This window comes from Palaemon carinicauda, chromosome 15, assembly GCF_036898095.1.
Source record: "Palaemon carinicauda isolate YSFRI2023 chromosome 15, ASM3689809v2, whole genome shotgun sequence".
Taxonomy (NCBI): Eukaryota; Metazoa; Arthropoda; class Malacostraca; order Decapoda; family Palaemonidae; genus Palaemon; species Palaemon carinicauda.
This window is the reverse complement of record NC_090739.1, coordinates 1,145,523-1,280,406: the sequence shown is the minus strand read 5'-3', so window position 1 is coordinate 1,280,406 and position 134,884 is coordinate 1,145,523. Positions and strand designations below refer to the sequence as shown.

General features: G+C 41.8%; 5 protein-coding genes across 5 annotated transcripts in view; 2 read left to right on the top strand and 3 right to left on the bottom strand.

Moving 5' to 3' along the window:
- LOC137654805 (uncharacterized) overlaps positions 1-8,808 on the bottom strand; it is a 32,555-nt gene extending 23,747 nt beyond the window's left edge. Inside the window, exons 1-3 of the mRNA XM_068388757.1 lie at positions 8,574-8,808; positions 8,186-8,490; positions 7,084-7,971 (exon numbers count right to left, since the gene is read on the bottom strand). Coding sequence (XP_068244858.1) covers positions 7,084-7,971; positions 8,186-8,490; positions 8,574-8,808 — 1,428 coding nt within the window. The remainder of the gene's footprint in view (positions 1-7,083; positions 7,972-8,185; positions 8,491-8,573) is intronic.
- Positions 8,809-15,192: 6,384 nt separating this feature from the next.
- Rab3GAP1 (RAB3 GTPase activating protein subunit 1) lies at positions 15,193-33,526 on the bottom strand. Its single transcript, XM_068388035.1, is given in 15 exon segments — positions 15,193-15,722; positions 16,425-16,452; positions 16,454-16,651; positions 18,059-18,360; positions 18,544-18,690; positions 19,476-19,786; positions 19,967-20,252; positions 20,379-20,662; positions 22,404-22,636; positions 23,390-23,594; positions 24,098-24,234; positions 26,591-26,813; positions 27,606-27,686; positions 29,720-29,903; positions 33,370-33,526. Coding segments are annotated over 15 exon segments (2,895 nt in total). The 5' UTR covers positions 33,391-33,526; the 3' UTR covers positions 15,193-15,467.
- A 46-nt stretch (positions 33,527-33,572) lies between these two features.
- LOC137654804 (FMRFamide neuropeptides-like) lies at positions 33,573-34,631 on the top strand. Its single transcript, XM_068388755.1, has one exon. The coding sequence runs from the start codon at positions 33,573-33,575 to the stop codon at positions 34,629-34,631; it is 1,059 nt and encodes a 352-aa protein (XP_068244856.1).
- A 2,560-nt stretch (positions 34,632-37,191) lies between these two features.
- On the top strand, positions 37,192-92,810 carry LOC137654430 (xaa-Pro aminopeptidase 1-like). The gene is made up of 13 exons (XM_068388034.1): positions 37,192-37,340; positions 41,356-41,545; positions 59,360-59,528; positions 60,003-60,226; positions 60,812-60,920; positions 61,854-62,050; positions 65,058-65,199; positions 79,472-79,598; positions 81,083-81,232; positions 82,089-82,218; positions 85,975-86,152; positions 88,146-88,321; positions 91,659-92,810. The coding sequence occupies exons 2-13, from the start codon at positions 41,429-41,431 to the stop codon at positions 91,776-91,778; spliced, it is 1,839 nt and encodes a 612-aa protein (XP_068244135.1). The 5' UTR covers positions 37,192-37,340; positions 41,356-41,428; the 3' UTR covers positions 91,779-92,810.
- A 14,383-nt stretch (positions 92,811-107,193) lies between these two features.
- Positions 107,194-134,884, bottom strand: part of LOC137654429 (protein lifeguard 4-like) — a 50,114-nt gene continuing 22,423 nt past the window's right edge. The window contains exons 4-5 of the mRNA XM_068388033.1: positions 113,583-113,715; positions 107,194-108,050 (exon numbers count right to left, since the gene is read on the bottom strand). Coding sequence (XP_068244134.1) covers positions 107,937-108,050; positions 113,583-113,715 — 247 coding nt within the window. The 3' untranslated portion in view covers positions 107,194-107,936. The remainder of the gene's footprint in view (positions 108,051-113,582; positions 113,716-134,884) is intronic.

Genomic DNA, 134,884 nt, shown 5'->3' with positions numbered 1-134,884 from the left:
ATAAAATTTTAAGAACAGTAACAACATTAAAATAAATTTCCTATATAAACTATAAACACTTATATTAAAGGTTTAAAGGCCACTCATGAATGGCAGAGGCGAAGGGACAGTGACATTGCCCTTTCGAGCAGAACAATACCCTAGAAACTGACCTTACATACATATGATCATCACCCAAGACCCTTCTCCACCCAAGCTAGGACCAAAGAGGGTCAGACAATGGCTGCTGATGACTCAGCATATATATCATGGGTTCTTTTATGTTTTTTATTGTCTTCTCTTATATAGTTCATTATTAACTTATTGCCTCTCCTCACTGGGCTATTTTTCCTTGTTGGAGCCCTTGGGCTTAAGCATTCTGCTTTTTGAAGTAGGGTTGTAGCTTGGCTTGTGATCTCTCTTACATAATGAAGAGCAAGTGTCTGGCTATATATATATTTATATATATATATATTATATATATATATATATAATATATATATATATATATATATATATGTGTGTGTGTGTGTGTGTTGTAATATATATATTTATATATATTTATATATATATATATATATATATATGTGTGTGTGTATATATATATATATATATATTATATATATATATATATATATATATATATATATATAGTATATATATATACACGGTCATGCTGAGCACTCCCCGTCCCTCAGGTAGGGGGGAGAGGGGAGTAGCCTTACCCGGGTGAGAGTGGGTTGCTTGGGGGTGCATATCTATCAAAATATTCAACCGTCATTTCTTACGCGTTTCGTACACTAGTAGTAGTAGTAATAATAATAATAATAATAATAATATAATAATAATAATAATAATAATAATAATAATACATCGTTATGTAGGCTTCTTGGTCTATACCTGAGGCTTCTCTCAACGACATCCACCTAAAATTGCTTATAAAGGGGATGCACAGTTAACCACCGCGGCTAATATTGGGAAAAGGTACTTTTTGCTCCATTTACGCTTGATTTACGGTAAGGATTTTCGACCCCAGTAGCGTTGTTTATGAGATGCAGGTGCGTTATATACCAATAGATTGGGGTTGTTGGACAACTTGGAAGACTAAAAGTTTTATATAATGGAATTTTTTATATCCCCTTTTACCAGACTTTGACTTTTTTAAAGGTTTATATGCCACTCATGAATGGAAGAGGCAAGGGAGATTGACATTACTCTATCAAGCAGGACAATGCCCTAGAGACTGACCATTCTATTATATATGATCAGTGCCCAAAGCCCCCTCTCCACCCAAGCTAGGACCAAGGAGGGCCAGGCAATGAATGCTGGTGACTCAGCAGATAGACCTACAGGCTACCCCAAACCTCCCATCCTTAGCTCACAGGGATGGTGAGATTGCAGCGACCAAAGGAACTAACGAGTTTGAGCAGGATTTGAACTCATTCTGGCATTCATCAGGCAGGGGGCGTTTCCAACAAGCCACCTCTCCACCTAAGCTAGGACCAAGGAGGGGCCAGGCAATGGCTGCAGATGACTCAGGACTCATAGGCTACCCCAAACCTCCCATCCTTCGTTCACAAGGATGGTGAGATTGCAACTACCAAAGGAACTAACGAGTTTGAGCAGGATTTGGACTCATTCTGGCATTCATCAGGCAGGGGGTGTTACCAACAAGCCACCTCTCCACCTAAGCTAGGACCAAGGAGGGCCAGGCAATGGCTGCAGATGACTCAGGACTTATAGGCTACCCCAAACCTCCCATCCTTCGCTCACAAGGATGGTGAGATTGCAACTACCAAAGGAACTAACGAGTTTGAGCAGGGACTTGATCCCCAGGCTGGCATTCACCAGACAGGGACGTTACCAACAGGCCACCACAACCCTTTAGACTTCCTGTATTCGGGATATACTCTGTACTGAGCAAAGTATTGCTGCTCGTTTACTTACTGTGGCTTATACCTCCACCAACAAAGTGGGAGAGGAGGTTATGTTTTCGCTTAGTGTTTGTCTGTCTTCTTAGTTTGTTTGTAAACAATTTCCTGCCACAATTTTAGTCATAGTGATACCTTCAGGGATTAATTGTTATGTTGAGACGTGGAAGTGATTCAATTATGAAAGCTCGATTAGTAGAATCCCTTGCTGGCATTGTTTCGGGTAAGAGGCATAGGTTCGAATCTTTTCCTAGCCAGAAGCTGTTAATATCAATGAATTTCCAGCGAATGTACTTTCCCAAAGGTAGAATTTGATATTAAATGCTATTTTGGTGGATATTTACACACACATACCCATATATATATACAGTATATATATATATATATATATATATATAATATATATATATATATATATATATATATATATATATATATGTGTGTATATATATATGTGTGTGTGTGTGTGTGTGGTTGTATATATATATATATATATATATATATATATATATATATATATATATATATATATATATATATATACTGTATAGTTTTAATCTGATGTTAGATGATCCTACCAGTTATAATTTATGGATCAGAAACTGGGAGTCTTACTAAATCTTTAGAACAACTAGTTACAACTGAAAGAGCTTTCAGGCCTAATGAACGCCCACCAAGTAGCCAGATTTTTCTTGTTCAAAATAACTACCCGTAAAGAATGATTAATATGAAATATTTTTAATATATTAGTCATGAAACTATAAGAGAGATTACTCGAGCGCCATATGTGGATGAGATCATGACGAGGGGTAGATGGAGATGGTTTGGGCATGCTCTTCGCACTCCCCAAGAGAGAGCAGTTCACCAAACGTTCAACTGGGCTCCACAAGGCACTAGAAGAGTTGGAAGATCCAGGCCTACATGGCTGAGGACTATGAAGCGCGAAGTAGATGATGATGAATGGAGAAGTGTTGAATTAAAAGCTCAAGATAGAGACGACTGGGTGAAATCTAACTTGAGAAGTGTTGAATTAAAAGCTGAAGATAGAGACGACTGGGTGAAATCTAACTTGAGGCCCCTTGCGTCAATAGGAGATGATGATGATGCTGATTACATTTAAGCCTTCAAACCGACTAAGACTATTTATCAGAGCCAGTCTCCCAGACCCCATGATCTAGCAATTCTCCCTTTGATGTTTTAATAAGAAATTCGTTCCCGGTTTGGAAGAAAGATCAAATAAACAGCTCCATTGACCCAAAATCATCACCCTGGGGTCTATTGCAAACGTTGCGTCTCAATTGCGGTTCGATCAGAACCCGTACTTAACAATGGCTTCCTTCGGTAACTTGCAATTTTGGTATTAAACCAACTGTCATTTGCGGCCAGCCTCATTATGAGGGACATCGTTTGTCCTGGAGGATATCTCGGCCACAGATAGATTTGGCCTTCGGTGATATCCTTAGGGTTAATATGTTTTTTTCTCAAATGATAAATGATCTAGAAATAATGTTGGAAAGTTTCACATTCTTCTGCTATTTCTCATTTCTATTTCCTTTTTTTTTTCAATGTGGAAGATTTATTGTATATTAATAACCCTTTTTAATTTCCCCCAAAAGAATATACGATTTTTATGGATTGAATTAAAAGAAAAAAAAAATTATAATTTTTTCTAATTGTGCATTTCAGTTATCAGTTATTTTTTATTTTGTAAGCTTACTAGGAATGTCCTAGCTTTGGTGGAGAGGGGACTGGGTCATTAATCATATGTATATATTGTCAGTCTCTTGGGCATTGTCCTGCTAGCTAGGGCATTGTCACTGTCCCTTGCATCTGTCATTCATGAGCGGACTTTAAAACCTTTAAAGCAAATATCTTTGCTGTCTGTTATGTCATGTATTTCAATATTCAAAATGACTCCTTGATTTCCTACATCGGATGGTGAGAAGCCTTAACCACTGATCATTAGTATATATGTTCGGCCTCTAAGACATTTTTCTATTATCATCATTATTATTATTATTATTATTATTATTATTATTATTATTATTATTATTGTTGTTATTATTATTATTATTATTATTATTATTATTATTATTATTATTATTATTATTAGTAGTAGTAGTAGTAGTAGTAGCTAAGCTACAACTCTAGTTAGAAAAGCAAGATGCTATAAGCCCAAGGGCTCCAACAGGGAAAAATAGCCGTGAGGAAAGGAAATAAGGAAATAAATAAACAATATTTGAGATAATTAAAAATTAATAAAATATTTTAAAAACAGTAACAACATCAAAACAGATATTTCATATATAAACTATAAAAAGACGTATGTCAGCCTGTTCAACATATAAACATTTGCTGCAAGTTTGAACTTGAAGTTCTACCGATTCAATTATCCGATTAGGAAGATCATTTCACATCTTGGTCACAGCTGGAATAAAACTTTTAAAATACCCTAGAAGCCCTTTGCTACTGTCACCCATGAGCGACCTTTAATCCACAGATTGGATCCATTTTAAGATCAGGGCCTATACAGTAATCTCATAATTCACTTTTCCATTAACCATGCTTAGAATATATTAGCACTTTTTACAATTACCATCTATGGTATGAAGTACCATTAAGTCCTTTTGAATGAAACAATCTCCAATTAGGAGTTAAATGACAGGACAGGATTGGAAAGGAAACTATAAGAGAGATTACTTAAGTTCCATATGTGGATGAAATCATGATGAGGGGTAGATGGAGATGGTTTGGGCATGCTCTTCGCACTCCTGAAAAGAGGTTAGTTCACCAAACGTTCAGCGGTGCTCCACAAGGCACTAGAAGAGTTGGAAGACCCAGGCCTACATGTCTGAGGACTATGAAGCTCTAAGTAGATGATGATGAATGGAGAAGTATTGAATTAAAAGCTCAAGATAGAGACGACTGGTGAAGTCTAACCGAGGCCCTTTGCGTCAATAGGCGTAGGAGGATATGATGATGATGATGATGATGATGAATAAAATAAGTCTATCCAAAATCCAAATGAAAGAAACCTGAATTCCCTCAATATTTATTTTTCTTTAATTCCTCAATATTTATTTTTCTTTATCTTTAGCTTATATTTCCATACTGCTAAATGTATAAAGGGAGAGAGACAAAAATAGTTTAATAATGTCTGTAAAGGTAAAGCAACCTCACTCAGCACTATATATATATAAATTAGAATATATTTTAGTTAGCTTTTATTTCTTAATTAACTGTCATAAATACTGTAGGGTATTAAACAATTCTCAGATCTTTTGTCCATGTGTTTGGCTGACTACTGCTTACTTTTTGGGGGCTAATAAACTGTCTTTTCGGCTTTTACTCCTGATGCCAGGCTGTTGATCTAACTAGAATTAGTATGGACCGGCAGGGGTCACTTGCCTTAGTCAGATAGGCACTGCACATCACAAGGAACTGGCTATCCTTTGATGTATCTAGGCAATGAATCCTCTTTTAGGCCCTTTGCGTCAATAGGCGTAGGAGGAGATGATGATGATGAATGGCCTTGAGTCTAAGAGCCTCCGGCCGGAGGTGCTGTCCGGTCAATCAATGTGTGTGTGCTTACTCTTGAAGGAATGATGTCTTGAAACCATTATGAATGCAAGCAATGGCCAGATTAAAAGTAATATATTTGTACGTCTTTTGTTTAGGTTTAGAAAATTTAATTTTTTTGTTTTGCTGTTTCATTTGTGTCGTTTGTTACTGTACTAAACTCAATTTTCCAATTGTTTCATAGCTGAAGTTTGTGCTATTAACGGTCTTTCATCAAGTATATTAACTTATTACAAAACACGAATTATAAATAATTTTGTCTGCGAATCAGATCCCATCCTTCAGAGTAAAAACAATACTGTACTTTTATATCTTATGCATAAGTGGCTATACACTTCACTTCTTCTTCCCCACCGTTATCCCTACATTAAGGGGTCGGTTGCCTGATGCGTCCTCTCCAATGCCTTCTATCAAAGGTATCCTCTTCCATCAACCCTCTTCTATCCTTCACCTTATCTCATCATCTAATTATCTGCTTCCTTATTGATCTTCTCTCCCTTACAGGTTCCTCCGAAGCCCTCCCCACTATCCATCCTTAACACGTGTCCACACCATCTCAGTCGTGACACTCTTATCGTGTCTGTAATCTTTACTACACCTACCAATCTTCTTACTTCATCATTTTCCAGTCTTTCAAACAGTGAGATTCCCATAATCCACCATAGCATTCTCATCTCTGTTCTCTCAAGCTTTGCTTCCTCTTTTCCTCTTACAACCAAAGTTTCTGATCCATACATTAACATCACAAATTTTAAGTAATTTGTATTTTTCCTAACAGTACTTACCTCGAACTACTTTCTTAGGAGTATCTGGGATCTCCTCCCACCCGACCAGAGTTTTGTGTAGTTTACCCTAAACCCATTTTCTATGAGGGGCGACCTCAGGCGGAGTGATACGCGCCCTGAGGCTAACCCCGGGTCAGAGAGCATGCTTGCTTAGGTCTCGACCTCCAGTAAGTTCTTGGTTGCTAAGGTCTCTAAGAAAACCAGGGGACACTCGGGGAAGGCAGGGTGGGCCATTACCCGAAAGTAGTTCGAGGTAAGTACTGTTAGGAAAAATACAAATTACTTAAAATTTGTGATTTGTTCCAACACGAAGTACTTACCTCGAACTACTTTCTTAGGAGACTTATACTTTAGGAGGTGGGCATGGCCCTAAAAAGTTCTTGAGTCCGTGCTGAGGAATCTCCAGAGACCTAGAAAGTGGCTAGGTCGTGTTGACCCCATAGAAAATGATTGAGAGGAAACTACACAAAAACCCATCTTAGTGTCTAAGAAACTCACCTGTGCAAGAAAAGTTAGGGGACATGTCTTCCTCTTGATGAGGTACTCATCTCTGGCTCAGGGCCCTCACATATCCCACTTGAAGCGGAAAAGGGGGAAAGGAAGTACAAGGGGGTTTAAGGAATGAACCTGTGTCTCTTGTGCTTGTTACCCGCGGTTATCACTGAGGCTATGCCTTTAAACCGTTGGAGCTCTGAAACGACGGTACCTATCGAGAACCCGTCCAGGGATCTTCTTGAATAGTCCTTCAAATAGTGAGCCGTGAAGGTAGGCTGGTTGGCCCAGGTGCCTGCCCTTAGGATCTGGCCCACTGCCATATTTTTCTCGAAGGCCAACGTAGTACTCAGGCCCCTAATGTCATGAGGATTGGGTTTCCCCGGTAGGAGGATTCCCGCCTTACTGTAGGCCCTGATGATGACCTGCCGCAACCAGAAGGAGATGGTATTCTTCGAGACTGGCTTCTTCACGAAGCCAGCGGAAACAAAAAGACACTTGATCCCGGGCCGGAGTTTTACTGTTCTTTCCAAGTATTTTCTCACTGCCCTGACGGGGCATAGGCGCAAATCCTTCACGTCGTCTGACTGGGGGATTGCTGGAATAGAGAAACCCTCAAACCTGGGGTTCCATACGGCAGGGTTCTGGCTCTTAGCTACGAAGGAAGGAACGAACTTGAATGTGACTTCTCGCCAACCTTTCGAGTGAGCAACTTCGTAGGACAGACCATGAATCTCGCTTACCCGTTTAGCTGAAGCTAACGCCAGCAAGAAAACTGTCTTGAGAGTGAGATCCTTATCCACGATGTGTTTCAAGGGCTCGAACGGAGGCTCGGATAACATCTTCAGGACCCTTGCCACATCCCATTGTGGCACCTTCACAGCTTGCGGGGGGCATGATTGCTCAAAGCTCTTAATGAGCATTGAGATATGTCTAGAGTTACCCAGGTCTATGCCCTTCAGGAGAAAAACTTGGTCCAAGGCCGCGCGGACTCCCTTGATGGCTGGAATGGACATGTTGACCACGTCCCTGAGGTAAACTAGGAAGTCCGCTACCTGCGGGATGGAGACCTTCAGGGGCTTGATGTCCCTAGTGGCGCACCATTTGGTAAGGGTGGCCCACTTAGCCTGATATACAGTACAGCTGTCGATGACCGTCTCAGGTAGCCCGACATCCTCGTTGCTGTACTCGACGAATAGCCTTCCCTCCTCAAGAGACGCTCGATAACCTCCATGCATGAAGGCGGAGGGACCGTGGATTTTCGTGGAACCTTTGAAAGTGTGGTTGTCGGAGAAGATCTGGCCTGTCCGGAAGGCGCCAGGGCGGCTGTTGTGTTAGCTCCCTTAAGTCCACGAACCACTCTCTCTCCGGCCACCAGGGCGCTACCAAAGTCATCTGTATGTTGCTTGTCTTTCTCACCCTGTTGAGGACCTGCCTGAGCATCCCGAAGGGGGGAAAAGCGTACACGTTGAGATTGTCCCACGGATGTTGGAAGGCGTCTTCGAACGCCACTTTTGGGTCTGGAACAGGAGAACAGAACACGGGGAGCTGCGTGTTCAGCTTTGTTGCGAAGAGGTCCATCACCGGCGAACCCCATTTCTGAATGACGGATCTGGCTACTTCCGGGTGTAGGGACCATTCGTATCCCACCACTTGCACATCCTGCTGAGGCCGTCGGCGAGGACGTTCCTTTTCCCTGGGATGAACCTCGCTGATATTCTTATCTGTTCCACTTCGGCCCATTCCAGAAGTTGTAAAGTGAGGACGCACAGCTCCTTTGACCTTAGGCCTCCCTGCTTCTTTATACAAGCTACTACCGTGGCGTTGTCGCACATTAACGCTACGGTGTTTCCCCGGAGTAGGTGTACAAACTCCAGGCACGCTCTTTGTACTGCCCTCAACTCTAGAACGTTGATGTGCTGGGACTTCTCTATGGCTATCCAGTTTCCTCTTGCTGATTTCCCTAAGAGATAAGCACCCCACCCCTCCTTCGACGCGTCCGTGAACAGGAGCATCTCCGGAGGGTCGGCTGCAAAGGGCATCCCTTTGAGGGTGTTCGTCCTGCAGCTCCACCAATTCAGGACCCGTTTCGTGTTCGGAAACACCGGGACCACTCTGTGGGGGGAATCCGTTTGGATCCAGTTCTCCTTCAGGTTCCATTGGACCTCCCTGAGCCTTAGCCTGCCCTGGGGGACCAGTTTCTCCAGAGACACAAGGTGACCTATTAGTCTCTGCCAGTCCTTTGCCCTCCTGGGCGGAGGACCTGGTCTAAGTTGTCCAGTCTGTCCGCGGGAGGGAAGGCTTTCACTAACCGGGAGTCCAGAACCATCCCGAGGTAGGTCGTCCTGGTGGAGGGAATCAGTTGAGACTTCTTTAGGTTGATGGTGATCCCCAGAACGTTGCAGAACTGCAGTAACCTCGCGCCTTGCTCCTTCAGTACTTCCTCTGAGGCTGAAAGTAGCAACCAATCGTCCAGGTAAGGAATCAGGCGTATGCCTTGTTCGTGTGCCCAGACTGAGACCGTTGTGAAGACCCTCGTGAAGACTTGGGGGGCAGTGGACAGCCCGAAGCAGAGGGTTTTGAACTGCAACGTCTGGTTCACCCATTTCACCCGTAGGTACTTCCTGCTGGAGGGATGAACCGGGATCTGGAGGTAGGCATCCTTGAGATCTGCTGACATCATGAAGTCCCCTTCTCTCAAGGATGCCAATACTGATTTTGGAGTGTCCATTTTGAAGTCCGTCTTGCAGACGAACTTGTTGAGGGCTGAGAGGTCTATGACCGGTCTCCATCTTCCTGTTGCTTTCTCCACCAGGAACAGCCTGCTGTAGAACCCCAGACCTGGGTCCCGAACAGGTTCCATTGCCCCTTTCGCCAACATTGCTGAAACCTCTCCCTACAGAGCTGTCCGTTTCAAGGGATCCTTGGGGGCTAGCCACTCCGCCTGTTGATCTGGTATCAGAGGAGGAGAGTCCACTAGGAAGGGCAATCTGTACCCTTCTTTCAGAACTGTCACTGTCCACGGGTCTGCTCCGTGTTTTTCCCATGCTTGCCAAAAAAGTTTGAGGCATCCCCCCACCTGAGGCTCCGGCAGGAGTAGGGGGCCTCCCTCCCTATCTCCTCCTCGATGAGCGGCCTGAACGACAGTCTATAGGCGGCTTGATTCGGGGCTGATCCCCTACGGGAGGGCTGAGACGACTGGGACCATGTTGTCGCCGAGTTGTCTCTCCTAGGGTGGTTAGGAACGGGCCAAGGAGGGTGAGGCGAGTCGACGGAGGGTCTTCTAAACGTCGGCCTCCTGACCGGGTGGGGCCTGGTCTCGAACGGCTCCTTCATCCTCCGAATTCTCTCCATCGCCTCCTCCGCTGCCTTCGGGGGAAAGATTGAGTCGTCCCACAGGGTCAGGTTCCTCAGAGATCTGGCCTCTCTGTCCGGCAGCCTCCTAGATATATTGCTCAGAACAGTGTCCCTCCTTTGTAGGACCCAGTTGGCGGACATGGCTAACGACTGGTAAGACAAGAATTTTAGGGCCTTGCCTCCTGAGCTGATGAGTTCCTTGAGCAAGGCCTGGGTCTCCGGAACTGACAGGTCGTATGACGACTGAACGCCCACCAGGGTGGCGGCCCACCAGTCTAACCAGGAGGAGACGTTGACAAGGTCCTTCGACATCTCCATCATGACCGCTTCCGAAGGAGAGAAGCAGATCGGACCCGTGGACGCCCTTTCTTCTGAGGCTCCTTGCCCTAGTACGGTGAGTGCCAGCTCCAGTGCACAGGCGCTCGCTCGCTGTCCCTCTGGGAGGTAGAACCTGCTCTGGGACTTCAGGCCCTGAAGCAGCTTGAAGGAGCTCTGGCTCTTAGGCGCCTCCGCGTGGTTGGCCACTATCCTGTCCACGTGAGCCTTACCCAAATAAACGTCCCTCGCCAGAGGGAGGGCCAAGGAGGGGCGCAGCTGGACTGGGGCGTCCACTATTCCATTTAGGCTGGAACGCCAAGCATCTTCGGAGGAGGGTTCCGGTATGTCCAGCCTGTGGTGACTTCTGATGAGGCCTATCACCCTCTGATAGGCCGATACCTCCGCTGCTGACCCCTCTCCATGGTCGTCGAGCTCCTCCGACGGGGGTGCTGGTGCAAGTGACGAGGATACCCCGATGGAGGACCTCGCACGTGGGAGAGTCCTGGACCGACGCTCCCGACGAAGGACGGGCATCTCCGTCGGAACGGGGGCCTCCATCCTGGGCGGGCCTAACGTCTCTCCTGGAGGTCTTCGAATCTATGGGCCTGCTCGCTGAGGAAGGCTGAGGGCTGCGCTCGTGCTGAGCTAGGTGGCCCTTGGAGGTCAGGACTCGGCTGCCAGACCGAAGGGGCGACTCTCTCCGCTGGGCGGATGGAGTCGGAACCTTCACGGTCTTATGCCTGTCAACTGGAACCTGCCATGAGGAATCCCTCCGATGGGTGCCGCTGCTGCCGGAGGAGTATCTATCCGGGGAGGCCGTCCTCGGACGCCAACCTGAGGGGCCCGGCGCCGCATCTAGTTCCAGAAGTCTGTCTCGGTGAACCATCACCCATTCGTTGTTCTTAGGGGATCTTGGGCGCCGACTTTCGTGGCCCGACCTCGAGGGGGAGCGGGAACGCGACAACTTCCTGCGGGACTTCCCTTTTTGCCTCCTGAGGTTCCTCAGCGCCTCATCCTCTGAAGAGCAGGAAGGATCCTCCACCGATGAGACTGACGACTTATAGGCCCTCTTCGAAGGCCTCGGCTCCCGCGGTGATATAGGAGGATTCCTGCGACGCTCCGTGGACGACGACGCCTGCAGAAAAACCTCTGGGAAGACAGCCGACAGCGCTGGGGGGGAGCGAGGAGGCTGTCCTGTGGGAGCCCAGGTCCCGAAGTCATCCTCCATCCTCATCGGGGACCTGAAGGGCGTCTTAGGGGGAACCCAAGCAGTGGGGTCCGACGGCGGGGAATGCTCCTTCTCGACGTCGCCCTCGGCTGCTGAACCACCTAAATGCATGCCCAAGAGGCTGGGGAGAAAATAGTAGCATTATTACCCCACATGGGGTCATCAGAGGAGTCGTGACCAGCAGGCACCAGGTCACCATCTCCCGAAAACACTCCCGTCCCTTCTTCAGGCCCCTCACTCGCCTGAAAAGACGCCGCAACCCCACTGTCATGAAGATCAGACTCCTGGGGAAGGGCCGCGGGCCTCTTCCCCGCAACGGACTTACCTTGTCCCCTACTCTGGGTAGGGGAGGCTGGGAGAAAAGCTCGGACCGCCGAGGCGCTCGTCAAAGCAAGGGGGGAAGGGATGTTGGTCTTCTTAGGCGACTTCTTCGCCGCCTTCTTCTTGGTGCTATACTGCACCCACTGCACCTCGTTCCATGACTCACACTCCGGACACGTGTTGGAAGGGGAACACACGCTACCCCGGCACGATGAACACAAGGAGTGCGGGTCCACTTCTGGTTTCGAAAGGAACGCTCCACACGTTTTGCTGGCCATAGGCCCAGGACAACGGCGAGGATGCTCCATGATGAAGGAGAAGCACTACGAGACACAAGCGCGCACAGAGAAAGCACAAAGGGACCACGTGGGAAGCGCGTGGGACACAAAGGGTCGGGGACACACAAGTCACACTGGGATAAGGAGAGCGGCGAGATGATATCGCGACGCGACCAGAGAACTTACTGGAGGTCGAGACCTAAGCAAGCATGCTCTCTGACCCTGGATTAGCCTCAGGGCGCCTATCACTCCGCCTGAGGTCGCCCCTCATAGAAAATGGGTTTAGGGTAAACTACACTAAACTCTGGTCGGATGGGAGGAGATCCCAGATACTCCTAAGAAAGTAGTTCGAGGTAAGTACTTCGTGTTGGAACAAACTGGTCTTAGTACTGTGCTTTAGATCTTGACTTTTACCTTGATTGGCATTTTCCTATCAAATACCACTCCTGCTACCTCCCTCCACTTTCCTCGAGCTAATTTTATCCTACTCTCAACTTCAGCCTCACATCTTCCCTCCTGATTTATAGTACATCACAAGTATCTAAATTCTTCTATTTGTTTTATAACTGCTCCTCTACTCTCATATATGGCTATCCTGTCCCTACCTTCCTTACTGCTGACCATGGCTTCAGTCTTATCCACATTCACTCTCCTCATACCACCATTTGACCATGTCTCTCAAAGACTTTGGGTCATCGAGAGAGAAAGTGTTCGGTATTGAGAATTAAGTCTAGCAGAAGTATTTTAGCTACTTGATTTTATCTGGCAAGTGAGTTTACCATCCAAACTCACCATCCTCATGTTCTAATTTTCATCATTTTCTACCATGCTGGATTCATAAGCTAAAAATGAATTATGACAGGGAAATTTAGAATGAGTAACTATGTAAATTTGAGCATGAGAATCAGAGTTAGTTAGTTTTTGTCTGCCTCCTCATTCTGCAACAATACTCAATTACAGTGAACCCTCGCTACTTCGCGGTTCGACCATCGCGGATTCACCACTTCGCGGATTTTTTCCATAACCCATATATATACAGTAATATATATATATATATGTATGCATGTATTTATGTATATATGTAGGTATGTATATGTGTATACATATAAATATATATATATACACACACACATATATATATATATATATATATATATATATATATATATATATATATATATATATATATATATATATATATATATATATATAAAGTAGGAAGATGTGATGTAGTTCTAAGGGAAAAGTATGGGAAATATGTCTGGGTGATAAGCAAAGCTCTACCTCTAGTTTGTTTCTTCATTATGATCAGAGATAAATGTAAACAAAACATTGGTTGCCATTTTTTATCGTGCTTTTTAGCGTGTTTAGGAAATGCATGATATAAAATCACCTTTAATATTTGTGCCTGTTTTAGTTTAGGGTACTGTAGTACATGCACTAAGTGTTCTGTACATTAAAGGGTAGTTTGTTAACAGAACTACGTACAAAGGAAGGTTTTAAAAGTCTGAATATACATGTTGAATAAATAGGTAAATATGGTGTCACTACTTCGCGGATTTTCACCTATCGCGGCCGCGACTGGAACCTATCTACCGCGATAAACGAGGGTTCACTGTATTATTATTATTAATTACTAAACTACAACCCTAGTTGGAAAAGCAGGATGCTATAAGCTCAGGGGCCCCAACAGGGAAAATAGCCCTGTGAGGAAAGGAAACAAGGAAAAATTAAATATTTTAAGAACAGTAACATTAAAAACAAATATTTCCTTTATAAACTATAAATACTTTAACAAAACAAGAGGAAGAGAAATTTGATAGAATAGTGTGCCCGAGTGTACCCTTAAGCAGGAGAACTCTAACCCAAGACAGTGGAAGACCATGGTACAAAGGCTATGGCACTACCCAAGACTAGAGAACAATGGTTTGATTTTGGAGTTTCCTCCTAGAAGAGCTTCTTACCATAGTAAAAGTCTCTTCTACCCTTACTGAGAGGAAAGTAGCGACTGAACAATTACAGTGCAGTAATTAACCCCTTGGGTGAAGAAGAATTGTTTGGTAATCTCAGTGTTGTCTTTAGATTAGGAAAAGTCAATCGCAAAAGCAGGAGTAATTAACAATTTTGTTTTGGTTGCAATTATCATAACTTTATTTGTTGGCATTAACATCACGGATTAAATCTATGTACAATGCACCTTCATACTCATACTAATAATAAAATATAAAAACTCGCATATTTTACATTAAAATACAGCCGTTCCCACTTCCCTGTTACTTACTAAAATGATACTGGTATAAGTTCAAAATATAAAAACGAGGAAATGTACAAGGTTTTATCACCTTCCTTTGAGGTTTAAACCTAGCACAGTTCAAATATACCACAAAAATTAAAGCTATAAATGACTCCCAATAGTCCATTCAGACCTAAATAGCTTTTATAGCTGTTCTGGAAAATGATGAAATCATTTACGTTGCCTTTAAGAACACCTCAATGGGCAGCCAATTCTTTTTACTAAGTATATCACAACAGTCAAAATACACAATCATTATTAAGAGGTATTCCATTTTAACAGACACATTATCAAATAAATATTATTCAATAATAATGTATATTGTACAGTTGGCTTCATTAATTCGGTATACTTCGTGGGAAGTCAAAGAGACGTCAGTGTACCGGAAATAATGAAGCCAGCGGTAACACAAAATTTGTTATATTTGACAAATCTATACTCAAGAGTTAATCAATTTTTAATCTATGAGGACAGTATTATCAGCGATCCATCCATCCATATACCAAGGCACTTCCCCCAATTTTGGGGGGTAGCCGACATCAACAAGAAACAAAACAAAAAAGGGGACCTCTACTCTCTACGTTAGAGGTCCCCTTTTTTGTTTTGTTTCTTGTTGATGTCGGCTACCCCCCAAAATTGGGGGAAGTGCCTTGGTATATGGATGGATGGATCGCTGATAATACTGTCCTCCAAGATTAAAAATAAGCACACTAAATACAGTGAAGTAAGAATATAAATCCCACTGTTTGCGAATTAAGTGATAAACTTTCAATAACAATCAACTTTTATATTACACAGTTCCCAAGAATTTACAATAGGTAAAGTAAAAAAGCATAAATAGCAGTTTATAAATACAAGTTTAGAAAAACTTTCAAGAATCCATTGTACAAAAAAGCTTCAATAAACTCAGCAAAAAGTTGTATCTTGAGAAAAAGCGCCGGCTAAACGGAATTCGTTGGGGCAAATCACAGCAAACATGCGGTGTGGGACAGGGCGTGAGAAGGTAGTGGGAGACGGCACAAGAGTTCGCAGTAAATATTCACGACCGACTGGCCGACCCAGTTCGCTCATTGGTCCACCATGACCGGATTTTAATGAAGTGCGTCTCTCGTCTTGGTTACCAGGCGTGTCTCCAGGGGAGTCATCTACTAATAAAGAAGCCTGCAAAAATTACAAGAAATTGAAATGAAAATTTTAAAAGCTCTTTTTTTTCAAAAACAGCAGGAATTTTGTAATACAGTGCATGTACCAAGATAAAATACAATATTGTATGCATAATGGTGATAATGATATATTTGTGCAAACCCAAGGAACTTCTTGAGAGAGGTCTTCTGATATGAAAGGGAACCAAACAAAACAAGTTTATGGTAAATATAAACAAATGATGGCAATAACCTATTTTATCCAAAGGAAAAACAATGACAGGTACTTTAATTAAAACATTTCAGGAAATTTTACTAGGATTAATTACTCACATTTATATTTTAATACACCTACTGTATAAGGTGCTTTTTTCTAATGAATATAAGATGAATGAAATCATTGTAGTGTAAAACCACTTCTCTATTCTTTATCGTAACATACAATGCTAAAATCCCATTTAAGAATTATACCAAATAAAATTAAGATTGAAACCGCTTATCATAGGAAAGATTAATTAAACTTGCTTGACCACGATTATATAAGAATAAAAATTTTGACTAAACTTTGACACTAGCAAAGAAAAGAAATAAAAGAAATATTTGTTTGAACACATCTAGATTTTATTTGTAAAATTTCGATTTTCAAACTACAATTCCTAATTAGAGATACAATAATAAGATTTAAAAAGTTTCAAATACAGAATTTCTTATTTCAACTTACTCTTCGTGCCTGCTGGAAGAGTTCCTGATGACTGTACCCGCTGTCCTCGTGGGCCGCCTTCCAGATTAACCTCTGGTGAATCTAGCAATCGTAGTACCAGATCTTCTAGTGGAGAAGGGTCTGAAGATTGGGATTGGGAACTTTCCCCTAATATTTTGTGTCGTACACTTTGTGCCCTAGCAATACACCCTTCGACTTCAGCTATCTGGTCTACCACGTCTTGGTACCTTGAAACAAAAGCAAGAAATGTACCTCTCATAAGTTAGAAAGGTAATCCAAATAGCTTCCAAACTTAACCTAACACTTTCAAAGACTATAAATTATGAGTAATGACTAAATATTCAAAATGTCATCATCCTATATAAGTGAAAATCCTTGAGTTTATCTACATTTGGACTCAATGTAAAAGAGTCTTTGAAAACTCTTAAGAAGTAGGAGTTATGCACAAGTTGAAAATCAATAACCTTGAAGTTAATTTTCTGAGTAGATCACATTTTGATTTGTCAATGTTATTGTACATCAAGAGATTGTTCACCATAAGTTTAATTCCCTACACTTGCTTTGCTGTGATTTAGATATAACTTTTCCCAAGTCGAACCAGGGAGCCTTGATGGCCTATTGAACTCGAATAGGAAAATATGTGAATGAAAGTAGAGATAAAAAATCAATGGACACTGGATATGGAAAACTTAACAAAAGAAAGTGATTGAAACTTTGAGGAAGTAATTTTGTTTCCTATAAATAAAATGTCATGTTGAGACATATAGCAAAGAGGAGGAGGGAAATAAAGACTGACCAATGGTTTTATTGAATAAACTTAAAAGTGAACACCATAGAAAGAGTTATAAAAGTTACAGGAAGAGTTCCTCAACCCAATGGCATTATTCAGACTGTCAACAACTGAAGAACCTTACTTGCATTTCATGGAACTAATGGAAGAGAATAAGAAAATGATATTATACGACGATAAAATGTATTTAAATCTCCTTATTTTGTAATAAAAGAGAGGAGAGAGAGAGAGAGAGAGAGAGAGAGAGAGAGAGAGAGAGAGAGAGAGAGAAGAGAGAGAGAGAGAGAGAGAGAGAGAGAGAGAGAGAGAGAGAGAGAGAGAGAGAGAGAGAGAGAGAGAGAGAGAGAGAGAGAGAGAGAGAGAGAGAGAGGAGAGAGAGAGAGAGGAGAGAGAGAGAGAGAGAGAGAGAGTGAGAGAGAGAGAGAGAGAGAGAGAGATACGAATGTCGTCTTCTAAATAATTTACTTAATACACTGAAACGATTCAACAGACGTATCACCTATAGTGCAGGTCAGGTCAGAGTTTATAGGCACCTCTGGCCATTATGAAAGAAATGGTCATTTCAGGTAATAAATATATTCCTAATACCACAATTAGAATAACCGTGATTAAAGCCATGCATCAGCTAATCAATTGTATACTGTAATGTGACTTCATAAAACTGTAAGAATGTATTTAAAAACTAAACCAAAATAAATAATCATAAAAATGATCCTAATCATCATATCAATGAGTTAGTCTGGGTCTAAAGTCATTAGCACACTTGCAAAAAGATCAAAACTGGAAGTCTGAAATTCTGCAAGGCAACCAAGAACCCAACTGTAATCAAATATAATTTACTTACTTAGTCGTATCAGGAGGTTGCCTTGAAAGTCTTGTTACTCTCTGTGCAATCATATCTAAGACAGCAGCAAGAGTATTATTGTGACGAGGCTGTGGAAGACTGCTCGGAGATGGAAGGGAGAAGAGCAACTTTTCCTCCGCTAGGCGACATAGGGATGCATGCATGATAGTTGGCTGTAAGTGACAACATACAGCACCAGGACCCATGGAAGCAAGCCAATGCAGCACCTGTTCTGCTTCCCTGGTGTCGTCAAACAGTCGTTTCTGCCTTCTAGCTGGCACTGGTTTTGCACTTCCCCAAACCTAGTGAAATATAAACATACAAGGTATTTACATCATAGACCTCATAAAAACCTGACCTTAATCAAGGTACCATGCACAATGAGAAAAACTACAACAGAAATATCTTTCACTGCACAGCACCTCTTATGTAATGTAATACTATACAGTACAGTACAATCCTATATATAAACTTATAAGACTCACCTCTTGCCACATGTTTCCAGGAATTTGCATCCTAGTGCTAAGACTTCCTTCAGGAGGCTGCGATGGATCGTCTGAAGGTTGTTCTATCCAGTCACGTGGGGAATACCATCGTACAAAGTCCTCCAGGACTGCTCCAGGATTCGCTGCCTTTTGAGTGATTTCAAATCAAAATCATAAATATCAGCTTATGAATATCACTATACCTTTTTACTTATTACAATACCTCTAGATAAAATAGAATGGTGGATTTAGGATATTTCAGTAAATTTCCCTTTGATTCCTGTAAATAACAGGCAGACCCTTACTTCAGATACTACAATAATAAGACTGAATGATGAAAAACATGAAATTCAGTTCGTGTCAGTTGAATAGGCTTCTTTCATTGATTAGACATGTATGAAGAATATGACTGAAAACAAAAAAGAACTTCTAAAAAATGATTGGCATTGGGGGTGTGGGGGGCTTTCTGCAGGAAAAATACTGTTGTCTATGCTATGAAATATTGAAGGCAAAAACATGTTTGAGCCTTCTCGTTACTCAGTTAGATGCTGTTTAATACAGTGATGTCACTTGCAGCAAATGTTAACCAGGTATTGTCAGCTTGCATCAGATAACAGTTAAGCTACTTTTTGTGTATCAGAAGGTTATATGGTAGCATCACGAAATGGGCCATAGATGGTAAGGATAAATTGATGTGAAAGGTATGTGTTTTCTTAAAAGTTATCTGAAACAGATCAAGCAAAATAGTCCTATGTGCTGATGATATGTTCACTAATTACTAACTGTATTCCAGTAAAGAAAGCTGTTTAAATTCTATGAAAAGCCTAATCAGAAGACAGGCTAGATAAAGAGAAAGATTTAAGACAACAATTTGCCCTTTTACCAAACAAGTGTACAGTTATAAATCATGACAATACTATTAAATTCTGTACCTTAAAGGACTCCATATCAGATAGCAATGAAGCAGACATCATGCGTGCTCGAAGTTGAGATCCTACAGTGTCTGTTCCCAAACGTAGTAAGACATCAGCATGTTCTTCAAGTCGATCCTCTGTCATAGGAGCTGGTTCCTGAGTGTAGGGAATGTAAAGCTGCTCATTGGTCTTCAGGAGACGCAACTGTCCGCATCTTTTTAGACGACCTTCTGGTTTGTCCCAGGCAGATCGACAACTAGAAACTCTCTCATCTTCTTCCATTTCTTCCTCACATTCATAAAATTCATCGTCATCTTCATCCTCATTAGCTAAAAGAGACAATAGAATTCTTATTCAATATTTTACAATAAGAATTCAAACAGCATATCATAACCATTCATCGGACTATCCTCTTCACCATGAAGAAAAAAATAATTCTTACTTCACATAAATTTGACAGTTCAAAATTTGGACAATCAAGTTTTAAAAAAAAAATCTTTTCCACCTACTTGACCTCTCTGCAGACTTTTCTCTGGTTTGCCTTCTTGTTATGCAACAATTGAGCATCTGGATCTTTTGATGCAGAAGCGTAGAGGCAAGATCAGGGGAACCATTACCTATACCTGGTACAAGTATGGCATTATCCCAACGGAAACGTAGTTCCAGTACAATCTCGTGCCAAAGGTGTGCTGCAGCCGGTAAGCCACCTAGTGAGTGAATAACATGACACAGGACTATGGCTAATCGCCATATTAATCCATCAGCCCCACTGCTTTTCATGTTGCTTAACACAGCCTGGAGAGAAATTGGGATAAAATATTACATAGAGGTAACTTGAGCAGTAACCTTAACTGAAATATCTACCCACATAAAACATTCTGAAGTTGTAAGTCCCATATTTTGTGACATCACAGTCTTTACCTTTAAAGGATGATCTTCTGTCTGTCCATTCTCAGTTACCCATTCTGGTACCTGACTTAGAGTGCTGGGGTAAGGTGCACTCATGTCTTCCTTTTCAGCATCTGGGAAGAGGTAATTTAATATAGGCACTAAAATATCCTCTGTTATCGGCCCATTTTCTCCATTATGGTTGTTTGATGACTGACTTGGTCGCTTTTTGTGATGCACACGACCTACCATCTTGGATATAGTTGGCACAGAAGATTCTGTCAATCGGTCCAAAGCCGAGGTAAATTGTGTATTATCTGAAAGAGATTGTTCAGTTATTTTTCTGGATTACTGAAAAGTCAATGGAATTTAGGTACAGCAATTAGACTAGAATCTTTTCAGGGCAGAAAGTACATCTACAGGTACTGTATACAGTAATTATGTGAAATGGCTGAGGTGAGCAAATGTTGAATAATTGGTATTGTTATAAATTAGTTTAACAAGATCACCAAGTCACGTTTCTAGATTAGCATATGGCTTGTTGAAGGAAGTACTGTAATCCTAAATGACCCTATAGGAGGCTGTCACTTACATAAACACACTTTAACCCTTTTAACCCCAAAGGACGTACTGGTACGTTTCACAAAAGCCATCCCTTTACCCACATGGACGTACCGGTACGTCCTTGCAAAAAAATGCTATAAAATTTTCCAAGAGAATGAGACCAATCTGACCTCTCTATGACAAAAATTAAGGCTGTTAGAGCAATTTAAAAAAAATATACTGCAAAATGTGCTGGGAAAAAAATAACCCCCTGGGGGTTAAGGGTTGGAAATTTCCAAATAGCCTGGGGGTAAAAGGGTTAATGATGTAACAAAAAATTTTTTGCAGTATCCTTTTGACCCCTACTGCATTTTTTCTTACTTTTACTTTGTCTAAATTTCCTTTAATTTCATCAGGCTTGGTTGTTTAACCTCATCGATAAACAAAAAACTCATCTCTGATTTAAAAAACTAGTTTTTTGGATAAGCCCTAAAGTATAAAAAATGGAGCCATTGGTCCTATTAAACTGACTTATAAATAAAAATGAAGTTCTCAAAGGAAAGGAGAAAACTGGAGCAAGCGAAGTTAAAAATTTTGAACAGCTAAGTAAGAGACCAAAAGGAAGATATGAAAAGTAAAAGACAAGACATTAATGTAACTGTAGCTGAAAGGACATTGTAAATAACCTTTAGCACCATCTACATTTTGACACAGCCCCCTATTAGGACTACAGCTACCTAAGCAGTACTGTTCTGCTTGGTTATTTTTACCAGTGTCAGTAATCAAAGGAAAATTGTTACGGTCTCAAGCTGGAAATGCTAATGCAATTAACCCTTTTACCCCCAAAGGACGTACTGGTACGTTTCACAAAACCCATCCCTTTACCCCCATGGACGTACCGGTACATCCTTGCAATAAAATGCTATAAAAAATTTTTTTTCATAATTTTGATAATTTATTTTTAAAAATTCAGGCATTTTCCAAGAGAATGAGACCAACCTGACCTCTCTACAAAAAAAATCAAGGCTGTTAGAGCAATTTAAAAAAAATATACGTACTGCAAAATGTGCTGGGAAAAAAATAACCCCTTGGGGGTTAAGGGTTGGAAATTTCCAAAGAGCCCGGGGGTAAAAGGGTTAAAATTTGAAATAGACCAACTATTATTTTTTTTCTTAAATATTAAGGATATACCCCAACTCTTACAGCAATATGACAAGAATAGCTGTTGTTTATGATTACATTTTATACAAAATCATAAAATTATATAGCCTGGAGAGGGTTTGGGCATACTCTTTGCACTCCCCAAGGGACATTAGTTCACTAAACTTTCGACTGGGCTCCACAAGGCACTAGAAGAGTTGGCTGAGGACTATCAAGCATTAAGTAGTAGATGATGAATGGAGAAGTATTAATTTAAAAGCTTAAGATAGACGACGACTGGCAAAATCTAATCGAGGCCCTTTGCATCAATAGGCGTAGGAGATGATGATGAGGATGATGGTGAATTTCACTTACCATCAGCCTCTTGGCTAAATTCAGGTCCAAGAATTTGCGTGACTGTCTGGTTATTACGGCAAATGGTAAGAAATTCCAATAAGTATTCTGACAAGAGGCATGGAGGTGAAGCTGCTGCCACTAGACGAGCTTTCCATATGGGGGCAGAGCCAGGATCTAAATCACTGTAAACATCGCTGTCGACTAATACATCTTCGCTAACACAAGGCCAAGTAGCTGACAGGTGCAATTCGCTACAATTTAAACAAAAAGAAAAAATTAATTTTAAAGTACATATTGCTTGTAAAAAGAAATAAACATATCAGCAGTAAAGTATGTACTACTTTTAATTATATGAATATCGACAAGTTTTAATGCATCTGTCAATTCTAATTATCAACATAAATAATAATTAATATGAATTGTGAAGGATCAAACTATTTGTCTTTGATATAAAAAGTCATGGCAAAATATTATTTGTAATTATCTGGGCAAACTTTATTATCAGTTAGAATTACCAAGTTGAGATAGATTTCTCTTAACCTTTCCTCTTAACCTTACCTGACAGGATCACTTAGCACCCCAACCTTATGTCTTTGATATAAAAAATCAGGGCAAAATATTATTTGTAATAATCTGAGCAAACTTTATTATCAATTAACCCTTTTACCCCCAAAGGACGTACTGGTACGTTTCACAAAACCCATCCCTTTACCCCCATGGACGTACCGGTACATCCTTGCAAAAAAATGCTATAAAAATTTTTTTTTTCATATTGTTGATTATTTATTGAAAAAATTCAGGCATTTTCCAAGAGAATGAGACCAACCTGACCTCTCTATGACAAAAATTAAGGCTGTTAGAGCAATTTAAAAAAAATATACTGTACTGCAAAATGTACTGGGAAAAAAATAACCCCCTGGGGGTTAAGGGTTGGAAATTTCCAAAGAGCCTGGGGGTAAAAGGGTTAAAATTACCAAGTCAAGTTAGATTTTTCTTAACCTTACCTGACAGGATCACTTAGCGCCCCAAAAGGTAGGTTACCGAGATCTGAGAAACCAACTTCTGTCAGTGTGGCATCAAAGTCAGGAGGCTGTTGGGTCCACAGCGTATGAGGCCATTCCGAGAGAACGTAAGTAAATCTCACGGAAACCAGGACAGGTGGGGAGTTAACAGTGTACTGTAACTTGCTTCGGAACACATCCAGGAGTCCTGAGACAGAGTGAAATAAGCCCAGTTAAACAATTTTGGTTCAAGTACTGAGCTTTGAACAAACAACAATGACCTTTGGAACTACTGCATTGTATCAGTTTATGAAGAATATACAAGCAACACAAAAATTATACACTGCTAAAATAATCAATAAAAAATACTGGTAAAGATAGTGCACTGTAAAAGTCTCCTGACTGCTCACTGGTAAATCTGTTTAGTGCAAAAATTATCTTCTTGCACATTTGACATATTATAATATAGAAAACAGAAATCTTGAGTCCTTACGCAACCCTTCCAGAAGGCTAAAATTACTGCCAGATCTTTGCTCAGACAGCCTCTATAATGTTTACAACGCTTCCAGAAGGTTAAAGTTACAGACAGATAATTCAAATCATAATAAAAACAAGTCGGATGATCACCACACAACAAAGTAAACTTGAATAGTTACAAAACTAAGTATTTTAATATATAGTACTGTTATTTCCACAAAACAGTCCCTTTACCTGCAAGGTGAGTGCACTGTCGGGGAGGACTTTTAGTATAAACCATATTGTAGTCTGTACGTACTCCAGCTCCCACGCCTACACCCAGGTACATCTTTTCAAGAAGACTACGTACTTGGACAAACAATGGCACCTGGCTGAAATTATTCATCAAAATTAAATTGCTGTAAAATATTTCAGTCAGTTCTTGTATTTCACAGCAAATTTAACTTACTGTAAAATGAATACAATAAAGTAAATCCAAATTAATTTAATTCACAATTTCTTAAGATGAAACTTCAAATTTTGCAGTATAGTAACTGAAAAGATAATACTGTACAACATACGACATGACGGCTCAAAGGTTACAAAAATGGAATTTTAATAATAACATTTATGAAATCCATACTTAACTGTGGTTCACTTTGCTTCCTTCTCGGAACCTTTGTCTTTTCGACATCTGTCATTAAAAAATAATAGTTCCCACTCTCCCTCAAGTCAGCTGTCTACGCACGTATGTTAAGGTGGACAATCCACACGTGGTGCTCTATGGCAAACAATATTGGCTTGGGTACGCTTCATATTTGAAGTCTAACCCTAACCCAAAATACTTCATGACATCACTAATGAAAAGGAATTAGGGAGTGGAAAGGGGGAATCAGCTGAACCACATAGTAGGGTGCTCAAGGCAGAAGCCACAAATTGAGATACTACCACTAAAGTGTCATCGGGTTGTTTGAGTTACGAGATAATATAACACTGGATTCATCTCTCGTTACACCTCATTTTTCCTTTGCCGACATGTGCACAAGTACTAATTAGTCTGGCATATTCTTTACAAATTCACCTGTTTCCTCATACACCTGACAACACCAAGCAAACCAAACCATTCTTCTCCACTTAAATAGTAAACTACTATCATTGTTCAATGCCTATTTTCCTCTTGGTATAGGTAGAGGACTGTCTAGCTATGGTAAACATATTAAATGTCTAAATAGATATTTTTATGTTGTACTATATGTTCCCTAGTTTGCAGTTTGGCTCTTGCAAAGTTCTTGGAGCATGTGATGCTCTACTTAAAATTTCCAGTGATGTACAGGAATACCTTTATTGTGGTCAAGAACTTGGTATCATTGACCTTGACTTTAGCGTTGCTTTTGACCATGTTAGTCATGAGGTCCTTGTTTCCAAACTTGAACAGGTGGGAGTAGTTGGATGTTTTCTTAACATCATCATTGCATATTTAAACAATATCTAGCAATGCGCAATTGCTGATTGGCACCATAATGACTACAGAAATGTAATATCTGGTGTTCCTCAGGGTAGTGTTCTCAACCCATTACTCACATACTACTGTATGTACTCATTTGTGTTTTGACTTGGAAAAAAATATTGTTGCATATGCAGATACTACTACTCTCTTTGCATCAGTTCCATCACCTGAATCTAGACCTGTTGGTAGCTGAATCCCTTAATGGAGATGTAGCTGAAATTAATACATGCAGAAAATGATGGGGGATGAAGTTGAACCCTAACAAAACTCAAAGTATGTTTGTAAGTGGGTCAAAGACAGTGGCTCATTAACATCTTGATCTTTGCATTGACAATGTCTCTAATACAACTCACTTAAGATTGGTGTGATTCTTGACTGTAATTTACCTTTGAGAAAGACAACTGGTCTTTTTTTCTTCAATTGAATCCTATAATACTCTGAGAACCATCATTACAATCAAAAGTTAGAATGGTATAACCACTTGGCAACACATTAGCAGATGATAACCTAGGGTTTGAAACTAAATAGGTTAGGTCAGTGATTCTGTTGGAAGACATCATAGCTACCTATTGAGTCACGTTAAATAGATTTGAGTGCGTGAAAAAAAGAAAGCTTCCCTGTGAACACTGTAAAATGACATTTGTGGCCATCAATTTCACTCCTTACATCAGTCTGCTATTTATACATCACCACCCAAATTAACTTGCCTAGCCTGTTTTTAACCTTCCACCAATTTACTATTCTCTTTCTTTTTAGGGTTAGTTCCTAACATGAACCCTTTTCGAAACAAATTCAACATATTCTTCTACCAGCTGATCTGAGAACTCCACACATTCCGAACATCTACATTTTAAATCACATTGTAGCCCTGCACAAAGGAAATGCAGTTTTTCATCCCCTAAAAGAAGCCTATTCACTGTAGATTCAGCATAAAAAGTGGACATCTTAAAACCTGCAGAAGACATACCTGCATTCATTTGAGATACAGTATCTAATAAACAAAAGATATGAAAATACTTCAGAAGACTAATTCTGCAGAAAGACCGCCGACATTTGACGAGTACCCAAGGCAATATTGTTTATCATAGAGCACCACACTTTAATCAGGGAAAGTCCACTATAATGAGATAAAGTGAAAATTATTTAAATTTTTTAATGATAGATGTTGACAAGACAAGAGCTTTGGCAATGGAGGCAGGGAACCATAGGTCAGATTCATTCAAAAAAATATTTTTCTTTACCAGTTAGTATTATTTGCCGCAATTGTAAGTGATGATAACAGCAGCATTGCTTTTGAGGGGGACACTATTGGCTGACTGGCATTCTCTGGACAAATAGTCACAAATTCCCTCAAGCCATACCAACGAACAAGGCAATGAGCGCGAGCAGGAAAATCATTTTCTCTGTTCATAAGGTCATCTAAAGCTTGTGGAAGAATTTCAGTCTCTTCTTCACTTTCATATTCTGAAAGTATGAGAATTAAGTGTCACTGCTTCATATAAAATTTTAAATTTTAATGAGTTGTACCACACAAACAAAACTTGAAAACATTTTCACAACGAATCTCAGAAACTTACAGATACTGTACTCATTCTCATCGGAAAAAATACAAAAGCAAGCTAAAGATATCTATTATTTCAGGGAAAATCTATATGTAATAACACAGAAAACTAAGAAAAAAATACATAGAATTTAATAATGATCTACTAAATCATGGAACATGTAGAAACTGTTCAAATGGACTAACACTCGGCAAAGGACGTTTCTTCACTATGAACTACTATATGTTACCAATATTGTACTTAACCATATGGCTACTGTATGTTATCTATATTGTACCATATGGGTATTGTATGTTACCTATATTGTACTTAACCATGCAGATAGTGTATGTTACCTATATTGTACTTAACCATACGGGTACTGTGTTACCAATATTGTACTTAGCCGTACGGGTACTGTACATTACCTATATTGTACCAAACCGTACAGGTACTGTACGTTACCTATATTGTACTTAACCATACGGGTACCATTTAACAATTACCTATATTGTACTTAACCATACGGGTACTGTATGTTACCTATATTGTACTTGAGCCGTATGGGTACTGTACATTACCTATATTATACCAAACCGTACAGGTACTGTACGTTACCTACATTGTACTTAACCATACGGGTACCATTTAACAATTACTTTAGCCTACTTAGTCTAGAAGTTCTGCTCAATACTGCATTATAAAATAAAGTTACCTGCACTGGGCTCAGATTCTTCAGGTGGCGATTCCACTGTTTCAGTGATCATGTAATGATGTGTCATTTTAAAAGGGAAGTCTGGAAAAAATACAGATATAAATTTAAATAAATTTTTAGTTGATGCAAATTGCAACATACTCTAGTGCCATCTAGTGAATAAACAGTAACATGGTGTAAACAAAAAATTATCAGAGATAACAGTCCATAACTAGCAAAAACCATTATAAATATGAAGACATATTTATTTAATTCTCGTTTATCAAGTTATGCACATCGTACTTTATCAGAACTTTACTATGTAATTCTCTTTTTCTATGAACAACATATAAAATATTTCTTTAAACCTTTCTGTTCTATTCACTGGGTCCTAGGTAGGTTAGGTTTGTTTAGGATATTTAATAGGATAACAAAATCATAGGCAAGGTTAAGTTAGGATGTATCGACAGATAACCTCACTGTACACTAGTCATGTTATGTTTGTATTCATTATTCTGTACTAACCTTCTTTTCATTTATATAGAGATGAATCAAAATAATTTTCTAATGGATTTCCTTGTACCTGTATTTTGAATGAGCTGTATTGAGAAAAATCTTGGAGCAGTGTATCCCAGACTATGTCAGTATCATTAACATAATTTAACCCTTTTACCCCCAGGCTATTTGGAAATTTCCAACCCTTAACCCCCAAGTGGTTATTTTTTTCCCAGCACATTTTGAAGTATATTTTTTTTAAATTGCTCTAACAGCCTTAATTTTTGTCATAGAGAGGTCAGGTTGGTCTCATTCTCTTGGAAAAGGCCTGAATTTTCTCAAAAAATTATCAAAAATATGCAAAAAAAAAAAAAAATTTATAGCCTTTTTTTGCAAGGACGTACCGGTACGTCCATGGGGGTAAAGGGATGGCTTTTGTGAAACGTACCAGTACGTCCTTTGGGGGTAAAAGGGTTAATATTCGTGGACTACAGTTGTTTCTGGACAGTATGATTACAGGTATCTATCATGTTCAGAAACTTTGGTTTCTCTTAGGAGGCACTCGTCTGAGCTGCTCATACAAGGTTTTAAGAAACTTTTGGTGATTAATCTGTTCTTCCATTCTGCCATGTTTTGAATATTTTTTCTTGTCTGGTCTTCAGCTGCTGACTCATCTTTATTTGTTACACAATAACTTGCGGTCTAATAAATTCCTTATCCCTGGTGTAGATATGATCTCTGGCACTGTCGTCTGTTAGTTCTCTGACCATTCTTTGCATTCCGATCTTTCCAGACCATATCGTCCAGTACGTAGCACTAGGTATGCAGTTAATTCTAACAGTTTTGCCCTTTCCATCATAAGGCTCAACACTACATAGTATTCCAGAAGTTTTATTCCAGCTGTGACCAGATTGTGGAATGATCTCTCTAATGTGATAGTTAAATTGGTGGAATTACAACAGTTAAAACTTGTTACAAATGCTCTCCTGTTGAACAGATTGAAATAAGTCTTGTTTCATAGTTTATATATGACTGATTTAAATAATGTTGTTACTCTTTCACCATTTTATTCTACTTCTCATAGTTTATTCACGACTCTATTTCCTTTCTACACAGAGCTGCTTTCCCTATTGAAGCCATTGTTTTTCCAATCGTGCTGGTAAACTGGCTAGTAATAGTAATAACAACAATAATATTTTACCATTACCATTACTTCTATACATCTTTATTTTTTCCTGAACCAATACTTATTTTTACCCATGTATTCTTCATTATAATGGTAAAAGGGTATGGAAAGGAATACGGAAGTAGGTGATTTGTCTTAACAATAATGTTGCAAACACATATCACAAGATAAGAAATAAAGATTGAATACAGTGTATCAATTTCATGCTCTTGGCAATTGATTTAATATATGAATACCTGAGTGTTGAAACTAAGGTTTTATGAGTACAGTATTGAAAGTTTCAATACTGTATAGTTGTTATCTACATGTGAAAAGTTATCCTTATATTTACGTTTGACATAAGGCTATACTGTACTAAATACTAGAATTGGCAAATTAAAATACATGACAGAATGAGCAGGTAATATTGATAGTAAGAACAATAGCTGTATTCAAAACAGCACTGTATACCTACCAGCAAACTTTACTACGACAGACCTCTCACTCCAGCTAGCAACAGCCAATTGACCTTTTGTTAGAGGTGACAAAATCCTTTCCCCAGCTAATCGCCACTCGTGAACAGCCTCTTCCACGGCTGCGATGAAGCGTTCCCATTCTGACGCTGTGGTGAAATCCACAATTTCAAAGACTTCTTGATCCTGGAGTGAGAAAATATTATAGATTTAGAAAATTTAAATTATACTTTTGAAACGACTTGAAAACGTCATATAAATTTCCACTACGGAATCATGAAAATAGATAAATCGTGGTAGGCTACCAGTTTGATCTCCTAGAAGTAACCTGAAATTGATGAGATGAGTCATGAAAATACTGTAAAGCAAAATGGGTGCTATTATAATATGCTATCTACCGTCGAATTTCTACTATAGTATGGTATCTACCACAAAATATGTTATCTACCGTCAATGTTAATCCTCCTGTTTGATGAGAATTATCAAACAGATTACTTACCACCAGTATGTTATCCTCATTGGACTTTAATGATAGTTTAATAATATTTATTGGAAGGACAACATGGATGTATAATTATAAACAGTTTGTAGGTTCGGTTAGGTTGGGTTAAGTTAGGTTAGATTAGGACATGGGTGCATAATTATAAGCAGTTTGTAAGTTAGGTTAGGTTGGGTTAGGTAAGGTTAGGTTAGGTTAGGTTAGGTTATTAAGTCGGTAGTGATCCTCCTTATTAGAGGCGGATTAGCAAGTAAACCGTACCTTTAGGGACTGGTGGTGGGTATCATACTATAGTCAGAGACGGGTGGTAGATAGCAAAATCGGCGGTAGATAACATACTATAATAGCACCGAAAAATGATCTCAAGACTTTAAGTACTAATTCTGGCTATATGGGTGCAACTTTTGTTACCTCTAAGGTGTAAAAGCATATTTTTTTTAAACATTACGGCACAAAACTAATCTGTACAGTACAGCATTATAATATTTAGGAAAGTAATGCTTAGTGCCAGAAAATTGAACAACTAAATATGGTACAGTACAGATGTACTGTACTATATTGTCCTTTTAAGCTAAAGTAATGTATTAAAGGACACAACTCAGTCCCATTAATACATCATTATTTTGGGGTTATTTCAAATTCCTACTACAATTTTCTTTCTCCACCATTTGCTTTCATTTTAGAACCATTTAAAAGAAAATTTTAGCCTTCACAATTTTATATGTATTATTTTACCAATGTATAGAGGTCACTTTCAAAAGGGACTATTTTTAATATGGAATTTTAAAGTTTTTTCAAAAAGTAAATGTACAGAGGTGGCCAGCATGACATATTCTCATCCGTGTTATTTTGTGGGCAAATTTTATGCTTTTGGCATATTTAGTAATTTTGACACTAAATGCATCTTTCAGCACAATTATAGCAAAAATTGTAAATATATAAACGACAGACAAAGAATTACGATGAACATAAATTAGAGAGACATGCAACAAACGTTTATTTACGAATACCATTGAGAACATCAGGAAACTGATAATCTGTTTCTCAGGAAATTATTTCTGAAGAATTATTTTATTTACAGAAATAATTTGCTAAGAACTATTTTATTACTCCGCCAACAAAGTTGGAAAGAGGTTATGTTTTAACCCCTGTTTGTGTGTTTGTTTCTTTGTATGCATTTGTTTGTGAACAGCTTCCTGGCCACAATTTTAATCGTAATGAAACTTGGAGGGATGAACTGTTACATAAAAAGTTGGAAATGATTAAATTTTGGAAGGCCATGGTCAAAGGTCAAGATCACGGTCAAGCAAAATGTCCAATTCACGTAATTGGCCGTAAGTTTGGACATCGTTGTCACAGACACTTCAAACTTGGTTCATATTTGAGTGTATGAAAATCCATGCCAATTAATACATCTTAAGGTCAAAAGTCATGGTCAAGGTCAAGCAAAAGGTCGAGAAATAAGCGCTACGGCAGAGGTCTGCACTCTACTGAGTGCCTCTCAAGTTTACAGTTTGTTTCCAAACAAATGATGACCTCAATTGTTAGGATAGCCTAATTCTTATTAATGTTAAGGTCCAAGAAGATCTGAAAGCTTACTGTTCGGGGGGGGGGGGGGGGGGGGGTTTCCAGAACCCACTGGTTAGTAAGGAGGACTTTCCGCCCACCTAGGTTAGGTTACAATGTACAGTATCCATTTCCTCCCTCAAGTTTTCCCCACCCAATGACCATGATTTCCCTTGTCACACAAGAATTATATATATTTCCAATTGGTTTTGGTGTGATTTAATCATAACTGCCCTAATTTTATAGTTTTCCATCCAGAATATATGATTTCTTTCTTTCTGGGATCCTTCCATTATGGTTTTAAAAAGTACTTTGGAAAAAAAAAGTTATTGGCACCAACAAAATGGTTACATACATAAAACACGACATATCACTTTGATAACTATATCATCATCTCCTCCTACGTCTATTGACGCAAAGGGACTATATACTGGTAGGTACAGGTAATATATTTGAAAAGATTGTAATATCCTATTAACAGTTAATATTGCTATGCCCTGGCTAGTCTTGATAATCTTACAACAAAATGCATGGCTAATGAGAGAACTCGGGATGAATGTACATAGTTCGTTGAGATAGGTGTAAACTTTCTTATTAATTGTCAAATGTATTTTATTTCGGTTTGAAGCTAGTTTTATGATTTATGAAATATAATTTAATGTTACCTAGCCAGGAGTGAAGCAGGTTGGGAAGCAAACATAGGGCGAGATTTAGTCTTAGGGTGAGATAAGAATATGGCAGTATAAGGGGGGTCGAAGCCTCCTGGTACGTAAGTAGGTAAGGGTATGGCTCCTAGGTTAGGTTAGGTGAGGAACCTTAATTTATGTGGTGTTCTTGTGGTTGTTTCCCTTTTAAAATGTGGTTTTTCTGTCATAACTTGAAAATTTACACCCGTTCTGTCCCAACGAACTTCAAAGACTCCAAGTACTCGGCTATGACTGGCTCTTTGATTTAGCGAGCCGAGGCTGGCCCTTTGTCTCAGCTGGCTAAGGGTGTTAGCTGAGGCTGGCCCTTTGTCTCACCTGGCTAAGGGTGCTAGCTGAGGCTGGCCCTTTGTCTCAGCTAGCTTAGGGTGGCCTATTGTCTCAGTTATCTTAAGGTGCTAGCTTAGGCTGGCTCTTTGTCTCAGCTAGCTTAGACTGGTCCCTTGTCTCAGCTAGCTTAGGCTGGCCCTTTGTCTCAGCTAGCATAGGCTGGCCCTTTGTCTCAGCTAGCTTAGGCTGGCCCTTTGTCTCGGCTACCTTACGGTGCTAGCTTAGGCTGGCCCTTTGTCTCAGCTACCTTACGGTGCTAACTTAGGCTGGCCCTTTGTCTCAGCTAGCTCAGGCTGGCCCTTTGTCTCAGCTAGCTTAGGCTGGTCCCTTGTCTCAGCTAGCTTAGGGTGCCTTTGTCTCAGCTAGCTTAGGGTGCTAGCTTAGGCTGGCCCTTTGTCTCAACTAGATCAAACAAATATAGCCCTTACAGGCCATAGATTATACAGTATTATTGTTCTTTAAGTACGTTACTTTATCTATTCTAATGTAGGCTACCTTCTATTAGATGCAAAAAAATAACCATATGCACAAACATGAATATACGTATATCTACCTCAGCATACTGAGTTGCCATTTTAATAAGTCAGTAACTTAAACCTAAGCCATAAAATACACCAAGAGTCTGTGCCACTAAATTACGTTCCACTTTGTACGAGTACTTTTGTTTTGACAATTTCCTTCAGCTGCGGCGAGTTCTATTGAAGAGAAACTGGTGTTTTAGAAACAACCACAAAAATGTTTAGTTTCTGGTTAATAATGGAAGTTCCGAACGGAAGGCTGTACTGTGACTACTGTCGATTTCCCAAAAAGGCTGGCCAAGACTACTGTCGATTTCCCAAAAAGGCTGGCCAAGACTACTGTCGATTTCCCAAAAAGGCTGGCCAAGACTACTGTCGATTTCCCAAAAAGGCTGGCCAAGACTACTGTCGATTTCCCAAAAAGGCTGGCCAAGACTACTGTCGATTTCCCAAAAAGGCTGGCCAAGACTACTGTCGATTTCCCAAAAAGGCTGGCCAAGACTACTGTCGATTTCCCAAAAAGGCTGGCCAAGACTACTGTCGATTTTCCAAAAAGGCTGGCCAAGACTACTGTCGATTTCCCAAAAAGGCTGGCCAAGACTACTGTCGATTTCCCAAAAAGGCTGGCCAAGACTACTGTCGATTTTCCAAAAAGGCTGGCCAAGACTACTGTCGATTTCCCAAAAAGGCTGGCCAAGACTACTGTCGATTTTCCAAAAAGGCTGGCCAAGACTACTGTCGATTTCCCAAAAAGGCTGGCCAAGACTACTGTCGATTTCCCAAAAAGGCTGGCCAAGACTACTGTCGATTTCCCAAAAAGGCTGGCCAAGACTACTGTCGATTTCCCAAAAAGGCTGGCCAAGACTACTGTCGATTTTCCAAAAAGGCTGGCCAAGACTACTGTCGATTTCCCAAAAAGGCTGGCCAAGACTACTGTCGATTTCCCAAAAAGGCTGGCCAAGACTACTGTCGATTTCCCAAAAAGGCTGGCCAAGACTACTGTCGATTTCCCAAAAAGGCTGGCCAAGACTACTGTCGATTTCCCAAAAAGGCTGGCCAAGACTACTGTCGATTTCCCAAAAAGGCTGGCCAAGACTACTGTCGATTTCCCAAAAAGGCTGGCCAAGACTACTGTCGATTTCCCAAAAAGGCTGGCCAAGACTACTGTCGATTTCCCAAAAAGGCTGGCCAAGACGGTTTTATGTATTTTAACGAGATGTTAATGATAAATTTTATCCCTGTTGAAGCCATTGGGCTTATATGGCATCCTGCTTTTCCAATTATTGCTGTAGCTTAGCTAATTACAATGATAATAATTATACTAATTTTGGTGATGTAATAACCAATTAAGGAGGGAATTATTATTATTATTATTATTATTATTATTATTATTATTATTATTATTATTACATGCTAAGCTACAACCCTAGTTGAAAAAGCAGAATACTATATGCCTAAAGGCTCCAACAGAGAAATAGACCAGTGAGGAAAGGAAATGAATAAACTATACGAGAAGTAATGAAGAATTAGAATAAAATATTTTAAGAACAGTAACAACATTGAAATAAATCTTTCATGTATAAATTTTAAAATATAAGAGGAAGGGAAATAAGAGAATAGTGTGCCTGGGTATACACTCAAGCAAGAGAACTCTACTCAAAGACAGCGGAAGACCATGGTACAGGAGCTATGGCACTACCTAAGACTAGATAACAATGGTTTGATTTTGGAGTGTCCTCTTAGAATTGCTTACCATAACTAAAGAGCCTTGTCTACCCTTGCCAAGAGGAAAGTAGCCACTGAACAATGACACTGCTCTAACCCCTTGAGGGTAATCTCAGTGTTGTCAGGTGTATGGAGGCAGAGGAGAATGTGGAAAGAATAGGCCAGACTATTCGGTGTATGTGTAGGCAAACGAAAAATGAGCCTTAACGAGAGAGAAGGATCCAATGTAGGACTGTCTGGCCAGTCAAAGGACCCAATAACTCTTGCAGTAGTATCTCAATGGGTGGCTGGTGTACTGGCCAACCTACTACCTAAAAAGCAGTACAGGCATGAATAAGTTATATAATTGGGTCTTTTACATATAATCCATATAATATTGGTGCTGTACCAGATAAACAGCTAATATTAACGAGATTTGACATAACAAAATATAAGGTTATCAATAATATTAAGAGGAGAGAGAAAACAAATTGTGTGATTGAACCGATGCCAATATCAGGAATTAAGTTCATACAGACCTATTTCTGAAATATCCTTTATTTCAAGAGTGAGAGAATAGGCAATTCTTGAACTACTAGTTAGTCACTTAGAATGGAAGCATTGCCGAACAACTATAGTCACCATGTAGGCAATTATATTCTACAGTGTCGACACGAGAATAGTTATAGATGGTTTTAAAATATTGAAACCAATATATGTGTCTACTGTAGGTTAGAAAGTTTTCAAATTTTCGTCCCCAAGATTATACAATAAGTTTTCACTAGAGATTCAAAAGACTGAAGATTTTATTAAGGCAGTGGGTTTCAAGCTGAAACTGAAGTCTTTCTTGTTTTCTAAGTGCTTCAATAATGTGAATTTGATAATTAACACAGAATACTCTGTGTGATATTCTAAATATCTGAGAATGTATACGACAAACTGATCTTGTAGGTCTTATGGTTCGTAGTCATTTTCCAACCCCATTATGTTTCCCAAAGATATAATTCTCTCTCTCTCTCTCTCTCTCTCTCTCTCTCTCTCTCTCTCTCTCTCTCTCTCTCTCTCTCTCTCTCTCTCTCTCTCTCTGAAACATGTTGAACAGGCTGACATAAGTCTCTTTTTATAGTTTATATTTGAAAAATCTATTTTAATGTTATTACTGCACTTGAATTCTCATATAGTTTAATCACTCTCTCTCTCTCTCTCTCTCTCTCTCTCTCTCTCTCTCTCTCTCTCTCTCTCTCTCTCTCTCTCTCTCTCTCTCTGAAATATGTTGAACAGGCTGACATAAGTCTCCTTTTATAGTTTATATTAGAAAGATCTATTTTAATGTTATTACTGCACTTGAATTCTCATATAGTTTAATCACTTCCTTGTTTCCTTTCCTCACGGGTCTGTTTATCCTTGTTGAATCCCTTATAGGGCTTATAGCATCCTGCTTTTTCAAAGTAGGTTTTTACTTAAGCTAGTAACAATTATAACTGTGAAAAAGACCAGAAAACAGCATCTAAAGCAGTGTTTCCCAACCCTGGGGTAAATTACCCCAGTGGGGTAATGGACCCGTATTTTTGGGGTAACCAAGCCCAGAATAGAGAAAATTGCACAGGCAAAACAAGTTCAACCCTCACACTGAAAAACCAGAGCAAACCTAAAGTGATTACTACATAATATCTATTAATATTGTTACATTGAATATTCTGCACTGATGATGGTTCATTTTGATATCCATTAAAATGGAAAAGTTTGCATTTGTTTAGGATCCTTAACTATAAGCAGCCAATAGCGGGCTACATGATCCATACAGTTCATCAGGTGGCTGCAAAATAACATCTGATGTTACCAGGTATATGTTCAATGGGGTCATTGATTAGTTGGAAATAAAATTTTGGGGTAATCATTTCAAAAAGGTTGGGAACTCTAAAGGAAAATAACAGTAATAAAGTAAAGTTGAAAGAAGAACGACTGTTTTGGTTGCATTCAGTTGGTGTAACCTGTCTCTCCAGGTTGCCATGTTGGCCTTTTTTCAGGCCTTTTTTTAAATTGATTGGCCTTTAGTAATATCATAAAAAATGTGGGCCTTAAATACTATAATTTTTGGCCTTTCTCTACTTATGGGTAGGCCTTTTAAAGCTGTGATTGATAAGTTGGCCTTTTCTCGTTTAGAAAACATGGCAACCCTGTGTCTCTCACTGACAGCATTTCTCTCATGGGAGCCATTCATTCATGAGCTAAAGTTCACGGTTTGCTAGATTTGTTGTGCAACAACCTTGCTGATTAGATATTATATAAGCCACACCAGCAGGTAATACCGGACACTCAAGTACCTTTTAATTTATTCAATCAGATATCAGTTATATATCTGGTGCAAAAGTTAAACATAAAAAGTAAACATAGTTCAACTTATTCTATTTTAAGCTGACATGTCAGACTAAATGGAGGTAGGCCAGAGGTTAACTAATAATCATATCCTAGTTTAGGTTAATTTAACTTTATTAATCTCTTTTATTGCGATGTATTGGCCAGGCAGGGCATGTATGATAGCAGCCAACTGTATGTATGTTGGCGGCCGATTAAGAATATGGCAGTGTAATGGGGTGTTGCGGGGGACGTTAGTCCCCCCTGTTAGCTATGTAGATAATGACGCGGCTTGTAGCTTAGGGGTGCATGTATGATAGCGGCCACCTGTATGTATTATGGCTAACTTAGAATACGGCAGTGTAAGGGGGGTCGCAGGGGCCCATTAGCCCCCCCCCCCCTCGTTAGGTAAGGACACAGCTTGTAGGTTAGGTTAGGGAGGAAAGTTTAGGTTAGTTGATGTCCATTTGTAATTAATGCATGAGGAACTGGCCACTGATATACAAAGGCTCCGTAGCTTAGGTTAGGTGGGGAAGTTTAGGTTAGTTGGTTTCCATTTATTATGCACGATGACGGAACTGGCTGCTGATATACAAGGCGCCGGCCAGACCCTTGCTTAATGTGTGGTAATGCCAAAGTCGTATAATCCCAGTCGTAAAGATAAAGGTATGATGCTTGTTCATAACTGGAGGGAAAAAATGCTAAATTTACCATATAGGGTTAGTGTGTAGGCGGTTGGGTCACCAATTTTTCGTCTGCCAAAATACTCGCCCGTTATCATACATCAAGGTGGCCGCTATCATATATAGGCCTACATCCCGCCTTTGTATACAGTGAACCCTCGCTACTTCGCGGTTCGACCATCGCGGATTCACCACTTCGCGGATTTTTTCCATAACCCATATATATACAGTAATATATATATATATATATGTATGCATGTATTTATGTATATATGTAGGTATGTATATGTGTATACATATAAATATATATATATATATACACACACACACATATATATATATATATACATATATATATATATATATATATATATATATATATATATATATATATATATCTATATATCTAAAGTAGGAAGATGTGATGTAGTTCTAAGGGAAAAGTATGGGAAATATGTCTGGGTAATAAGCAAAGCTCTACCTCCAGTTTGTTTCTACATTATGATCAGAGATAAATGTAAACAAAACATTGGTTGCCATTTTTTATCGTGCTTTTTAGCATGTTTAGGAAATGCATGATATAAAATCACCTTTAATATTTGTGCCTGTTTTAGTTTAGGGTACTGTAGTACATGCATTAAGTGTTCTGTACATTAAAGGGTAGTTTGTTAACCGTACTACGTACAAGGGAAGGTGTTAAAAGTCTGAATATACATGTTGAATAAATAGGTAAATATGGTGTCACTACTTCGCGGATTTTCACCTATCGCGGCCGCGACTGGAACCTATCTACCGCGATAAACGAGGGTTCACTGTATCAGTGGCTGTTTCCTCCCTCGTGCATAGAAGATTGGAATTTTTTAGTCGTTCGAAAGATGTGACGGCTGTACTATAAAATCTGTCCAATTTCCTGCCAAACCTTCACACAAGAACACACCCTAATCTAAACTTCCCCACCTAATCTAACCTACTAGCCATGGCCTTACCCAACCTGCAAGCCATGGCCTTACTCAACCTACAAGTAGTGTCCTTACCTAACCTACAAGTCGTGTCCTTACCTAACCTGCAAGTCGTGTCCTTACCTAAATTACAAGTCGTTTCCTTACCTAACCTACAAGCAGTGTCCCTTACCTAACCTACAAGCAGTGTCTTTACCTAACCTGTAAGCTGTGTTCTTACATACTTACCATAGGTAGTGGGTGTTAGTGACCTCCCTTAGACTCCTTTATTCTTAGCTCACCCTATGTTTGATTCGTAACCTGTTTCACTCCTAGCAGGTGGCCGCTATCGTACATACACCCCAAATAATGTTTAATTCCGAGCAAAGCAAGCCATGTGGGAGCAAAGACCCGTCAATGCATAATTAGTATTAGTTCATTAATCAACATACCCATAGATAGATTTATTAATGTTAGTGACGACGGACACCAATAGGAAGGATTCTCGTTTTCTATGCGAGCAGCAGCCGTGGTGTCCAACGATCTACACATGTACCGAAGTATAGTTTAAGAAAAATTGGATTTGAGACTTTAGAATAAGATTTATGAGTATTCTCAGATATAGACCCTTAAACAAGAAGAAAGTTTAACCATCTGTCTTTCTCCCATCCTGATTTAATATGCTATATCATTTCATGAGTGAAGTACAAAAATGCATTGCTGTATAACCTTGAAAGTTTTTCCTGCGTCCGTATTTCTCGTATTAGTTTAATATAACTGAAGAGTTCCACTCTCAGTTGGACCTCTGTGCTTAATAACCTAGGCCCCAGTGCTGGGTATTATGGCCCAAATTGATGAAATCCAGCACAATAGGTCCAATCAGGTTTCGGTTTCAGGATTATCTCTAGGCCTATACCCACAGCGAATAGCAATACAGTAAAACAAATTCCCATGTGTAGAAAGACTAGGCTGACACCATCTAGAAAGTACTGGGACTTTTTAAAAAATCTGTATAGCTAACAATATACTCCAGAAAATATTTTGACAATTGTTGAATCTAGGAAGATTTCAATAAATTTTTTGTACATTAATATTCATATTGTAAAGGTTTGATGATAGCGCACTGTAAGATAGAAAAAAATAGATATCTTTCCCTATTCTAAATTGCAATATTATCAAAACACTATACCGATAGGCCTATTGTAACTAGGATACTGTAAATTTTATCCTAACCTTCCCTAACCTAACCTAGGTTGCTGTGTCCTTAGCCCTCTTGATACAGAGCGCTGCAAATCCCATAAGATTTAAATGCTATTTATGTGAGTATCTTTAATTTAGGGTGGACAATTATTTTGCAATTTTATGTGAATGTTATCGTAAACCATTTCATATTGTATGTTTTAATCAGGAAATCTAGGGATTAGAAATTTATTTGGAAATGTTTCGGTACTTTAGATTCTTGCCAACTGTATTAACCGCTATTTTATGCATAGGCTGATAAGTATCAGTCGTTAAACATTGCAAGAAGTTAACCGTTTTACCCCCAAAGGACGTACTGGTACGTTTCACAAAACTCATCCCTTTACCCCCATGGACGTACCGGTACGTCCTTGCAAAAAAATGCTATAAAATTTTTTTTTTTCATATTTTTGATAATTTTTTTGAAAATATTCAGGCATTTTCCAAGAGAATGAGACCAACCTGACCTCTCTATGACAAAAATTAAGGCTGTTAGAGCAATTTAGAAAATATATACTGCAAAATGTGCTTGAAAAAAAAAATACCCTTGGCGGTTAAGGGTTGGAAATTTCCAAAGAGCCTGGGGGTAAAAGGGTTAAAAGGCCAATTGCAGAATTGTATCCTAACCTTACCTTTTCCATTCCTATCTAACTTAACATAAGATGGTGGGTCCTGACTAGGACATCGTTCACTACAGCACTGTGTTATATAGAGACTTAGATAATGAGTATAGGAGGTTAACTTGATTTAGAGTAATTTGTAGACTTATTTCATGCGTATGATCGTGATAAAGTAAGAACTTTTGAATTAGATTTAGTCTTATTTTCCTTATCTCTTTTATGCTTGGGTTGTGCTTAGTTCATGTATCTCTCATTCTTGGGATCTATTCAATTTCCTCACAATTGATGTTCATTTCCAGAAATAAAAAAAACATGGTAGGTATCCATCAATTTTGAAAGGTTTGATTTTGTGGCATGAAAGAAATTAAAGCAAAGTACAGGGTAAGTTAAACCTGCCAATATTGATAAGGACCTACTATTTTTGGGGGATTAAGCTGTAATGAATTTGCATAGTCACCACAACACTACTTTATTTCGCACAGGAACCCAGAGGAATGACCTACAACACCAGCTGAAGAAGATATTTGTTAAAGTGCCACATTTTGAAGAGGCAACATGGCTCCAAGGAGTACAACTCCATTATTATCAAAGCTTCGTGCTTTGATGAAGAATACGGCTTATGTTCCCCAAGCCATCAATGCTTACATCATTCCATCAGGGGATGCTCATCAGGTTGGTTTCCTTACTTTCATTTTCCATTTGATATAAAGATTTTTTTTCAGCTAAGCATTTCAATACAATACAGTACTGTTTAATAGAACTTGTCAAGAGCATCTTTTCTGTTATTTTAGGTAACACGTGTCTAGATTACATATTTCCTAGTCCAGTAATGCCTTTAGATACGAAATTAATTCACTCCGGAGTGGCTTTCGTTTCATGATTTTTTCATATTATGAGATACGTTGTACATGTAAATCGCCTGAATTGTTCCAAACCCTACAAAAACACCTCATTAAATTTTATAATAAAGCTATAACCACAGTGAAATACAGCCAAATACATTTGAATCATTCAATATACCTAACCTAAATGTTAATACCTGTAAATTAAGTAGCTATTAGAACATAATTCGTATCATGAAAATTGTTTTCGTAATATGAGGCGAAAAAAACTAAGCATCTCATTTCGAATTATGAAAATTTTGTATGTGGAAACATTCGTATCAAGAGGTATCACTGTAAAAGTAAGTGGCTCATGCTGAATGCATTTTTTTAAAAACATTATTGTTCCGTAACTGAAATACAAACCACTCTTTGTTCCGTAACTGAAATACAAACCACGCTTTGTTCCGTAACCGAAATACAAACCACGCTACAGTATTTACATTGGGTTTACTTTCGGCGTAGCTGAAATTGACGAGCCAATAGAATTTTAACGAGGGTTAACTACCCCCGCGCTAGTTAGAAAGGGGGTAGGGGAAGGGGTAGCTTGCTACCCCTCCCCCCCACACACCGGTGAGTTGTCTCACTTCACTTTTGGCTCGGACGATGTGCAGACGTGTCTGTCTTTCATCCTCACTTTTGACAGCCTTAATCTGTTTTTTTCTTTTCCTCAGACTTGTGTGTTTGGAAGTTGGCCTCGCCCTTCATCGCTATTATGCGCAAATTCCCTGGACTCTCCGGCCGCCCCTGTGGTACCTTCATGTCGGCGGTCGAGACGGATCCTCATACCCTTTGCCCGCAGTGTCGAGGTCAACGGTGTGATAAGGACTTAACGTGTAGTGAGTACAGGGAGTGGTCTACCTCCCAGTGGGAGAGGTTTGCCCGGCAGCGTAAGAAGAAGTCTAAGAGAGACCTTTCTCCTTCAAGGGTTGCCTTGAAAGAGGAAGGCTCCAGGGACTCTTCTTCTGCTGCCCAAACCTTCTCCGAAGCTCCCGCTCGGCCGGCCTCTCGTGAGAGACCGCCGAGTGGTAGCGTAGACCCTTGTTCTGTTTCCCGATCTCGGGGTGCGGGAGAGGGCGTCGCCTCCCATAGCGGGGCGGCTCCCCCTCCTCCTCCGGGGGAGGATTTTGATTCTCATTATGATGACCCTAATGCTGTGTCTAATGATGATCTCTTTCAGCTTTGGGCTTCCTTGGGGCTTAAGGGCTTGCCCTCCAAGGAAGCCCTGTTTGACCTTATCCAGTTGGGGGCTGCTGTCAAACAGTCGCCAGTGATAGCAGAGGTAGACCCTCTGTCTATTGTCGACGTGGTTGTGGCAGAGGCTTCCGACGGGTCTGGTCAAACCTCTGCTGTGGCTGCTGTTGCGGACGTTGCTGAAGGCCCTCCTCCCCTTCCACACATCCTTCGAAGGGGAAGTTGGGTCCCACGGTCTCTCCTGCGGGTACGCCTCCTCCTCGGGGGAGCGCACTGACAGAGACTCCTCTTCGGAGGAGTGACGATCCGGATGACCTTCCTCGTGGCCGCCTTCGCCGTAAGGCTCGTTGTCATCTTTGCCGCAGGGGCCTCCCGTCTCCCTATAAGGGAGTCAAGAGGCGCCTGTTCGAGTCGTCACCGCCTCCTTCCTCTGCAGAGGATTCTCCTCGTCGGGAGCAGACCATAGCAGCCACGTCCTTGGACCTCTCCGGATCGCTCGCGATCTCCTACGCCTACCAGACCTTCCACTTCCGGCGCAGATGCGCAGCAGGCGCCTTCTAACCTCGTCATCCGACGGGCACCGGTCCCTTCGGGGCAAAGGGACGTCTCCCACGGTGTGGGTGCTTCCCTTGTGCGTCCGGGTTCCCCTGCGCGCCCAACTGCGCGTTTGTGCGCAGTAGCGCGTAAGCGCTCTCCAGAGTTGCAGCCACCAGACTCGCCGCGCCAGCGCTCACCTGCTCGGCAGCGCTCTTCTGATCGTCAGCTCTCTCCTGCTCGCCAGCGCTCTCCTGTTAGCAGCCAGCACCCTTCCGTTCCTGCTGCGCGCCAAGTGCGCCATCGGTCTCCTGAGTGCACACGATCTCCTGCTCGTCAGCGCGCACCTGCGCACCTTGTTCTTGATGCGCACCAACGCTCGCCCGCACACCCTAGATCTTCGGATCTGGACACAGGCAAGGACCTGACTCCTCCTCGCCCTCGCGCTTCTGTTCATCCATCTTCGCCTGCGCAACATCGCGCACACTCCCCGGCGCGCACTTCAAGACTTCCTGCGCGCCCACGCGCCTTCATATCCTGAGCCCGTCCGCGAGCGTTCGCCCTTGCGCGTTTCCGCGCCACCTGATCCTACGCCCCAGCAGTCTACGCATCGACACGCTCCTGCACGCCAGCGATCTCCTGCGCGCCAGCGTTCTCCAGAGCGCCCGCGCAATCCATCGCCTGCGCGCAAGCGCTCGCCTACGCGCCAGCGCCACCATGACCTAGATCGCCATAAGACTCCGACGCGCACACTCTCCAAAATGCCTGTGCGCGGTCGGTCGCCTGCGCGTATTACGAGCCAGCATTCGCCAACGCGCCAGCATTCGCCAACGCGCCATCGCTCGCCCACGCGCCACAGATCTTCAGGACGCTGTCGATCTCCTGCGCTTTACCATTCTCCTGACCAACAGCGATCTCCGCTACCCTCACGCACTTATTCACCTGCACGCCAACGCGTCCCCTCGCCAACGCTCCCACTCGCCAGCGCTCCCCCGGGCGCCCACTCGCCCGCGCGTGTTTATCCCTGTGCGCCCGCGCTCCAGTAGCCACCCGCACGCGATTCCTTGAATTCTCCACCGCGTGAGTGCCAGCACAACCCCCAGCGCGACCCCCGTTCTCGCCGGGTTCCGCAGCTCGTGCCTGCGACAGGGACGCGTGATTCTAGATCGCCGTCAGGATCGCCACCGCGCAAGCGCAGGTCTCCCACTCAGGACCAGGAAGAGTCTTCCCTTTCTTCTTTACAGGTAGGCCCCGTTAATCCCACTCCGAAGGATCAGGCGATCCCCTCCCCTCCAGCAGGGATTACGGACACTGCGTCCGTATCCCGTCAGTCTTGGTTTGGTCCCCTGATGAGAGCGGTGGTGCAGGCTATGAAGCCAGCCCTCGCGAATCTGGGACTCAAGCCAAGGACAGACTCGCCCCTGCTGAAGAGAAGGAGAGGAGTGGACTTTGTGGTGGCTTCTCCCAGGAGGAAGTTGGCTCCTAAGAGGTCCGTCAGGAAGGCTCCATCCCCTTCGCAGTCGTTTTCTCCTTCTCCTGTGGACGAGGCCTTTCCCTCCTCAGGAGAGTCCAGCGAGGCGGGGACCTCTCCCACGGCACCAAGGGGAGAAACCCCACCTCGAGGAAGAGAAACGACTCGCGTGGAAGGTACCTTCCAGACCTCTTTGCTGGAGTCCTGTATCCCGCCCAGGAGGGAACCCAAGGACTCAAAGACAATTCCGAAGTCGTCTTCGCGGATTCGTCCAGAGCCAACCAGACCCCGGGAGAACGTCAACGTGTCTCCCCAAGAAGAGCCTCTGGGGACGGGAGACTTAGCTGCCAGTCCACAGGGAGGAGAGCAGCATGAGTCTGAGCACGCCTTCTGGCAGGTCTTGAATCTGATGAGGCAGCTCAACAGGTTCAAGGACCCGGAGATCGCCCCTCGCCAGCGCGGCCTTGCCCTGGTCCCAGGGGGTGAAGAGTGCCAGAGACAAGGTCGAAGCTCAGCTCTCGGACCTCGCCTCCTCCAGCTGTTCCTCTGCCGGGAACAGACTCCTCCCACCTCCTCGTTTACAGCAGAGGAGGTATTTTGAGATCATGGGGGAGTCCAGCCTAGCTCTTCCCCTCCACCACTCGGTGGAAGAGCTTACAAGGGGAACTCCACTTGAGAAGCAGGTGACATTCTCGGCGTCGGAGATCCTGAGCCAGGAGAAGGTCGCGAAGTGTGCCATGCAGGCCACTTCGTGGCTGGACGTCTGGCTGGGTTCTGTGGGCATCTTATTGCGCTCCAAGGACTTGTCTAAGGAGAGCAATAGGAACGCCCTGGAGACCTTCCTCCTCTCGGGCACTCGCTCCATCGAGTTCCTGGCCCACCAGGTTACCAACCTGTGGGCCAATTCGATCTTGAAGCGTCGTGATGCGGTGACCGAGAAGTTCCACCCGAAGGTCCCCGCCGTGGATGTCTGCGGGCTCAGACACTCCTCCATCCTTGGAGGAAGCTTGTTTGAGCCCAAGGATGTGGAACGCACAGCTGAGAGGTGGAGGAAGTAGAACCAAGATTCGCTCCTCCAGAGGGCCCTCGCATCTCGGCCCTACAAGCCTCCAGCTCCGCAACAGCATCAACAGCAGCCTCGCAGGACACCGAAGCAGGCTCCGGCAGCTAAGACGAAGGTGTCTACGCCTCAGCCCTTTCCTGTCAAGGACAAGAGGGGCGGTAAGTCCTCCAGGGAAGGCAAAACTCCTAGAGGGAGCGGCCGTGGCCATAAACGCTAGGAGTGGCAGTCCCCCGCGTGTCCACCTGTGGGGGGATGCCTACAAAGTTGCGTGCACAGGTGGCAGCAACATGGGGCCGATTCTTGGATGGTCTCCGTGATCGGCCAAGGTTATCTCGTCCCATTCACAACATCTCAACCTCCCCTGACAGCGAATCTAGTGTCGTTGAGCTCCTATGCCATGGGATCGGCAAAGGGGCTGGCCCTTCGGGCAGAAGTCGAGACCATGCTCAAGAAGGATGCTCTCCAGGAGGTCGTCGACGACTCCCCAGGCTTCTTCAGTCGACTCTTTCTTGTAAAGAAGGCGTCTGGAGGCTGGAGACCCGTTATCGACCTCTCGGCTATGAACAAGTTTGTCAGGCAAACTTCGTTCAGCATGGAGATACAGTGAACCCTCGTTTATCGCGGTAGATAGGTTCCAGTCGCGGCCGCGATAGGTGAAAATCCGCGAAGTAGTGACACCATATTTACCTATTTATTCAACATGTATATTCAGACTTTTAAAACCTTCCATTGTATGTAGTACTGTTAACAAACTACCCTTTAATGTACAGAACACTTAATGCATGTACTACAGTACCCTAAACTAAAACAGGCACAAATATTAAAGGTGATTTTATATCATGCATTTCCTAAACATGCTAAAAAGCACGATAAAAAATGGCAACCAATGTTTTGTTTACATTTATCTCTGATCATAATGTAGAAACAAACTGGAAGTAGAGCTTTGCTTATTACCCAGACATATTTCCCATACTTTTCCCTTAGAACTACATCACATCTTCCTACTTTAGATATATATATATATATATATATATATATATATATATATATATATATATATATATATATATATATATATGTGTGTGTGTGTGTGTGTGTGTGTATACATATATATATATTTATATGTATACACATATACATACCTACATATATACATAAATACATGCATACATATATATATATATATATATATATATATATAGGCCTATTACTGTATATATATGGGTTATGGAAAAAATCCGCGAAGTGGTGAATCCGCGATGGTCGAACCGCGAAGTAGCGAGGGTTCACTGTAGCGGACACGGTCAGACTTGCAGTGAGACCACAAGACTTCATGTGCACACTGGATCTGAAGGACGCGTACTTCCAGATCCCAATCCATCCGTCTTCCAGGAAGTACTTGAGATTCAGCCTAGACAGCAAGACCTACCAGTTCAAGGTACTGTGCTTCGGTCTCTCCACAGCACCTCAGGTGTTCACCAGAGTGTTTACCCTGATTCGTCATGGGCGCACAGAAACGGCATCCGTCTCCTCCGATATCTGGACAACTGGCTGATCCTGGCAGACTCGGAGTCGACCCTTCTTCGGCACCGAGACAGGCTTCTGGGACTTTGCCAGGATCTAGGGATCATGGTAAATCTCGAGAAGGCCTCTCTGCAGCCGTCCCAACGACTGGTTTATCTAGGCATGTTATTAGACACCAATCTCCACAAAGCCTTTCCATCAGACGACAGGATAGCAAGGCTGAGGAGGGTGGCAGAGCCCTTCCTCAGGTGGGAAGAGCTTCCAGCCCAATCATGGTTACGTCTTTTAGGTCACCTAGCCTCCCTGGCCCGTCTGATCCCGAACGGCCGTCTCAGGATGAGATCCCTGCAATGGCGGCTCAAGTCCCGGTGGAGTCAGGGCTCCGATTCCCCGGACTCTCCGGTCCTGAGGTCCCGATAGGACCCACGGAACAGGCGGACCTGCGGTGGTGGCTGATCGACGAAAACCTACGAAAGGGAGTGGACCTTCTTGTCCTTCCCCCGGATTTGACACTGTTTTCGGACGCATCAAAAGAAGGGTGGGGGGCCCACATTCTGAACCAGAGGGTCTCAGGCCTTTGGTCAGAATCAGAAAAGTACCTACACATCAACCTGCTAGAGATGAAGGCCGTGTATCTGGCTCTTCAACAGTTCCAACGGACTCTGGCGGGCCACTCCGTGGTGGTGATGAGCGACAACACCACGGTGAGGTACTTATTCACAACAGCTATCCCATCTTGCAGTAGAGATTCTGAGGTGGTCCGAAGTCCATTCAATAACACTATCAGCTCGCTTCATTCCTGGCAAGAGGAATGTGCTCGCCGACAGTCTGAGCAGGGCTTCGTAGATAGTGAGTACCGAGTGGTCTTTGGATCCTCAGATAGCCAACAAAGTCCTGACTTTGTGGGGTTCCCCGACGGTGGACCTGTTCGCGACAGCCTTGAATTTCAAGCTGCCTCTGTACTGCTCCCCAGTTCCAGACCCCAAGGCTCTCTGGCAAGATGCTTTCCAACATCGGTGGGACAACATCGACGTGTACGCCTTCCCACCGTTCTGTCTGATGAGAAAGGTGCTCAACAGGACCAGACTATTGGTCAACCTGTCTATGACCCTGATAGCTCCGCTATGGCATCACGAGGAATGGTTCCCGGACCTTCTGCAGCTCCTGACGGAACTTCCGAGAGAACTTCCTCCACGACACGAGCTACTCAGACAGCCACATTGCAACATCTTCCACAAAGCCGTAGCCTCGCTTCGTCTTCACGCCTGGAGACTATCCAGCGTCTCCTCACGGAGAGAGGCTTTTCGCAACAGGTTGCGGAGAGAATGTCTCGTCACCTGCGGAAGTCTACCAGGCGAAGTGGAGAGTTTTCTGTGGTTGGTGTCGTGGGAGGGGTATCTCTCCACTCGATGCCACTATTCCAGCAATAGCGGAGTTCCTCGTGTATTTGCGGGAAGAAATGCGCCTTTCGGTCTCGGCGGTGAAAGGCTATCGCTCAGCCTTAAGTCTGGCCTTTAGGCTGAAAGGAGTGGACATTTCTTCCTCGCTAGAACTCTCTTTACTCATACGTAGCTATGAGCTTACCTGCCCTCAGTCAGAAGTGAGACCTCCTCCATGGAACGTGGTTCGGGTTCTCAGGGCTCTGAAGAGGCTTCCCTTCGAACCATTATGCCAGGCCTCTGATCGCCACCTGACTTGGAAGACGGCTTTCCTACTCGCGTTGGCCTCTGCCAAACAAGTTAGTGAACTTCATGGTCTCTCATACGACATCGCCCATTCAAGGGGATGGGGGGAAGGTAACGTTCAGGCTCGTCCTTGAGTTTGTTGCGAAGACTCAGGACCCTGGAGTGCCGAACCCACGGTTCGACTCTTTCAGGGTCACGAGTCTCCATTCTGTAACAAGTGACCCAGACCATCTGCTATTATGCTCAGTGAGGAGTCTGAGGCGTTACTTGAAGAGGACAGCTGCAGTTCGTCCCCGTGTGCAAGCGTTTTTTGTAAGCACAGGCAGGACGAAGAGGAGGGTCACCAAGAACACCATCTCGGCTTGGATTCGAAGGGTTATCCACCATGCCTTGAATCCTGACCCTCCTCCGTCACGTCGCCCTAGGGCACACGACATCAGGGGCATCGCTACGTCCCTGGCCTTTAAGAGAAACTTCTATGTGACGCAGGTGCTACAAGCTGGGGTCTGGAAGCGTCAAACGACCTTCACAGTCCACTACCTGCAGGACGTGACCCACAGGAGCCTCGATATTTTTTCTATCGGCCCTGTGGTGGCTGCACAACAGCTGGTCTAACCTCAGGCTCCTTAATGGACAAGTAGCAGAAGGTTGAGGGCATTGTTACCCGGTTTTAGTCTGCTTGAATGAAAGAGTATGTCTGGCCCTTACTTCTTTCTTCATCCTCCCCTCTCTTGGGGATAGCAGTATCCTGGTCTCCGCATAGCTGACCTCAACCTCTGCAGGTAAACCATGCTCCCTTGTGTTCCTAGTATTAAGTTAATACTGTCGCGTCCCCCATACCCTGACAAGGTGTTATTGGGAATGTCCTAGCCTAGAATTCCATCTAAAGGACTCCAGGTCAACTTCCTAGGACGAGTCACACTCTATTCCTCCACACACAACTTATGTAGGCCACACGTCCCTTGCGGAGCAAGGAACTTGTGAGGTGCAGGGACTCCCTTACTCGAGTGCTACTCACTCGGATTCTGAGTCCCCGGGTAAAGCCAAAGCCAGTAAGGCTGGGGACTTTCCACCCTTCCTAAGGGGTAAGTCACCCAATGTAAATAGCGTGGTTTGTATTTCGGTTACGGAACAAATGACAAATTCGGAGATAATTTGTATTTTTCCTAACCATACAAACCTTAGCTACTTACACATATTTGCCCGCCAACCCTGTTCCCCCAAGACAAGTCCTACCTCTAAGTGAAGTGAGACAACTCACCGGTGTGTGGGGGGGAGGGGTAGCAAGCTACCCCTTCCCCTACCCCCTTGCTAACTATCGCGGGGGTACTTGACCCTTGTTAAAATTCTATTGGCTCGTCAATTTCAGGTATGCCGAAAGTAAACCCAATGTAAATAGCTAAGGTTTGTATGATTAAGAAAAATACAAATTATATCCGAATTTGTCATATTTACATGGGGTAATTACTTCGGCGTAGCTGAAATGATGAGCCATAAGAATTTTAACGAGGGTTTACTACCCCTCCGCTAGTTAGCGGGGGGTAGGGAGGGGTAGCTTGCTACCCCTCCCCCCCCTCACACACAGTGAGTGCTTCACTTTACTTTTGGCTCGGAGAGACGACAGACCTGTCTGCGCTCTCCTCCGTTTTTGACTGCCATAATCTGTTTTGCTTTTTCTTTCAGTGCGTGTTTGAAGTTGGCCTCTCTTCTTTCATCATGCGTACGTGCCCTGGACAAGCCGGCCGCCCTTGTGGTACCTTTATGTTGGCCTTGGACAACGATCCTCACTCCTTATGCCCTCAGTGTAGGGGCCAACGGTGTGATAGGTCTAACGTATGTATCGAGTGTTGGGAGTGGTCTACCTCCCAGTGGGAGAGGTTTGCCCGGCGATGCAAGAAGAAGGCTAAAAGGGATATTTCTCCTTCAGAGGCTTCTTTGAAGAGAGAAAATCCCAAGACTTCTTCCGTAGCCCTTTCCTCCTCAGAAGCTCCCACTCGAGCGGTCTCTCCCGAGAGGCCGGCGAGTGGTAGCGTAGAACGTATTGCTGTTGACCGATCCCGGGGTGCGGGAGAGGTAGTTGCCTCCCATAGCGAGGCAGCTGCCCCTCCATCCCCGGAGGAGGATTTAAATATTGATTTTCCTGTTAATAATAATGATTTATTACAGCTTTGGGCTTCCTTGGGGCTTCAGGGTTCGCCCTCCAGGGAAGCCCTGTTTGACATGATCAAACTGGGTGCGGCTGTTGAACAATCGCCGACGACAGCAGGGATAGATCCTCTGTCGGTCGTTGACGTTGTTGTAACGGAGGCATCGAGTGATTCTGCTCAAACTCCTGTGCCTGTTGTTGCTGAGGTAGCTGAAGGCTTAGGTTCCCCCTCCGAACATCCTTCGAGGGAGGAACTAAGTCCTACGGTCTCTTCTACCGGTGATGGGGGGGGGGTTCACTAACAGAAACTCCTCTGCGGAGGCCCTACAAAGGTCAGAGTTCTGATCCAAAGTCCCCTCGTGGGCATATAAGGCGGAAGGCTCGTCCTCCCCTTCGCCGTAGAGGCCTTCCTTCTCCTCACAAGGGAGTTAGGAGGCGCCTCTTCGGCTCGTCATCCCCGCAGTCCTCTGCGGAGGAGACAACTTGCCGATCACCGTTCCTGACAGCTACCACCTTGACCTCTCCGGGGATCGTTCGCGATCCCCGTCGGAGGATGGTCGTTCTTCGGAACTTTGTATCCAGTCACCCTCCAGACATGCTATCCTGCCATCTCCTTTCAAGGAGGATGCACACTACCTGCCATCTAAACCTGTCATTGCGCAGGCACCGGTCCCTTGGGGGCAATAGGGCAATGAGCGTAAAACTGCACATCATACCCTTGCGCGCCAGGTTATATCTGCGCACCCTCCTGCTGTTGCCGCTGATGCTGATTTAGCGCCACGGCGCTTACCTGCGCACAAATGTTCCAGTTACACGTCAGGGTTCCCCTGCGCGCCCACAACCATCGGCGCGCCCGCGCCCATCAGCTGTCTTGAGATAGCGCTCCCGCGCCCACCTGCACACACGTGCCCGGCAGTTCCTGACAAACGCGCGGTCCAAGAGGCACCTAAGTTAGCGCACAGGCGCTCACAGGTGTCTCTAGATGACAAACGCGTGGTCCAAGAGGCTCCTAAGCTAGCGCTTAGGCGCTCACAGGTGTCTCTAGACCTCCTACACTTTTATACTACTGAGGGTGATGCGCGCCAACCTCGCGCTGTCCCTGTTATAGCGCAAACGCGCTCGCCAACGCACCAGCGCGCTTCTACATCACAGCGTGCAGTCCAGGAGGTTCCCAAGATAGCGCACGGGTGCTCACGGGTTCCCCTGGACTCTCTGCTAACGGCGCGCAATATAAAAACCGCACAATGTTCCAGTAGCGCACCAGGAACTTTGTATCCAGTCACCCTCCAGACATGCTGTCCTGCCATCTCCTTTCAAGGAGGATGCACGCTACGTGCCATCTAAACCTGTCATTGCGCAGGCACTGGTCCCTTCGGGTCAAAAGGGCAATGAGCGCAAAACTGCGCATCATACCCTTGCGCACCAGGTTATACCTGCGCACCCTCCTGCTGTTGCCGCTGATCCTGATTTAGCGCCACGGCGCTCACCTGCGCACAAATGTTCCAGTTACACGTCAGGGTTCCCCTGCGCGCCCACAACCATCGGCGCGCCCGCGCCCATCAGCTGTCTTAAGATAGCGCTCCCGCCCCCACCTGCACACACGCGCCCGGCAGTTCCTGACAAACGCGCGGTCCAAGAGGCACCTAAGTTAGCGCACAGGCGCTCACAGGTGTCTCTAGACGACAAACGTGTGGTCCAAGAGGCTCCTAAGTTAGCGCATAGGCGCTCACAGGTGTCTCTAGACCCCCAACACTCTTATACTACTAAGGGTGATGCGCGCCAACCTCGCGCTGTTCCTGTTATAGCGCAAACGCGCTCGCCAACGCACCAGCGCGCTTCTACATCACAGCGTGCAGTCCAGGAGGTTCCCAGGATAGCGCACGGGCGCTCACGGGTTCCCCTGGACTCTCTGCTAACGGCGCGCAATATAAAAACCGCACAATGTTCCAGTAGCGCGCCAGGTTCCAGCTGTGCGCCCAGTTCCAGTTGCGCGCAACGCGCGCCCATCCCAACAGCGCACACCTACGCAGTCAGTTCCTGCTGGGCGCCCATCGCAACAACGCACACCTGTGCGCCACATCCTGACGTGCGCCATGCGCGACCACGATCTCCTACGCACCCGGCTATCTCACGATGGCCTAAGGCAACGGCACAACCTGCGCACTAACGCGCGAACTCACCCTCGCGCTATCACCAGGCGGCGCAATCGCGCCCACGCCCGGTTTCGACAGACACGCGCCAGCATGCTTACGCACACTCGCGCTCATCAGTAGTCCATCAGCCCACTGCGCGCCCTCGCATCCAGCCCTCTACCCCTCCTCATAAGATAGCTCCTGTGTGCCAAACGCCCTCGCCATCTCCTACGCGCGCCCGCGCATCCACGCACCCACGCGCCCGTGCCCTCAACCTCGCACGCCCACCCCCACGCTCCATTCGGTGGAAGAACTCACTGGGGTAGTCCCTCTTGAGAGACTCTCCAACCGGCAAGTGTCCTATTCCGCAACTGAGATCCTAAGCCAGGAGAAAGTTGCGAAGTGTGCCATGCAGGCAACTTCGTGGCTAGACATCTGGCTGGGATCTCTGGGCATCCTGGTACATTCTGAGGACCTGTCCAAAGAAAGAATAAGGAAGGCACTGGAGACATTCTTACTCTCAGGCACGCGAACCATCGAGTTTCTGGCCCATCAAGTCTCGAGCTTGTGGGCCAACACGATTCTCAAGCGTCGGGACGCAGTGGCTGAGAGGTTCCACCAGAAGGTCCCCAGTTCTGATGTTAGCAGGCTCAGACACACTTCTGTTCTCGGTAAGAGCTTGTTTGAGCCAAAGGACATGGAGCTAGCCTCAGAGAGGTGTAGGAAGTCCAATCAGGATTCCCTTATCCACAAGGCCCTGACATCAAGGCCTTACAAACCTCCAGCAGTTCAGCAACCCCGTCCAGCTAAGGACACTAGGAAGACAACGACAACGACAGCGAAGCAGAAGGTGTCTAAGCCCTTTCCTACCAAGGGCAGAAGGGGCAAGAAGTCCTCCAGGGGAGGAGGCAAAAATCCTAGAGGGAACGGCCGAGGCCGTAAACGCTAGGATTGGCAGTCCCCCTGCATGTCCACCAGTGGGGGGATGCCTACAAAAGTTGCACGACAAGGTGGCAGCAACTCGGGGCAGATACCTGGACGATTTCCGTAATCGGTCAGGGTTATCGCGTCCCGTTCATCTCATGTCTACCTCCCCTGACAGCGAATCCGTTGTCATTGAGCTCCCTTACCATGGGATTGCTAAAGGGACAGGCCCTCCGGGCAGAAGTCCAGACCATGTTGAAGAAGGACGCTCTCCAAGAGGTTGTGGACGGGTCCCCAGGCTTCTACAGTCGACTCTTTCTTGTGAGAAAGGCGTCTGGAGGCTGGAGACCAGTCATCGACCTCTCGACACTGAACGGGTTTGTCAAACAGACTCCGTTCAGTATGGAGACGGCAGACACGGTCAGGCTTGCAGTGAGACCACAAGACTTCATGTGCACACTGGACCTGAAGGACGCGTACTTCCAGATCCCAGTCCACCCGTATTCAAGGAAGTCCTTAAGATTTTGCCTAGACGACAAGATCTACCAGTTCAAGGTGCTGTGCTTCGGGCTCTCCATGGCACCCTAAGTGTTCACCAAGGTGTTCACCCTGATTTCATCATGGGCTCACAGGATCGGCATCCGTCTCCTCCGTTATCTGGACGACTGGCTGATCCTAGCAGACTCGAAGGCAACGCTTCTTCGCCACCAAGACAAGCTTCTCAAACTTTGTCAAGATCTAGGGATCATGGTAAACCTCGAGAAGTCCTCTCTGCAGCCCTCTCAGAGACTGGTATACCTAGGCATGGTCATAGACCCCAACCTCCACAAAGCCTTCCCATCAGACGACAGAATAGCAAGGCTGAGGAAGGTCGCGAGACCTTTCCTCAGACGAGAAGAACTTCCAGCCCAAACGTGGTTATGTCTCCTCGGCCATCTCTCCTCCCTGGCCCGTCTAGTTCCCAACAGTCGCCTCAGAATGAGATCTCTCCAGTGGCGACTCAAGTCACGGTGGAATCAAGGACAGGATTCCCCGGACACCCTGATACCTATGGGACTACCGTAACAGGCGGATCTCCAGTGGTGGGTGGCAGACGAGAACCTATGAAAGGGAGTGGATCTTCTCGTCCTCCCCCCGGACTTGATGATGTTTTTGGACGCATCAAAGAAAGAGGGGGGGGGGGGGCGTTCTGAACCACAGGACCTCAGGCCTGTGGTCAGAATCAGAAAAGTACCTTCACATAAATCTGCTAGAAATGAAGGCCGTGTTCCTGGCACTTCAGAAGTTCCACCAAGTCCTGGCGGGCCACTCTGTGGTAGTGATGAATGATAACACCACAGTGGTGGCTTATATCAACAAGCAGGGAGGTACCTTTTCAGAACAGCTATCCCATCTTGCAGTAGAGACACTGAGATGGTCCGAAGTCCACTCGATCACACTAGCAGCTCGCTTCATTCCGGCAAAAGGAATGTGCTCGCCGACATTCTGAGCAGAGTGACACAGATAGTGAGTACCGAGTGGTCTTTGTATCCTCAAGTAGCCAACAAAGTCCTGACTTTGTGGGGTTCCCCGACTGTGGACCTGTTTGCTACAGCGCTGAACTACAAGCTCCCGCTGTACTGCTCCCCAGTCCCGGACCCCAAGGCTCTCTGGCAAGATGCCTTCCAACATCGGTGGGACAACATCGATGCGTACGCCTTTCCCCTGTTCTGTCTGATGAGGAGAGTACTCAACAAGACCAGAATATCGGTCAACCTGTCAATGACCCTCATAGCTCCGCTATGGCATCACGCAGAATGGTTCCCGGACCTTCTGCAACTCCTTACGGAGCCTCCAAGGGAACTCCCTCCACGTCACGAGCTACTCAAACAACCACATGCCAACATCTTCCACAAAGCCGTAGCTTCGCTTCGACTTCACGCCTGGAGACTATCCAGCATCTCCTCAAAGAGAGAGGATTTTTGCAACAAGTTGCGAACAGGATGTCTGGACACCTGCGCAAGTCATCCGCAGGGGTCTACCAGGCGAAGTGGCGAGTTTTCTATGGTTGGTGTCATGGAAGGGGTATCTCTCCACTCGATGCCACTATTCCAGCTATAGCGGAGTTCCTCGTGTATTTGCGGGAGGAAATGCGCCTTTCAGTCTCGGCAGTGAAAGGCTATCGCTCAGCCTTAAGTATTGCCTTCAGGCTCAAAGGAATGGACATTTCTTCCTCGCTGTAACTTTCTCTTCTCATACGAAGCTATGAACTTACCTGCCCTCAGTCGGAAGTAAGACCCCCTCCTTGGAACGTGGTTCGAGTTCTCAGGTCTCTAAAGAGACCTCCCTACGAACCACTACGCCAGTCTTCAGATCGCCACCTTACTTTGAAGACTGTGTTCCTGCTAGGTTTGGCCTCGGCCAAGCGAGTCAGCGAACTACATGGTCTCTCATACGACATCGACTCTTTCCAGGTTTCGAGCCTCCGTTCTGTAACAGATGACCCAGACCATCTCCTACTTTGCCTAGTAAGGAGTCTGAGGTTGTATCTTAAGAGAACAGCTGCAGTTCGTCCCCAGGTTCAAGCCTTGTTCGTGAGCACTGGGAAAACGAAGAGAAGGGTCACCAGGAATACCATCTCAGCCTGGATTCGCAAGGTAATACACCTGGCTTTGAATCCTGACCCTTCTCCGTCACGTTGCCCTAGAGCGCATGATGTCAGGGACATAGCTACGTCCCTGGCCTTCAAGAAGAATTATTCAGTGACGCAGGTCCTGCAAGCTGGGGTGTGGAAGCGTCAGACCACCTTCACAGCCCACTACCTGCAAGACGTGACCCACAGGAGGCTCGATACGTTTTCTATTGGCCCTGTGGTGGCTGCACACCAGCTGGTCTAAACCTCAGGCTCCTTAATGGACAAGTAGCAGAAGGTTGAGGGCATTGTTACCCCGGTTTTAGTCTGCATGAATGAAAAGGTATGCCTGGCCCTTATCCTTTTCTTCATCCTCTCCTCCCTTGGAGAAAGCAGCCTCCTGGGTTTTCTGCACAGCTGATCTCAAACCACTGCAGGTAAACCATGCTTCCTTGTGTTCCTAGTATTAAGTGTAATACTGTCATGTCCCCATACCCTGACGAGGTGGTATTGGGAGAGTCCTAGCCTAGATTTCCATCTGAGGAACTCCAGGTCAACTTCCTAGGACGAGTCACTTTTCACCTTCGCACACACCTTACGTAGGCCGCAGCAGTTTCACAGCTGCTAGCGAGGAGCAGGGATTCCCTATTGTCTGAGTACGTAGTCACTCGAATATGGAATCCCCTGGCAAGCCAAAGCCAGTATGGCAGGGACTTACCACCCTTCTTAAGGGTTAAGTCACCCCATGTAAATAGCGTGGTTTGTATTTCAGTTACGGAATAAATGACAAATTCGTAGATAATTTGTATTTTTCCTAACTATACAAATCTTAGCTATTTACACATATTTGCCAGCCAGCCCTGTCCCCCGGGATAAGTCCTACCTCTAAGTAAATTGAAGCACTCACTGTGTGTGTGAGGGGGAAGGGGTAGCAAGCTACCCCTCCCCCCCCCCCCCCCCCCCCCGCTAACTAGTGGAGAAACCCTCGTTAAAATTCTTATGGCTCGTCATTTCAGCTACGCCGAAGTAATTACCCCATGTAAATAGCTAAGGTTTGTATAGTTAGGAAAAATACAAATTATCTACGAATTTGTCATATTTCATAAGCTTTCTGTGCATCCATGCAATCAGAATTCTGCCTCAAGAGAAAAAAGTTAACTTCAATTTGCTTTTTCCAGGACATGAGAGAGTAAGAAAAAAAGGGGGTAATTTCAGATATTGATTTAACAAGAGTTTTCTAGCTTCAGTTCCCAAAATATTTTGAATAACAGCAGCCAGTGGTAAGTGTGTAGAGGTGGGTTGAATTTCTGAGGCACTTTTTCTCTTGTTAGGTTTTAAGGTAACTTTGAGTGGCAGTGGCAAGGGACTGCACAAAGCCCCCTCTCCATCCAAGCTAAGATCAGGGAGGGCCAGTCAGTGGCTGCCAAGGACTGTAGGCTCCCTCAACCTCTCCCCTTTCCTAGGTCACAAAGATGGTGAGTTTTCAGATAGTATAAGGGCTCCAACAGGGAAAAATAGGCCAGGGAGGAAAGGAAACAAGGAAATAATTAAACTACCAGAGAAGCAATAAACATCTAAATATATATTTCAAGAACAGTAACAACATTAAATTAGATCTTTCATATATAAACTGTAACACTTTTTAAAAACAACACCGTGCCCGAGTGTACCCTCAAGCAAGAGAACTCTAGAAAGTATTGAGCATGATTGAGCATGGCTCGAACAAACATCAAACAGATTGCGATACTGTATAGGGATGTTTCCAATAGGCTACGACAGCTATAATTATAGCATACCGGTACTTTGTATAAGTGTAATGATAGATTTTTCTTCCCATGGTATCCACAGTAGCACAGCACAATTTTTATTGCTTTACTTAAGTTTATTGTATCTGATGTGTGCAAATGTTACATAATGTTCTTTCAGTCTTTAGTTTTTGTGGATTCTTGTTAACCCTTTTATCCCCAAAGGACGTACTGGTACGTTTCACAAAACCCATCCCTTTACCCCCATGGACGTACCGGTACGTCCTTGCAAAAAAATGCTATAAAATTTTTTTTTTTTTCATATTTTTGATATTTTTTTTGAGAAAATTCAGGCATTTTCCAAGAGATTGAGATCAACTTGACCTCTCTATGACAAAAATTAAGGCTGTTAGAGCAATTTAAAAAATATTTATTGCAAAATGTGCTGGGAAAAAAATAACCCCCTGGGGGTTAAGGGTTGGAAATTTCCAAAGAGCCTGGGTGTAAAAGGGTTAAATGAAGCTTTTAACATTTGCTTGTCTTCCAATGTAGTCTATATCCAATATTCTTTTCCAGAGTGAATACATTGCAGAATGTGACCAGCGTAGAGCATTTATCTCTGGTTTCACAGGGTCAGCTGGAACTGCAGTTGTCACAGATTCAGCTGCTGCTCTTTGGACTGATGGCCGATATTATTTGCAAGCAAGACAAGAAATGGATGATAACTGGATGCTCATGAAGCAAGGTTTGTTTTTCATGTTTTCAGAAGTTTTTAGTCTTTGTTTTTGTTTAATTGAATTGAATGAAACTTGTGGTACGTTTTATTGATACATACATACATACATACATACATACATACATATACCAAGGCACCTCCCCCAATTCTGGTGGTTAGCCGACATCAACAAAGAAACAAAAACAAAAAGGGGACCTCTACTCTCTACGTTCCTCCCAGCCTAACAAGGGACTCAGCCGAGTTCAGCTGGTACTGCTAGGGTGTCACAGCCCACCCTCCCACATTATCCACCATATTATTGATATATCGTATATTTATAGATACACTTAGTAAAATTTTTCATAATTTGCATGATAAAGTGTATCTTGTGTTCTGCACTATATTACTATGTTCAAAACCTAGTATTAATTTTAGGGGATTTGGTTATCTCTAGAATTTACAATTATTGTACGTTATTTATTTCATTGTGATTTGTTTCCGCAGGAATTCCTAGTACCCTTACCGAAGCTAAGTGGCTCAGTAAAACCTTAAACATTGGCTCAGTTGTTGGAGTCGATCCATATCTTGTGGAAGCAGAATGGTGGCGAGACCTTGCAAGGGAACTTCAATCAGCTGGACATTCAGTGATCCCAGTACCAAGGAATCTAATTGATATTATATGGGAAGACCGTCCAAAACGACCTGCTAAGCCAGTCTTTCCCTTGGAGGTAAGTGAGCTATGATAGGTTGTCTAGTGTACTTTGGTTTAGCTGTACATTATAGCAGGGTTATGAGACTTGCTAGAGGGAAAATCCCCTTTGGCAGTGGGATGTATGAATGGAGGCATAAGTTAACAACACTGCAAGGCTTCAAGTTATTGTAGTACCTTAATGTTCAATTTTGCTTTCTTGTAGGAAGCTACTTGATTATCAGATTGGTTGAATATTAGATACAGTAAATTAAAGTGAAACAAAGTAGAAAAATAATGTAAATTGGATTAATCTGTTTTAGATTTCTAGAAATAACCTGTTTTTTGTTTAAATTATTTTTTCATGGACATATTGCTTATTAGAACTTATGCTGTGCTGTAATACCCTGGTCTATGTTGTTAATTGGTTCTAAGAGACCTGATGTAGGTCAGATTTTTTACCCTATAAAGGGACTTAGATGTTCCCTACATATTTGTTGAACATAAATACTCAAGTAAATTTTTTCTAAAGTGTAGAATTGTAATTCTCATTTGTTTTTATATATTCTATTTCTAATTAATCTTATGCCATTATGTTTTCAAGAAGATGATCTTTTTATTTTAGGTCAAGTACACTGGCAGAAGTGTTACAGAAAAAGTTCAAGAAATTAGATGTAAACTTTTAGAAGAAAACTCTGCTATGATCATTATCACAGCGCTGGATGAAATTGCATGTAAGTGCATTACCGATTAATATAGTTTTATTTCAATGATTCTTACCTGGGAATCACAGCTAACATTCCTAATTGATGGCTTTTCAAACTTAAAAACAAAAACCAACAGTTTTCTCTTTCCTTTAAAGCCCCTAGAAGTATGTGGCAGGCACATAGAGATGGGACATGATCCTGCGTATACCAGTGCCCCGAAGAAAGCGTTTTTCATATTTATGTAACAAATGTGCTGTGATTAAGCTTTCATTAAAATGTAATTTCCCACTGACCTTTTTACATGTAGGGGTCAACAGTGTGTAAAATTTCTTAACATTTGGTGTGCAGAATATTCCATGTAGTCTAAATTGCTCATGGCAGAGATGTTAATTATTGAATAGAAGAACTCTATGAGGTTATTAAGTATGAGAGAAAATAGGAATACAGGTGGGGGAAATACAGGCTGATTTTATCATTTTGATGCTTACCTTAGAGGTAGACGTTTTCCACTCCCCACTTTACGATTGAAAGAGATTTAAAGGAGCTATAGGGGTCTTTTTCAACTTCAATAATGTGAGTCACTAAGTGTGCTTGCTTCGATGCACAAGTAGGTGCAGGATCATCTCCCCCAGTTAGAGGGGATATCAGGCAGTGGTCAGCCACCCAACGGGAGAGAGAGATAACTGTTTATTTTTTTTCTAAGTCAATAAGCTGAGCTTTGAAAATAGTAGCACTATGACTCACAGGAAGTATGTCAGTAATAAGTTTTAGGAATTTTTTTTCATTGATAAAATGGAATTGCTTTCGTGAATAAATTCACTGAATCTTAATTATTTTTTGCAGACAGTGTTTAGGCCCGAAATGTGTTAGCTTATAAATTTTTTTGGGTATAAGATCTTTTGTTTCATGTGCTTCATAATAATATCAGTAAAGTACTTAAAAATTATCCATTGTTTTCAGATTTATTTAACCTGCGAGGATCAGACATCGACTACAACCCAGTCTTTTTTTCGTATGCAGCTGTAACTAATAATGAAGCATATCTTTTTGTTAATTTATCTCAGCTCACGGGGGCTGCAAAGGATTCTCTGAAGGCAGAAGGGGTCAATATAAAAACACTGCCATATGAAGAAATATCATCTTTCATTGAAAATAAGGTAATGTACTCTTGAGTTCTTATTACAACCCCATTCCATAAAAAGGGCCATTGCCCTATACTATGGTAATCACTCTTTGTTCCAACACGGAGTACTTACCTTGAACTACTTTCTTAGGAGTATCTGGGAATCTCCTCCCAACCGACCAGAATTTTGTGTAGTTTCCCCTATCTCCGTTTTCTATCGTGGGTCCCTTTGTGGCGGATGAATACTTCGCCCTGAGGCGACCCGGGTCAGCGAGAGCGCGTGGCCAGGTCTCGGTTTCTGGTCGCGGCGTGATTAACATCTCGCCGCTCTCTCTCACATCCTGTGCGACCCTTTGTGTCCCCACGTGTTTAACATTTACCTTATATCCTTTTATCCACCTCTCTTCCCTGTGTTCTTGTGTTGCTTGGTGCTTTGGTGTACGATTATAGAGCACCCACGTCGTTGCCCCGGGCCTAATGCCGGTAAATCTTGTGGTGCGTTCCTCTCTAAACCGGAGGTTGATCCCCATACCTTGTGTTCGTCATTTTTGTATGACCTAAGGTCATTTGATGAAGTTGAAGATTGCCTAAAATACCCTAAGTTACCCAAGATACCCTGAGTTAGTTTCACCACAAACCCATATCTAATATAGCCCAATTCTTGATCTGTGGAATATCCTAAACTCTTTGGTCTTTCATCTAACAGACAGAATAAAATTGATAATAGTTTTGCCCATACGCTGCCAGGATCCCAAGGTCAAGAGCAGTTGTTTGTCAATGGTTTGCTGTTTCAAATTAGGAAAATTTCCCGAGACACTTTTTGCTGTAGCATTGGGTGTGAAGAGTTACCTTTCATTAGAATTATTGAGTGATTCAATCTCCATTTATCACACATTAATTTTGCTCCTCCTATTTGTTGTGAGATACATGAATATATAATTCTTAATAGAAAGATCTTTATTATTGACATGGCCTTTGTGACTAATTCTTTTTTTATATACAATACATAATATTTATATTTTTTATCGTTAGTTCTGTATATTAGGCTAAGTGTATTAGTTGAGGTAAAGAGAGAGTAGCAGTTTGAGTATTTTGAACTTTATCATCTGCATTTTATAACTAACTTTTATAGTACGAGGCATGGAGGATTAGTGTATTCGAGCCATTAAATATTACTTTAACGCAAAATTTATACCTTTTTCTGTTTATGAGAAGATATACAAACATGTACAAAAGCTACATAAAGAATTGGAAAGTCTCTAATTTCCTAAGCTTTGTAATCAAACACTGCAAAGCTACATACATACATATACCAAGGCACTTCCCCCAATTTTGGGGGTAGCCAACATCAAACAAATGAAACAAAAAAGGGGACCTCTCCTCTCTACGTTCCTCCCAGCCTGACAAAGGACTCAACCAAGTTCGGCTGGTACTGCTAGGGTGCCACAGCCCACCTTCCCCTGTTATCCACCACAGATGAAGCTTCATAACGCTGATTCCCCTACTGCCGCTACCTCCGCAGTCATCCAAGGCACCGGAGGAAGCAGCAGGGCCTACTGGAACTGCGTCACAATCGCGCTCCATTCATTCCTATTTCTAGCACGCTCTCTTGCCCCTCTCACATCTATCCTCCTATCACCCAGAGCTTCCTTCACTCCATCCATCCACCCAAACCTTGGCCTTCCTCTTGTATTTCTCCCATCAAATCACTGCAAAGCTAAAAACTATAAAATTATCATTATCAGCAACGGGGATGAAACACCCTTAAACTTTTATATGCCATTGAAATTAAAATAAATGAAATATGGGAAAATATTTTTACTAAAAATAACATACCTTTATAAGGTAAAATAAAAATGAGATCTCCAATAATAATATTTTCATTTAGCAAGTGAAAAGAAATCTTTATGTAGTTTGTCTTATTTAGCTAATTTGGAAAGGGTAGCGGCAGTCTTGATCATCTTACAAATGTAAACACATAGTTTGTTCAAAGGCGTAGCCTGGCCAAGTAGTACATATGTTAATGAATGTTCTAATTATAATATTTTCATTTACATAAATGTAAGGACGTATCTACAGTAAAAGTAAGTTTGGGATTAAAATGTGTTTTAAAGTGTAGAACAGTTATAAAAAAGGTTAGATTTATAAAGAAAAAAAAATGAAATAAATATACCATAGATTTCTGTATCTACCAAGTGGGTTTTCAGCTACTGCTTGAGGGTCCTGGCACAGAATCTCTGCGATAGCTGAGGGATTACTGTACTGTACAGTGCAGTGGTTCCTCAGCTTATCAGTTGATTTTAATAGCATCTATTGACCAAATGCCCCAATTATAATAACTTGCGGAATAGGTATTTGTTTGAGGCTCGAGGTGAGGGTGGCAGGTTCATCCTTGCCAAGATTCTTGGACATGATGTGTCCTACTATGAAAGTGGCATTTTTAGATTTATCTCAAAAGCTGGTCTTTTGAAAACTATCTAACTTTTACAATGACATTCAACTTTTATGGTTTTAATTGAATATTTTTAATTTTTTTATATATATAAACTAAATGATATCGGCATCAATGATCTTAGATGTGAGGATGCCTGAAAACTTTAAATCAATCAATCAATCAGTCATGATTTCTGAAAAAAATTTTATAAGTTGCGGTTCACATATACCATATTGACTAAGAATTTACCTTTATTTCTACTTTATATTCCATTGTCCATTACCAATATTATAGTATTTTAATTAAAATGTATATGCAGTACTGTCTATAGTTTATATTGTACAGAACCATAAATTGCTGTTTTGCTAAACTATTGCCATTCTTTAAAACTTGGTAGACTAGGCCATCTTCAACTTGCAGTGAAGTCATCATAATGCATCTCTATTGTAAGTCGAGGACTATCTATAATGGTAAAATTTTTGTATCTATTGAAATGCTTTTGCATTATTAATCCTTTACCTAAATTCTTGAATATTTAAAGTAGGGGGAAAAGGCTCTTTAATCCGAAAAATGCTCTCTACCTTTTTATTTTTTTATTTCACAACAGTTGGCAACATTGTCGGGCAAAATATGGGTTTCGAACCATTCTTCGCAAGCCATAACTCAAATGGTGCCAAAGGAAAGAAGAATTGTTAAGCTGTCGCCACTTGCCTTAATGAAGGCAGTCAAGAATGAGACAGAAATCCAAGGTAAGAATTGAAGTTGTGATGTTATAGATATTGATTAAAGTAAGCCCTATGGATGGGAGGTTCAGTATTATCAGGGCACCTTATACAGTCTACTACATGCAGTACTAAATGGTCTTTGAAGCATCCCCTAACTGCTCTTACCTCATAGCCTCTCATTTTACCTCTTGTTCTTGCTTCCTTTCTCTCATCCTGCTGTCCAGCCTCACGAAGTGTTACTTCTTATTGTAACTAGGTTTCTGTTTTATTTTCCTTCAGCTTTTTGCGCTTCATATCATTTCCTTTTCAAACCTAAATTTTGCTGTTCAAACACTTAGATAACCTAGTGGTTTCAATGATGGGTCATAAGACCAAACTCACAATTCAAAATATTAATTAAAGTGAGGATGTTGCATTCAGTATATAAAAGTAAGTATTTACCATGCAATGTTCTGAGCTTACTCTGTGCACACATTTAGCTTTAAAGTTAAAGAAACAAAAATGAAAAACTATTCTTATAATTTTGGTAACTTTAGCTTAGTAATTGTGTGTGAAAAGTTCAATAATCAATTTTGCTAAGGTTTCATAACCTTGGCTATCCTAACTTGCCTGCCAAAGGTGGACAGAGAATTCAATAGGCATTGTCATCAAAAACTTTATTTAAATACTATCGTATTGAAAGCATCACTTCTATTATTGTTGTTTCAAAGGGAAGAACAGACTGGCAATTATCAATTTTTACAGTTTTTAGCTTTTGTAGGATGTTCAAGAAGTCTTAATCCGCTGTAATTTTCACACTACTCTACATACCCTTACCCTTTTGTAATGTTGTAGTAAAACTTCCCACATTTTTCCCTTTATCATGTTTTTGTAAACATTTGGACCACAAAATCTTTCTACATCAAATGAATTTGTATTGTAATAATATGCAATTTGACTTTATACTTAATTTCTTTTAATCAGAGGCTACTTTGGTAGATTTAGTAAGAAAAAAATTTTGCTTGGGAAACAAAATTTATTAGATTATTTTCTATTTCAGTCACATATACTGTAGTAATAGTGCTGTAGTTTTGGGGCAGTTTTAAAGCTAATAATAGTAGTAATTACTCCTGAGAATAGGTATGTCCCTATTTTTAGATTCAGATCATCTTCAAGTGCAATAATATGATTGGTCATTTTGTATTTGATATTATTTCTGTTGATTTGTCTCTTTGATAAAAAGGAAATGCACTCCCATGATGAGTTCCTCAGTTGAAAAGTTCTTAAGCTCAACTTACTTATACTTTGTCAAATTTACAAAGAAGGTTGAGGAATGCTTAAGGACAAAAAGACACATGGCCATATTTCCGACTTCTTACCCCACTAAATCCTTGTAGTAATCCCCTTTGGGAAACAACGACGTATTCAGATTATCTCCTCTAAAGGCCACTGCTTAGATTTTGCTTGGGTTTGCTTTTTCATGTCACATTGTCTTTTATAATAGTTATTTTTTGGGCTCAAGCCATGTCGTCCTGATGGAAGTTCCTAAGGTAGCTTCAAAAGGATATAATATATACTACAGTGATATTCCCAGAGAATTAACCTTCAGGTTCCAGAATTCTAACTCCTGGAGCAAATATCCTTAAAATTTTCTCAAGGATATCGCATAAGAGCAGGGGACGCATTCTTGACACGTCTCATAGCAATGTCTACCCCAAATAGCGTTAACGCTTCGAGGGGGACGTGGCAAAAGAATAGAAGGGGGCCGTAACAAGGTTACCCCCGTTCCCGTACTAATATTGACCACCACCCCAGCGCCATTCCCAGGATGGTGGACATTCCTAATTTTGTAGCGATTTCGCTTAGTGGTGTTCCCTGTTGATCTAACTTTTCGATCGATTTTCAAGGATTTATTATGCATTCTCCGACTTCTTTCGCCTTCGGAAAGTTGAGTATTGGGTCTTTACAATGAATAGTTTTTAGGTCCCTTTTCACAGTGAAATTTGAGTAATTTATTGTGTTTAGAGCTAGCCTTTACCGGAGGCGGTATGAGCGCTGTCGTTCGTTGAGCATGTTATTTAAATAGCAGAACGACTTCCCGGTTTTTAAATAGCTTCATATATCATTAATGAATTATTTTATTATGTTAGCTATTTAGGCAATATATTCTTGTAAAGATATTTACATTGTGCATATTTTTCCTTTCCATATCGATCGTATAGTTAGAGTCTGGGTGAGTGAGGTAACCGAGATCTCGTCTCGCCTAGGTTCCTAACCTAGGCGTGTTATTATACGTTAGACACTCCCCGGTTATCCTTGTGTACGGTGATTTCAATTATGCAGAGATAGGTATCTCTTTTAATTGGATGAACTTTACCCCTCTCAAAAAAGGGAGTTCAAGGGTAATCCCTCTTCCCTCTGAGTGTAGCCTCAGGCTACAACCTTAGCGGGTCGGCCTCGAATTTTTAATTCAGACATGACTTTCCTACGGTTTTTTCTGCCCTTCCTCCGCAACCGCAGATGCAGGTTTATGGGGTTTTGGCCAGAATCTCAGAGTATTTAGTCTGTGGTCGGTAGCTATCTGGCAAGATGAATAGAATTCTTTTGCTACGTTAGGCTACCGACATAGGAGGCTAGACCTCCCTAGGCCACTCACGAAGGGTCTGTACGATATGACCCTTCTTCCTGTGACCTAGCAGACTAGTCCTGTATTAGTGGACCCTAGGCTGAGGAATAGAATTATTCTTATGCTTAGGGGACACTCGCACTGCAACCCCGTTTCCTTTCCTTTCGAGGTGGTGGCGAGGGTGCTACCAACCTCTTATTTGTATTAATCTAACCCTAGGCTAAGGAATAGAATTCTTTAGCTGCCTGGGATAGTTCTAATACAGGAATGGAGTTGTTAGGTGGGGCAGGACAGGCTAAGGCCGGCTCCTGCTGTACCTTTCACAGGACCCTCTTTTCCCTTCCCTTCTATCTCTTTATGTTGGCGATCCCGGCAACCTTACTGTTGCCGGTGGGTTGCCGGGATCGACCAGACTCCCCCTCTTACAGTTGATAGCTGCCGGCCGGCAGTCTTAACATCTGTCGGCCGATAGTAATGACAGCTGTGAGCTGCCGGCCATTTTGGTTGCCGGCCGGCAGTAAAGTCTACTGCCGGCCGGCAATCATGGCTGCTGTCGGCCGGCAATCATGGCTGCTGTCGGCCGGCAGTCATGGTGACTGCTGGCAGGCAACTAGGGCAGCTGCTGGCCATGTTGGCTGTAAGTGGGAAGTCCCTTCTGTTTATTAAGGTTCTTCAGTTCTTTCTTGAACTGCTAGCAACAGTGGCTACTGCCGGGGTGCTGCCCACCGGGCCGGCACAGAATGGTGCCTGCTCAACCGGCAGCACGCCAACTGTACTAGTACTGCCGGCCGGCAGTACTGGCCAGCGGTGCCGGCCGGAAAGGTTTAGACAGATCCTTGCCGGCGACAGTACTGTAGCTGGATGGAAGCTTGAATTTTACATTCTCCCCTTCCATTTGAACCTTCTTTCTGGAGAAGATAGTAATAGTAGACTTTTACATCCCTTTTACTGTGTATATATATATATAAATATATATATATATATATATATATATATATATATATATATATATATATATATATACAGTAGGGTCCCGAATTAAGCGTGTTCGAATTACACGATTCCCCTTTTCCGCGATCGCTATTTTTCAAAAATAAATGTTCTGTATCTGCGAGGCTGTTCAAAGTTCGCCAGTCAAGCACTACAAAATGTATCAAATCTATTGTCTTTTTAAGTATATTGGTAGCCCTAAATACGGTGATTTATAATAAATGTTACAAAACAATATTAACATTACATTTCATTAACATAATTTCATAATGAATAGCCTATTTAAGGATAAAATTCCACATCAACAATGAAATCAACTGTTAACTGTGCGAGTCCAGCTGACAAAATGTAAACAGAAATGTGGTTACGTTCTCGGCAATCTTTATCTTTCTCCAACCTTACGATAATTGTAATGGTAGTGTTAATGATGGTATATTAAAGCATTATTTTTGTTTAGTACAGTATATTTAAAAGCCTTATTTTTCCCTCTGGGCGTTCAAGGTTTTCACGAGTAGACTGGGTTCGTTTATCGGCAGTGAATAGCCTAAACTTCGGTAACGAGTCGTCAATATTTTGTAATATTTTAAACAGTATAAATTTGATTTGCAAACATTGGTTTTGTAGAGTAGACGGTAAAATAAAATCTAGAGAGAGAGAGAGAGAGAGAGATTTGATGGCAGAAATATCTCTCTCTCTCTCTCTCTCTCTCTCTCTCTCTCTCTCCGTAAGAAATAAAACCATAGTTCACATATGGCAACTTGAGTTTAAGAATGAAATTAACATGAATATTGTTAGTTGTGGCGATCAATTCCTCGCTTCAGGGAGTACACGAAACAAAAACACGACATTCAATTACAACAGCTGATTCTCTCTCTCTCTCTCTCTCTCTCTCTCTCTCTCTCTCTCTCTCTCTCTCTCTCTCTCTCTCTCTCTCTCTCTCGTTATACAATACTTACAAATAGATGAAGAAACCAAAATCGGTTTTCTTGAAGTGTCAATTAAATACAAAACGAAAAAATTATACCGTGTATACATCCATTTCAATCATAGCTTAAAATACGGTAACCGATTTCGTCCGCAAACCACTATTTTTTAGGAAACACTATTCTCTTCCAGAAAATTTTTGCTCTTTAAATGTCAATTGCGCTATAATAAAACATGTACTTATGTTGTTAAATTTCGGGTGTGTTTTAAAAATCGAGTATTGCTAACTTATTTTTGTTTTACTTTTGGCTGTGATCACATCAGCTGATGTCTAGCTTCCGCGCGAATACAATAACAAAGAATTGTTTACACCATTTCTTAACTTATTCAAACCATCTATACAGTTAATATTACATAAACACCAATGTGTTATAACCTATCATATTTATTGTTTAGTACTTTAAAACCATCTCTCTCTCTCTCTCTCTCTCTCTCTCTCTCTCTCTCTCTCTCTCTCTCTCTCTCTCTCTCTCTCTCTCTCTCTCTCACATCGAACGTTATAGCGGTAACCTAATTGTTCGGTGACTTTAAAAATAGGCCTAGTACTTTCTTCTTTTACCTTTTTTGCATATGGATCCATAATGGAGGTGGGTACAAGTTGACTTATAACTGAAGTTAGGAAAAGTATTTTGGATATGGAAAGGACAATTATCTTTCGTAACAGTTTAGAATTATCGTAAGTTATCACTCTGTCATTAGCGGCAGTTTGCTATTGTGGATTAAACGCATAAGGAAAAAAAAAATTTCCAGCTTTGCTACGAATTTAGGAATTTATATGGATACGGTAAGTAAAATATTTGTAATAACATAATGTTCACTAAATGTTTGTAATATCATTAGTTATGACTTAGATCATGTGTGTTTAATGCATTCGTTTGTTTATTATGATCGAAGATGGAGCGTAAACAAATGGAAGGTTTCCGTTTCAGGCGGCATCATAAAGAAAAACATTTCATAAATGGCATTCATTTCATTTATTTGAAAGTTCTAATAAAAAATAATTAGAACATTGGTAATAACAAATTCAACATATAATCTATACTTGGTAAAATTGCTGTCAATTCAAAAACACAGATGTATAAATGCGTCTGTTTCTTCGTTGTGATCAGAGATAAACGTAAACAAAACATTGGTTGTCGTTTTCTATTGTGCTTTTTAGCGTGTTTAGGAAACGCATGATATAAAATCGCCTTTATTTTGATAATTCTGGATTTTCAATCATACAACAAGCTAGTCTATAGAATGATGGTTTTGCTATTCACCAGTTGTATTATACAATAGATATGACAAACATTAAAATTTGTCTGTATTTTGGGTTGTGTTATAACGGGAAATATATGGTGTTTACACCTATCCTGGTTGTAATTTTAACCATTTTTCAAGTTATTAGAACTTTAAAGTATATTAAATGTTTTATTTATTTACAAGAACAATTTGATATTATAAAGAAATACAGTATAGTACAAAGAAAGTATTGGAAATGGGTAGTAAACACATTTGAATAGGCAAATTGCTGGTTGCCATGGCCGCAATGGAATTATTTCTGTTAGTTGTGTGTTTCGAAATTCGCGATTTTCCATTTACACGAGGTCATTAATCGACCAAATTCTCGCATAATTCGGGACCCTACTGTATATATATATATATATAGTAATAGGTAGCCTGTTCTCCATGCTATCTCTTTTTCTTTTAGCTAGATGTGCTAGCATTATCTAGCTATGCCGACGACATGCTGGCTGTATTACAGTATATGTTTATACAGGTAGTTAGTATTTCTGCAGTATAGGATATACTGCAAATAGAAAGCTTCTGTATATTTTATGCTAGTAGTGCTTTTCCAATATATTTGAAAATCCTACCCAAATATTTGTGGAACCCAATCTCATATTTAAAGAATTTAATTCTTCAATATTCTGATTAGTAATCAGTCTTCAGATTACCCTGCAATATTAAAATTTTAAGGACTGGAGATTACACTCCTAACCCTTAAAGGGCAGAGCCCTTATCCTTGAGTCTCCATGACTAGGAAACTCTTATGTTTTAAATTTGTAAGGGGGGGTCACAGCAAATAAGTTGGGTGGGATATATACAAATATATGTCTTTCCTTTCCATACTATATAATGTATAATTATACAGTAGCCAGTATATTGCAATATAGTGCATACTGCAAATAGAAAACTACAGTATGATTATACAGTAACTATTTCTAGCATATCTTGGGTATCCTCATGTGAGCTTATGCTGCAGCCGCTCTTACATTGAAGGAGTAGTGTTTCTTCGTTAAGCTGAGTGAGAAATCAGTCTTCCGTACCCCACAGTATTTAGTATGAAAGGGACAGTGAAGTATTCACTTCCCTATCCCTAGGGGTTAGAAAACCCCTTTTTCAGTTGGAATTCCTTCGAAAGGAAATTCCTATCACTTAATACTGAGGGGAGGTACCAGCATTTGCTTGCAAGGGATACACAAGTATGTGTCTCCTACTATCCCTTTATAGCTTGCTATCCTAAGCTATTCTGTTAAGATATTACTTTTGATTTATTGGTTATCAGTGAGATAATCAATCCTATACTCATTTTGTTTTCCTTTCTTTACAGGAGGAACGCCAGATGTCATGTGTTGCAGTCTTCTGCAAAACTAAGAGTAAGTGTTTTTACGGACATAATGCATGCAGGTTTCATGCCCCCTGCAATATTATTTCCGAACACCTGCAGTATTGGAACCCGCAGGCCTGCAAAGTATGTCGGGCCCTATTGTCCGAAGGTTTCAAGAATCCCAAGTTGGTGGAGACTAGGGATGCAGCTCGTTTCAAACTACGCAACTGGGTGAGAGGCTTTCAGAAAATCTCTCCGGGACCTTACCTGCCTAATGACAAGATGCGTAGGTTACTATTTCCAACAGCGAGTAAGGAAATAGTGGTACCCCAGACACGAGGTACATTTCCCGATGGCCAGATAACCTTCAGGAAGGAGGGCAAAAAGCGCCCACGGGAAGAAGGGGAGAATGTCGGGTTGGAATAGTCTCTGTCCCAACAGGCTCATGAGCCAACGACATCGATAACTCCACCTTCTATCCCTCTTTTAGATGGAATGAACCAGTTATGGGCCCAAGTTAAGAATCTAGTAGAAAATTTGTGCAAACAGAGCACAAAGCAGGAAGCGAAATGCAAGGTAGAGCTTGGTAAAGCTCCACTTGTCGACTCCTAAAGGGTTGTACAAAAGACTCGTAGATCAAGACCTTCTGACATGCTCCACAACCAATCCCTGGAGGTTTGCGGAGCTAATGCCGATTTTAAACGACAAACTCTACATCTCGGAGAAGATGGGTGCTGTTCCTTTGGACAAAATCCAGTTCTGGCTAAGCTTTAACGCTTTCCCGAACTGTTTCATTAGACTGAAGGATGAACCAACATCAGAAAAAGGAACGGAATCAAAGGAGGTTATGATTCTCGACAATGATAAAGCACAGGCTCTCTTATCAAGCAGCATAGAAAAGGCGGGTTACTCGGTGTCGAAGGTATCCACACCGGGTAACAAGCACTCTTCCTTTCTTGCTCCTGTTTCAATTTCATTCCCCTTTACGGAGAAGGCTTTCAAATATGTCACTGAGGCAGTAGAGACAGGTAAACCGTGTCCTACACTCAAGGAGTGCGAGCCTCTGTCACTAGCATTTCCCCGACAGGAGAAGAACTGGAAGGAGGCCCATTTCACCTTTTCAGTAGGAAGACTTGAGGCGGATGTCGCGCCCATTTCACCTTTTCAGTAGGAAGACTTGAGGTGGATGTCGCCAGTCGACAATTTAAGGAAAATCTTCCAAAATTATCTGAGTTTCTCTTACAGGACGAACAAGAAACAAAGGAGAGACTTGCAGCCTCCTTATCTCTACAGAACTACATAGAGGTCTGTTCGGCTCATCAAGATACCCCAGACATGCTTAAGGTTTTAGCCAAAATACATATGGCTACTTTGGTAAAAGACCTTTATGCCTTTATAAAGGCTAGAAGAACATGTAGGGAGTTTGTGTTAGCTAACGCAACAGCGAAACACGATACAAGAAAGCTAATATCTTCCAACATCTGGGGTAAAGACCTCTTTCCAGACGAGGTAGTCAAGGAAGCGATTAAGAACGCCTCCACAGAGAAAGTAGGACTCCTCCAAAAGTGGGGCATCCTTTCAAAAAGAGAATCTTCTAAGGTTGTGGGTCCCCAACCTAAAAGGAAGATGGAGAGGTCTGGACATCCATTTCGAGCGGTTCAACAACGATCCACAGTTGTAGTGACCGAGACATCATAGACATATGGTCGAAAAGAGATTCCTACTGATCAGTCAAAGCATAGGAATGCTTCTAGTAGGAGGGAGATTCCTTTAGGATCGCTGGACCTTCGATCCTTGGGTCCATGGCCTAATCAAGATGGGACTAAGTTGAGAGGTGGAGATATCTCTACCACTATTTCCTGTACTCCTCCGATTATCCAAAACCCTCTTGGAGGAGTTTACCTGAGAGCTCTAGAGCATACAGGTGGTAAGGAAACTTTAGTCCACCGAATTCCAGGGAAGGCCGTTGTGTGTTTACGAGAAGGACTCAAGAAAATTCAGTCATTTAGGACTTATCGCCACTCAACAAGTCCAAATAAAATGAGTCCAGGAGGTTTATCCTCCTGAACATAAGGAACCCGCTGCAAAAAAGGGTGCCTATAGTCTTACCAGACCTGAAAGTCGTCTATCGGCAGCTTCCAGTCAATCACCCTTTCCCCTCCTATCTAGGATTCAGGTTACACAAAGTAACGCACTTCCCAGGAAAGATACTCATCAGACTAGACAGAGTCCTAGCTGCCTTCATAAAATTGGCAGACACAGTCATGCAATATTTAAGCCTAAGAAAGGTTCAGGCAACAATGTTCCTGGACAAGAGGCTGGGGTGGGCAGCACCCAAGGTGGCTGGCCTATGAACATCCGAAGAAATTATCCGGTCCCCGGAACATCGTGGATGAAAGATGAATTTCAGATTCCCAAAACGAGAACTGGGAGGAACCCTGTTCTCTCTCCAGTTCGCAATAAAGGTAGGCCCTGTGCTAAGAGCACGGCTGCAAGATGCGCTGGGAACCTGGAGAAAACAAGCATCAAACGCTCGAATAGGCCTAAAAAGACCGATAGCGGTCCTTCCTTAATCGCTTTCCTAACAAAGGTAAAAGCCCGAAAATCCCAAGACCATGTTGGTCCAGTCATGAGTAGGGAAACTCTCTCCAAGCAGATCAGATTGTCTACAGCTGATCTGGGACTCCGAAGCGATAACGAGACGCTGCGATCGACGATGCTAAGAAACGTCTCATACAGTTTAAGTGTAGTTAGCCATCCCTTACCTAAAGGCATGGCACCTGTCAGCAGTTCACATACAACCAATCCGCAATGTGATAGTGGATGCTCTACTCAGGCTCAGGCTGATAGAGTTAGAATGGTCCACGGATGCAGACCTATTCTCTCCCAGATGGGAACAAGTCCCCGAACTGCAATCCGACCTCTTCATTACGAGCGCTGTCAAGGAACTACCTTGATATGTAGCCCCATACGAGGATCCTCTAATTTAAATGATAAACATCATGTCTCTGAATTGGAAGCGATAGACTTAGGATTTCCAGTTCATCCCGTCCAATTACCTGCTGAGAGTCCTCAACATGTTGAGATCCTTCCAGGCGGGACAACTCCAGAAGGTTCAGAGATTAATTGCCTTCGATTTATTATAGAGAACCCAAACCCTTCATTGCATGATTTTCTTGCCCTAGCGGTTAAGAAAAGATTTGGGATCTCAAAAGGCAATATAGAATTCTTAGAGGAATACAAGTCTTAAGTCAACTAGAAGACAATATGAGTCATCATGGAAAAAGTGGATTGCTTTCGTAAAAGCAAAAGGACCGAGAGAGATTTCAATGAACTTCTGCATGTCCTTCTTTATCCATCTTCATAACCAGGGTTTGGCGGCCGACACGGTAACTACGTGCAAGTCAGCCTTGACTAGACCTCTTCTATATGCCTTTCAAGTAGACTTGGCGAACGAGATCTTTAATAAGATCCTGAGGGCGAAGCTCACCTACTTTATTAGTAGAGCGGATCCTGACAGTACTCCCGCAGGTCATGATCCGAGAAAGATTGCTTCATCACTGAACTTCTTTCAGTATATGGACTTTGAGTGTCTTCGTTCATACACTGGATGGAAATCATCCAGAGTGTTTTACAAACACTATGCAAAACAGGTACATGAACTGAAACACTATGTAGTGGCGGCAGGTAGCGTATTACAGTAAAACCTGCTCCCTAATTACTGTTATAGACAGTCAATGGTTTGGACTTCAAATGTCCTCGCACATATACTGGGTGAGAATCATCCACAGTGTTCTACAAACACTATGCTAAGCAAGTCCATGATCTGAAGCAGTATGTGGTGACGTCGGGTAGAATACTTAACCCGCCGTCTAATTCTACGATGAACAGCTAATTGACTAGGACTGTCAATTAAAGGGAGAAGAGGTCATCCCTCTTAAGGTGTGACTTCCTTTGATCAAGTGTTACCATGGTGACACTAGCTCTGTTCAAAATCCCAGGTGTGGAATTATACAGATGGTACTAGTGCCGGTGTACGTAGTACACAGTGCCGATAAAAGTAACCAGTACAGGAATTATGAAGAGAATTTGTTTTTAATTCTCTTCAATCTGAGAGTGGCACTCATCATTTCTTGCTTTCCAAGAAAGAAAGATAATCTCTGTACAGGTTACATGTATAGTTCCGTTATCATGCTACATTCGTTTTACTTACTAGTAAACGTCTATTAGAATGTAATTGCGTCCTAACTCGCCGGACAATTGCATGGTTATAGTCCAGAGTATGTATTTTTATATATTTGTATGGTCACAAACAATGGAATTAAGAAACATTGTCAAGTATTTGGTAATTTTCACAAACTACGAGCCGGTTTGTTCATCTGGTGTATTCTTATGTTTGTCCATACGATGTATGCTTACCTTGAGACCCCCCCTTTCTACTGTCTAGAATGACTCTTCCCTGTAGGGGGCAGGAAGCACTAACATCGGAGATGATTAGTGATAATGACAGATAACGGTAACGTCATTTGTCTCGATTGATCCAAATGATCATAGAAAGGTTGTCCCAAGGTTAAGGCACTGATGAAAATCCACAGATACATTAATGCTCTGGTATACTTCCATCAGGACGACATGGCTTGAGCCCAAAAAACGGATTTTGAGCGAAGCGAAAAATCTATTTTTGGGTGAGATCGCCATGTCGTCCTGATGGACCCACCCTTCTTTCTTAAAAGAAAAGATCTTCACAGTTCCCTCCCTGACATACTGTATCTGTAGCTCCACGCTCAATGCTACAAGGAATGTCCGCCATCCTGGGAATGGCGCTGGGGTGGTGGTCAATAGTAGTACGGGAACAGGGGTAACCTTGTTACGGCCCCCTTCTATTCTTTTGCCACGTCCCCCTCGAAGCGTTAACGCTATTTGGGGTAGAGATTGCTATGAGACGTGTCAAGAATGCGTCCTCTGTTCTTATGCGATATCCTTGAGAAAATTTTAAGGATATTCGCTCCAGGAGTTAGAATTCTGGAACCTGAAGGTTAATTCTCTGGGAATATCACTGTAGTATATATTATATCCTTTTGAAGCTACCTTAGGAACTTCCATCAGGACGACATGGCGATCTCACCCAAAAATAGGTTTTTCGCTTTGCTTAAAATCCGATTTTTATTCTTGTTGGCAGATTAATATGCTTTCTATTTTTTATTGTTATTGTTTTAAGTTTTTAACATTTCTTTAATGATCATTGTCTAGTGCTTGGCTTAAGGCCTAGATTTTATATTCACTTTTATTTCAATGATAATCATCATTATCTCCTACGCCTATTGAAGTAAAGGGCCTCGGTTAGATTTTGCCAGTTGTCTCTATCTTGAGCTTTTAAATCAATACTAATCCATTTATCATCTATTTCACGCTTCATAGTCCTCAGCCATGTAGGCCTGGGTCTTCCAACTCTTCTAGTGCCTTGTGGACCCCAGTTAAAAGTTTGGTGAACTAATTTCTCTTGGGAGTACGAAGAACATGCCCAAACCATTGCCATCTACCCCTTACCATGATTTCAGCCACATATGGCACTTGAGTAATCTCTCTTATAGTTTCATTTTTAATCGTGTCCTGCCATTCAACTCCCAATATTCTTCTGATGACTTTGTTCTCAAATTTACAAAATTTCTTTAATTATAACTATTTGCCTTCTTGTTATATTTTTGTTATCTTTATATTCTTCCTTTATTCCTTTTTCCTTATTTGTTTCCCTTCCCAGTAGGGTTGTAGCTTGGCCACTAATAATATAAATTCTGGAGAATGCAAACAATTTCATACATCTAACTTTTATTTTGAAATATAGATAATAACGTAACTTATTACATAAATTGATTTTAAGAAGATTCCTCATTAGATGACTCAAGACTTATTAATGAATCAATATACAGTATTTATCAATAATCACATGTTGCTTTGCATCATCCTCCTGTAAGTTTTCGTCATGTTTTAGAGCATTCGACCAATTTTCTTTTGTCACTGAATGAAGTGCTTTTTATATGTACCCTTAAATCTCTCATTTTAATTTTTTTGCTATATAGGTCTTCACTTGTTCCCAAATGTTTTATCAAATTATATTGATAATAGTATGGGGGAAGACAAATAACCTTGTGACTATTTTCCACTGCAATTCTATTAATCATGTATGCATTATCCATATTTCCAGAGTATTACTTGACCATTTCTGAAAGTTGACATTTTAAAATTGTCTCTTGGTTCTGCATCTTTTTTATTACCCATTCTTTTATTTGTGCCTTGTTGTTTGATGTTGTGGGAGATTTATCTAATCGTGCTGAATGATAAAGGGCATTATCCATTACAATTATAGAAGATGGTAATATATTTGTTAGCAACTGCTTACAGAACCATTGTTCAAATATGACGCTGTTCATTCTGGCTGACAAATAGTTTGATTCCTGTGTGTGTGTCTCCTTTAATGAACTTTAATCTTTGAGGCATCTGTTATAGTGGTTGTAATTTTCACTCTCTTCTTTCTCCTACATCTGGGTATGGAGTTCAAGTTACTTACCATCGCGTGTGGTGGCTATCAGTATCTTCCTGCAGGGAATACTTCCCAACGAAACCCAATTAATAAATGCCCATCGCTGACCTGAGAACTACAGTACAGTATATTGGAAAAGTGGCAACGTTTGTGCCCCGTTTCTTTGACTGAATAATGATGCAAAACTATGATAATTAAAAACTTGAGTTTGTGTATCATTAAAATTTTCCATTTAAAGTAATTGTATTCATTATAACCATCAAATGGCATCTGTTTCCCTTTGTTTTCAAAATACAATGTCGGAAATATGGCAACGTGTGTTTTTCTCTACAGGTACACCTCGACCTTCGTAAATTTGACAGAGTATAGGAGAGATATTCAGCTTATAATATACCTTTTGAAAGTTCTTTGGTTAAGAGTTTTCATGTAGGAGACTTAATGCACGTTTTTAATTGAGTTTTACTGACTAGCATATAAAAATTGTTACATGAAAATGATAACCGAGTTATTTATTTATATTGTGTGTTGTTTTGTATGTGTTTATGTACATGACAAATTTAGAAATATGGCATTATCTTATTTTCAGGAATGGAAGCCTGCCATATTCGTGATGCAGCTGCTCTTTGTCAGTACTTCTGCTGGTTAGAAAAGGAAGCCTTATCGGGTACACAAACGGAAATTTCTGCTGCCGATTACCTACAGAAGCTACGCGAGTAGGTTCAATTAGTTTTATTTGTAAATAGCTTATTCAGAATACAGAAAAACAATTTTAAAATTTTTCCAGAAAAACAAGGTACAATTAATATTATAAATTTTGGCACATGCTAAGAAGACACATGGGAACTCTTTTAATTTTTAGTGATGGCATGGTACAAAGGTCGTTTTTATTCCCGTAACTCTTAAGGCCACGGTTATTCTTATTTTACTGTAGTATACACTAACCTGAAATGAATTCAATTACTTGATGTTACTATACCATTTGGTAAATGTTCTTTTTGTCACACATGGATTAAACTGCTACATTCTTGAGTTTCCAAATCTCTCCTTAGCTTACTGTTTTATTATTATTATTATTACATATACTAAAATTAATTGTCAGGTTTCAAAAGTAATGTTACGGAGTACTTTAGTTATCCTCAGTTATTTATTGAACATCATTTTGACTCGATCTAAATGTGGTACAAGAATTCCAAATAAGTAGTGAGGATAAAAGATTGACAAAAAAACAGAGCAGAATTGTACAGAGAATTTAAGGACAAGAAAAAGAGAATATTTCTTAAAGATTTAAAGGTTACTCATGAGCACCCGAGGCAAGGGACTGGATAATGTCCTAGAGACTGAACAGATATACATACAATCAGTAAGCAAGCCTTCTTTCCACCAAAGCTAGGACCAGGGAGGGCCTGGCAAATTTTTCAGCAGGTAGTACAATAGGTTCCCACGAACACCCCCCCCCCATCCCGAACTCTTAACGACAGTGAAGTTTCAGACATTCCTAGAAGCTATCAGGCTTGACTGGGACTCAAACTCCCAACTCACAGATTGTGAGACAAGGATGTTTCTTATAGGCTACCACAACCCTTTAAGCTAAGGAAAGAATTTTTTTTAATGCAAATTGTACAAAAACAATGATGGATACTTGATTCAAAGATGACGCCATCCTAGCTACTGCAATTTATTTATGAGTGACCTAGTGGAGTAGTGTTTGCCCGTGTTTGTATTATTACTGCTACTAAATCCTTCAAACCACCCCTATGAGAGTTTAACATCCTGTTTCAATGTTATGGGAAAATTATTTAGAATAAACTAAAGTATAAAGACTATGAAAAACATATGGGCTTTAAAGTAAAATTGTAAAAAGACTTTGAAATCACAAGAGGAAAGGGAGAATTTTAATTTCAAAGAAATATTCATTACTAAATGTTCTAAGTACTTTCAAGTTATGTACAATGGTAAGTATAAAAGTGGGGCGTCAAAAACATTTAAAGGAAATACTGCTATCGTATGTGGATCTGTACATAGGGCTAGGTTGTGGATTAAGGCCTATATTAAGCTTTACCTTCAACACTTGTAGCTGCATATAGATCTGAAAATGTATGTTCATATGTACATGGAATATAGGAAACTAGAAAGTTGGAAATTATATAATTAAGAGATTATATTTATTCTGTTTAATGAATATCAAAAATTTTCCCAGAGAACAAGAAAACATGGTTGGCCTGAGTTTTCCCACAATCTCTTCAGTGGGACCCAATGCATCAATCATCCACTACCATCCTGCACCAGAAACTGACCGCAAGATAACCACGGAGGAAATATACCTATGCGATTCTGGTGGACAATACAAGTAAGTAGTGTCGATTTGCGTGCAGTCTTATCTCTTATTGGATATAGAGTGCTTTCTTTTCCAATAGCTCTTTGACTCCATGTATTCAGTGCTCTGTAAGTATTTGTTACCTTCCTTTTAATATTCCTGAAATTTACACCTTTCAACCTATCTTCTCCATATGACTGAACCATCTCAAATGTTCTGCTTCATCCTTTCCCCTACATTAACCTTTGTGCCGTTTTTAAATATTGCATTTCTCGCCCTATAATTTCCTCTTGTGCCACTTATAGTGACAGTACATCACTACAGCCTCCATGTTTTTCCTTTAGTTTGCATTCTGTATTCATTATTTAAAAAGATGTTTTAAAAATTCCTTCATGAATTCTATCATTAACTTATTGTACATTGATACTCCAAGTATCTGTCTTATCTTTGGCACATCTAAGTACTGTATCTATATGAATCATAAAACTAGATAGCTTTCAACCATCTATCTCATATCCCATAAATGCACAATATTGACCTTCCTCTGTTCTCTTAAAGATTTTATCATAAGCTATTCTGGGACCTTGTTTCAGCTGAAAGGCCTCCCTGCCCCCAGTGCTTGACCATATAACCTTAATTTCATGAATCAAATCTAGATAGATTGAGCTTTTTCCTGTTTCAGACTTCCTATAGGATTAATTTGAGTAATTTAATTGGCTGTGAGGATTAGAATGTGGATATTCTACCTAATTAGAAAAACTTATATTTTTTAATTTTAGTTTGAGATCGATGATTTATTTCCAATCCTTGTGTAATAAGTATTGGATTATTACTCTATAATGATAAGAAGAATCAGAATATATTAGCTTTTTAAATCTCTTTTCTCCAGGGATGGTACTACAGATGTAACTCGAACAATGCACTTTGGTATTCCCTCCAAGTTCGAGCAGGAAAGCTTTTCCAGAGTTTTAAAGGGAGTCATTAACATTGCAACTTGTATTTTCCCTTCTGAAATTAAGGTTAGTAGTTTTATTGTAGTATGACTGCTTGCTTTTATAAATGAGTTTGTTAACATTTTTACACTTTTAGCATAAAGTGCATAAGAAGAATTATTGATGATGATATACACTGTAATTACTTCCTTGTATAATTTTCTTTTTGCCGTCATTACCTAAACTTATCTCATACTAGGGATAAACTTATTGTACCCTGAATTTATGCTACTCTTTCCATTTCTGTTCTGTGCACTTCCTGCTTGAGTTGCCATCACTGTATATGGAAATACATTATCGATTAAACTTTTCATATAGTTACATGATTATAGTTGAGGGGTTGATTTATTTGATTTTATAATTGGGTGGTCAGTATCGTTTAGAAAATGGAATGACCGTATATTTGCTCTACTGTTTACAATGGTTTTTAGGAATTAAGTGTATCCTTCCATAATGCTAATTATACTTGGGTAGAATAAAGGTAGAATAATATCAATGTTTAATCTTTTCAAATACGAACCTGAAAGCAATAAAACTTGTGGGTATTCCCTATAGCTAATGCACTTGTAAATCTCCTAAGGTACAAAATCTAAAGGAGTAACTTAAGTAGAGAAGTACCAGGCACTTCGATAAGTTTCAGAGTTTCATGGAAACTATCGAGTAAAAGTAAAAGAATCCAAACTGTAATGAACAATCGAGAGTTCATCAACTGTTGGCTGATAGGCCTAAATGATCGTTTACCCTCCCTGCACCGAGAGCTTTTTTTCTGCAGGTAATTTAATCCTCTCTTATATCTTTCATCTGTTTAGTCATTATATGAGACCTGGTAGTACTGCTGAAAATCAATGGTACATTTTCAAAAGCACACACTGTTTTCAATGTTATCAATTACAAAAATATTTTGGAAATTTTATTATTAGAAAATGAAATTCTATCTTTGGTTATTCTAACATGTTTTCCATTTGTACTGGATTCCAATTGAGTGGGAGTATTTTATTTAGTAATGCCAGGCACTGTTTGTGCCCTACACAAACTACCAAGTAAATTTGAAACAACTATACAGTGAGCCCTCGCTACTTCGCGGTTCGACCATCGCGGATTCACGACTTCGTGGACTTTTTTCATTAAATACGGCATCCAATTTCATCAGCAAACCACTATTTTTGGGGGAAATATCATTTTATTCTAGAAAATTGCTACTCTTTAAATAGTTAATTGCACATTAAGAAAGCGTGTACTTTTGTTTTTAAATTTCGGGTGTGTTTAAAAATCGAGTATTGTTGACTTCTTTTTGTTTTACTTTTAGCTGTGATCAGATCAGCTGATGTCTAGCTACCGGTCTCAAGAATATGCACGTACGAAGTATTGTTTATACCATTTCTTAACTTATTCAAACCATCCATACAGTTGATATTACATAAGCACCAATGTGTTATAACCTATCATATTTTTTTGTTTATTACATTTAAAACAACTCTCTCTCTCTCTCTCTCTCTCTCTCTCTCTCTCTCTCTCTCTCTCTCTCTCTCTCTCTCTCTCTCTCTCTCTCTCTCTCTCTCCCCCGTGAGAAATAAAACCTTAGTTCACATATGGCAACTTGAGTTTAAGAATGAAATTAACATGAATATTCTTAGTTGTGGCGATCAATTCCTCGCTTCAGAAGGTACAGGAAACAAAAACACGGCATTTGATTACAACAGCTGATCTCTCTCTCTCTCTCTCTCTCTCTCTCTCTCTCTCTCTCTCTCTCTCTCTCTCTCTCTCTCTCTCTCTCTCTCTCTCTCTCTCTCGTGTTATACAATAATTACAAATAGATGAAGAAACCAAAATCGGTTTTCTTAAAGTGTCAATTAAATACAAAACGAAAAAATTATACCGTGTATACATCCATTTCAATCATAGCTTAAAATACGGTATCCGATTTTGTCAGCAAACTACTATTTTTTAGGAAACACCATTATATTCCAGAAAACTTACTCTTTAAATAGTCAATTGCGCTATAATAAAACATGTACTTATGTTTTTAAATTTCGGGTGTGTTTTAAAAATCGAGTATATTTTACTTCTTTTTGTTTTACTTTTGGCTGTGATCACATCAGCTGATGTCTAGCTTCCGCTCTCAAGAATATGCGCGGTACGAATACATTAACAAAGAATTGTTTACACCATTTCTTAACTTATTCCAACCATCTATACAGTTAATATTACATAAGCACCCATGTGTTATAACCTATCATATTTATTATTTAGTACATTTAAAACCATTCTCTCTCTCTCTCTCTCTCTCTCTCTGTCACATCGAACGTAATAGCGGTAACTTAATTTTTCGGTGACTTTAAAAATGGCCTCGTACTTTCTTCTTCTTTTTACCTTTTTTGCATATGGTGAGGTGGGTACAAGTTGACTTATAACTGAAGTTTGGAAAAGTATTTTTGATATGGAAAGAACAATTATCTTTCGTGACAATTTTCTATCGTAAATTACCATTCTGTCATTAGCGGCAGTTTGCTATTGTGGATTAAACGCATAAGGAAAAAAAAGGTTTCCAGCTTTGCCACGAATTTAGGAATTTATATGGATACGATAAGTAAAATATTTGTAATAACATAATGTTTACTAAATGTTTGTTATATCATTAGTTATCACGTTGAGCATGTGTGTTTAATGCCTTCGTTTGTTTATTATGATCGAAGATGGAGCGTAAACAAATGGAAGGTTTCCGTTTCAGGCGGCATCATAAAGAAAAACATTATATAAATGGCATTCATTTCATTTATTTGGAAGTTCTAAGAAAAATTAATTAGAACATTGGTAATAACAAAGTCAACATATAATCAATACTTGGTAAGATTGCTGTCGATGCAAAAACTAACCTATACACAGATGTGTAAATGCATCTGTTTCTTCGTTATGATCAGAGATAAACGTAAACAAAACATTGGTTGTCATTTTTTATCGTGCTTTTTGGCGTGTTTAGGAAACGCATGATATAAAATCGCCTTTAATATTTGTGCCTGTTTTAGTTTAGGGAACTGTAGTACATGCATTAAGTGTTCTGTACAATAAAGGGTAGTTTGTTAATAGTGCTACGTAAAGGGAAGGTTTTAAAAGTCTGATTACACATGTTAAATAAATATGTAAATATGGTGTCCCTACTTCGCGGATTTTCAGCTATCGCGGCCGGGTTTGGAACCTATCTACCGCGATAAACGAGGGTTCACTGTACAGTAGTGATATTGAGCTCATTGGGTGTTTCAGGAAATGGTAATATCTACTATCTCTATAGGTTTAAAAAAAAATAAGCTGTGTAGGGCTGTGACATAATCATCAATAATGTATGTTGATATAGATGAATGAACTGTTTAAATTTCTGGACAAGTTACCTGAACTAATACTCAGTTATAAGTAGTAACATTAGTGAACTTCACTTCAGTATTTCTTTCAATCATATTTTGGTCATCACATTGTGACTTGGATCCTTTTTCATTTGCCTGTTACTCTTACTCTACAACAAACATTAAAGCTAGGCTGGCTGTGAGTATAACACTGCTTACATTTACTGTACATTAATTAGAATGCTTATATATTTTCAGATAAAATCTGTCAATATGTCCATTTTGAAATTGGAAATAGGGTGCATATTCCATGGTAAATGTAAAATAACATTGTAACATTGCAAATTATCCTTTCTCTTAGCTGCTTTCATTTTATTGCATTTGCTTTTAATGCATAAATCTTCGATTTCCTTTACAGCTTTATCTATTTTTTTTTCATTTTCTGCAGGGTAATTGTCTGGACACATTAGCTCGCAAAGCCCTTTGGGACGTAGGCCTAGATTATGGACATGGTACAGGACATGGGATAGGGATGTACCTTAATGTTCATGAAGGTCCTATGGGAATTTCATGGCGTTCCTACCCAGACGATCCCGGGCTTAAAGAAGGGATGTTTTTATCTGATGGTAAGGAATGTCTGCATTTTGTTTTTGTAGACAAGATAACTTTTTAAGTATGGTGTTATGTAAAGAATGCTGTATAGCATTAATGTGGATAAAACTAGAACACTGTAGTAAAATTTACTAGAAAACAAAATATCTTGCTCGACTTTTTGCTAAATTGTTTCTTAATTGAAGAGGGAGTACCTTTATGAGGGAGAAGTACCTCAACTTCAACAATATAATTTTCAAAGGAAAATAAATAAAATTATATTTAAGAAACATTCATCAAGCATGCTATGAAAGTGTGGAGAAGGTCTGTTGAAGAGTTTGGGGAATCATTTTGGCTCATATGCCTCAAAAATCAACAATAAGCAGTCTCTGCAGTAAGCATATTAAAATTATGCACAAAGGATGATGTCCTATATTTTGGGTTTATTGAGAAGGCATAAGACAATATATGCCAAAACTGTAAAAGCAATTAATGGGCATTGTGAATGCATATTAGAGTAAATACTCATTGAGCATTAGTATGTGATGATAATATATTCAAGTATATTGTAACACAAGCTCTCGAATGAAAACAAGGTCAAGTATACAGTATATCCCCACCATACAAGCCAGATGAGCTTTAAGAGTGTTCTCAAGCTGGAAAGTTCACAAGTCTAACATTGTTAGTCTAGACATCTTCCTAAAGAGCTTTCTTTATAAAAAGTTTTATCAAATTATCCAAAATTTTACATATATCCAAACGGGATTATTTTACACCCTGAAATAACATACTTCATGTACATGAAAATTATTTAAGCTTTTGATAAAATAAGAACAATTAATTAAAAAACTTAAGTAATTTTATTTCAAAGAGGGAGAGAAAATTTTATTTTTGTCATGCAACTAAATCTGCTTTGTACAGTATTCCACTTAGTCTGTTGGGAAAAGAAGGGTTTAGGTTAATAATAGCAAGAGGGGCAATATGCTGTTTAGCATGAAATGTCTTTTACTGTATTTAGTAATAGACTGGGAAAGAAATTATATAAAATGTTATCAGTAATTTTTTTTATGAAAGATACTGTAGTGGGAAATACTGAATGAAAGGAAATGAGGAATAAGGTAAAATAGGAGGCTCCTGGGTGAAAAAGATCGACCTTGATTCTGATTTATTACGGCTTGAGCCATACTCTAATGTTCCTTGGTTTTCATTTGCAAATTTTTGTCTGGATTTTATGGTGCCTTTCAGTGTATTTTTATATTTCAACATTACTCAGTTGTGTCTTTTGATAGCAAGAATGATAATTATTGTCATTAATTTTTTCTGCCATTTTCTTGAAACAGAAACAGTACTCTATTTTCAAGAAATTATTATTACTTGCTAAGCTATAACTGTAGTTGGAAAAGCAGGATTCTATAAGCCCAAGGGCTCCAACAGGGGGAAATAGCCCAGTGAAGAAATATATCTTGGATGTTGAATGGGATACAATTGAACCTTTACTTAAGGTTATGTAATACTGTATACCTTTTGAAGTTGAGACTAATACCACCCAAATTTCTTTAGGGTGTAATTTTTATATGTGAATTAAGATATATGATCTAAGATACACGACCTTAGATATTTAATATTTATATATTCTGGTACAAATTTATTTCTAAAAATATTAAATAAATATTTGCAGCAAATCCCTAAACCAGAAAATCTGATATTACCTTATATTGGGCTCTATTGGTGTTGGCGTTCCCCTTAAGAATAAAGACGAGTTGAAATTTCTACTCTGATATGGCTTAGCATATACTGCTCCAAGGATATGGTTTGTTTTCCTCTTCACTCGGGAATATCAAACAATAGTGCATTAAAAATGTGTGTAAATTATTTTCTTCTTTTAGTAAAATTTCAGAACACTGCTTTTTGTTATTGATATTGGTTTTTCTCTGTCTTATTTTCAGTTTTTTCCGATCTTGAGATTCAGTCATTTTATGCTTTAAATCTTCTTGATGAATTTATTCAATGCCCTTATTTTAATTTCAGAGCCTGGTTACTACGAAGATGGGAAATTTGGTATACGTATTGAAAATATTGTAAGAATAGTGAAAGCTGAAACACCACACAACCACAGAGATAGAGGCTTCTTGACATTCAAGACTGTTACTTTAGTCCCCATTCAGACTAAGTTGATTGACCCATTGCTGCTGACAAAGAAAGAGGTAAAGTACTGTATATAAGCATTTTTAATTTCTTTATTATTTTAAAGTATTGTAACAACACGGAAGCTCCGAGCCATACTTGTAGATTATCTGCTGATCCAAAGGAGAATGTCAGATATGACATGAAATTTCTTGTCTTTTCAAGTTGAAGGTTATTTTAGCCATTTGCTCCTTGAAGAATATTACATTATGTGACTAAGATATTAGTTTTCTATATGGATTTACAAGAAAAGATAGGAAAATTTGGATTAATACTTTCTGGTAATCCTGCTATCAATATCACAGGTATCATCAATCAAATGCCGTCAGTCATTGCAACCTTTGAAAATATTATAAATATTATAAAAGAGAAGTAAAATCAGATTGAGTCACCCTGTTAGATTTAAAAAACTAGGTCCTCCAGGGGAAATTTACATATATTTTTTAGTTAGTAAATTGACAATTTATCATACATTTTTAAAGACAAGATATTCAACTTATCTATTAATAGGGTACTATATCTTTGATGATTGAGTTTGCTCTTGTTTAAGAAATTTGGTCTTGCTTTGAGTCTGATATTGCTGTAAGAAGGAGAATAGGGAAGGAGGAAAGGAAAGTGCATTCCATACCAGTTAAGATTTGGCCAGACCCTTGTAGTAGATGCAAACTATGAAGACTCTGGTCATTACTTTCCTTTGTTTATTAATTACATCAATGAACCTTACTTTGTAGTCATCATACTTTAATCATTGTCCACCAACGTCCTGACCCCTAACAAAAAATAGAAAACATTTTACCACACTTTCCAATCTCCCCCTTTGTTATCATCCTCATTAGACCCGGTATGTAGTGCCAAGGGGTGAATACACCACAGGCCTATTGGTACCACAAATGCCATTAGATCTACATTGTCCTCATAGTGTAGACCTGCCTCTTCAGCTTAGGCTTAATTTGTTGCTATGCGTATACAAACCTTAGTCCTTTAAATAGGGAGATGATTTTGGCGCAAGCTGGAATGACAATACGTTAACAAGGTAATTAACTATGGGTAGTGTGCGCAGGCGAATAGCCCTGTCCCACCACCTGTAAGAGCCTTGCTTTGAATTTCAAGTGCAACGAATACGGACGTATCTTTGCATCTTTATCTGAATTTATCGTATTCAACTTCTTACAGGAAGTAAATGCTGGCTGTTGATTAGTGTAAGGCATGTGAAGTAGAGATTCTTACTTCTGGGGGAAAGGGTGGATGCTTCAACCATTTTTAGAGTAAATCAGTTGTAGATCCACACACAGCAAAGAACCCTCAAATCTGCATCAGTGGGCTTTTTAGGTTCATGTGGGGTATAGGGTTTTCCTAGTGTTTGCTGCACCCCCTTGAAGGTCGGAGGCTCTTCACGTTTCTGTGCAGACCACTAACAACGAATTTGACCCAAGGAAGTTTTCCTTGAGTTATTTGGGTAGGCCCTTTATGACTTTGTTAAGGGAACTGGTAGCTAAGGATCTCTCTCCCGCATTTCCCCAATGTCAGTAGTGAAAGGCGTAGTTGTGGCCCCTGTATCAGTAACCCAAGTGATGTCCCGTGTGGTAACCCGGACATTTAAGGCTTGTAAGTGACACCTGTCCCAGCGGGAAAATTAATGGCACTAGATGTCACACCTGAGATTGGGTGCAAGTCGTTTCCAGAGTTGAAATTCCGTTGCCTATCACCCTGACCCATGTGGTTCGAAGTCAAGGGCCCATAACCGTTGGTCCATCTTTGCCTGTAATCACGCTCACTGCTGTTTCGCGCGCCACTGAGTGCGTCTTCCCTCTCCCCAATGACAGTGCTCCCCATTGATGTGCTTCCTTTAGGAGCAACCCATGGCTCCTCCCCTCAGGGGGGTGAGAGCATTGTTGTCATTAATTGCTAGCAAAGCTTGGAGTGAGAGTTGGGAAGAGAAATCTTCCAGGGTAGCCAGGCAGGACAAAAGTGTTCACAAATGAACGTTTACTGTTCCCCTGATAATGAAGGACCTTTAGCACCCTCCATTCCTACATGGATGGTGTATTCTTGCTCCTCCAACGATACTAAGCGGCTGGGGAGGACATCACCACTCGAGGCTGTCGTTATATGCTTGCATGCAATGGAAGACTAAGAGTTGGGGCAGATGTACCCTTTCCCCCACTGTCATTGGCCTTCTTAAGTTCCTGGTTCTGTCCTTGTGGCAGAGTGGTTATACTTAGTGGGAGTAGAGCAAATCACCTAAGCAACCTGCTCCCCCTCGTGGGTGTGTAAGTGCTTTGGATTCAGCTACCTCAGAACACTGGACCTTTGACCGTTGACAGAGACAATCCATGGTTAATGTGTTCCTTCATAGATATCCTTGCACTTATTCAGAAGTACAACAGACTGGGGAGGCTACTTTGGTCATTGATCAGCACTGGTCCCCCATCACATTGCAAAACCATCCTTGGCGCTGCTTTGGTCAGATCTGACTGATTTATCCTTAGATTGAATCAGAGAATTCTCCCAAGTTCAGCTGATCAGATAGGATCTTGACCGTGGTTTTCTTAACACCCATTGCAATATAGTAGTATAACTGCTCACGGAAATTATATCTTTTATTCTACCTTGTTTCAAGTATTGTTCTCGTATCTGATCTTCATCCTCCAACTCTCATCGTAATTTGTTGGACAAAATCTTAATTTACACCATCCTGTGTATTCAGATCTACCTAAACTTGACTATCCTGTATGTAGTACTAGCTATACAGATTATTGTAACAAATCATAAGGCTACACAGTATTCTAAACTATATTGTAGAATGATCTGCCCAATGAGGCAGTTGAATCGGTAGCACTTCAGAAGTTCATACTTGAACCGAATGGTTTTATGTTGAACAGGCCGACATAAGTGTCTCTTCAGAGTTTATGCTGTATATATGACGATCTATTTTAAAGTTGTTAGATCCTGATCTAAGATATTTTATATTCATTACTTATCGTGTTGTTTATTTCCTTTCCTCAATAGGTTATATTACCCTGCAGGAGCTCTTGGTCTTAAAGCATATTGCCTTTCTAGCTACAGTTGTAGCTTAGCTATTAATAGTAATATGTAATAATTTGTATTAATTTTTAGACTACATCAAATTCATTTATCAATATTTTGACAGTTTATTTATGATTCTTGTTAGGGCATAAATAGAAAAATACAATGTAAAATTTTGTTACAAATTTCTCAAGCCCTTTTTTGTTAAAATGTACATTTGTGTTTCATTAACAATAATATTTTTTGGTAACGTAGGAAACTTTATTTAAAATTATTCATATTATATAATGTTGTAAAAATGAAGGTCACTAATGATTTTATACTCCACAGGTTGATTGGCTAAACAATTATCACATGGAATGTAGAAGTAAAGTTGGAGAGTTACTGCTACAACAAGGCCATAAAGAGGCTTATAACTGGTTGGTTAAAGAAACTCAACCAATTGGTTAAAATATAAGGGCTTTTTGTTATTTGTTGGTTACTATTGACAAAACTTAGAAGCATCTAATGTTAACCTAACACTTTGTTGAATCAGAGGCATGTCAGTCTTCACATATTTACAAACTAATTTAATTGCCGATCATTTTGTTGGAGGGATTTCCCCTGGCACTTAGGTAGCCTTGTAATGCACAGGGTGCCACTTTCCAAATTTATTATTTGTGGACAGGGAATTGTTACACTGTTCAAGTTGATGATTTATTTTTTTAATACCAAGTTTCAGAATTATCTCACTGCTTCCATATACAGTAACTTGCTATACTGTAATCTTCCATTTAAAAAGCCAGGATTATTCTTTTTCTATAGGGTTAGGTCATATATTTTTTTGTGGCACTTAACAATTAGTGAGGGATATTAGGTTGCCTAACCCATATCAGCCTTTGCTTTTGGGAAAAACTGATGGAGCACAAGGTACTGTTCTTTTATGTTCACAATTATGAAACTCTCATAATACTAATTATGTATCATGTTCATCATTTTTAAAGACTGTTGAACATTTGAACATTACAATATTTATGAATTTTGAAAATATATTTTTCAGGTATATTGCACAGGTCATGATTTGGGATAGTACTGCAATATACACAAGGTGATTTTTTATATTTCAACAATTTTTCCCAGTGAAATGTTCTGATTACATTTAATACAGTATTGTCAAGAATTTTAAAATGATTGAATTATAACAATTTGATTTGCTTATAATATTGCTAGGCTGTGTTAAACTTTTATAACAATTTGATTCACTTATAGTATTGCTAAGCATTTTTAAACTTTTAAAAACATGTTCTATTTTATTTGTGAGATAGTACAATTGGGTACTTACTATCCATATTAAAGTGTTTTTATTGTCTTGATTTTGTTGTTATAATGCGCTGTATATGGTACTTAAAAACTTTTATACTGGTACCATATATATAGTAACCTCTTTTATCTGTACTGATAGGTAGGAAAAGTTAGAGAAAAATGAGAATGGATTTGAAGGCAGTCATGTGTTTATGTAAGTCCCTCAGTCTTAATTTAGTCAGCCTTGTGCACACATTTTTAGCCTATAAAGAACAAAATATAAGCCTTTTATCCTAGGCTACGGTAAGTTTTACAATTGTTAACCTCGGCTTAGCTATATATATATACTGTACCGTATATATATATTCCGACACAAGTATAAACCTTCGTCCATCGAATAGGAAACAGCAGAGTAAAAAAAAACTATCTTAAGTGTCTACGTAACTCACCTCTGTAAAAATCATTGGAGATGTATTCATTCACTGACGATGTATCCCATGGAAGTTAAAGGATTTCAGGGGAGGTAATAAGGGAACAGAGGTGGGTAAGGAAGGAACCTGTGTCTCTTGGACTTACTGCCCGTGGTTTCCCTGGGGCTACACCTTTAAATCTTTTGAAGCGCTGAAATGACGGGACCGAGAGAGAATCCGTCCAGGAAACTCCTCGAACACTCCTTCAAGAAGTGAGCTGTGAAGGTTGACTGACTAGCCCAAGTACCTGCCCTCAGGATTTGGCCCACTGCCATGTTCTTCTCAAAGGCCAACGAAGTACTAAGCCCTCTGATGTCGTTGGGTCTAGGCTTACCCGGAAGAGGAACCCCTACACTACTGTAGGCTCTCATAATCACCTGCCGTAGCCAGAAGGAGATCGTATTTTTGGAGATGGGTTTCTTTACTAATCCTGAAGAGACGAACAGACTCTTGATTTCGGGTCGAAGTCTGGCTGTCCTCTCTAAGTACTTCCGTACCGCTCTGACAGGGCACAGCCGCAAGTCCCTCGGGTTGTCCGAACGGGGGATTGCCGGCACCGAGAATCCTTCAAACTTGGGGTCCTAGACTGCTGGGTTCTGAGTCTTGCCCCACGAAGGATGGTACGAACCTGAAGGTAGCTTCACGCTAGCCCTTCGAGTGTGACACCTCGTATGAAAGTCCATGAAGCTCCCCTACCCGTTTTGCTGATGCCAACGCTAACAGAAAAACTGTCTTGAGGGTGAGCTCTTTGTCCAAGATGTCCTTTAGGGGTTCGAAGAGAGGTTCTGACAGCATCTTCAGGACTCTAACCACGTCCCACTGGGGTACCCTAACTGCCTGAGGGGGGCACGATTGCTCGAAGCTCTTGATGAGCATATAGATGTGTCTGTAGGAACCCAGGTCGATGCCCTTCAGGAGGAAGACTTGTCCTAGGGCGGCTCGGACTCCTTTAATGGCTGGGATGGACATATTTACCTCGTCCCTGAGATAGACTAGGAAGTCGGCTATCTCCGGGATGATGTTCTTCGCGACGCACCACTTGGTGAAGGTAGCCCATTTTGCCTAGTACACAGCGGCTGAGGACCGTCTCAGGTACCCTGACATCCTTGTTGCCGTCTTCGCCGAACACCCTTCCTTCCTCAGGAGACGCACGATAATCTCCACGCGTGAAGGCAGAGGGACCGAGGGTTTTCGTGGAACCTTTGAAAGTGTGGTTACCGGAGAAGGTCTGGTTTGTCTGGAAGGGGCCAAGGTGGAAGACGCGCCAGTTCCTTTAGATCCGCGAACCACTCTCTCTCCGGCCACCAGGGCGCTACCAAAGTCATCCACAGGTTGTCCGCTCGCCTCACCCTGTTGAGGACTTGCCTGAGCATTCCGAAGGGAGGGAAGGCGTAAACGTCGAGGTTGTCCCAAGGGTGTTGGAAGGCGTCCTCGAACGCCGCCACTGAATCTGGCACAGGAGAACAAAACATGGGGAGCTGTGCGTTCAGTCTCATGGCGAAGAGGTCTATCACTGGCGAGCCCTAATAATGAATCAGAGTCTTGGCCACTTCTGGGTGCAAGGACCACTCGGACCCTACCACTTGACCCATTCTGCCGAGGCCGTCGGCCAGAACGTTTCTCTTCCCTGGAATGAATATGGCCGAGATCTTGATCTGCTCCATTTCGGCCCATTCCAGGAACTCTGAGGTCGCACAACTCCTTCGATTTTAGCCCTCCTTGGTTCTTTATGTAGGCCACCACCGTGGCGCTGTCGCACATCAGTGCCATAGTGTTTCCCCAGAGCCTCTGAACGAACTCTAGGCACGCTCTTTGCACTGCCATTATTTCCAGTACGTTTATGTGCAGGTTCTTCTCTTCGGCTACCCACCTTCCTCTCGCTGTGCTGTCGAGGAGATGAGCACCCCAACCCTCCTTGGATGCGTCCGTGAACAGGAGCATCTCCAGAATGTCGGCTGTCAAGGGCATCCCCTTGAGGGTGTTCGATCTGTCGTGCCACCACTCGAGGACCTATTTCGTCTCCGGGGACATCGGGACCACCTTGTGCAGGGAGTATCTTCAGGTTCCATTGTACTCCCCTGAGTTTGAGTCTCCCCTGTGGGACTAGCTTCTCTAACAACACGAGGTGGCCTATCAGCCTCTTGCCAGTCCCTGGCTCTCCTGGGCTGATCCGACAGGAAGGGCTGTAGGATCTGGTCCAAGTTGTCCAGTCTCTCCGCGGAAGGGAAGGCTCTCGCCAACCAGGAGTCTAGGACCATCCCGAGGTAGGTCATCCCGGTGGAGAGTATCAGTTGGGACTTCTCCAGGTTGATGGTGATACCCAGGACGTTGCAGAACTGCAGGAGCTTTGCACCTTGCTCCCTCAGTACTTCCCCTGAGGCTAAAAGCAACAACCAGTCGTCCAGGTACCGAATCAGGCGGATACCCTGTTCGTGTGCCTAGGCTGAGACTGTTGCGAAAACCCTCGTGAAGACCTGAGGGGCTGTGGACAGACCGAAGCAGAGGGTCTTGAACTGCAACATTTGGGGACCCCATTTTACCCTTAGGTACTTCCTGCTAGAGGGGTGGACAGGGATCTGGAATTATGCATCCTTGAGGTCTATGGACATCATGAAGTCTCCCTCCCTCAAGGCCGCTAGGACCGACTTCGGAGTGTCCATCTTGAAGTCGGTCTTGCACACGAACCTGTTGAGGGCTGAGAGGTCTATGACTGGTCTCCAGGCCCCTGTTGCTTTCTCCACCAGGAAGAGTCTGCTGTAGAACCCTGGACCCAGGTTCTTGACTGGTTCTATTGCCCTTTTCGTCAGCATCGCAGAGATCTCCTCTTGTAGGGCCGTCCTTCTCAAGGGGTCTTTCGGTGCCAACCATTCCGCCTGCAGATCTGGTATCAGAGGGTGGGGGTCCACCAGGAAGGGCAACCTGTACCCTTATTTCAGGACCGTCACAGTCCACGGGTCCGATCCGTGGTCTCGCCGTGCTTGCCAAGAATGTTTGAGGCATCCCCCCACCTGAGGCTTTGGCAGGAGTAGGGAGCCTCTCTCCCTATCTCCTTCGAGAGGCCCGACCGACCTCTTCTGGCGGCCGAATAGGAGGGCCTGAAGGCTGACTGAGCAGCCGGCGTTCCTCTACGGGAGGGCTGCGAAGGTTGCTGCCAGGATGTAGTAGGGGCGTCTCTCCTGGGCTGGTTAGGTGAGGCGTGAGGGGGGAGAGGGACGTCGGAGGGTGTCCGTCTATGGGTGGGTTTTCTCGCTGGAAGGGGTCTGGGTTCTCCCGCATCCTTTAGCTTACTAACCCTCTCCACCGCCTTGAGGGGGAACACTTGAGTCGTCCCACAGTGGAAGGCTCCTCAGGAACCTCGCTTCTCTGTCAGGGAGCCTCCTTATTAGTTTGCTGAGCACGGTGTCCCTTTTCCTCAGTATCCAGTTGGCGGCCTGCGCTATGGATTGATAGGATAGGAACTTCAAGGCCTTACCTCCCGAGCTAATCAGCTCCTTCAGCAAGGCCTGATTCTCCGGGATTGTGAGGTCGTGCGAGGACTGGGACCCCACCAGCGGGGAGGCCCACCAATCCAGCCGCGATGACACGTGAACCAAGTCCTTGGCCAGCTCCTCCATCATGGAAGTCTCCGCAGGGGAGAAACAAACCAGGGCAGTGGTAGCCCAATCCTCTGCTACTCCTTGTCCTAGGATGGCGACTGCTGGCTCCACTGCACAGGGCCCTGCGCGGTGTCCTTCTGGGAGGTAGAACTGGCTCTGTCTCTTCAGGCCCTGGATAAGTCTAGAGGCGCTCTGGCTCTTGGGAGCTTCCGCATGGTTGGCCACGATCTTGTCAACGTGCGCCAAACCCAGCTTCACATCCTTGGTCAAAGGGAGGGCTAGTGAGGGCCTCTGTTGTACAGGCGCATCCACGAGACTGCTGAGGCTCGAGAGCCAGACTTCGTCAGTAGAGGGCTCAGGTTCGTCCAGCCTATGGTGACGCCTAATGAGGCCTATCACCCTCCGTATGCTGAAACTTCCGCTGGCAAACCTTCTGCCCCATCCTCTACATTCTCTGTTGGGCGCTCCAGTTCTCGTGACGGAGGACCTCCGACGGGGGTAGTCGTACGTTGAGGAGGCATATTCCTGGAGTGGTACAGTATCCTCGCTTCAGGGAGTAGGACGGGCATCGCCGCTGGAACGGAGGCCTCCGTCCTGGATTTATCCCTTCTTCCGACGGACCAGGGGTCTGCCGGCTTTCCCGTCGAGGAAAGGAGCTTCTCTCGTTCCGGACGATGCGTCGTAGATTTTGAGGCCGGGACGCGGCTGCCAGACCGAAGGGGCGACTCTCTCCGCTGGGCAGATGGAGTCGGAACCTTCGCGCACTTATGCCTGTCCCTTGGTGCCTGATGAGACGAGTCCCTCCGTCGGTCATACCTGCTGCTGGAGACAAGTCCTACCGGTGAGCGGGACCTAGGGAGCTATCCCGAGGTGCTCAGGACTGCTGAAGCCGCCAGGAGTTGGCTACGGGGTATGGCAACCCGCACCCATTCTTCCTCCGGCGAATCGCTTCTCCTAAACTTCCTCCGGGGGGATCTAGAACGCCAACTCACGTGGCAGGATCTTGAACGGGAACGTGAGCGAGATCGCCTCCTGCGGAACCTTTCTCGCCGTCTCCTATGGTCCCTCAGGACTCCGTCTTCCGATGAGTAGGAGTAGGCCTCGACCGAAGAGCTGTAGGACCTCACCGAAGGGACTGAATTGCGCCTCATTGCTGGTGGTTCCACATGGTGTTTGGTCGGCGACGAAGGCTCCAGAAAGACGTCTAGGAAAGTAGCTGAAGGCGCTGGAGGGGAGCGGGGGAGCTCCTCGCTGAGGAACCAGGTCTTAAACTCCTCTTCCATCCTCAGGGGAGATCTGAAGTAGCCACTTTGACCAATGCAGATGAGGCAGGAAGTAACTTAAAGGACTCAAATTTGTATACAATTTGTAATTTTTTACTACACGGATACAAACCATTGCCCTTTTAATAGGAGACCTCCTAAGTAAGGGGAAAGTTCCTATAACCATACTGACTAGTTTGAAATTCTAGGGGGGGTCATACCACTCAGACCTGAAGAGGTGCAAGTGTACAGACGCCTATCTTATTATCAATCTAAGAAAATATTCTCCTGTGGTAGGCTAGATATGTTTGTTAACAGAACGTCCTGAAAGAACACATATCCTTGAAGAACCTAGAATATACTTACAAGGATATACAGTTTGAAATGTATTGCTATTAACCCTTTTACCCCCAATGGACGTACTGGTACGTTTCACAAAACTCATCCCTTTACTCCCATGGACGTACAGGTATGTCCTTGCAAAAAACTGCTATTTACATTTTTTTTGCATATTTTTGATAACTTTTTGAGAAACTTCAGGCATTTTCCAAAAGAGTGAGACCAACCTGACCTCAATGATGAAAATTAAGGCTGTTAGAGCAATTTAAAAAAAATATATTGCAAAATGTGCTTGAAAAAGAAAACGCCTGTGGGTTAAGGGTTGGAAAGTTCCAAATAGCTTGGGGTAAAAGGGTTAAAAGTGATGGGTTTACATTTCTATCCATCCACATAAGGAGGATGGGGGGAAAAACTAATATGTAATTATATAGAACTCTCTCCTGAAGTATCTATTAATATTCTCAGATACTTTGTCCTCTGTTTGGGCATGAGGTTGGACTTCTTGAGATTTACCATGATCCCCTGATCCTAGCAAGAAGCCGTCTTCGAGAGGACATGATTGTACCTCAGTAGAAAAATGTTCCTGGCGTGAACACTTGTGGGGGGGTGCTGGTAAGTCTGAAGAGAGGGACTTTGAATAGTAAAGCCTCCCCCCCCCCCACAAAACAGTGGATGAACTTCGAGTACCAATGGATTAGTATGGGAAAGTACTGTATGCATCTTTCAAGTGTAGAGAGAGCATAAAGTTGTACCTCCTGATGGCAGCTCATTCAGTGCTCACCATCTCCATTGAAGTCTTCAGTACTTGTTAAGGGGGAGATGTCAATAACTGGTCTCCAGTCCCCAGTTGACTTTTCCATGATCAACAGGCAACTGTAAAAACTTGACCCCGATCATACAATCTGCAGCCAGATATTTCTCCAAAGATGGATGGTGGTACCTGTCCCAGAAGTATACCCCATTCATGGCAACCACCGAAGAGGATTGCCTCCCTATCGTCATCTGGATCCTCTTCTACCTTGTCCTTTTATGGAATAATCCCGGTGGGGTCAAAAGGACTGACTGGTACCAGATATCTTAAGTGAGAAAGAGGTACCAGGATTAGAGTTCCAACACCTGGTCGACTGTGAGATTTCTCTTAAAGCAGTGGAGACCTATGCCCCTGACTTTATAACACCTGGTCCTAGTTGGTACCTCAAGCCTTTCAGTAGTCGAGGCATACATACGCTTTATGGCTGAGCTCACAAAGCCAGAAGCAGATCATGTTTTACAACTCAATTTTCTCGCTTCTGCTAGTGCTAAGGAAGTCGCTGACACGGGGCCAAGATGTAGGGTCCTTTTCAGATAACATCACAGACCTCACAAAACACGCAAGTATCTCCTCGATTGCCACCTTATGCTTCATGATCCTGTGGTCGTGCACAGAAGGGTTCTGGTTTTGGGCCTAAACTTTAGTACAGAACTAAAAGAGACTTCTTTCCTCCCCACAGTATGGGTAACAAATAAGCAAGACCATTCAACCCTCCTAGTCTGAAGACCTTCTCAAAGGCTCTGGTACAGAGCCTGAGTATGAGAGTCTCATCCCAATACTGGGGGCCTTCGGGTGGGGAAGATTGCTTGAAGCTCCTCATGAGCACAGACAGCTCCTAAAAGTTGAAGTCTAGACCCTTAAGTTGAAAGACCATACTGAGGTATAGCCTCTGAGTCACTTCGGGCATAGGAAGACTAGGAGGTGCCACACAAAAAGCCTTGGAGATGCTGAACAGTCTCCAATGTTCACAGTTTGGTGGTCTCTGACAAAGAGTGGACTACTGGAGTGATCGTATAAGGACTTCAAGTAGAAGTGCTAACAATTCAGGATACCACTCGGCAGGTGGCTAACTGGGAGCCATCAGGGTCATCTTAAGTCTTGGTGTAATCAACTCTCAGTTGGTTAGCAGACAGATCTGGTTGAACAGAGGAAAGACTTAGGTGTCCAGATGATTCCATGGGTATTGAAAGGCATCTTCAAACAAAGCCCATGGGTCTTTAAAGTATGGCAAAACGCAGCAAACGTCGTGTTTAGCTACGTGACCAACAAGTTGATCCCTGGAAAACCCCAGTGACTTAAAAGCTTCTCAGCTACACAATGATGGGGGGACCACTCTGATCCTACAACAGAAATGTACTTTGCTAACAACTATGCCATGGAATGCCTCAGATGCACAGAGAGGGTACAAGATCATATCCCCATGCTTACTAACACAAGCCGCTATGATGGTGTTGTCACTCATTAACAAAACAGAGTGCCTTCACAAACATTCTTGGAATCCTTGGAGAACTAGATAAGCTTCTAACATTTCCAGAATGATGATGTGCAGATGCTTTTCTTCTGACCTCACCCCTGAGACGACCAAGTCACTCAGATATGTTCCCCAACCCTCTTTCGACGCATCTAAGGACAGTTCTATACATCATGGAGGAGAGGAGCCAGTGACTCTCCTGGTGAGGCTTTCCTCATTCAATCACCAAGCAAGATAAACCTGAGCCTCATACCCCTTCAGAACAGGGAGGTAAGACAAGTGATCCATCAACCACGACTGAAGAGATCTCGGGTGAAGGCATCCCTTTGGAAGGAGCTTCTAAAGGAAGGAGAGGTAGCATCAAGCTGGGAGTATGTCTTGGACAGAAACAGTCATGCTACCTCCTTGAGCTTACTTGTCATCATCTGATGGAAAGACTTGCTGCTTGCTGATGTATCTATCAGCATGCCCAAGTACTTCGACCTTTGCTTGTGAATGAGATTCGACTTCTCCCAATTTATCACTATCCCTATTCGAGACAAAATGTGAGCAGCCAAACTTGATCCTATAGCAACTGCTCCATAAAGAGGGCCACAGTTGTATCCCTTGTGAGTGGACCTAGGTTGAACAACTGAGGAGCAGTACACACAACGAGGAATGGAGTCTTGAATTGGTACACCCTACAGTAGAGGGAGGCGCCAAGGTACTTTCCATCCACATAAGGTTTAAAGGTCGCTCATGAATGGCAGAGGAAAGGGACAGTGACATTGCCCTAGCCATCAAGACAATGCCCTAGAGACTGATCATATATAATATGATCAGCATAAATTCTCCCTCTTTAATAGAACTCTACACAGAACGTACTGTTTCCATCCTGAAATTCATTTGGTGCACAACCTTATTCGGTGGCAAGGCTTATGACCTGTCTCCAGGGCCCAGTTGGCTTCTCCAACAGGGAGTCGACCATAAACTCATTTCAAACAACTTTGAGTGCATTTTTCTCTAACATCCTCTATCCACAAGGCCAGGCCTTTCAGAAATGTTGAAGGATCGAACAAAAATGCTATCTGGGAGTTGATTGTCCAGAACAGGTAGTACGATCCCGTCCCAAAAGAACACTTGGCAACGGTTTGCCCAAAGTCTGCCAGGTTACCTAATGGCAAGACAATCATCCCCTACTCTTGGTAATAGGGGATGGGATGGCTGGCATCAACGTTTCCCTCTCCTTTCCTTCTTCCTGCTGGCCTCCTTCCTAGAAAAACCAGGTAGGGTGGCTTGAAAAGGCTGTGCATGTAAAGGCTTCTTTTGGGAAAAATTTGCAGGCACTCCTGATTGGGGTCTAGGAAAGGGCACAGAGGCATTCCTTGCACCTGGTCTTGCAGGCATGGACAAACCTAAGACTTTGACTGCAGATCCCTATGAAGGGCAATACAGTAGCCCTTCGCACCAAATTAGGGAGTCCTGCGAAGCAGTTCTTCGCTGCCACCTGCACGTGACTCCTAAAAAGGAGAGACGCAGCCACCCGCGCTGATGTGATCCATAGTGTCAGAGCTACGTCTGTGCCAACTTCCTTTGAGAATCGTGACATCAATACATCCTTCTTGGCTCACTGGTATACCGAATGATGTGCCAGGAAGGTCACCACACAACAATACTTCTTTACTTCTCCAAAGACTTCTAGGTTGACAACCCCATTGACTTTGCACCAGCGCTACACAAATAAGTTTCATGATTAGCTTCCCTTTTAGAAGTACTACTCTCAACATTAACACCACCAGGAGAAATTCCATATAATGCTAGTAGACAACCCTATGCTAGGGAGTATTCTGTTATTGCTATCCAAAACATTATGGAACCATTTGCATGCTTGAACTAAAAAAAATTATTCAAAACTAGTGTTCCCAGCACCTTTGGAACAATGATAGACCACCGTTTTCATGGTGGCACAAAGAGGTTGCTCATCAGTGCTAAGAATTTCGACCAAGAAGCCTGAAACCAAGGCCCAAGAGGCCATTCAGTGCCATGTGCGAATGGGGATAAAACCCCCACAGTTCCTGTTAAAAGGTTGGCCGGCAAGGTGGACGAAAGAAAGTTGGACAGAGGTACAGAAGAGTAAAAGGCAAGTGCAGCTTGAGGCTGAAAGAATACTGCAAAGACCTTTAAGTACTAAAGGCCTACAGGGCACTGCTTGAGGTGCACTGATGATATTACCCTTTCAAGGGGTTGCTTCAGGAGGGGGGATATAGGATCCAAACTCTTATCACTTCTAACCTGATAGTTCATCCCAGAATCCGGTGATGCTTGAGCTCATCGGATTGCAGAAAGGCAAGGGTTTCACATTGGAGGAACCTGAAGCAATTTGAAAGAACTATCGATTCAATAATGCACTGTGTACTATCAAAAACTTTTGCTAGCTGGTGCACTAGAACCGCGATGCAAAACATAAGCTAGCCTAGAACCGCAATGCAAAACATAAGCTAGCCTATAGTTTGAATCAAGGCATGTTAGTCTAGTACAAATGGGTCAGCCTGAACGCATGTTAGCCTTCTCAAGATTGCATGGACAGCATCTTTTCAATAAAAATAGCATATCACTCCCCTGGGAAAAAGGCACCATCTTTTTACACTTCATCGACTTACCTCGTCTCCTACCCTGGGTAGGGGAAGAAGAAGGAACTCTACCTGATCCCTCTCCTGCCGAGGTCGCAGGGGAAGACAAGCTTGTTATCCTAGGAAACCGCTTCGAAGCCTTCTTCGTGCCGAATTTCACCCATTGGACCTCGCTCCAATCGGCACATTCGGGACACGTGTCTAACAGCGAACACGCTTTGCCCCTACACGAGGTACACAACGAATGGGGATCCATATCGGGCTTGGACAAGAAAGCCCCACACGATTTCCCGGTCCCGGCTCTAGGGCCAGGACAACGGCGAGAGTGCTCCATAGCACAATAGTAAAAGAACACAGCTAAGGCACTATTCACTCGTGAAGGAATCAAGACCATGTGGTAACCACGTGGTAACGAACACAATGGGGGGTCGCACAGAGAATTGAGGAGCGGCGTGTGATAACACGACGTGACCAGAAAACTTACTGGAGAGGTCAGCCTAAACAACACGCGGCCTACCCTGGGCATTGCCCTCGGGTCACGTTCTCCTCCGTAAGGCAGGTCACTATAGAAAATGGGAGTAGGGTAAACTACACAAAACTCTGGTCGTTTGAGAGGAGGTTCCAGTAACTCCTAAGAAAGTGTTTCGAGGTAAGTCTCTGTGTTGGAACAAACGCTGATTATGCTCCCTACGACAAACATATGATGCAAACTTGTTCAGACAGGATTAACATATTCTTCCATAAGAAGGACTCTTAACACAACAATGATTATCTAAATCACAATGTTGCCCCCCACAAAACATGAAACAAAGGCAATAAGGATACCTATTATCTAGCAACAAACACCTTGGTGATTCAACACACTAATCCATATTAAAACCAGAAGATATCACCAATTAATCTACAGGTAAATAACACCACTAAAAACAATAAATCTGGATTCAAGGAATGAAACAAGAGTTAGACGGGAATAACTACGACTTGAAGACCGATATGGCATTGCCTAGTTGCCATAACCAAGTGCTCTCATTGTCATACACAATCATGTAGGCACATGGGAAAGTTTTAATTTAGGGATGGAAGTTGGGAATGAAGTAAGATGAACTTCAGGTGAGATTCATGGAAATTTCAACAAAAAATCAATCACTTTACTGGATACAAATGCCTGTCACAAACTATATGTAGTCTATCCAATTTTATAAAGCTTATTGAAAATATTTAATATTACTTTTAGCTTTGTAATGACTAAGGTTTTATGCTACGGACTCTTGTTAACTTTTTTTTTATAATTTATAACAAAGATCCTAAAATTTGTCAAGATTTGAATAACAAAGATTTTACACCTCTTAAACTGAAGTATGAAAATCTTACCTGATGGAGACTTCCAAATTTCCAATCAATGAACATTAAATGCATCGTACCTTGACAATCACAGCAAAAGGGAATGAACTCACACATGGAAAAAAACATAATATACATCAGTATCTTAATACTCACAGGAAAAGGGAATGAACTCGTTCATAAAAAAAACATAAAATACATCAGTAACTTAACACTCACAGGAAAAAGGAATGAACTCGCGCATGAAAAATAAAATACATTATCATGACACTCGCAGGAAAAGGGAATGAATTCTCACATGAAAAAAAAAATCCTAAAATACATCAGTACCTTGACACTCGCAGGAACAAGGGATAAACTTAACCCAGAAAACCTAACTCTTAGAACTAAAAGATAGAAACTTGTAAACAACAACCAAAAGTAGTGAGAAATCTTTCTATTGGGTTTATAGTATTTAACTAACATGAATATTATATTGTTTCTCTCCATTATTGAAAACTGGTTTTACATATAAAAAAAGTTTAAACACTAATACTTCCCTAACTTTATATGGGCTACATAAAGATCAAAATTTATTTTACTTTGCTTACAAATGAATTAACTAAAACAAAGTTTATATCACCGAAGCAAGACATAAATTAACATAAATTACCAAAACAAGCTTTCGCATAATAGCATACTACAACTATACTACCATATATCTTGTTTACTAGTACTGTATTATGTATTATATTTGAGCCCTACTGTTACTTAGGCTACATATATTCCCTAAGGAGTTTACAACTACCATAAACAAAATCACTTGGGTGGCCTTTGTACGAATATCAAAACATTTACATTGCTATTTAGTTATCATTCACAGAATATTTTTGTAACTAGTAAGAACATCAAGCTCTTCTCACACAAAGATTACTTCTGGTACAATCCATTAATAATGAAAAAGTATGGAATCCCTCAGATAACCACATCATAGCATCAAAACCATTTTTCTACAGATAACAGGTCATTACAGACAGGTTTCTGGGCATCAAGGAAAGTATTAGTATAGTGTATGCAATAGTTTAGGACATTTAACCCTTTTACCCCCAAAGGACGTACTGGTACGTTTCACAAAAGCCATCCCTTTACCCCCATGGACGTACCGGTACGTCCTTGCAAAAAAATGCTATAAAATTTTATTTTTTCATATTTTTGATAATTTTTTGAAAAAATTCAGGCATTTTCAAAAGAATGAGACCAACCTGACCTCTCAATGACAAAAATTAAGGCTGTTAGAGCAATTTAAAAAAAATATACTGCAAAATGTGCTGGGAAAAAAATAACCCCCTGTGGGTTAAGGGTTGGAAATTTCCAAATAGCCTGGGGGTAAAAGGGTTAATATCTACAAGAATCCATAAACAGGAACCAAATATGTTATACAATAAGACCAATACCAATAGCCCTTATACTGTAACCAAGGACATCACAAAAGGGGAAAAAAAAAACATGTGAAGATATAAAAACAATCTATAAAAGAAATAAAGAAAAAATCCTGTGATGTAAATGACAAGGTACAAGGAATGTAAAGCAATAATAAAAATTTCTCAAATTTCCCTAAATATATTTTTGATAAACAAAGGTACAACCATTACTCTTGAACACTTCACCTTGATAATATATTACATTCTCATATAAAAATACTTTCCCTATGAAATACTAATATTATTTAAGAAATTTGGGTAATATTGCCTGGCGCTGGGGTGGGAAGGCTCTTCAGTGCTATACAATTGGGAGAAAACCCTGCAGATACACTATGAAGGGAAAGTTAAAAGAAGTTAGACGGAAAGATAGAAGGTAGATGAAAATTGGAATGAAGGAAAGTAGAAAGAGTTGATGCATCTATGCAACCAAGGGATGTTTAAATTCCCTTCAGTAATAATGTTTAAATTCCCTTCAGTAATAATGTTTAAATTCCCTTCAGTAATGCCTACATTGCACTGACGGCACTATCCCATGACAAGGCTATGAAGTACTGCATGTTAAGAAAGGTTCACCAAGAGAATTATCAAGACTTGCAAACAAATTATCTTTCACAATCACATTTGTGCACGAGTTTATTCAACTGTTACATGACAGCTAAATCTTGATGCTAAAAAAAATAAGGATTTTATCAAATTATGTAGAAAAAATAAACAAAAACCAGCTAAGTCTTGATGCTAAAAAAATAAGGATTTTATCAGATTATGTAGAAAAAATAAACAAAAAATTATATAACTGTCATAAGGGGTAAGATTACTAAGACCAAAATACTGAATAAAGAAAAAATTAACTACCAAGTGGAAAGTATTCCTTCAAATACATCTGAATACTGTACTTGAAGCAATAAAATTCATCAAACTTTTGTTCTAAAGAATTACAAAGCAACACATGAAACTTTTCATATAAACTTGAAATTTTCATGGCACCAATCTGTCCCAACCTACGTGTTATCCAAATATTTTATATCTGTCCCAACCTGTGTATTATCCAAATATTTTATAACCAAAGATTAGAATTACCTACAGTGGAGTACAAAGATTCAGAAAGGAATACATATAAAATAAAAAGTTAATTTCATATAAGACCAATAGATAAAATACTTGCAAGGATATTTAGCTGTAGCATTTCCTGTAATGCCACTGAACAGTATGTGAATAGAAAATGCAATTGTCCTTTAATATTTAATTTCTTCCCATCTAGATTGGACATATAAATCCCACAACCATGAAATGAACTACTATAACATTGATAACAAAACTACATAAATCCATTAACTCATTTTGCATCAATATACAGTCTGACGTAATGTATAGAGAAACATGGTAAATTCATTTTCTCTGTACGTATGTGATTTACGGAAAGGAATGTTATGTGCATAATTGTAGGTAAGTGTTATGTTCCTGATTCAAGGATCAAAATCTCCCCATGTGCTCGGAAAACTTTTGAAAACCTACAACAATCAATTGCAATGTTAACATGGAGGTTAGTTTGATAACAGAAATTGTCAGAAAGCATAATCAAAATATGGGAAAAGAAATTTAGAAAATAATTCTCATTTTTCAAGCAAGTTTCCAGACTTGAAGATGAAAGGAGATAAAACACCTAATATTCCATCTGAAAATTAATGATTTAAAATGGAAATTTGTTGCTTAACTGGTCTGACCAGCTTTTCATATACTATGCATTATAATAACTAACTTGAAAACACTTGAGAACTTTAATAATAAAATTTAAATATTAATATATTAAATTCACTGATCAACAGAACATTTAAAAATAAAATTTAACATCAGTAAGACATCAAAAACTGTCTTCTCCTGTAGCAACCTTTTTGTATCCTTAAAATAATATATAAATTTTTCATTAAACAATCAAATCTAATGTTCATAACCATACTAAATTGGTACAGATCACTTGCGGTCTCCCAAAAGACGAAGCAACTCCAAGAACAGGTTCAAAATATCCAGGTAAAGATTGATAGTAGCAAGAATGTACTCTTCTGGAGACAATTTCTGCATCATCATCTGTTGGGTGAAGAGTAAAAGTTAATCATAAGGTGACAATATCAAGCATATCTCCCTATGTTGTTAGAGGAAAATTTCAATTAAAATAAATATATCACTACCATATTTTATACTTTCCGTTCGTGCAACTATGATTTTTTTTTTACCGGTAATTATTCTTTGGAAAAAAGCATTCCCCATCTTCAGCAATAAAGTTGTAGGTTTCAGCATGCAATAAAGTTACACACTGAAGTTTCTTCACAGTCATTGGAGGAGGAGGATGGCCAAGATGAGACTAAATATTGTAGTTGCTACATTGAGGTTTTTTTTTTATATATAAAACCTGACATAAATGGCAGTGGTTCTTCCGCATCAAAATCTGGTGATAACTCTGTAGCATTTTGTTTTTCTACTCTTACTAAGAACTGGTCTGACGTTTGCTGAAGCATTTCTTTTTTGGCCGTTGAAAGGCATCCTATCCAGCAGGAATCAATATTCTCTGCAAGAAGAAATTTTAGCAAAAGGTTGGGCCGGAAGCTCCTTGGACTCAAAACGTTGACAAACACTTGGATCATCATCATCTCCTCCTACGCCTATTGACGCAAATGGCTTCGATTATACTGTATTTCGCCAGTCGTCTCTATCTTGAGCTTTGAATTCACTTCTCCATTCATCATCTACTATACTTGGATAGAGATAAAAACCCTGGTGAATTTCTTTGAGCAAGATGTTTCTTTGACTGGATCAGAGATAATTTCTTCAATCTTCTGTTGCACCACAAACTCCAATAATTCTTCATTTGTCAGTGGTTGCTTGTGAGCTTCACTCAACTATTCAAATTCTTCTAATTCCATCTCCAGTTCATTAGTGGGAAATGCCAAATTCCTCATCATGTCCTTGACTGGCCCATCATAGCCTTTTAATTCATTCACAAATTGAGAGTACAGTTTTTTCCATACACCCCTCATTGCTGTTTGCATTACTTTGGCCCAAGAAGTACTTATGTTTAACAACACTTGATAAATATTGTAACCCTTCCAAAAAACTGAATACAGTAGTCAACTGCCTGGTGTAAATAGTGCTGTACCTCTTAAAGATTGTTATGATGCCTTGATCATAGTGGCAAGAAAACCACTTTAAAATTCAGAGCCATGTTGTTCAGATATGCAGGATGTAAAGAAACATCAAGGATCAACATAACTTTGAATAGAAATTTCTTAATCCTGCAATATTTCTTCAATGCTGGTACAAATTTTGCACTATACTTCCAGTTTAGCAGCCGGGGTTAAGTGAACTTTCATTATGCATTTTCTTATAATGGTACAAATAGGTCAACAACGCATTATTGAATCAGCGAGTATGATTTTACTCTTGGAATAAAAATTGGGAAAATCTGTTAAAAAGGATAATGGCTTTTCTGGAGGTTCAATTTGTCGCCAATGAAGCCAATAGGAACCGACTCCCAACTTTCCATCCCTTAACCTACCCCCCCCCCCCCCCCAAAAAAAAAAAAAAATGCACCATATTAATTAAGAATGTAAGCCTCCCTGACTGGGACTATTACATAAATACAATCATCCCTACTCTATGTTGGCGGGCAAACAGGGCAAACCAGATAGAATGCCAAGAATCCTACTTCAAATATTAACCCTTTTACCCCCAAAGGACGTACTGGTACGTTTCACAAAACTCATCCCTTAACCCCCGTGGACGTACCGGTACGTCCTTGCAAAAAACTATTTAAAATTTTTTTTTGCATATTTTTGATAATTTTTTGAGAAACTTCAGGCATTTTCCAAGAGAATGAGACCAACCTGACCTGTCTATGACAAACATTAAGGCTGCTAGAGCAATTTAAAAAAAATATACTGCAAAATGTGCTGGGAAAAAAATATCCCCCTGGGGGTTAAGGGTTGGAAATTTCCAAATAGCCTGGGGGTAAAAGGGTTAACCAGCCCATAAAATCCCAGAGTGATCAATTGGGAAGTTACACCCTCAAGTTGTCAATGTCACAAATTATATCAATATCTCATGGGTCCAAACTTCATCGGTTGGTTGACAAGACCCCATAGCTCCTATTAATGGCTTTGAAAAGGGGCCTCATCCTAGCGATGGTATTTCATCTCAAATATCAAGACAGTGAAAAGAGGAAGATAAGTTGGACAGCAATGTGGGAGAAAGCTGATAAAACATAATGAGGTTATTAAAAAAATAATGAATATAACACGTATCGAGATGTTTCGTTAAGCTACGAAAAAATTATTGCCCCATTCAAGAACCTTTTGCAAGTCACACAGTTACAAGGGAAAAAAATATTCCCTGGTGAAAATGAGCAACTTCATCACAGCCTTTCCTTGTATAAAGTATTCCCTCAATGAAATAGGAGGTAATAGCTCTGAAAAATTAGTAAAGGAGAGCAGAGGATGAAGAGAACTCATTCCTCAAATAAACCAAAAATGGAACAGCCGACGTAAAAGCATAGGTGATAATAGTGAAAAGGATAAAAAAAAATTGCTAAAACTGAAGCAGACCAAGGAGAAAGTAGAACATTTTTGTAACCTTGTACACAAATAAAGCTGGTAAGGAGACAAAACACCCACTAAATAAAACAATAGCTGAACTAATGATAAGTGAGAATATGTCATTAGTATAAAGAGACAAATTTAAGATCCATGTCTTAAGACCTGTACTGTTTATGTGGAGAAGATGAAATTACCAGCAAATATAGATTTTAATGAGGTACAACGATTCAAGGCCGAGATGAATTGGTAAAAATCACTTTTATAAATGATGTTACTGAAAATGAAGACTAACTGTAGGGCAGACTGTGGATGCAACAGATTAACTGTTTGTACAGTACACTATGCCTATAATAAGAGATTAAATGAGTAAAGAAAGTAGATCAGAAGGAAAATAAAGTCATCACAAGTTAAAACAATCATTTAAAATGTATCAAGGTGTTAAGATGATTTGAAGAGATTGGAAAACGGCCAATGGAGATGGGAAGCCAAGTAGAAAGATACTAAAAGGAATCCATGAAATGTAAAGGGCAAAAAGAAATGCAGACGATACCATGCATGACATTTAATAAGATAACTCTGGCAGGGACATTACAATAGGTAAAAAGTTATTTTTTCCACTGGGGGTGTTAGTATGTAAACAAATGATAGCATTAGTGTAATACCTCATCAATATACAACTAGCTCATACATTCAATAAGCAATTCGGAAAATTAGGATGTTTTAATATCTTTATTACTAGCTAAGCTGCAACATTAGTTGGAAAAGCAGGAAGCTGTAAGCCCAAGGGCTCCAACAGGGAAAAACAGGAAATAAGGAAGTAAATAAACTATATGAGAAGTAATGAACAATTAAAATAAAACATTTCAAGAACAGTAATAACATTAAAACAGATCTTTCATATATAAACTTTTTTGAAGTTCTACCAATTCAAATACCTGTACACGATAAGGACAATCATTCCACAACTTAGTCACAGCTGGAATAAAACTTCTAGAATACTGTATCGTATTGAGCCTCATGATGGAGAAGGCATGATGTGGAGGATTAATTTGATTTTAATTGATTTTTTTTTGTTTGCCAAATCGAGAGAGAGAGAGAGAGAGAGAGAGAGAGAGAGAGAGAGAGAGAGTGTGTGTTTTAGTTTTGTTAAATCGAGAGATATTTTATTTGCTTTAGCTTTGTCAAATATATAGAGAGAGAGAATTTAATTTGCTTTAGTTTTGCTAGATCGCGCGCGCGAGAGAGTGTGTGTGTGTGTGTGCGTTTGTGTGTCCGTGGTGTGCGCCGAAGAACAAGTGGTAGTTAGCGAATGATTGCTTGTAGTGGGAAAGACTGTCGGTATATTTGAGGTTGTTTGTTTACATTTTTAACTAGGTTAGGGCGGTAATGAATGTCTTGGGCGAAAGGATTTTCTATTTGACTGTAGCAGGAGTCGGTTGTGTTTTTTTGTTCATTGACAGCCGGCTGTGAAGTGATTTTTCTTGTATCGGAGTAAGTACTGTTTTTATTTATTTTTGTTAGGCGCGATCATGAATGATAGGAAGTGTGTTATTTATCTTTGATTATAGTGCGATAGTTTAGTTAGTTAGGAGTTTTCGTAAGCGTTTTTTCTTTTTATTGCAGGCCATAATTCCTCCTTTAGGCTCCTTTGGATTCCTTTACACGCTTTGGAGTTAATTTAGGCCTTGAAGGTGTTGCTTGCCTGCCTGCTTTGTATGAATAGCTTGATGATGACGACCTGGACCGTATAATATGAACATAGGAATACACTGCAGATATATATATTTGCATAGAATTTTGAGCGTTGATGACCCAGCTGTGAAATAGATTGTTCCTTAATGATGATGATGATGACCACCACCGCTTACGTGATTGGACAGTCGAATTGACTGCTCGTTATTGTTTGCCAGGAAGTTGTGGCAATTGATTACAAAGACTGGTGCCAGTGTGTAGAGTCTGTGGACGACGGTGGCCACACACAAATATTAATTTAAGAAGTTCTCGTATGTTTTAGTATTAAGTTTGATTATTTTTGTTGGGTTACATATGACGATTGGTGATTTTTTTAGTGTTTAAGAATTTTTCGGTACTGTGTGTGGAGTAAGTGTTTTCAGTACTGTATGTGGACTGACGGTGTTGGGTATATTTAAAGGCTATTGTTTTCCCGATTATTGGAGAGTTCTCGGTACCCTCACGCACCGATATATATTTATCCAGCAAATTTTGTCTGTTGAATTTAATGTGTGATTTTTGTTTTTGGTTGCGGTAAATATAGTTTTAAGGTTATGTTTTGTTTGTTTTTCCCTTCGTGCAATAGTCCAGTTTGAAGTAAAGTAAGGGGAAAGTTTGTATTGTGGGATATTTTGAAAGTAAGAGTGATCAGTGTGGGGGTTTGTTTTTGTTTACATCCCGCCACAATGACTATTAAAATCAATTGCATACCTAGCAATACGAACAGGAAGGTACTGTCTGGGAAAATCTGAATGCAAAGGATGGTCAGAATTATGGAAAATCTTATGCAACATGCATAACGAACTAATTGAATAGTGGTGCCAGAGATTAATATCGAGATCAGGAATAAGAAATTTAATAGACCATAATTTTCTGTCCAACAAATTAAGATGAGAATCACCAGCTGAAGACTAGCTGGAAGAACAATACTCAAAAAGTAAAATAAAATAATTAAAACCCTTCTACAGAATAAATTGATCACCAAAAATCTTACAAGAATTTCTTAATAAGCCAATTTTTTGTGCAATTGAGGAAGAAACAGACGTAATGTGTTTCTGAAAAGTAAATCTGCAGTCGAGAATCAAACCTAAAATTTTACAAGAGTCATACAGAGTTAAAGAAACATTATCAATGCTGAGATCCGGATGTTGAGGAGCCACTGTCTTCGACCTACTTATAATCCTACTTTGAGTTTTGTTAATCATAAGAGAACATGTTTACCAACTTACCTATTTATCACAGGCATTAAAATATAAAATGTAACATACATTCTAATCAACAGAATCCACTTAAACCTTACCTGAGTATCAAATACAATGAAAAGGCAGAAAATGAGAGCTGATCCACCAGCTATAGCTAATTCCAGTCCACTACTACCAAGGAATATGTTCATCAATCCCAAGCCAATCACAACCATCAGTCCAATTAAAAGCCTGAAAAAAAATACCATATTAGATATAAATCTCAATTAAAAACAATTCATGTATTCCATAGGTACAAAAATAATCTTCGATTTGGCTATGAGTAAGCTTAACAGAAATCCAGAGACTTTGGCGACGTAAAATTAACACTTGCATTACATAAAAAAATCTACAAATAAATAACTTGGCATATTAACCCTTTTACCCCCAAAGGACGTACTAGTACGTTTCACAAAAGCCATCCCTTTACCCCCATGGACGTACAGGTACAGTTCGTCCTTGCAAAAAATTCTATAAAAAAATTTTTTTTTCATATATTTATAATTTTTTGAGAAAATTCAGGCATTTTCCAAGAGAATGAGACCAACTTGACCTCTCTCTGACCAAAATTAAGGTTGTTAGAGAAATTTTAAAAAAATATACTGCAAAATGTGTTGGGAAAAAAAATTTAACCCCCTGGGGGTTAAGGGTTGGAAATTTCCAAATAGCCTGGGGGTAAAAGGGTTAACAAAATACAAAACAAAGATGTTCTTAGCCAAGTTCTGTACCTAAATGGCTAAATTTAAGAACATGCACACTACTTGATACACGACGGAGATAGGGACCGAGAGATGCGTCGCAAGTCGAGTTCGTCACATGTCGAACTAGAAAAGTGAAGTTTCCGTAGATTTATTATGATGCGTTATGATTCGGCAATCATCTGGATCATATTTTATCAATATTTTCTTACTGTCTATCGTTATTCCATTTTCTTGATTCGGCAATCATCTGGATCATATTTTATCAATATTTTCTTACTGTATCGTTATTCCATTTTCTTGTTTCATAGAATATTATATGCTCTATCAATGCATTTTTGTATTCTATTTATCAATTTTGGAAGCATTTTACAATCGAGTACTGAAAATTTTATTCACCTTTGGTTATGATCAGCTGATCTGAAAGCGCCGTTACTTACCGTATCAAAATATGGCGTACATACGTATGGCATATTTTTTTTATAATTTCTTAACTTATTAAAAATATCTTCATGATGAGTATTACATCAGCACCAATATGTTTCATGAAATCAGTTTCCATACAGTTCATCTAATCATTAGGTATAATACGAAATCGTTGTAGCTCTTTCTCTGTGTGTATGTATACTCGCCCTCGCAATCGCATACGGGTAGTTCATTTTTAAAGCTTCATACAATATTCTAGTTCAATATTAAGCCTTTAATATTTCATTAGACATTACTGTTTAATTGTGGTTTATTAAAGCACGTTTATATTTTATTTTTCAATTTTTTGAGCATATCAATAATCAAGAAATACTTTTGATTTACTTTCGGTTGGCATCAGCTGATCTCAAGGTCACGCTGCCGTATTACAATCATGCACACATATAGTACGAATAACACTGATTTATATAATTTTCTTGACATTCGAAATTTCTTCATAATGAATATTACATCAGCGCCAATATGTTATAGGGTATCACATTTTCCATACAGTTCGTTTATAGGCCTTATTATTAGTTATACTGTAAAAGGAATACGCAACCCCCCCCCCCTCTCTCTCTCTCTCTCTCTCTCTCCCTCTCTCTCTCCCTCTCTCTCCCTCTCTCTCCCTCTCTCTCTCCCTCTCTCTCTCTCTCTCTCCCTCCCTCTCTCTCTCTCTCCCTCTCTCTCTCTCTCTCTCTCTCTCTCTCTCTCTCTCTCTCTCTCCCTCTCTCTCTCTCCCTCTCTCTCTCTCCCTCTCTCCCTCTCTCCCTCTCTCTCTCTCTCTCTCCCTCTCTCCCTCTCTCTCTCAGTTGTAACTTCATATTTTTTTGAAAATTATTAAAAAATTCTATATACCATTATTCGATGTTTCAATTATGGGAATAGTAACGCATCGGAAGGAAATCACTCGATTTGCCTCTCGCCTTCCACCAGAAATGTGACGTCATCAGACTTTTTTCTTAAATTTACGGCAAGTTGTACTTTTCTCATAATTAATGATATAGACCACTAAAACACTTGATATCGTTACTCGGTGCTTAGATGATGGGAATGCTGTAATAAGATTACTCGGTAACACAATGAAAGGAAATCATTCGGTTTGTCAGCCCGCTTCCGCCAGATACACGACGTCACAAGACGCGACGTAAACTCTACGAAGGATGACTTGCAAAATATATAAATTCATTTCCTTTTTTCTTACAAGAAATTAAAAGAAAATACTAACTTACCAGGCAAAAGTATTTCATTTTTATAATGTAAAAGGAAATATATAATTTTCAAGAAAATATTTGTCCTATTAGTATACTTTTAGATAAATATTGATCTATTATCAGAGATAAAATAAAATTAGCGTACAGTCAAATTTACGCTACATAGCACACATGACAACCGATAGAGACCCACTAAGTACTTTGTATCGTTACTTAATATTTCGATAATGGGAATACTAATACTAATCGTTAGCCTATAGGAAGGAAATCACTGTATTGCCAGGTCTCTTTCCGCCAGTGATACGACGTCACCAGACATATAATATGAACAACAGATATTAAAACTTTTCTTAATAATTTTTTACTGAAAATAGATACTGTATATTAACAATAAAAGAAAATGGTATTTTCATTATAAAATAAATTTTTGAACATACTTACCCGGTAGTTATATATATAGCTTACGCCCCTGACGTCACTGCAGAAATTTCAAAACTCGCGCCCATCGCCGATGGATAGCCAGCTGTACCACCCCTGCACCTTAGCGAGGTACCTAGGAACCATTCCAGGAACCCTCATATATTCCATGCCTCTAGTCTCTTAGAGGGGAGGAGTGTGGGACTTAAATTATATATAACTACCGGGTAAGTGTGTTCAAAAATTTATTTTATAATGAAAATACCATTTTTAAACATAAGATTTACGCAATAATTATATATATAGCTGATTAACACCTTTGGTGGAGGGTTAGAGACAGCTAGTATATCTGGAATTCTGATTAAGAGTTAATTAAAACAAACTTAGGGGTTCGTACCTGATAAGGAAGCCGACTTCAATGATTCTCTGCTTCATTATGTCTGCTAGCCTTATGAGATCCAGCGATCCTCCCAGGGGGCTGAAGATCTCATAGGGACTGTCAAACCGGTGTATATACCTCATTATGACAGAACCTCCTCCAATAACCAGTTCCGGGTGCTCATCAAGGAACAAAATTGACCACCTGACTCAAATCAATGATTGTGGAAGACTGACACAGTCTCCACAAACAACCATAAAAACAAATAGAAGTTCCAAGAGAAGAAAAGGTTATTGGGATTATGAGAACGTAGTGGTGGATCCTTCACCCACTACTGCACTCACTGCTACGAATGGACCCAGAGTGTAGCAGTCCTCGTAACGAGTCTGAACTCTCTTAAAATAATGTGACGCGAACACAGATTTGCTCCTCCAAAAGGTTGTGTCCATTATGCTTTGCAATGATCTATTCTGTCTGAATGCTGCTGATGTTGCTACTGCTCTGACTTCACGAGTCTTAACCTTAAAAAGTCCAAGGTTTGATTCACTACAATGTGCATGGGCTTCCTTAATCAAGAGCCTGATAAAAAATGACAAGGCATTTTTTTTTTTGACATCTGCAACGTGGTCTTTTTGACTGAGCACCATAGAGCTTCCAAATTGCCTCGTAAGTCTTTTGTTCTGTCCAGGTAGAATCTCAGAGCTCTTACTGGACATAGGACTCTTTCCAACTCCTCGCCAACTAAATCCGAAAGGTTCGGAATCTCAAAGGCTTTGGGCCAAGGTTGAGAAGGGCGTTCATTTTTGGCGAGAAAGCCTAATTGTAAGGAGCAGACAGCCTTCCCATCACAAAAACCAACGTTCTTGCTGAACGCATGGATCTCGCTAACTCTTTTGGCTGTTGCAAGACTAACCAAAAATAGAGTTTTCATAGTAAGGTCCTTCATAGAAACTGAACCTAAGGGCTCAAATCTGTCACTCATAAGAAACTTCAAAACAATATCCAGATTCCACGCTGGCGAATCTTGGAGACGTTGCTTTGTAGTCTCAAAGGACTTAAGAAGTTCTTGCAGATCCTTATTGTTAGAAAGATCTAGGTTTCTGTGTCTGAATACAGTCGCTAACATACTCTTATATCCTTTAATAGTCTAAGAGGAGAAGTTGCGCTTCCTTCGAAGGTGGAGCAAGAAGTCCGCAATTTGGGCTACAGAGGTACTGGATGAGGAAAGAGAGTTGACTCTACACCACTCTCTAAAAACCTCCCACTTGGATTGATAAACTTTGATAGTTGAAGTTCTTCTTGCTCTTGCAATGGCTTCAGCTGCCTCCTTCGAAAAGCCTCTAGCTCTAGTGAGTTTTTTGATAGTCTGAAGGCAGTCGGCTGAAGAACGTGGAGATTTTGATGGAATCTTTCCAAGTGAGGTTGTCTGAGTAAATCTACTCTTAATGGAAGGCTTCTTGGAATGTCTACCATCCATTCCAGTACCTCTGTGAACCATTCTCTTGATGGCCAGAAGGGGGCCACTAAGGTCATCCTGGTCCCTTTGGTTGCTACAAACTTCTGTACCACTTTGTACAGGATCTTGTATGGTGGAAAAGCGTACAGATCTATATTGGTCCAACCCAACAGAAACGCGTCTATGTGGACTGCTTCTAGATCCGGTACTGGAGAGCAATATACCTCTAACCTCTTTGTCTTTGATGTTACAAAGAGATATACAATATGCATGGTCGACCCCAAAGTCTCCACAGACTCTTGCAAACTTGCAGATGGAGCGTCCACTCTGTCGGTAGGATCTGACCTCTTCTGCTGATGCTGTCTGCCATTACGTTTTTCTCTCCTTGGATGAATCTCATCATTAAGCTCACATTCCTCTCCTTTGCCCACAAAAGGAGATTCTTTGCAGTCTCGTACAGAGATATCGAGCGAGTTCCCCCCTGTTTGGCATTGTAAGCCAATGCCGTCGTGTTGTCCGCATTGACTTGAACCACTTTGTTGGTGACTGATTCCTCGAAACTTTTGAGGGCTAAATGGACTGCCAACAATTCTTTGTGATTTATATGAAAATCCTTCTGGTTCTCTGACCACAGCCCCGAAACTTCCAACTTGTTCAGAGTTCCTCCCCAACCTGAGTCCGAGGCGTCGGAACATAACACAAGGTCTGGGTTCTTTTGAGATAGGTCGAGACCTTCCTGGAACTTGTTCGGTTCGTCCCACCACCGAAGGCAGTCTTTGATGGAGTCCGTAATCGGAATACAGTACTCATAGACTCTAGGTCTTTCTCTTTGTTCCAATGGTGGTTGAGATGGAACTGGAGAGGACGAAGGTTCAGTCTTCCTAGGGGAACATATTGCTCTAAGGAGGAGAGGGTTCCTGCTAGACTCATCCACTTCCTCGCTGAACATCTGTTTTTCCTTAGAAAAGTACGGAGTTTCAAGCTGGCTTGCTCCATCCTTAAGGTAGTAGGTTGGCCAAGGCACCAGCCGCCCGTTGAAATACTACCGCCAGAGTTTTGGGGTCCTTTGACTGGCCAGACAGTACTACGTTGGATCCTTCTCTTTGGTTACGGTTCTTTCTCTTTGCCTACACATACGCCGAATAGTCTGGCCTATTCTTAACAGATTCTCCTCTGTCCTCACACACCTGACACCACTGAGGTTACTAAACAATTCTTCTTCGCTCAAGGGGTTAACTACTGCACTGTATTTGTTCTGTGGCTACTTTCCTCTTAGTAAGGGTAGAAGAGACTCTTTAGCTATGGTAAGCAGCTCTTCTAGGAGAAGGACACTCCAAAATCAAACCATTGTTCTCTAGTCTTGGGTAGTGCCATAGCCTCTGTACCATGGTCTTCCACTGTCTTGGGTTAGAGTTCTCTTGCTTGAGGGTACAATCAGGCATACTATTCTATTTAATTTCTCTTCCTCTTGTTTTGTTAAAGTTTTCATAGTTTATATAGGAAATATTTATTTTAATGTTACTCTTCTTAAAATATTTTATTTTTCCTTCTTTCCTTTCCTTACTGGGCTATTTTCCCTGTTGGGGCCCCTGGGCTTATAGCATTTTGCTTTTCCAGCTAGGGTTGTAGCTTAGCAAATAATAATAATAATAATAATAATAATAATAATAAAGGAGATGGAAAAGCCCGAAAAATCTGACTCAGAATCGTCATTCCCAAATAAAGAATCTCTTGTGTCGGGATCAAGAGAGACTTTTCCTTGTTGACCAAGAGACCCAGTTCTATTGTAAAGTTCAAGGTTGTATGGAGATCCTTCAGACAGTGATCGTATGATTGAGCTCTGAGAAGCCAATTGTCGAGATACAGGGAGGCTCTGATGCCCCTTGAGTGGAGGATCTTTGCTACGTTTAGCATGAGCTTCGTAAAGATCTGTGGGGCTGTGCTGAGGCCAAAACATAGGGCTCGGAATTGAAAGACTTCGCCCTTGAAAACGAATCTTAGATAAGGCCTGAAGCTCGGATGAATTGGAATGTGGAAATAGGCATCCTGGAGGTCTAATGAGACCATCCAGTAGCCTTTCCTTACTGCAGCAAGAACTGATTTCGAAGTCTCCATTGAGAATTTCGTCTTCTGGATGAACTCACGTCCAGAACTGGACGCCATCCCCCCGAGTTCTTGGGTACCAGGAACAGGCGGTTGTAAAAGCCTGGTGAACATATGTCCTGTACCCTTTCTATGGCCCCCTTCTCCAACATGAGACACACTTGGATAAACAGTGCTTGTCTCTTTGCCTCCTCTCTGTACCTGGGAGAGAGATCCACCGGAGTTAAGACCAAAGGAGGATTCCCTAGAAAGGGGATCTTGTAACCCTCCTTCAAGATCTGTATAGACCATTGATCTGCTCCTCTCTTCTCCCACGCTTGCCAGTAGTTGAGTAGTCTGGCTCCTACTGCCTGAAGGCGAAAGCAGTCATACTCTGCTTCGCCCTGATCTGAAGCCTCTCCTTTTATTTCTTCTAGCGTCGGGTCTGGAGCTACCCCTTCTGGAAGAGCTCCCTCGAAAGGGCTAGGAAAACTTCGGAAAAGAAGTTTCTTCCTTAGCTTTGCGGCTGGAAAAAAGAGGGTGGTATGGCTTTTCTGGCTGTCTTAGAGACCAGGTCTTGAGTAGCCATTTGGGTAAAGGCCGACGAAATTTCTTTGATTAGTTTTTGTGGAAACAACAAGGGAGAAAGCGGCGCATACAACAGCTCTGATTTCTGGAAGGGAGTAACCCCCTGAGATAGAAATGAGCATAACTGATCCCTTTTCTTTAGAATGCCTGCAGAGAAGAGTGCTGCCAATTCATTGGAACCGTGCCGCAAAGCCTTGTCCATACAGGACATTAAATGGACTAATGCAGAGGTATCCCCTTCTTTAAAAGTATCAACTTTTTTACCCAAGGCTCCTAACGTCCAGTCCAGGAAGTTAAAAACTTTGAAGGCTCTAAATATGCCCTTAAGCAGATGATCCAGCTCCGATGTATACCAGAAAATCTTAGTCTTCCTCATGGCCGACCAACGAGGAGCGTCTACAAGACTTGAGAAATCTCCCTGGGCAGAGGCAGGTATTCCCAAGCCAAGAACTTCTCCTGTCTCGTACCAGATACTAGATCTAGATGCTAGTCTAGCTGGAGGAAATGCGAAAGCCGCTTTCCCTAGATCTTTCTTGGACTGCATCCAGTCACCCATCAGTTTTAGAGCCCTCTTCAACGATCGCGATAAAACCATCTTGGTAAATCGAGCCTTCTAGGCCGCCTTCCCAGGAGTAAATTCGGACGGAGGAGAACGGGGAGCAACTGGTACAAAAAAGTCCGAGAATTCCTCAGTGAAAACTTTCATAAGCTTTTTAAGATCAACAGAAGGACGAAAAGAAATAGTCTTCTTCTTCCGAAACTTCCTCAAACTCCACAGGAGAAAGCTGACCTTCGATGTCCTTCTCATGTAAGGCTCCATCGGGAGCAACAGTGTTGAGAGCCGTGTCCTTCTCAAGAAGATCCCGAGTCCCGACAGCAACAGAAACTGGAACTTCACGTATAGTATCAGGCGGGCGTGTCGCTTGCCACTCATCCAAACGCTCGCGATCAACTCGATTGGAACTAACGAGTTCCTGAACATGAACTTCATTAAAATCAACGTTATCTTGAAGAGTATAAGCCTCATCATCATAGTCAAGACTAACTTCTAAAGCGTCAGAATATTGGTAAGATGTAGGGCGTTCAGGATCGTGTTCTGAAAGGTGCTTGACATCGCTTCCTGACAAGCGTTCAGCGCTGCGAACCGCTTGCCGCTCAACGACCTGAAAGGCTGCTTGTCGCCCGGTAACACGTCCTGGTGGACGTTTACTAAACTGCCCTGAAGAGCGGAAGACATCCTGAGAACTAGGACGTTCGACAGCCTGTTTCGCAGGACGTTCGACTTCTCTCTTTGAAGGACATTCGAGCACACGATCTGACAGAAGGACATCTTTGCGCTTTATAGGACGTTCGGCGCCTCAAAGGAAAACGCGTTCGACATTAGGGCTGTCAACTGCGGTCTTAGCTGATCGCTCAGGATCACGTCCTAAAGGACGTTCAATGTAGCTAGCAGGAAGCTCGGAGCCTCGAACAGGAGGACGTTCGAGATCATGAACCACCGCGCGCTTAAGACTACACTCGGGAACACGTCCTACAGGAAGTTTCAAGGTGTGTTGAACAGAACGCTCGCCGTCTCGATCCAGACAATAACTGTCACGCGTGTCAGCTTGAGGCTTGTCACTACGATGGTAATTCTGCATGAACGAAGAGAGCCTGTTCTGCATCTCTTGTAGCATATTAAAGTTAGGATCTGAATGTTGTGATATTGGTGATGACACCACAACATTCTCCTCATCGCTTAGGCGTTCAGAGCGTCTGGATGGTGAAAGCCGGTCTGAAGGCTGCGGGGGAGCATGCATAGAGGTTAAGCCTGGTCCTGACAACTGTTTAGTAGGATCCTTGGTAGTGTCCGACGTCCTAGCAGGACGTTTAGTCGGAGAACTGTCAAACGACTCTGGCGTATCCCAATAGCTACAGCCAGGCCGCGAACTAGCAGGACGTTGGTTGGCCTTATCAAAGGTCCTTTTAAGAGGTCTGGAAGCAAGCCTCCAGCCTCTTTTAGGCAAAGCGTCATCCGAAAAGACAAGAACAACTTAACCTCACCTTTCCAATGGTGAGGGTGAACGTCCTGGTAAACGCCAACAGGTACGTTCGAGGGGACGTCTGCTCGTATTTTAAAGCCTCTCGTCTCCTTTCGCCGTTCGACATTCCTTCTCCCAGGGGTTGGGGAGCTTGGAAGAGGTCTAGGACTAGGAGGACGACAGACGCGAGCAGGCGCACCTTCCACAGCACTTTTAGCACTTTCACCCTTCAACTGCTTAACGTCGGACATAAGCCGAGTTCTGTCCGTCGCAAGCGATTCCACTTTAGCGCCCAGCGCTTGAATAGCAACCAACATGTCTTTGAGCGTCGGCTCATTAGCAGTTACAGTAGCAGGATCAGGATCTACCACTACAGGGGAAGGAATAGGGTCAGTGACATGGGAAGAGGAAAAGTCTTTAGAAGAACGAGAAGAACTTCGTCTCAATCTATCCCTTTTGAGTTTACGTCTATAACGGTCAAACTCAATCCATTCATGCTCTGTAAAAGAACAAATTCATCGCAACGATCCCCCAAATCACATTCTTTACCTCTGCAAGTAACGCAGAGAGAATGGGGATCAAGTGAAGCTTAAGCCATTCGGGTTTTACAACCACACACGCACAACCTAAAAGTTATAGGGGGGGGTGGCCATTTTGAAAAGTTCCAAAGAGAAATCAAATAAGCAGGGGTAAAAATTTTCTAAATCCAATCGTTTAAAGAACATCCAAAAGCGAAATCAATACAAGCGGGAGTCAACAACCAAAGTTTTGTACTTCACCAAAGAAAGATCAATCAACTGACGAGCAGAATATCCACGTGTCGCCGCTATCGACGGCAGGGAATATATGAGGGTTCCTGGAATGGTTCCTAGGTACCTCGCTAGGGCGCAGGGGTGGTACACCTGGCTACCCATCGGCGATGGGCACGAGTTTTGAATTTTCTGCCGTGACGTCAGGGACGTAAGCTATGTATATAACTACCGGGTAAGTCTTAAGTTTAAAAATAATAATTTACCAAGATAAATCAGTTTATTTTTATACAAGAAACTATATTATTTTCAAGAAATATTTGTCCTATTTCCGATAGACTTGTGACTTCATCGCCATGAAAAAATGGTCGTAAAGTCGAATCGTCATAAGTCGCATAGGTCGTAAGTCGAGTTTTACCTGTACTGTATTCAAAGACGTATTTCAGGAACTTTCAAGAGGCAAATACTTTTAATTAGATTTTTAATACCTATTACTGAACCCTTTAGGTTTTCCTAAAACATAAAATATATTATCTAAAAGTATAGAGTATAAAAAATCCAGTTTTAATTTGTACTTTTCTTATCCATATGAACCTGAGTCATTTTAAATATGGATATATCTTCATAGTGGGACAGGAACGGTCACTGAACTTATTATTATTATTACAGTATTACTTGCTAAACTACAACCCTAGTCAGAAAAGCAGGATGCTACAAGCCCAAGGGCTCCAACAGGGAAAAATAACCCAGTGACAAAAGGAAATAAGGAAATAAAACTACAAGAGAAGTACTGAACAGTAGAAAACATTTTACGAACAGTAATAACATTACCTGCTGCTTCCTCCGATGCCTTAGATGACCGCAGAGGTAGCAGCAGTAGGGGAGTCAGCATTATGAAGCTTCATCTGTGGTGGATAATGTGGGAGGGTGGGCTGTGGCACCCTAGCAGTACCAGCTGAACTCGGTTGAGTCCCTTGTTAGGCTGGAGGAACGTAGAGAGTAGAGGTCCCCTTTTCGTTTTTGTTTCATTTGTTGATGTCGGCTACCCCCCAAAATTGGGGGAAGTGCCTTGGTATATGGATGTATGTATGTAATAACATTAAAATAGATCTTACATATATAAACTATAAAATCAAAAAAACAAGAGGAGGGGAAATAAGATAGAATAGTGTGCCCGAGTGTACCCTCAAACAAGAGAACTCTAACCCAAGACAGTGCAAGACCATGGTACAAAGGCTATGGCACTATCCAAAACCAGAGAACAATGGGTTTAATTTTGGACAGGAGGTGCAAGGGTAAACACCACCACCTGTCTGTCACAGAATAGTCATTTTAGTCCTAAGGCCTAGGACTGAGAGGGAAGAGTGTGGTGGAAAAATGTTATTTTTATTAATAAAATAAATTTTTGAATATACTTACCCGGTGATCATATAAGCTGTCAGCTCTGCTGCCCGACAGAAAAACCTAAGGACAAAATACGCCAGCGATCGCTATACAGGTGGGGGTGTACATCAACAGCGCCATCTGTCGAGCAGGTACTCAAGTACTCCATGTAAACACAGAACCAATTTTCTCCTCGGTCCACTGGGTCTCTATTGGGGAGGAAGGGAGGGTCCTTTAATATATGATCACCGGGTAAGTATATTCAAAAATTTATTTTATTAATAAAAATAACATTTTTCAATATTAAACTTAGCCGGTGATCATATAAGCTGATTCACACCCAGGGGGGTGGGTAGAGACCAGCATTACATGTTTACATTATTAAGAGCTAAGTATTTTGTATTTCATTTTAGCAGTTATTCAAAATAACAAACATAAAATAAATAAGTACCTGGTAAGGAAGTCGACTTGAACAATTACTCTGCCTTTTTAAGTACGTCTTCCTTACTGAGCCTCGCGATCCTCATAGGATGCTGTGCGACTCCTAGGAGCTGAAGTATCAAGGGTTGCAACCCATACTAAAGGACCTCATCAAAACCTCTAATCTAGGCGCTTCTCAAGAAAAGAATTTGACCACCCGCCAAATCAACCAGGATGCGAAAGGCTTCTTAGCCTTCCGGACAACCCAAAAACAACAATAAAAAACATTTCAAGAGAAAGATTAAAAAAGGTTATGGAATTAGGGGAATGTAGTGGTTGAGCCCTCACCCACTACTGCACTCGCTGCTACGAATGGTCCCAGGGTGTAGCAGTTCTCGTAAAGAGACTGGACATCTTTAAGATAAAAAGACGCGAACACTGACTTGCTTCTCCAATAGGTTGCGTCCATTATACTCTGCAGAGATCTGTTTTGTGTGAAGGCCACTGAAGTTGCGACAGCTCTAACTTCATGTGTCCTTACCTTCAGCAAAGCATGGTCTTCCTCATTCAGATGGGAATGAGCTTCTCGTATCAACAGTCTAATATAATAGGAAACTGCATTCTTCGACATAGGTAAAGAAGGTTTCTTAATAGCACACCATAAAGCTTCTGACTGTCCTCGTAAAGGTTTAGTTCGTTTTAAATAGAACTTAAGAGCTCTAACAGGGCACAAGACTCTTTCTAGTTCATTTCCAACCAAATTAGAAAGGCTTGGAATATCGAACGATTTCGGCCAAGGACGAGAAGGTAGTTCGTTTTTGGCTAGAAAACCAAGCTGCAAAGAACATGTAGCCGTTTTAGATGAAAATCCGATGTTCCTGCTGAAGGCGTGTATCTCACTGACTCTTTTAGCTGTAGCTAAGCAGACGAGGAAAATTGTCTTTAAAGTGAGATCTTTAAAGGAGGCTGATTGTAGCGGCTCGAACCTTTCTGACATAAGGAATCTTAGTACCACGTCTAAATTCCAACCTGGTGTGGCCAAACGACGCTCCTTCGAGGTCTCAAAAGACTTAAGGAGGTCCTGTAGATCTTTGTTGTTGGAAAGATCTAAGCCTCTGTGACGGAAGACTGCTGCCAACATGCTTCTGTAACCCTTGATCGTGGGAGCTGAAAGAGATCTTTCCTTCCTCAGATATAAAAGGAAGTCAGCTATTTGAGTTACAGAGGTACTGGTTGAGGATACTGATACCGACTTGCACCAGCTTCGGAAGACTTCCCACTTCAACTGGTAGACTCTAAGAGTGGATGTCCTCCTTGCTCTAGCAATCGCCCTGGCTGCCTCCTTCGAAAAGCCTCTAGCTCTCGAGAGTCTTTCGATAGTCTGAAGGCAGTCAGACGAAGAGCGTGGAGGCTTGGGTGTACCTTCTTTACGTGTGGCTGACGTAGAAGGTCCACTCTTAGCGGAAGTGTTCTGGGAACGTCCACTAGCCATTGCAGTACCTCGGTGAACCATTCTCTCGCGGGCCAGAGGGGAGCAACCAACGTCAACCTTGTCCCTTCGTGAGAGGCGAACTTCTGCAGTACCTTGTTGACAATCTTGAACGGGGGGAATGCATAAAGGTCTAGATGGGACCAATCCAGTAGAAAGGCATCTATATGAACTGCTGCTGGGTCCGGGATTGACGAGCAATAATTTGGGAGCCTCTTGGTCATTGAGGTTGCAAAGAGATCTATGGTAGGTTGGCCCCATGTGGCCCAAAGTCTCTTGCATACATTCTTGTGAAGGGTCCATTCTGTTGGGATGATTTGACCCTTCCGACTGAGGCGGTCCGCCATGACATTCATGTTGCCTTGAATGAACCTCGTTACTAGAGACAGGTTCAGATCTCTTGACCAGGTGAGGAGATCCCTTGCGATCTCGTACAACTTCATAGAATGGGTCCCTCCTTGCTTGGAGATGTACGCCAAGGCCGTGGTGTTGTCGGAGTTCACCTCCACCACCTTGCCTAGAAGGAGGGACTTGAAGCTTTTCAAGGCCAGATGAACTGCCAGTAGCTCCTTGCAGTTGATATGTAACGCTCTTTGCTCCGCGTTCCAGGTGCCCGAGCATTCCCGACCGTCTAATGTCGCACCCCAGCCCGTGTCCGATGCGTCCGAGAAGAGAACGTGGTTGGGGGTCTGAACAGTCAGTGGCAGACCCTCTCTGAGGTTGATGTTGTCCTTCCACCAGGTCAGTGATGACTTCATCTTCTCGGAAATAGGGATCGAGACCGCTTCTAGCGTCTTGTCCTTTCTCCAGTGAACAGCCAGGTGAAATTGAAGGGGACGGAGGTGCAGTCTCCCTAACGCAATGAACTGATCCAGCGATGAAAGCGTCCCTATCAGACTCATCCACTGTCTGACTGAACATCGGTCCTTCATTAGCATGTTCTGGATGCATCCTTGGGCTTGACTTATTCTGGGGGCCGACGGAAAAGCCCGAAAAGCTTGACTGTGAATCTCCATCCCTAGGTACACTATAGTTCGGGATGGGACCAGTTGGGACTTTTCCATATTGACCAGGAGACCCAATTCCTTGGTCAGATCTAGAGTCCACTTTAGATTCTCCAGACAGCGACGACTGGACGAAGCTCTAAAAAGCCAGTCGTCCAAATAGAGGGAGGCTCTGATGTCTGCTAAATGCAGGAATTTGGCAATATTCCTCATCAGTTTCGTAAAGACAAGAGGCGCCGTGCTTAGGCCAAAGCACAGGGCTTGAAATTGGTAGACAACCTTCCCGTAAACGAACCTTAGAAAAGGTTGGGAATCTGGGTGGATGGGGACGTGAAAGTAAGCGTCCTTGAGGTCTAAAGAGACCATCCAGTCTTCCTTCCTGACCGCTGCTAGAACAGACTTTGTCGTCTCCATGGCGAACGTCTGCTTGGTGACAAAGACATTCAGAGCACTGACGTCTAGCACCGGTCTCCACCCTCCTGTCTTCTTTACCACTAAGAAGAGACGGTTGTAGAAGCCCGGGGATTGATGGTCCCGGACTTTGACTACCGCTCCCTTTTCTAGTAAGAAAGACACCTCTTGCTTCAAAGCTAGTCGCTTGTCCTCCTCTCTGTACCTGGGAGAGAGGTCGATGGGAGTCGTTGCTAGAGGGGGCTTGCGCAAGAATGGGATCTTGTACCCCTCTCTGAGCAACTTCACAGATTGTGCATCTGCGCCCCTGTTCTCCCAGGACTGCCAGTAGTTCTTGAGTCTGGCTCCCACTGCTGTCTGAAGAATGTGGCAGTCAGACTCTGCCTCTAAAGGACTTGGTACCTTTCTTCTTGCTCCCACGTTTCCCTTCGGCACGAGCACCTCCTCTGCTGGAGGCTCTGCCACGAAAGGGCGGAATGAATCTTGACGCTGGAGTATCCATCCTGGGTCTAGACACGGAAGGCAAAGGGGTGGCTTTGCGTGCAGATGACGCAACCAGGTCATGCGTGTCTTTTTGAATCAAGGAGGCAGCAATCTCCTTGATCAACTCCTCTGGGAAAAGGCACTTCGAGAGAGGGGCAAACATAAGCTCCGACCTCTGACATTGAGTTACTCCAGCTGACAAGAAGGAGCAAAGGTTTTCTCGTTTCTTGAGGACCCCGGAAACGAACGAAGCCGCAAGCTCACTGGAACCGTCCCGTATGGCCTTGTCCATGCAGGACATAATGAGCATGGAAGTTTCCTTGTCAGAAGGGGAGGTCTTCCTGCTCAACGCTCCCAAACACCAGTCCAAAAAGTTAAACACTTCGAACGCTCTGAACACTCCTTTCATCAGATGATCTAAATCTGAAGGAGTCCAACAAATCTTGGAGCGTCTCATGGCCAGCCTGCGGGGAGAGTCTACTAGACTTGAGAAGTCGCCCTGGGCAGAGGCAGGAACTCCCAAGCCGAGAACTTCTCCCGTGGCATACCAGACGCTCGATCTGGAAGCGAGTTTCGCAGGGGGAAACAAGAATGCCGTCTTCCCCAGGTGCTTTTTGGACTGCATCCAATCTCCCAACACCCTTAAAGCTCTCTTGGACGAGCGGGCAAGGACGAGCTTCGTAAAGGCAGGCGCGGATGACTGCGTGCCTAAAGCGAACTCAGATGGAGGTGAGCGTGGGGCCGCAGAAACAAACTGATCTGGATACAAGTCCTTGAACAGTGCAAGTACTTTTCTAAAGTCCAGGGAGGGAGGCGTGGTCTTGGGTTCGTCGATGTCCGTGTGCGGGTCGTCAAGGTGTGCAGCGTCGTCATCATCAGAGAGTCCATCGTCTGAATGCTGAAGAGGAAGCGGCAAAGGAGTAGGCATTGGCTGGTCAGCTGAGTCCGGCAGCACGGGTGCATGCGTGACTGCACTGGACGCAACGTCATGGAACTGTTGGTCAGTCTGAGAGCAGGCAACAACCATAGCTGCGCGGGGGCGCAAAGCGTCTACTCCCGACTGTATAGTCTGCTGTGGGCGAGTAGGGGTAACCACAGTGGGTTGCGGAGGTTGACGCACCGCGTCAAAACAAAACAACTTAGGTTGTTGTTGTTGTAACTCGCGAACGTCAACGGAGGGTTCCGTGCGTCGGCGAACGTCAACATGCGGCTGGCAGGGTACAGTGCGCATGGGTGGCGGGACTCTCACAGCTGGAGTGCGGGAGAAGGTAGCCTCAGCGTCAACTGGACGCACAACCGTGGTTGGTTGTAGGCTAACGGGTGCAGCGTCAACCTTCTCCGCACGAAAGTCCTGCATTAACGATGACAACTGTGTCTGCATGGTCTGCAGCAAAGCCCACTTAGGGTCTACAGTAGCAGGTGCGGCAACAGACGGTGTTACTGCCTGTTGCGGTACCGCTTTGCCTCTCTTAGGAGGTGTGCAGTCATCTGAAGACTGCAGCGAGTCACAACTGACCCAGTGGCTACAACTGGGCCGTTGGACTTGCGCGGAAGGGACCTTGCGTTTGAGAGGTCGTGAGACCTTGGTCCATTGTTTCTTCCGAGAAACATCTTCCGCAGACGAGGAATAAATGGGCTCTCTCGTCTTCTTGTGGGTGGGGCGATCTTGGCAAGATACGTCCGAAACCACGGAGGGAACGTCTGTCCGCTGATTGAAGCCTGTCGAACCCTTTGGTCGTACGACATTGCTTCTCCCCTGGGCTTGGGAGCTTGCAAGAGGTCCCGGACTGGGAGGACGACAGGCACGAACAGACGCACCCTCAAGCGCAACACTAACACTTTTCACAACACTTCCACTCACTAGGTCACTACCCACTGCACTCTTACCCTTCAACTCCCTGACGTCTGCCATGAGTTGGTTACGGTCACTCGCCAATAACTCGACTCTCTCACCCAGAGCCTGGATGGCACGCATCATATCTGCCATCGAAGGTTGTTGAGTGCCAGAAGGGGGATCAGGAGCAACCACTACAGGGGAAGGAATAGGTTGTGGGGCATGGGGAGAGGAAAAATCAACTGAGCGAGATGAACTCCTCCTGACTCTATCTCTCTCTATTTAAGGAATTCGAGAAAATCGAATTCCGAAAGCCCAACGCATTCCTCACACCGATCTTCCCATTGACAGGATTTACCCCGACAATTGGAACAAATGGTGTGCGGATCGATAGAGGCCTTCGGAAGACGCCTTGAACAGTCCCTAGCACTACACTTCCTGTATTTAGGGACTTGAGAAGGGTCAGCCATCTTGAATTAGTCAAAGGGGAAATTCAAAATCTATCCAAGTCATCAACAAATAATCCAAAATTCAATCAAAGAATGCAAGGAAGTATTGAAGATAACCTCTGCAAAGCGAAAGCTAATAACTAGAAATGAGTACTTCACCAAAATCTGTGAAAATCAATCCAGTAAGCAACAGCGTATTTAGTAGGTCTTGCCGGTGGCACGACAGAGAAAATTGGTTCTGTGTTTACATGGAGTACTTGAGTACCTGCTCGACAGATGGCGCTGTTGATGTACACCCCCACCTGTATAGCGATCGCTGGCGTATTTTGTCCTTAGGTTTTTCTGTCGGGCAGCAGAGCTGACAGCTTATATGATCACCGGCTAAGTTTAATATTGAAAATTTAATTCGAAGGACTCAGGTTTGTATAATGTAGTTAGGAAAAATATAAATCACTTTTAAAATTTATTATTTGTTCCCACATGAGCATGAGATTATACTTTTCTCAATCTCTATCCTCAGATTGTAGTAAGAATGAGTAGTTGTCTTGATCTCATTCAAAAACTCAGAAGAGGTCATTCCATGTGGTCCAAGGTTCACACTCAGGTGGATACTTGTGTGAACTTCTCTTGAGGAATTAAAAATTACTTTCAGAATGAATACAGGCCTGCATGCATTACATGTCCCTCGATCCTAGTGGCTGAGTATGGAGCAAAAGTTCCAACTGAACACTGCCTAACAAGAACTGGTTTGGCCAATAGGAGTGGGACTCATGCTCCATCCCAGAGTTGATTCATTAAGTACCATAGGGAAAAGTGTTGAAGGCTGTGCAAGACATACAGCTGAAATATCTGGGTAGCCACACGTGTCATTTGTCCAGATATGAAACGTGGCAGGCAGGTATGAAATAGATTTTGGAGAGGAGGAGGAGAGAATGTGTAAGGCAAGGCATACCCCCTACAGACAGAAAGGAACAACCTAAGCATCAGTAACCCCCTTCTTATTCTTTCTAATGCCCAAAGGACCTTTTCGCAAAAGATCTTTCCTTGTTGTCTTCTTTTCAAGTAATAAATGTCCTACGAAGGGAATGGAAGAGGGAGGAAGATTGGTGTAGGAGGAAGACGGACAGTGAACTCTCCTTCCCATTGCCAACTATTCTTGGAGGAGACCTGGTCTTGTTTGGCAAACATAATGACTGTGCTCCCATTGAGGAGGATATCACAACAGCTTCTTTCTCCTCTGGGGATTCCGTCACAAGTAGACCACAGAGAAAACATACTAACACTGCACTTCACAAGGTACACCACTGGGGGAATACTGTTGGCAAGAGGTGTGCCTAAGAGAGAAATAATTTTCACTATTGGGCAAACAGGTAAGGATGAAACTCAGTCCAAATAGAATATAGAATAATTCCCTCCCAAGGTAGATACTATCATGAAGCCAGACAAGTTGTGTTGTGAGCTCATTGCCTTCCTAATTGTAAGAACGAGAAAAAGTCAGAAGTGGGGGGCTGCTTACATTCACTCCTTCACAAAGGTACACAACACATTGGGTTTAAAAGGTTTGTATACTCACAAGAACAAAATCAATTCCTCCCATGCTTACCTCATGATGCACTTCTGCGTATAATTCAAAACACTTTAAAAACTAGAGGGGCACTCAGTTGAGCGCAGACCTTCATTGCGGCAGCCTATTTCTCAACCTTGACCTTGGACCTTAACATGTATCAATTGATATGGATTTTCATCAACTCGAATATGAACCAAGTTTGAAGTCTCTGTGACAAAGATGTCCAAGCTTATGATTGATTACTGTACGTGAATTGAACAGTTTGCTCGCCTGTGACCTTGACCTTCCAAAATTGAATAACTTCCAGCTTTTTACATAACGGCTAATCCCTGCAAGTTTCATTACTCTACGATTAAAATTGTGGCCAGGGAGTTACTCACAAAAAAAACAAACACAAACAGGTCATACAGTAATACATAACCTCCTTCCAGCTTTATTTGCAGAGGTAAAATAAAAGGCAACACGCATCACAAACAAAGGTAATAAAAGATTCAACGGTTACAATAGAGGTGCAACGATACAAGTGTACTGTACTCTTGCAGTAAAAGACAAAAGTGGCTATTCCGTGACAGGAGCGTAAGTAAGGTTTCTCCCTCGTGCCATCTGTCATTAGCCAACTACTTTGTTATCAATTAACCCTTTTACCCCCAGGCTATTTGGAAATTTCCAACCCTTAACCCCCAGGGGGTTATTTTTTTCCCAGCACATTTTGTAGCATATTTGTTTTTAAATTGCTCTAACAGCCTTAATTTTTGTCATAGAGAGGTCAGGTTGGTCTCATTCTCTTGGAAAATGCCTGAATTTTCTCAAAAAATTATCAAAAATATGAAAAAAATGACAAATTCGAAGATAATTTGTATTTTTCCTAACCATACAAACCTTAGCTATTTACAAAGGGTTATTACTTTTAGCGTAGCTGAAATGGCGAGCCATTAGAATTTAACGAGGGTGTATTACCCCCGCGCTAGTTAGCGGGGGGGTAGGGGAGTGGTAGCTAGCTACCCCTCCTCCCCCTCACACACACATGAATACTCACTTTCACTTAGAGGTAGGACTTGTCTTGGGGGGACAGGGCTGGCGGGCAAATATGTGTAAATAGCTAAGGTTTGTATGGTTAGGAAAAATACAAATTATCTTCGATTTGTCATTTGTTCCGTAACCGAAATACAAACCACGCTATTTACAAAGGGTGACTTATCCCTTAGGAAGGGTGGAAAGTCCCCAGCCATACTGGCTTTGGCTTTACCCGGGGACTCAGAATCCGAGTGAGTCGCACTCGAGAAAAGGAGTCCCTGCACCTCACAAGTTCCTTGCTCCGCAAGGAACCATGTGGCCTACGTAAGCTTGTGTGTGAAGGAAGAAGTGTGACCCGTCTTAGGCAGTTGACCTGGAGTTCCAGAAGGAACTCTGGGTTAGGACGTTCCCAATACCACCTCGTCAGGGTATGGGGGACGCGACAGTATTGACTCAATACTCGGAACACAAGGAAGCATGGTTTACCTGCAGAGGTTCGAGGTCAGCTATGCAGAGACCAGGATGCTGCTTCCCCGTAGAGGGGATGACGAAGAAAGAAGTAAGGGCCAGACATACTTCTTTCGTTCATGCAGACTAAAACCTGATAACAATGCCCTCAACCTTCTGCTACCTGTCCAAAAAGGAGCCTGAGGTTAGACCAGCTGTTGTGTAGCCACCACAGAGCGATAGAAAACGTATCGAGACTCCTGTGGGTCACGCCCTGCAGGAAGCGGGCTGCGAAGGTCATCAGACGCTTCCAGACTCCAGCTTGTAGCACCTGCGTCACATAGTAGTATTACTCGAAGGCGAGGGACGTTGCGATGTATCCAACATCGTGCTGTAGGGCGACGTGACGGGGGAGGGTCTGAAGACAGGTCGAGATGAATGTCCTCGAGTCCGGGCTGAAGAGGTATACTGGTGACTCTCCCCCCATGTCCTCCTTATGTTCCCAAATCGGCTGCAACTGAGGCCAAACTGCAGCTGTTCCCAGCGCTAACCTCTCGATTCCTTACTGGCAAGAAAGAGAAGGTCTTGGGACATCACACACAGAATGGAGACTCGAAATCTTGAATGAATCGGACCGAAGGGTCGGGACCCTCAGATTCTGAGTCTAGCCAACAACTCAGGAGCGAGCCTGAATGTTGCTTTCCCCTCTTCCTTAGAAAGGGGGGAGTAGTAAGAGACCAAGAAGATTGCTTACACACTGGCCGTGGCCAGAGTGAGCAGAAGACCCAAGG

Bases quoted from the DNA above. Each gene is read 5' to 3' on its own strand.
- LOC137654430 (XM_068388034.1), top strand. From the start codon at position 41,429: ATGGCTCCAAGGAGTACAACTCCATTATTATCAAAGCTTCGTGCTTTG. The intron at 79,599-81,082 runs GTAGGTTCAATT...AAATTTTCCCAG, and splicing joins TACCTACAGAAGCTACGCGA to AGAACAAGAAAACATGGTTG. The intron at 82,219-85,974 runs GTTAGTAGTTTT...CATTTTCTGCAG, and splicing joins TTTTCCCTTCTGAAATTAAG to GGTAATTGTCTGGACACATT.
- LOC137654804 (XM_068388755.1), top strand. From the start codon at position 33,573: ATGGAAGTTCCGAACGGAAGGCTGTACTGTGACTACTGTCGATTTCCC.